The sequence below is a fragment of the Salmo trutta genome, chromosome 2, assembly GCF_901001165.1.
Source record: "Salmo trutta chromosome 2, fSalTru1.1, whole genome shotgun sequence".
Lineage (NCBI taxonomy): Eukaryota > Metazoa > Chordata > Actinopteri > Salmoniformes > Salmonidae > Salmo > Salmo trutta.
In genome coordinates, this window is record NC_042958.1 from 53,051,860 (window position 1) to 53,177,142 (window position 125,283).

At 41.8% G+C, this 125,283-nt stretch overlaps 5 protein-coding genes across 12 annotated transcripts; 3 read left to right on the forward strand and 2 right to left on the reverse strand.

Annotated features, from left to right (window-relative positions):
* Positions 1 to 3,297: 3,297 nt before the first annotated feature.
* LOC115157071 (phosphatidylcholine:ceramide cholinephosphotransferase 1) lies at positions 3,298 to 47,218 on the reverse strand. Of its 3 annotated transcripts, none has more exons than XM_029704985.1 (6): positions 47,087 to 47,218; positions 7,326 to 8,163; positions 7,048 to 7,165; positions 5,285 to 5,438; positions 4,932 to 5,098; positions 3,298 to 4,792 (listed from the first exon to the last, which is right to left on the reverse strand). In XM_029704985.1, the coding sequence occupies exons 2-6, from the start codon at positions 7,934 to 7,936 to the stop codon at positions 4,613 to 4,615; spliced, it is 1,230 nt and encodes a 409-aa protein (XP_029560845.1). In that variant the 5' UTR covers positions 7,937 to 8,163; positions 47,087 to 47,218; the 3' UTR covers positions 3,298 to 4,612. The 3 variants fall into 3 exon arrangements, with proteins under 3 accessions (XP_029560845.1, XP_029560852.1, XP_029560837.1); XM_029704992.1 differs by lacking the exon at positions 47,087 to 47,218 and adding an exon at positions 46,246 to 46,497; XM_029704977.1 differs by lacking the exon at positions 47,087 to 47,218 and adding an exon at positions 10,693 to 10,867.
* Positions 47,219 to 48,434: 1,216 nt separating this feature from the next.
* Positions 48,435 to 56,003, forward strand: LOC115157096 (multiple inositol polyphosphate phosphatase 1-like). The gene is made up of 5 exons (XM_029705027.1): positions 48,435 to 49,440; positions 49,624 to 49,818; positions 49,944 to 50,041; positions 50,153 to 50,283; positions 52,972 to 56,003. The coding sequence occupies exons 1-5, from the start codon at positions 48,849 to 48,851 to the stop codon at positions 53,339 to 53,341; spliced, it is 1,386 nt and encodes a 461-aa protein (XP_029560887.1). The 5' UTR covers positions 48,435 to 48,848; the 3' UTR covers positions 53,342 to 56,003.
* A 94-nt stretch (positions 56,004 to 56,097) lies between these two features.
* Positions 56,098 to 67,955, forward strand: papss2b (3'-phosphoadenosine 5'-phosphosulfate synthase 2b). Of its 2 annotated transcripts, none has more exons than XM_029705005.1 (12): positions 56,098 to 56,498; positions 57,510 to 58,303; positions 58,410 to 58,645; positions 58,901 to 59,039; positions 59,279 to 59,397; positions 59,545 to 59,658; positions 59,781 to 59,892; positions 60,135 to 60,340; positions 60,448 to 60,583; positions 62,162 to 62,430; positions 66,884 to 67,113; positions 67,299 to 67,955. In XM_029705005.1, the coding sequence occupies exons 2-12, from the start codon at positions 58,150 to 58,152 to the stop codon at positions 67,438 to 67,440; spliced, it is 1,857 nt and encodes a 618-aa protein (XP_029560865.1). In that variant the 5' UTR covers positions 56,098 to 56,498; positions 57,510 to 58,149; the 3' UTR covers positions 67,441 to 67,955. The 2 variants fall into 2 exon arrangements, with proteins under 2 accessions (XP_029560865.1, XP_029560875.1); XM_029705015.1 differs by having other exon boundaries at positions 58,189 to 58,303; positions 67,299 to 67,440.
* Positions 67,956 to 78,012, reverse strand: LOC115157116 (ATPase family AAA domain-containing protein 1-B). 2 transcript variants are annotated; one of them, XM_029705082.1, is made up of 10 exons: positions 77,922 to 78,012; positions 77,037 to 77,222; positions 76,802 to 76,900; positions 74,112 to 74,232; positions 73,773 to 73,973; positions 73,535 to 73,641; positions 73,210 to 73,299; positions 69,721 to 69,771; positions 69,505 to 69,641; positions 67,956 to 69,297 (listed from the first exon to the last, which is right to left on the reverse strand). In XM_029705082.1, exons 2-10 carry the CDS (start codon positions 77,208 to 77,210, stop codon positions 69,180 to 69,182), a joined length of 1,098 nt encoding a protein of 365 aa, XP_029560942.1. In that variant the 5' UTR covers positions 77,211 to 77,222; positions 77,922 to 78,012; the 3' UTR covers positions 67,956 to 69,179. The 2 variants fall into 2 exon arrangements, with proteins under 2 accessions (XP_029560942.1, XP_029560952.1); XM_029705092.1 differs by lacking the exon at positions 77,922 to 78,012 and adding an exon at positions 77,614 to 77,872.
* A 1,053-nt stretch (positions 78,013 to 79,065) lies between these two features.
* Positions 79,066 to 96,658, forward strand: ptenb (phosphatase and tensin homolog B). Of its 4 annotated transcripts, none has more exons than XM_029705040.1 (10): positions 79,069 to 79,954; positions 82,516 to 82,600; positions 83,970 to 84,014; positions 84,768 to 84,811; positions 84,939 to 85,177; positions 85,772 to 85,913; positions 91,020 to 91,088; positions 91,501 to 91,667; positions 91,899 to 92,159; positions 92,511 to 96,658. In XM_029705040.1, the coding sequence occupies exons 1-10, from the start codon at positions 79,876 to 79,878 to the stop codon at positions 92,694 to 92,696; spliced, it is 1,317 nt and encodes a 438-aa protein (XP_029560900.1). In that variant the 5' UTR covers positions 79,069 to 79,875; the 3' UTR covers positions 92,697 to 96,658. The 4 variants fall into 4 exon arrangements, with proteins under 4 accessions (XP_029560918.1, XP_029560900.1, XP_029560926.1 ...); XM_029705049.1 differs by having other exon boundaries at positions 79,129 to 79,954; positions 91,899 to 92,150; XM_029705058.1 differs by lacking the exon at positions 91,020 to 91,088 and having other exon boundaries at positions 79,066 to 79,954.
* Positions 96,659 to 125,283: the final 28,625 nt, after the last annotated feature.

A 125,283-nucleotide genomic window follows, 5' to 3' on the forward strand; every position in this document is an offset into this window, starting at 1 on the left:
TGACACGTGGTATATCAGACCATATACCACGGGTATGACAAAACATTTATTTGTACTGCTCTAATTACATTGGTAACCAGTTTATAATAGCAATAAGGCACGAGGGTTTGTGGTATATGACCAATATACCACGGCGTTACGTAGTGCATAAGAACAGCCCTTAGCCGTGGTATATTGGCCCTATACCCCCCCCCCCCGCCTTATTGCTTAAGTATGGTACAGAATGACATACAGTGCTTTCAGAAAGTATTCAAACTACTTAACGTATTCCACATATTGTTGTGTTACAGCCTGAATTCAAAAGGTATTTAATTTTAAAAAATCTCACCCATCTACACACAATACCCCATAATGACAGTGAAAACATGTTTAGACATTTTAGCAAATTTATTGCATATGAAATACAGAAATATCAAATTTACATAAGTATTTAAACATGTGTGTCAATACTTTGTAGAAGCACCTTTGGCGGTGATTACAGCTTTGAATTGTCTTGGGTATGTCTATCAGCATTGCACATCTGGATTTGGGATTTTCTCCCATTCAGATTTATTTTGTCAAAGCTATGTTAAGATATATGGTGAGCAGTGGTGAACAGCAAACTTCATGTCTTTCCACAGATTTTCAATGGGATTCAGGTCTGGGCTTTGGCTGGGCCACTCAAGGACTTTCACGTTCTTGTTCTGAAGCCATTCCAGTGTTGCTTTGGCTGTATACTTGGGGTCATTGTCCTGTTAGAACTGATATCTTCACCCCAGTCTAAGGTCGTTGGCACTCTGAAGCATGTTCTCATTAAGGATTTGCCTGTATTTGGCTCCATTCATTGTTTCCTCTATCCTTACCAGTCTCCCAGTCCATTCTGCTGAAAAGCATCCCCATAGCATGATGCTACCACTACCATGCTTCATGGTAGAGATGGTTAGACGGGTGATGAGCTGTGACTGGTTTTCTCCAGACATTGCGCTTTGCATTCAGGCCAAAGTTTCATTTTTGTCTCATCAGACCACGGAATATTTTGCCTTATGCTCTGAGTCTTTCACATGCCTTTTTGCAAACTCCAGGTGTGCTGTCATGTGCCTTTTTCTCAGGAGTGGCTTCCATCTGGCCATTCTCCCATAAAGCCCAGATTGGTGAAGTGCTTCAGAGACTGTTGTCCTTCAGGCAGTTTCTCCCATCTCAGCCAAGGAACTCTGTAGTTCTGTCAGAGTGGTCATTGGGTTCTTGGTCACCTCCCTGATCAAGGTCATTTTTGCCCGGGTTGCTCAGTTTGGTTGGATGGCCAGCTCTAGGCAGAGTCTGGGTAGTTCCATATTTTTTCATTTCCCAATGATGGAGACCACTAGGCTTTTGAAAACTTTCAACACTCAAGAAATTGTTTTATACTCTTTCCCAAATATATGCCTCATCACAATTATATCTCGTAGATCTACGGACAGTTCCTTGTACTTCATGATATAGTTTCTGCCCTGACATACAGTGTCAAATGTGGGACCTTATATAGGCAGGTGTGATTCTTTCTAAATCATGTCCAAACAATTGAATTGGCCACAGGTGGACACCAATCAAGTTTTATTGACATCAAGGATGTTCAAAGGAAATTGGATGCACCAAATCTCAATTTGGGGTGTGAATACTTACACTACCGGTCAAAAGTTTTAGAACACCTACTCATTCAAGGGTTTTTCTTTATTTTTTACTATTTTCTACATTGTAGAATATTAGTGAAGATGTCAAAACTACGAAATAACACACATGGAATTATGTAGTAACCAAAAAAGTGTTTAACAAATCATAATATATTATATTTAAGCATCTTCAAATAGCCACCCTTTGCCTTGATGACAGCTTTGCACACTCTTGGTATTCTCTCAACCAGCTTCACCTGGAATGCTTTTCCAACAGTCTTGAAGGAGTTCCCACATATGCTGAGCATTTGTTGGCTGCTTTTCCTTCACTCTGCAATCCGACTCATCCCAAACCATCTCAAATTGATTGAGGTCAGGGGATTGTGGAGGCCAGGTCATCTGATGCAGCACTCCATCAATCTCTTTCTTAGTCAAATAGCCCTTTACACAGCTTGGAAGTGTGTCGGTCATTGTCCTGTTGAAAAACAACTGATAGTGGGACCAAGTGCAACCCGATGGGATGGCGTAACGCTGCAGAATACTGTGGTAGCCATGCTGGTTAAGTGTGCCTTGAATTCTAAATAAATCACAGACTGTCACCAGCAAAGCACCCCCACACCATCACACCTCCTCCATGCTTCACGGTGGGAACCACACATGCAGAGATCCTTCGTTCACCTACTCTGCGTCTCACAAAGACACAGCGGTTGGAACCCCCAAAAAAATCTCAAATTTCGACTCATCAGATCAAAATGACAGATTTCCGTCGGTCTAATGTCCATTGCTCCTGTTTCTAGGCCCAAGCAAGTCTGTTCTTCTCATTGGTATCCTTTAGTAGTGGTTTCTTTGCAGCAATTCCACCATGAAGGCCTGATTCACACAGTCTCCTCTGAACAGTTGATGTTGAGATGTGTCTGTTACTTGAACTCTGAAGCATTTATTTGGGCAGCAATCTGAGGTGAAGTGAACTCTAGAGCTTACCCTCTGCAGCAGAGGTAACTCTGGGTCTTCTTTTCCTGTGGAGGTCCTCATGAGAGCCAGTTTATCATAGCGCTTGATGGATTTTGCAACTGCACTTTAAGAAACATAAGTTCTTGAAGTGTTCCGCATCGACTGACCTTCATGTCTTAAAATAATGGACTTTCGTTTCTCTTTGCTTATTTTAGCTTTTCTTGCCATAATATGAACTTAGCCCTATTTGGTAAAATACCATCTTCTGTATACCAACTCTACCTTGTCACAACACAACTGATTGTCTCAAATGCAATAAGGAAAGAAACTCCACAATTTAACAAGGCCCACCTGTTACTTGAAATGACTACCTCACGAAGCTGGTTGAGAGAATGAGAAGACTGCAAAGCTGTCAAGGCAAAGGGTAGCTACTTTGAAGAATCTCAAAAATCTCAATAAAAATAGATTTGATTAGTTTAACACTTTTTTGGTTACTACATGACTCCATGTGTTATTTCATAGTTTTGATGTCTTCACTATTATTCTACAATGTAGAAAATAGTAAAAATAAAGAAAAACCCTGGAATGAGTAGGTGTGTCCAAACTTTTGACTGGTACTGTATATGGTGGATTACAGAGTGAAATTATATTATACACATGACCAAATTGTGTACAGAAAGATCACTTCTCCAGTACATAAATAAAACAAAAGAATCACAGATTTATGTGTGCTAAATATTATTTATTTCCTTTTGGATTAATTTCTTCCATGGTTACACCATAATCAGCTCTTCTCATTGGGTGGTTAACGCGACACTTCTGAGGTATACATATAAGTTGAGGTGAGGGGCATTTGGGTCAGTCATCATCAGTAAGCTGAGAAATTGTCAGGACCACTCAATAAAACCTTGCTTTTAACCTCCCTCTCCATCACACTGACCTAACCTTTGGGTCAAAGGACAGCCCAAACAATGCAGCTATTTGGCATAATAGGCAAGAAATGACATGGGAATCCAATATCCCATGCAAAAACACAAGAAATTATCAATGTAATAAATAAATCAATGGAAAATAACAAATTATTCATGATTTTCTATTTTTTTAAGCAAACATGACTTCTCTTGGAAAGACACTGACATGATTAAAAGAATTACATGATTCTTTACATTCAGAAACAGGGAGAAAATGTCATGGAGTCATAATTGCTCAACTGTCTATGCTGTAATCGGTGATCAGCGTCAGGTTCATTTAAGCACCCTCCTATCTGTTCAAGTGGAAATACTGATGTAGCACTTTAAAAACGGTCATTCAAGTCAACATTAATGAGGACACTGATACACTTACTGTACAATCACAACAAGAAAGGCACTGAGGAATATTGTGACTAAGTTATCATCTCCTTTTCGCTCTAGTCTCCTAACTGTAAAAATCTAAAGCATTAATTTGAATAATAAACCTGTTATATGCTTAGAAAATAGTTTACACCTTGGCCAAGCTTATTTTAGACAGCTACAAAAATGTAAGTCACTACAAAAAACACCTCCTGCTTCACGACAGGTCAGTTCTCAAAGCTATTTTCAACCAAAACTTGGTAAAACATCTGAGCATGATAACACCAAACTTTTGGAACAGCCCAATCGCTGTGACAAACATGTTTATTTAATAACATTTCAGTAACTGGTTACAGAGGGAGATATTAGCCTTTAACTATAGATTTCCTGTTGCTAGCTGAAATAGATCTGGACCCATTTTTGAAATGCTTGCGATCCACCCACTGGAAACCATTACTTTGAGAGTAGCCTCGAGAGGATAGACTGATTGTTTTCCAATGTGAAATGTTTTGGCTGAAACGATGGTTGTCACAGTACTAGCCAGTTGGACTGGAGTGTATGTTACAGGAGAAAGTTCAAGGGAGATGGAACAGCATCAGAGTTTGATAGATAGGGCATCTTCTTGTGATTAGATGTGGCACTTTAAAGAGTGTTATTAAGAGACCCATCATGTCCTCCTGGGGGGGGGGAAATCACTTCCCGCTCTCACGGGCACTGTGTGTCAATCCGGCTGTACTTCACTTGACTCCATTGGGCCGGTGGCCATGACAGCGGCATCCGGTAGTTCCGAGGGACGATGCCTGTGACATTTTGTTCCAGGTACTGGAAAATTCGGTACCACCACACCCTTGAGAAAAGATTGCTCTGCGATGATTCCTTCAGCACCTGTGAAACAAATTAAATGTTCATGAACAACACTATGCCATAATTGTTGAGACACGTTGAACATGCAAGTAATACTAGTCTATTACAGGGTAATTACATTGGTTAATCCACTGGTAAGTGTGACCAAATATAGACTTACTTGCTGGTTGGCCATGGTGTGGTACCACCAGAATAGGCGTGTGGTGATAAAGTAAGCCACCACCACGTCTATGGAGTAGTGGTCATGAGCCAAGAGAATGCAGAAAAGGCCTACAGCACAGAGCAGCCAGCAGATCAAATGGTACCACCAGAACCGTTTTGGAGAGTCTGCAAAAAAACACAGAAAATACCTTTAAGTCAATGTGACCAATCAGATGCATGTTCTCTCAACAGGCATACATCAGCTCGTACAGTTTACCACTGAGTGTCTCCTCCACTCCAAAAATAAACATCACAGACTTCACAGGGTTTCACTAAGAGAGGCTACGCCGTAGTGTTGTGTAACCTACTTACATTCTTTAATGAAGAGATAGCTGAGTGTCAGCATGACTGTGTGGCCACTGTAAAGGTAGTCCCCACACATGTGGTGCGAGCCAGTGATGGTGAGGCCTCCTCCTGCAATCATCTTCATGACTCGCCGCATTTGGGACTCCCAGTCACCAAACAGCTACAACAGAATAAAAAATAAAACACCACAAAAGAATGTCAAGTTAGTGTGCTCCAGAAAGGCATAAAAACAGACTTATTCAACAATAATACAGTAACAACATTTGTGTCTGTGAAAGGGGATGTGTTAGCCTACTATTAGGAGCTTGAACAGTACTAACCCTGTTCGCCAGTTAGAAGCTGATCATACATGATCAGACTAACTTGGAACAAGGCCTCCAGTCAGAAACGCTGGCCCACAGCCAACTGCTTTCAACAATTGGAAAGCTATCACTAATTTGGTTAATTCAGTTAGATTAAATAGGAAATGTGGAATTGTCAGAAATAGGTGAGCTGGCAAATTTGGACTGATAACAAATGGTTTCCTCTAAGGGGATATCCTGGCCTGTGGTGTGCTGAGGGGATGCAGATCCTGGCCTTGTTCACTAGTTCCCTACTGTATGTCTCCCACTAACGTGAGGGGAGGAACACTCAAGAGGAACTGTAATGCTACACCACTGCTTCATGACTGAACAGACCTGCTAAAAGTAGGGAGCATCGAGGTAAGCGGTTCTCACAGTAGGTGAACAAAGTGGTCATACGCAGTCAAATAAATGTTCACAGCCATTGAGTCTTAAGACCATATAAAATGTTGGCTACAGATATATTCCTTCACATTAAGTTGAGGATTTATCAGCTTTTACTATAGCATGGCTGAGAAAATGGGTCTAAATCAAATTGACAAATGCCATCTACTATCCTTAAAAATATGACCAACATGCCACAAATAAAAAACCTTCAAAAGAGGCATAAATCGTCTGTTGTCGTTTAACGTGAGAACATCTCCAGTTCTTTTTTTTAACTGCCATTTAAAACCCTGCAATGGAAAATTGGGACCATAGGGGGTCAACAGCTGGGAAATAATGTTGCTTTTCTCATCATCCACATAAAAAAAGGCTATTCTCAGGGCCTTCTCACTCAGCACTTTCAACATTGACCTCTGAGGTTCACAGTCATGTTAAGACAAGCTACTAACTACACAGTCATTTCACTTAGTATGCTACAGGTAACTGCCAAAATAATGGAAACACTTGAGTAATTGAGGGCAGGTGCTTCCACACAAGTCTGGTTCCTGAGTTAATAAAGCAATTAACATCCCATCATGATTAGGGTCATGTATAAACATGCTTGGCAGGTCCTTCTTTTTGCTATTATTTTTGCTACCATAGCTATGCCCCCATCCACTGGGTATGAGTGATCACTGAATGGTTTGATGAGCATGAAAACGATGTAAACCATATGCCATGCCTGTAATCTCAACCCAATTGAACACTTATGGGAGATTCTGGAGAGGGGCCTGAGACAGCATTTTCCACCACCATCAACAACAAAAAAACTAATTATGTAATTTAGTGGACGAATGGTGTTGCATCCGTCCAATAGAGTTCCAGACACTAGCAGAATATATGCCAAGGCGCACTGAAGCTGTTCTGGCTCGTGGTGGCCCAACGCCCTATTAAGAAACTATGTTGGTATTTTCTTTATTTTGGCAGGTACCTGTATGTTTTTGCATAATTAAATAATGTAACAAAAAGGCTATATTTCTGAGCCCAGGGAGAAGTAGCAAGTACCTTAGGAGAGCACTTGAAATGCATTCCTGGCACAGGGAGTGTGGTTATGTACATGGTGATACACCTGTATAGGTACAGTGTGCCAACGATGAAGAAGAAACGTCGACCAACGATGGACCTGAGGACGAGAAAGTAGTACATACAGAATCAAGACTTGCTGGAGCGCTTAATCAGCACATGGCAAAACATACTTTAACATGGAGTGGATCCTTCAATACATTCCGGATGTTAGAATTCAAGTCGTTATCAAATTATTGTAACTTATCTTGTTCTTTTACCTATATTTTAACAGTGTCAACTGTAGAAGCCACAGGCCGACCAGTATCATGCCGTTGATTTCGCATATGGAAAAAGCCCAGTCTACTCGGTCAAAAAAGTCAAAGAACTTGTCTGGCAGGGGCGGAGTAGCCTCTTTGGGAGGCACGCGTTCATGGACCACGGAGATAATGATGGTGGTGCAGACGAAGCAGACCATGGCGTAGATGCAAGCCACGCCAGTCTTCCCCCACTCTTCAGGGAACGGAGAGCGGTTGATCTCAGGCATGGGGATCTGAACCCGTTCCCTGTGAAACCCATTGATCAGACCGTTACTTTTGGGCTTGTTCCCATTTACCTCATTGATGACGGTCAAGATGGAGTGTCCGTTGGTGTGCCCATTTTTATGTGCTTCAATGTGGTGCTCTATTCTGAGAGTCTCCATCTTGTCCAAAAGCTGTTTGCCTCTGTCCGAGGTGACAAGGACCAGAGGGGCCGTCTGGAAGTCCGCCTTGGAGAGCTGCAGGAGACCCTGGCCGTCCAGGTGGCGGAAGGCCTCAGAGTATTCCTGCATTCCCTCATTGGTCAGCCACTGGCGCACGTCCTCTGTTGACCACTGGGCCACTTTCTTCATGTCAGTACCCGTGCCGTACGAGTGGCAAACGGAGGGAAAAACTTGGGTGGAAGAGTCCAGAGGTGTTAGCGGTTCGGTCTAACAAATCCAGAGTCCTCCTCAGGTCACACTCATCACATAGAAAGGACATTGGGTGCTGCCGACACCTGGAGTGTCCAGTCAGGCAAATCTAGAGGTTAATCCATCCTACCAAGGTTTGGGATTGAACTTGCTGTGACAATTTTGTCCTAAAATGGGAGAGAAAAAAATTAAAACAATTCATAACACATTTACAAGCATTCACACATTACTTTGACAAACTTTGTGTGTTACAAAGCCTATTATATTATGTATGTAATCTAGTGTGATGACAAAGCAGATGTATTAATTGTAGAATTAAAAAAAACAATCTATTTATAATGGTAAAAGTAAAATATTCACAATGTAGAGTGCATTAAAATCACCCATTCAACAGATTCTCTCACACACACGTTCAAAAGTTTGAGGTCACTTAGAAATGTCCTTGTTTTTCAAAGAAAAGCACATTTTGTCCATTAAAATAACATCAAATTGATCAGAAATACAGTGCAGACATTGTTAATGTTGTAAATGACTATTCTAGCTGGAAACGGCAGATTTTTTTATGGAATATCTACACATGCGTACAGAGGTCCATTATCAGCAACCATCACTCCTGTGTTCCAATGGCATGCTGTGTTAACTAATCCAAGTTTATCATTTTAAAAGGCTAATTGATCATTAGAAAACCCTTTTGCAATTATGTTAGCACAGCTGAAAACTGTTCTGGTTAAACGTGAAATTGCCAAGAAACTGAAGATATCGTACAAAGCTCTGTACTCCCTTCACAGAACAGCGCAAACTGGATCTAACGAGAATAGAAAGAGTAGGAGGCCCCGGTGCACAACTGAGCAAGAGGACAAGTACATTAGAGTGTCTAGTTTGAGAAACAAACATCTCACAAGTCCTCAATTGGCAGCTTCATTAAATAGTACCCGCAAAACACCAGTCTTAACGTCAACAGTGAAGAGGTGACTCCGGGAAGCTGGCCTTCTAGGCAGAGTTGCAAAGAAAAAGACGTATCTCAGACTAGTCAATAAAAATAAAAAAGATTAAGATGGGCAAAAGAACAGACACTGGACAGAGGACAGAGGAGCATCCCGGAGTCGCCTCTGCACTGTTGACATAGGGACTACTGTTTTGCGGGTACTATTTAATGAAGCTGCCAGTTGAGGACTTGTGAGGCATCTGTTTCTCAAACTAGACACTAATGTACTTGTCCTCTTGCTCAGTTGTGCACCGGGACCTCCTACTCTTTCTATTCTCGTTAGATCCAGTTTGCGCTGTTCTGTGAAGGGAGTACAGAGCTTTGTATGAGATCTTCCATTTCATGGCAATTTCTCACATGGAATAGCCTTCATTTCTCAGAACAAGAATAGACTGACGAGTTTCAGAAGAAAGGTCTTTGTTTCTGGCCATTTTGAGCCTGTAACTGAACCCACAAATGCTGATTCTCCTAATACTCAACTAGTCTAAAGAAGGCCAGTTGTATTGCTTTTTTAAATCAGAACAACAGTTTTCTGCTAACATAATTGCAAAAGGGTTTTCCAATGATCAATTAGCCTTTTAAAATGATAAACTTGGATTAGCTAACATGCCATTGGAACACAGGAGTGATGGTTGCTGATAATGTACGCCAATGTTGATATTCCAAAATTAAATCAGCAACAATGTCTGCACTGTTTTTCTGATCAATTTGGTGTTATTTTAATGAACGAAAAAAATAGCTTTTCATTCAAAAACAAGGACATTTCTAAGTGACCCCAAACTTTTTAATGGTAGCATACACGCGCACACACGTAAAGTACTTAAGTAAAACTTCTTTAGAGTCCTACTTAAGTAGTTTTGGGGGGCATCTGTACTTTACTATTTATATTTTTGATAACCTTTACTACATTCCTAAAGAAAATGACGTACTTTTTACTCCATACATTATTCCTGACATCAAAAAGTACTCATTACATTTGGACTGCTTAGCAGGAGAGGAAAATGGTCCAATTCCTACACATCAAGGGAACATCCCAGATCATCCCCACTGCCTTTGATCTGGCACACACACTAAACACACGAGTCATTTGTAAATGATGTCTGAGTGTTGGTGCGTGCCCCTGGCTATCCGTAAATAAAAACTAAAACCGTTCCGTCTGGGTCGCTTAATATAAGGAATTTAAAACGTTTACTTTTGATACTTAAGTACACTTAAAACCAAATCATTTTGGACTTTTACTCAAGTAGTATTTTACTGGGTGACTCAATGGAACATGACTCAAGTAAAAGGTAGTTTCCTTATCCTCAAGTATGACAATAGGGTACCTTTTCCCCACCACTGTATAAACACACACGTAATATTGCGCACACACACACACAGGACCGCAGAATTTCGACACATGCAAGCGCTCTCTCGTTCAGGATACGAGACTGATAATTTTAGGAAACAAAGCCTCAACTATCCGTTCAAATACCAGCGAAAAGTGCTTTCAGGTGAGGAATTAGCCCACAGCTCAGTAAAACTGTAATTTCATAAAAACACACCGCGTCTACGACTTTGTAACCATTTCAAACATGTCTGATATTGTTATTGCCGTATCAATACAGTATAATGGAGAATGCTAATTCCGTGTTGAGAGTCGTATACGTAAAAAATGTGTAGGCTACATTATTGCACGCTCTGTGGAATAATTGACGACAAAACGTGTTACCTTGTTGCTGCTGTGTTGCGGAATGAACAAATCCGGTTTGACAATACGCTACTCCTCATAAGAAATGAACCAACAGGCAAGTTGAGACAACGTATTTGAAACGCGGGTATGGGGAAACATCGAACATTCCAACAGTTTGCTCACAGGGTGGGGCACTGTTTACAAATCGGTCTTTGATGGAGGGGGATGGTTGTTTATATTAGGAAAAGGCTTAAAAAGGCCATAATTTTGCCACTTCTCCAGAAAATTACATCAGAAAAGAAGCCTCACTTACTTTATGTGGATGGGATGACACCCATATCGTCCCACGTTATCTGTGATACACACAATAGCTCTGATAAAACTGAAAGTAACAGAAAGTGAGCGCTAATGTGTCGCCCATAATCAATTAACCCCATCGATCACAACGATTGACCAATTTGTGTTTTGAGCAAAATGTAACAGCATAATCTGGATATGTGTGGAACAAAAGTTCAACATTCACCTTCTGCTACCATTTCTGTCAAGCCGTGTACACAGTTTGACGCACACGTCTGATAAGTCCAACGTATGCACCACACAGAACTCAATGCTGCAAGTCAAACGCAGCGTTCCATTGTAAATTAATACACTTCTGGTGTTGCAAACTGCATAGACACTGTCGGTGTGATCGAGGCATAACGAGGGGCAATGCGTTCTATGGAAAATAGCGCGTCGTGGAACACACCTTCCACAGAGTTGCATTATTTTCGAGAGAACGCATAGAACCCAGAGTTCATTATGGCTATAATTTAACACATTTGCCCGAGATAAAAATGTGTTCATTTGCCGGTGTTGTGCCGAAAATCAAATCTCCCCCTGCCAGAATTCTCCCCCCGCGTTCTTCATTGCTGCGACTTGCTTGCTAGTTTACATTTCTGCTCCTCATGCCGTTGTCAGTTTAGCCTACATTTATTTCACTGGTCCCAGTAGCAGAAAGCATTTGTCTGCAATTTTCGGTTTGGCTATTTGTTTCAAGTGTATGTGGCGGTTCTACCTTGTATGGCGCCCTGGGCGAACCCCCCTTTAGCGCCCGCCCCCACCTATATCCACTACTGATCTGTATTAGTCTATAAATAAATATCTTTGCCAAAATTCGTCATCTCTTCCATGTCTTAATCGACTAGTACTTTTGAAAGTGTAAGGATAACAATTCAGCCATAGTTGTTCTGAAATGTTTATTGCTTGCCAACATTTTACTCCCGCCTCTGTTTAATATAAACACACATACATTCATTATTAATTTCGGTTGCCTATCCTGACATGAAGTTTGTTCTGTAGAAAGTTTTTGACTCTGTGTGCCACAGAAAGAATTTGACTCTAGCCACAAAATTAAGGAAATTAGAAGGGAGGGGGGCAGATTCTGTCAGGGGGGAGATTTTTCAGCACAACACTGGTAGAAAGGTGTTCAACATCCACTGAAGTAGCTAGAAAGTTTACTAGATAGCTACAGTAGTTGCCTTGGTAACAAACAAACAGACTAGCTAGCATTGAAATAATAATGATTATGAACTGAGTGGTTCGAGCCCTGAATGCTGATTGGCTGACAGCCGTGGTATATTTACGCAATAAGGCCAAGGGGGTGTGGTATATGGCCAATATACCAAGGCTAAAGGCTGTTCTTACGCACAACACATTATGGAGTGCCTGGATACAGCCATTAGCTGTATTTGTAACATTGCCATCGTCGACCGAAACAGTAAAATTGACTTTTTTGCCCCCCTCTTTGCTTGAATCAAAATCGGTAATAAGGTAAAGATATTTACTAGCTAGCTTGTTAATTAACATAGCTAGTTAGTAAGCATGACAACATTGTTACATCGATTGATAACATATTAGCTAGCCAGCTTATTAATAAATGTAACAAAAACTGGCGTCTAGCTAATGTTAGCTAAGTTATCGCTAATATAGCTAGCTAGCGTTAACTTAGCTAGCTGAGACGTAGCTTGGGTTAGGTTGTCACTTGGTTCTCTGTCTATGTGCACCTGTTTTGTGTACCTTATTAGAAATCATAATTATATATTTTTTTTTAAATCACAAAAAAGAAAAAAATTCAGGGTAAAAAAAGTCACATTAAACCAGCTGACTAGCTAGCCTGATTTGATATGGAGGACAGTGTTGAAGTAGGCTAATGTTATGTGGTGCAGTGAGTTTGTTCTTGGGAAAACTTTAGGGAAATGAATTACTCAGAGATAAGACATTAGCTCCTAGCTAACCTGTTGATAGGTACATTCTAATTAACAACAATCACAGGTAGATTATGTAACGTTATAGGCACCACAGATGTTTGCAAACTGAATAATACATAAAAGACACTAAATACAAATGAATTCATTATGGCCCGGGCGAGAAGGCTCCACAAGGAGCCAACTAGTGACTCGCTATTACTTCTATTTTTTGTATGTGTAGTGGGTAGCTATGGAGTGCTTACAGGGTATGGAGTTCCTGAGGGAGTTGATGGTGTAGGACTTGGAATATGGTCTTGCAAGTCAAGTATAGGGTCTTACAGGTCATGGATAGGGTCTTGCAAGTCATGTTCCAGGCTGCAAATGAGTGCCTCTGAACTCTTACTAGGACTCATTCTAGCATAGTCATGGTTCCCCTGTTTACAAAGCAACATGCAAAAAAAATTATAAAAACTACAGCCTGCAAACTGTGTTTGCATTATGACTGAATCCACAGTGATGTAGTAGATCTCTTGTACTGGATGTTTACACAGCAAACTCTTTGGGGTTAGGCTCGGAATTCCAGGATATAAAAACGGCACAAATAAATGAATCTGTTCAATTACATAGATATGCTGAGGATAACTCCTCAACAAGTCCTGTTGCTAAAACGCATAACCCCTTTGTAGTGAATCTGTTATTGTATGTAATGTGTAATTCCATACCTCAAATTCTGTAGGGAATGAGTCTTCCCTAAGTGTCACACATGTGAATGTCTGATTTTTTATTTTATTTTGAAATAAATAGTGACGCTGCCATTTCTCATTCCTGGGAATCTAAAACATACTTTTGGTCATGTAGTGTAAGTGGATACCTGCTCATAGAATATCTCATTCCAAAGTCATGGCCATTAATATGGAGTTGGTCCCCCCTTTGTTGCTATAACAGCATCCACCCTTTTGGGAAGGCTTTCCACTATGATTCCATTCAGCCACAAGAGCATTAGTGAGGTTGGGCATGGATGTTGGGCAATTAGGCCTGGCTCGCAATCTGCGTTCCAATTCAGCCCAAAGGTGTTCGATGGGTATGAGGACAGGGCACTGTGAATGCCAGTCAAGTTTTTCCACACTGATTGACAAACCATTTCTGTGCGGACCTCACTTTGTGCACAGGGACATGGTCATGCTGAAACAGGAAAGGGCCTGCCCCAAACTGTTGCCAAAAAGTTGGAAGCACAGAAATGTCTAGACTGTCATTATATGCTGTAGCGTTAAGATTCCCCGTCACCGGAACTAAGGGGCCTAGCCCGAACCATGAAAACCAGCCTCAGACCATTATTCCTCCTCCACCAAACTTTACAGTTGGCACTATGCAGTCGGGCAGGTATCGTTACCCTGGCATCCGCCAAACCCAGATTTGGCCGTCGGACTGCTAGATGGTGAAGCGTGATTCATCACTCCAGAGAGTGCGTTTCCACTGCTCCAGAGTCAAATGGCGCCGAGATTTACACCACTCCAGCAGAACGCTTGGCATTGCGCATGGTGATCTTAGGCTTGTGTGCAGCTGCTCGGCCATGGAAATCCATTTCATGAAGTTCCCGACGAACAGTTATTTTTTGTAAGTCGCTCTGGATAAGAGCGTCTGCTAAATTACTTAAATGTAAATTTTGCTGACGTTTCTACCAGAGGCTGTTTGAAACACAGTAGTGAGTGTTGCACCGAGGACAGACGATTTTCACACGCTACGCGCTTCAGCGGTCCCGTTCTGTGAGCTTGTGTGGCCTACCACTTCGCGGCTGAGCCGTTGTTGCTCCTAGACGTCTCAACTTCACAATAACAGCACTTACAGTTGACCGGGGCAGCTCTAGCAGGGCAGAAATTTGATGAACTGACTTGTTGGAAAGGTGGCATTCTATGACGGTGCCATATTGAAAGTCACTGAGCTCTTCAGTAAGGCCATTCTACTGTCAAAGTTTGTCTATGGAGATTGCATGGCTGTGCGCTCAATTTTAAACACCTGAAAAAGCCAAATCCTCTCATTTGAAGGGGTGTCCACATACTCTACATCACCAAATGTAGAGTATGTTTCATAATAAACATATTTAATTTAATTTTAATGTGCCTTCAGTTTTGATTAGGAATGTGTGTGTTACTCATGAATACAATCTCATTCTAGTTCTGTGATGTTACAACTAATGAACACTAATTCAAAGTTTTATACCTTTATTCTACTTTATCAACTCATTCAAACATTAGCGAGCCATTTCCAATTCATGCCGTCCAAGACTTAAGACGCCTGGAGGAAGCCAAAGCCTGGTAACCGTGGCAATCCTGCGTCACAATACCAGGTCTGCCATGAGAATACCAGTTAGACCGACAGGTTTAGAGGTTCCAAGCCCATTCTATTCATTCTTATTAGAGCCAGATATTTCACAGGATGTATAAATGTGAAGCATCCGGTTGGCGTTTCCACTCACTACCAAATATGGTGATGAGAGGAAGTCCAGTGGCCGGCAGTGGGAGAAGATGGAGCGAGATGGATTTTGGCTGACATTAAAAACACATTTTCTCATCAATTAAACATTCGTTGAATTAAACTATGACCTTTCCAAAACTAAAATATTTAACAGATTGGACTACGTTTTGTAGACTTTACCCATTGCCAAAGGTTCCAAAAATTGCATTGCTTAGGAGTGGAAGAGAAAATTTAGTTATTGCAGACGCGCACTTCAGAGTAGGCATTCCCTAATGGAAAATGCAAATAAATGCTAGAACGCGCCAATAGGATCTCACTAGCTCGTACTTGGCTCTGCCCACCTCCATGCTTGTTCTGCCCACTATGATTAATTTGCTCCCATTGGGAACGACGGGTTCAGGTCTATCTTGGCTTAGTTATAAAAAAAATCTTTGTTGCTAGTTTAGCTAACCAAACCAGCAGTCCTAGCTTGCAATTATGAAAATCGAATTCAACAATGCCAATAATGTTTTCAATTAGACTTGCTTTCAAAAGCAGCTCAAACATAGAACATGTAAGAATGAACTATAGCCATTTAATTCTACCGTGCTGATATACCATGCGTTAGTTAAGCAATAAGGCCCGGGTGGGTGTGGTATATGGGCCAATATACCACAGCTAAGGGCTGTTTTTATGCACGATGCAATGTTACCACCATAACAGGAAATCAATTGTTTTAAGTGTGAGTAACTCAGGGTAAAGCTTAGCCTAAATACACAGTGAGCTAGAGAGGCTGGTGTTTGCAAGACTAGTTAAAGCTTGCCAAGAGCATGAATCAACAACTGCTAGCTGTTGCTCTCAAAATGTGTTTTTTTTTTTTTACAAAATTTAGATCGTCATTAAAATGCAGAATATAAATTGTGGGCATATTGTCACCTTGACATGCGGCCTGTTAAATTGTACGTGCCACAAACGTGACGATTAAAGTGCCCTCAAATCAGTGTGAATAACAAGCCACAGAGAGGAGCCGTGGGAAAGAAACCTGAATGCCAAAAAAAGGGTCTGACTTGGCTGTGTCCACCACCATTGAGATCAGTAATAACATATAGGCCTACAGCAGGGAGAGTAGTTATCTTTCTAAACATAAGGGTTGGCCCAAATGTACTGATTTTAAGCCTTCAACTCTGTAGGCCTCATTGGTCCAGTGTACTGTCCTTACAACACAGGAGGATATAAAATAATGAAGTTATACCCCTTGCTGAATAGTTATGAGGCAAGATTGATTTAGGATATCTAAGATAATTCTAGCAACATTATCAGTCTGAGTTACTGTCCCTATTGAAAATCTAAAAGAGTTGACATGATCACGCAGTTTCACAACCTAATTCAGGATAAGTCAGAATCATCCCACTGGGCAAATCCATGTCATTTCAAACAAAAACATCAATGTGATGATGTTGAATCAACGTGAAAAACTGATTGGATTTGCAAAAAGTATTTTAACCCAAATCCAATGTCATGGTTACATTTTTTGTTGATTTCACGTTAGTTGACAACAACCAAATGTAACTCAAAACTAGACATTGAACTGACGTCAGCACCCAGTGAGATATTATGAGCACCGATTGCTTCATATGATGAATCAGTTGTTACTGAAAGCCAACACCTAAAAGTACAAACTAGCCTTAGTACAAAGTTGAAGTAGTAGCCTCTACAAACTTCAGTTTATTTCCTACTCAGGTCTCTTCAAACCATGGAAGGAAAATAAAACCACTGAACATGTACATTGCGCACACCAGAGGAGGCTGGTGGGAAGGACTATAGGAAGACGGGCTCATTGTTCCATTCTTTTCATTCCAGCCATTACAGAGTCAAACATGTGGGCTCCATATGTTTGTGTTTGATACCGTTCCATTCCAGCCATTACAATGATCCTTCCTCCTATAGCTCCTCCCACCAGCCTCCTCTGGCACACACAGTATTCCCAGTGACCTCACATACATGGAGAGACAACTAGTTGATGACAGAATCTCAGTTGGGAACCTATCCTTAGTAATAAAAACAGTGTGTGTGATACATAAAAAAAAATACAAATAACACACACAGCCTTGCAAAAGTATTCATCCCCCTTGGTGTTTTTCCTATTTTATTGCATTACAACCTGTAATTTGAATGGATTTTTATTTGGAATTCATGTAATGGACATACACAAAATAGTCCAAATTGGTGAAGTGAAAAAAATGACTTGTTTCAATAAATTCTAAAAATTAAAAAAAACAAAACAGGAAAGTGGTGCGGGCATATGTATTCACCCCCTTTGCTATGAAGCCCTTAAATAAGATCTGGTGCAACCAATTAGCTTCAGAAGTCACATAATTAGTTAAATAAAGCCCACCTGTGCAATCTAATATATATATATATATACTGAGATCATGTGAGACTTAGATATATATATATATATATACACACACACACACACACACACACACACACACACAGTTCTGAAAGGCCTCAGAGACTGCAACACTACTAAGCAAGGGGCACCACCAAGACCAAGGAGCTCTCCAAACAGGTCAGGGACAAAGTTGTGGAAAAGTACAGATCAGGGTTGGGTTATCAGAAACTTTGAACATCCCATGGAGCACCATTAATTCCATTATTAAAACATGTAAAGAATATGGCACCACAACAAACCTGCCAAGTGAGGGCTGCCCACCAAAACTCACGGACCAGGCAAGGAGGGCATTAATCAGAGAGCTAACAAAGAGACCAAAGATAACCCTGAAGGAGCTGCAAAGCTCCACAGCAGAGATTGGAGTATCTGTCCATAGGACCACTAAGCCGTACACAACACAGAGCTGGGCTTTACGGAAGAATGGCCAGAAAAAAGCAATTTCTTAAACAAAATAAGCAAACACGTTCGGTGTTTGCCAAAACGCATGTGGGAGACTCCCCAAACCTATGGAAGAAGGTACTCTGGTCAGATGAGACTAAAATTGAGCTTTTTGGCCATCAAGGAAATTGCTATGTGTGGCGCAAACCCAACACCTCTCATCACCCCGAGACAACATCCCCACAGTGAAGCATGGTGGTGGCAGCATCATGCTGTGGAGATGTTTTTCCCCATCGGCAGGGACTGGGAAACTGGTCAGAATTGAAGGAATGATGGATGGTGCTAAATACAGGGAAATTATTGTGGGAAACCTGTTTCAGTCTTCCAGAGATTTGAGACTGGGACGGAGGTTCACCTTCCAGCAGGACAATTTATTCAAAAACATTTTTTTCACCTTTATTTAACCAATGACCCTAAGCACACTGCTAAAGCAACACTCAAGTGGTTTAAGGGGAAACATTTAAAATGTCTTGGAATGGCCTAGTCAAAGCCCAGACCTCAATCCAATTGAGAATCTGTGGTATGATTTAAAGATTGCTGTACACCAGTGGAACCCATGCAACTTGAAGGAGCTGGAGCAGTTTTGTCTTGAAGAATGGACAAATCCCAGTGGCTAGATGTGCCAAGCTTATAAAGACATACCCCAAGAGACTTGCACCTGTAATTGCTGCAAAAGGTAGCTCTACAATGTATTGACTTTAGGGGGATGAATAGTTATACACGCTCAAGTTCAGTTTTTTTGTCTTATTTCTTGCTAGTTTCACAATAACAAATATTTTGCATCTTGAAAGTGGTAGGCATGTTGTGTAAATCAAATGATACAAACCCCTATAAAAAAAATGTAAAAAAAAAATTCAGGTTGGGCAACAAAATAGGAAAAATGCCAGGGGGGGTGAATACTTTTGCATGCCACTGTACCTGTGATATCTAGAGTTTGCACTGCCTGCCGTGGTCTTCCTTTTCCCACTCAGAGGCGCTACAATACAAAAAGAAAAAAAGCTCTGAGAAAAAACTATCCCAACCAGACAGAAAATGTTAATCACTCAACTCCTCAGAATTTCCCCCTGGCTGCGTTGGGCAGTGACACTAAGCTGAGAACTTCAGTGAGTCCCACCCATCCGTTGCTGAACAGTCATTCGGAAACGCTCAGTTGGTGTAAGCATCCCCGGCTGGCCAGCTCACAGCCCAGGCAGCATTTCTACTTTCATAAGAATCGGGAAGGCGTGTAGGGGAAGCTGTTAAGCTCTGTTAGCGAGTTGCCTGGTTACGCCTTGCATAATCAGTAACCACACAGAAAGGGATCTTTTAATATTAACTATGCCCCAAAGTCAGGATGTGCTTTCCCAGGGTTAAGTGTAGCGCAAATTCTGTTTGCTCTGCAGTAACTCTATACTGCTTTATTGAGCTCACTGTTTAATCCGGATGATAAACTCTGTTACCCAGAAGTAAAATTCTTGCGAAAGTGGTCACATCCCATTTAACATTTACATTTACGAGAGATTCTGGATGATAACACAGTGGATATTCCGTGACAATCGAGTGTGAATGAATCAATTAGGAATGAAGGCTGATATGGAATTCTAAAAGAATAGGGGACAGGCTGATTTAACCCATTGATACCCTGAACAAAGTCAAACATTTTCTCATGCCAAAATGAGTTAGTAGTGGTGGTACCTTCAGTTCAATTAGATAAAGGATCCCTACAGAAGTCAAAATGTATGCCTAGTCAAGTGCTTGGCCACAGGAAAGTCACACCCACTTTCAATTGGTCTTCAGATTTCCTATTTCCTGTGGAATTGTTTACAAAAGGGGTTCTCTGTTACAGAAATGAGATGAAGCTAACAAAAAGTATCTTGCATTGAGCATAAGTATACATACTACCCTCACCTGTATTGAATCTCACATGTCTACATACTCACCTATGCTTACAAAGCAGTTGCTTATTGCACATTGTAAGGATGAAATAGGCCTACAGTCAGACACCTACAATCAGAAGACCCAGAAACAAAGCAGCAATATGACACGTAGGCTTTAGTTGTTCAACCCTCCTCTCACGTTCAATGGAAATAGACCTAGCTTACCAGTATGTACATTGAAAGCATTCGCCTCCAGCTACCTAACAGGTGACATTTACTCACTTGGCCCAAATCAATTCAATAGGAAACAGACTGGAGTCCACAGAGAGAAACTAGTGAATAAGTCATTTTCTACTCAGACTGTGATGAGACGTTTTCACTGTGCTGTCCATTAGAGGAGCACATTCTATTTCAGGGCAGCTTCTGGTGACTCAATTCAATCTAATAGCCATTCAAAAAGATCACAGGTAGGAGCGTTAGACCATTTTACGCCTCTCACAATTCAATGGCAATTCAAAAACTCCTCTCAGCTTTTCAACAAGAAACTGCACATTTCCTTCCTTCTCCACTGGAGTGTCATGCAGACAGAAATTGTGTGTAAAATGAGACTTCCATGTTGATACTATTGATTGAGTTCTTTTAACAAACATGATAGCTAGGTAGGGTATATTCTGTGTCTCATCAATTAATGGTGAATTCACACTTTCAGCCATGATTTAGGGTAACCTCTGGTACTTGGACAACATTTTGTCTAGGCCTACATGGAAATATAGGCCTACTTTAAAACTTTTCTGAATTTAGGATCAACTACCCTCATACCAGAATGGTGACACCTTTTAGGCTACACCCGAGAGGTAGGCCAAAGGGTTGTGGACTGGTACAGGCCTTTCAGCAGTGGTCCCGGGCACCACAACACTAGCTTTAAAGAATTTGAATATAAGGAACATCCCTTTAAGTGTATGACACAGAAGTAGATGTTCTAAACCAATTAACACTTCAGGACAGATAGGCTAATACCTAGAAGAAAATTACTGACAATGTTCTTCTTAAAATAAGATATTGAAGAGGAAAAATTCAGCAGCCATAAAAATAATTTGGTCACTTCACGAGGTCTACAACGCTATCTGCGCCGTCTCGCTGATAAAAGTACAGTACTAACGTTGGGATTGGGAATGAAGTATGCTGAGAGATAAAAAGTGGGGAACTTTGCCAGCTTATTCGCCTATCTCTGCAGTGACCTTTCCAGTTGAACGCGGAGGACCATTGCATACTTTTCAGACAGTATGGATAACTGTCCATGCACTTCACACAGACATTTATGTGGGAGCGAGCAACTGAACGTCCACACTTGTCTCAGTTATGACCCCGGGGTTTCAGGCCATAAATGAGTCATGACATTACTGCAATCCAAATGGCTGAATGCAAACTTCTCTACATTCCTTCAACAAACCGTGGTGCTGAAGGCGCTACTGTGGCACAGACGGAAATTAAACAATGCCTCAACATCGCCAAGGTAAACTGATTTCCATCCACTTTACAAATACATGTGTTTTGCGGGCCAACAGGACAGCTCCTGGTAGTGCGATTCATAGGGTAAAATGCCAACAGACACAGGGTTTGTGTTTTAGGAATTTGCTCAGTCAATTCCCCCATACTATTTGAACTGACCAGTGCTTCTTTACCAACAAAAGCAGCTAGCCAAGATCAAAACTCAAAGATTGGAGACATTGTGAGAGCCTGAAAAGTGCAGTGCGTGACCTTTGATTATCTAAAACCGGCAAGCAAGTTTATCAGCGCTCATGTTGTCACAACAAACAATCTTGACACCACAGCAGTGTGTCCTTTGGCCTTTGACTGACCATGGAATGAAATTTGCTGAATGCATGAATCTCCATCTCAAACCACTTCCATCTGGTGGGTGGGAAAGTTTAAGTAAAAACATAAATCGAGCTTGTTTGGTTAAATTATACAGTACGCTAACAGGTGAAAAGATCAGGCCAGTTTCAGACAATGGAAGGAAGGAATTCAGATTTTGTTACTGATGCCATTGAAAGCCATACACAGCTACAATTGAATCAAAACCGCACCGTCTACAGCCTTACATTCAAAGCATAGTAGACTACCTACCAAACAAAAGGCATGGTCTTTAGCCAGTCTCCTAGTAGCGTAGGTATTATCCGATGAGAAAAACAAAATCACAGAACAGCCACAAGTAATGATAAACTCCTTGACCCATGAGTGTAGTTTACTCACCACAACACAGGGATCAATTACCATCATTCATTACCTTTGTCTCATTGGCACCGAGGTCTTCCTAACAAGGTCCGAGGACAGTGAATAATGCCGGAACACAATGGGAACTGACGCCAGAAACCGAGACACAGACACCACCTCTATTTACAGAGCATCTGTACCAAACCAGGGACATCAAGCTCAACCCTCACTGTCATGCAAGTCTTGTGTTTATCCATCTGTCAAGCCTAAAATAAAACCACCATTGGTTAAATGTTGGCACAGAAATACATTAGGCCTTAGTTCTACTCTAGTTTACAGACACAGTAAGTATAATTCACCCATTCAAAGTAGGACTAACCATCCCCAAAAAAAAGATAAATTATGGTTAGGCCTGAGCCTAACAAGCACAGGACAACAGCCTACCTGGCCTAATTCTGTTTCCATTTTAACAACCTCCAAGGAAAAACAATGGAGGTTACAGTGCTGGTAATATACCATGTTGCGAAGCATTTTTCTGTGAATAATCTGATCCATTGTAGCACAGCAAAGGTTAATTATTAATCCAAGAGATGGGTTCTATGACAATCTCTGGCATTTTAGTAATGCTGAGAAGTTCTCTCTCACCATAACCTTCTAGTGATTATCAACAGCAGACTTTGGTCAGGCAACAATTTGAGAATAATGATCCCTTCTCATTGATCTGGCTCCTAGACAATTTTAGTTTCCTGTTATAATGATTCTCTGGATCATTGTGAGAGTTTAGGGCTGACCCCAATCAGTCGACTGGTCGAATGTTTGGTTGTTAGGCTGTTGGTTGACCGAGATTGTGTTACTGCTCGACTAAAACACAACTCATCCCAAACCATCTCAATTGGGTTGAGGTCGGGTGATTGTGGAGGCCAGGTAATCTTATGCAGCACTCCATTGATCTCCTTCTTGGTAAAATAGCCCTTACACAGCATGGAAGTGTGTTGGGTCATTTTCCTGTTGAAAAACAAATGATAGTCCTACTAAGCCCAAACCAGATGGGATGGCGTATTGTTGCAGAATGCTGTGGTAAACATGCTGGTTAAGTGTGCCATGAATTCTAAATAAATCGTAGACAGTGTCACCATCAAAGCACCCCCACACCAACATCTCCTCCATGCTTCACGGGGTGAACCACACATGCAGAGATCTGTTCACCTACTCTGCGTCTCAAAGACAATGGTTGGAAACAAATATCTCAAATTTCAGACGAATATGACAGATTTCCACCAGTCAAATGTCCATTGCTCGTGTTTCTTGGCCCAAGCAAGTCTCTTCTTCTTATTGGTGTCCTTTAGTAGTGGTTTCTTTGCAGCAATTCGACCATGAAGGTCTGATTCACACAGTCTCCTCTAAACAGTTGATACCGAGATGTGTCTGTTACTAGTACTCTGAAGCATTTATTTGAGCTGCAATCAACTCTAATGAACTTATCCTGGGTCTTCCTTTCCTGTGGCGGTCCCCATGAGAGCCAGTTTCATCATAGCGCTTGGTTTTTGGGACTGCACTTGAAGAAACTTCTTGTTCTTGAAATGTTCCGTATTGACTGACCTTCATGTCTTAAAGTAATGGACTCATTTCTCTTTGCTTATTTGAACTGTTCTTGCCATAATATGTACTTGGTCTTTTACCAAACAGGGCTATCTTCTGTGTACCCACCCTACCTTGTCACAACACAACTGATTGGCTCAAATGCATCAAGGAAAGAAATTTCACAAATTAACTTTAAATAAGGCACACCTCTTAATTGAAATGCATTCCAGGTGACTACCTTATGAAGCTGGTTGAGAGAATACCAAGAGTGTGCAAAGCTGTCAAGGCAAAGGGTGGCTATTTGAAGAATCTCAAATATATTTGGATTTGTTTAACACTTTTTTGGTTACAACATTATTCCATGTGTTATTTCATAGTTTTGATGTCTTCACTATTATTCTACAATGTAGAAAATATATCAAAAATAAAGAAAAACCCTTGAAACTTTTAACTGGTACTGTATGTATGCGCGCGCACACACACACACACACACACACACACACACCCCCCTCAGTGAACTAGTCCATTGTGGAGGCCTAGAACTAAAAGCCAATTTATGCTTGATCTGAAAATTGAGCTCCATACCACATCGCCATGTGCCTCCCAAATTTTGTAACAATGCAGAGAGCTCTGTATAGGTCTGCATTGACATGATTGGAGGACGGTAGGTGGGAGCGGTATATCCTGTATAAACACAAACTCACTTCCTTGACAACAACTCTGCACTGCTCCACAAGAAGTATGAATACCCTGACTTCTGCTGAGACCATATCACCATAAAAGGCAGACTGACCATGCACAATGCACTTCTCTCTACAGAATGTGCTCTCTCCCACCAATGTGCACATTCATTGTTTCATAGCTTCATTGTGTGAGTTGTTTGCGTTTGATTGTTAGTGTATATCAATTCCCCATTACATACAGTGCCGTCGGAAAGTATTCAAACCCCTTGACTTTACACATTTTGTTACATTACAGCCTTATTCTAAAATGAATAAAATAAACAAAACCCCTCAATTTACACACAATACCCCATAATAACAGAGCGAAAACAGTTTAGAAATTGTTGCAAATTTATTACAAATAAAAACAGAAATACCTTATTTACTTAAGTATTCTGACACTTTGCTATGAGACTGGAAAGTGAGCTCGGGTGCATCCCGTTTCCATTGATCATCCTTGAGATGTTTCTACAACTTGATTAGAGTCCACCTGTGGTAAATGTAATTGATTGGACATGATTTGGAAAGGCACACACACACCGGTCTATATAATGGTCCCACAGTTGACAGGCCATGTCAGAGCAAAGACCAAGCCACAAGGTCGAAGGAATTGTCCGTAGAGCTTCGAGATAGGATTGTGTCGAGGCACAGATCTGGGGAAGGGTACCAAAAAAATGTCTGCAGCATTGAAAGTCCAACAACACATCGGGCTCTATCATTCTTAAAATGGAAGAAGAAGTTTGGAACCACCAACAATCTTCCTAGAGCTGGCTGCCCGACCAAAATGAACAATCGGGGGAGAAGGGCCTTGGTCAGGGAGGTGACCAAGAATCCGATGGTCACTGACAGAGCTCCTCTGTGGATATGGGAGAACCTTCCAGAAGGACAACCATCTCTGCAGTTTCCACCAATCAGGCCTTTATGGTAGAGTGACCAGACGAAAGCCACTCAGTAAAAGGCACGACAGCCCTCAGTAAAAGGCAAATGACAGAGCAAAGGCACCTAAAGACTCTCAAGACCATGAGAAACAAGATTCTCTGGTACAAGATTAAACTCTTTGGCCTGAATGCCAAGCGTCACGTCATGTCTGGAGGAAACCTGGCACCATCCCTACGGTGAAGCATGGTGGTGGCAGCATCATGCTGTGGGGATGTTTTTCAGCGGCAGGGACTGGGAGACTAGTCAGGATCGAGGCAAAGATGAACGGACCAAAGTAAAGGGCGCTCCCGAGTGGCGCAGCGGTCTAAGGCACTGCATCTCAGTGCTAGAGGTGTCACTACAGACCCTGGTTCGATCCTGGGCTGTATCACAACCAACATGATCGGGAGTCCCATAGGGTAGCGCACAACTGGCCCAGCGTCGTCTGGGTTAGGGGAGGGTTTGGCCGGGTTAGGCTGTCATTGTAAAATAAGAATTGGTTCTTAACCGACCTGACTAGTTAATAAAAATTAACAAAAATAAAGATCCTTGATGAAAACCTGCTCCAGAGTGCTCAGGACCTCAAACTGGGGCGAAGGTTCACCGTCCAACAGGACAACGACCCTAAGCACACAGCCTTCTGGACAAGTCTCTGAATGTCCTTGAGTGGCCCAGCCGAGCCCGGAATTGAACCCGATCAAACATCTCTGGAGAGAGTTAAAAGTAGCTGTGCAGCAATGCTCCCCATCCAACCTGACAGAGCTTGAGGATCTACAGAGAAGAATGGGAGAAACTCCCCAAATACAGGTGTGCCAAGCTTATAGCATCATACCCAAGAAGACTCGAGGCTGTAATCTCTGCCAAAAGGTGCTTCAACAAAGTACTGAGTAAATTTTTACTTATGTAAATGTGATATTTTTAGCAAACGTTTCAAAAAACCTATTTTTGCTTTGTCATTATGGGGTATTGTGTGTAGATTGAAGAGGGGGGAAAAAAACAATATACGTTTTAGAATAAGGCTAACCTAACAAAATATGGAAAAAGTCATCAAGGGGTCTGAATACTTTCCAAAGGCACAGTACAGTTGAAGTCAGAAGTTTAAATACACTTAGGTTGGAGTCATTAACTAATTTTTCAACCACTCCACACGTCTTGTTAACAAACTATAGCTTTGAAAAGTCGGTTAGGACATCTACTTTGTGCATGACAAGTATTTTTTCCAACAATTGTTTACAGACTTATAATTCACTGTATCACAATTCCAGTGGGTCAGAAGTTTACATACACTAAGGTGACTGTGCCTTTAAACAGCTTGGAAAATTCCGGAAAATGGTGTCATGCTTCAGAAGCTTCTGATAGGCTAATTGACATCATTTGAGTCAATTGGAGGTGTACCTGTGGATGTATTTCAAGGCCTACCTTCAAACTCAGTACCTTTTTGCTTGACATCATGGGAAAATCAAAAGAAATCAAATTGTAGACCTCCACAAGTCTGTTCCATCCTTGGGAGCAATTTCCAAACGCCTGACGGTACCACGTTCATCTGTACAAACAATAGTATGCAAGTATAAACACCATGGGACCACGCAGCCATCACACCGCTCAGGAAGGAGACGTGTTCGGTCTCCTAGAGATGAAAGTACTTTGGTGCGAAAAGTGCAAATCAATCCCAAAACAACAGCAAAGGACCTTGTGAAGATACTTGAGGAAACAGTTTCAAAATGATCTATATCCACAGTAAAACGAGTCCTATATCGACATAACCTGAAAGGCCGCTCAGCAAGGAAGAAGCACTGCTCCAAAACTGCCATAAAAAAGCCAGACTACGGTTTGCAACTGCACATGGGACAAAGATCGTACTTTTTGGAGAAACATCCTCTTGTCTGATGAAACAAAAATAGAACTGGTTGGCCATAATGACCATTGTTATGTTTGGAAGAAAAAGGGGGATGCTTGCAAGCTGAAGAACACCATCCCAACTGTCAAGCACGGGGGTGGCAGCATCATGTTTTGGGGGTGCTTTGCTGCAGGTCGGACTGGTGCACTTCACAAAATAGATGGCATCATGAGGCAGGAAAATTATGTGGATATATTGAAGCATCATCAAGACATTAGTCAGGAAGTTAAAGCTTGGTCGCAAATTGGTCTTCCAAATGGACAATGACCCCAAGCATACTTCCAAAGTTGTAGCAAAATGGCTTAAGGACAACAAAGTCAAGGTATTGGAGTGGCCATGACAAAGCCCTGACCTCAATCCTATAGAAATTTTGAGCGAAAACTGCAGGACGGGTATTAATTACCAAGCGTTTGCCAGTCAATTTTCAGTGTTTATACAAATGTTGAAATGTAGTTTTTTTTCTCCCCCCTATTTACTTAAATGTTTTTATTTACTTAAATGTTATATATATATATATATATATATAAAACATTTAAGTAAATAAATAAATAAAAACATTTAAGTAAACATTTAAGTAAATAGGGGGGAGAAAAAAAACATTTGTATAAACACTGAAAATTGACTGGCAAACGCTTGGTAATTAATACCCGTCCTGCAGTTTTCGCTCAGCTATACAACCTGCAAACCCGTGCTATCTGCCACCAAGCACCAGGGTGGCCCAACCAGTCAAAAAGTAAAGAATAATGCACATGGTCCTTTGGGAGTATAAACTTTAACATTCTCACATTATGTTAGTAGGGTATCCTATCAAGGCATGGAAAGAGCTCAGTGGCTAGCCTTAGGTAGCAACTACGCTAATTATTACCGTGCCACATAGCACCGTGGCTGTATATGTATGTATGTATGTATGTAATGTATGTATGTATGTATGTAATGTATGTATGTATGTAATGTATGTATGTATGTATGTATGTATGTATGTATGTATGTATGTATGTATGTATGTATGTATGTATGTATGTATGTATGTATGTATGTATGTATGTATGTATGTATGCATGTATGTATGCATAGTCATCCCAAGTGGATGAGGTTGGTCGGGGGGGAACATATACCTAAACCTCATATTGTTTTACTATCCTTCAAATATGCATATTGAATAAGATACCTTAGATAACTGAGGTGGTTCCCTCCAGGATCCCTTCCCTAGGTGTAAACTTGATTATGTTCGCCCTTGATAGAGCTCTACTGAGGTTCAGTTTAACATGGTAGTATTTTGCTCTAGTCTAGGAGAGGTAGATGCAGCCATCCAACCGGGGGAAGGCCAGCATAGTCCAAGGTTTTCTGGGTATTTTGTCGTTTTTTTTCTTTTCTTTATATTTTAATTACTCTGACCTTTCAGCACACTGGCTATGTGATCATACTAACATACATTTCTGATTACTATGACTATGCCTAATTCACATACTCTAGGCTCCACATGCTTTATCAAGGTTTTCTGGGTATTTTGTCGTTTTTTTTCTTTTCTTTATATTTTAATTACTCTGACCTTTCAGCACACTGGCTATGTGATCATACTAACATACATTTCTGATTACTATGACTATGCCTAATTCACATACTCTAGGCTCCACATGCTTTATCAGCTGGAACGTGAAGGGAATTAACCAGGTGGTCAAGCGTAGCCGAGTGTATGCTCATCTTAAGTCCGGACATTGTTTTTCTCCAAGAGACCCATCTCCGGTCCAGCGACCATGATAAACTTAACAGAGGATGGGTAGACCAACTATTTCACTCCAACTTTGGTGCTAAGGCCAGAGGAACAGCCATCCTTATCAGAAAAGGCACCCTGTTTGTCTCCTCCAAAGTAATTTCAGATACTAATGGAATTATATTAGTGATGGGGAAATTGTTTAGCAGACACTTCCTGACCTTAACTCTGATCATTTGATATTGGGCGGAGATTTCAATTGTGTATTGCATCCAAGTCTAGACAGATCCAGACCAAAGCCCAACAATGTAATTTCAAAATCAGGCGCAGTAATCAACTCATTTCTAGAATCCTATCATTTGTCTGATCCATGGAGGAGGAGCTATCCCAATGCTAAACAGTACTCCTTTTTTTCTCCAGTCCACCGCTCATACTCTAGGATTAACTTTTTCCTGCTGGACAATAGATTTCTTCCTTTTGTAACTAATAGCCAATATCACAACATTGTTATCTCAGACCATAGCCCTGTCCAGCTAGATATCCGCTTTCCGGACAGTACTGTGTCACAACGTGCGTGGCAACTTGACCCACTACTACTATCCTGTAGTGCCTTTAAAAAAAATACATAAAACTTCCATTGATGTCTTTTTACAGATCAACTGCACCACTGACGTGTCTCTACTGTGTGGGAGTCATTAAAAGCATTCTAAGGGGCCTAATTATTTCATACACAGCGTATGACAAACAGCGCACCAAACGCTTATCGGAGCCATCTCAACTCATTCTAGATGTGGACAACAGATATGCCTCTTCTCCGACTCCTGAACTCTTCAAAGAGGGACTGCTACACCAATCGGAATTTGACAATCTTTCCACCAAACAAATGGAGCAGCTTCTGTTTAAGTCGAGGCAAAAATTCTATGAACACGGAGAGAAAGCCGGCAAGTTCTCACCAGCTTCATCAATCCGCTGCTAGCAGCACCATACCAGAAGTCTGTGTTGCAGCTGATTTAACTTCTACCAATCTCAAAGAAAATCAATCAATTTAAGCAATCCTACTCTGCTATTTGCTCACCAGAGGCTCTTCCTGACACATCTCATACGCATGCATTTCTAGACAATCTGGACATCCCCTGTCTCAATTCAGATGAACAAAGCAACATGGATGCCTCTAAGTGACAACGAAGCTACTCTGGCAATTCAGTCCATGCAGAGCGGTAAAGCCCCTGGGCCTGATGGCTTCCCTATTTAATTTTTTTAAGCACTCTCCTCTAAATTATCCTCCATCCTCAGCTCAATGTACAATGAAATCCTTTCAAGTCAAACTGCCAGACACTTACCCAGGCGACTACTTCGGTTTTGCTTAAAAAAACAAAAATCAAGAATCCCCTAGACTGTGGCTCATACTGCCCTATAAGCCTATTTTGCTGCGATTTATAAAATTCTCACTAAGGTCCTCGTGCTGTTTAGAGACAGTGAAAGCTAATATAATTAACTCTGACCAAACTGGATTTATCTTTCTATAATATGTGCCAGCTATTTAATGTTCTTTATTCTGGCCACTCAACTCTACAGCCAGAGGTTGTCATCTCTCTTGATGCTGAAAAAGCTTTTCAACAGGTTGAGTGGGAATATCTATTTACAGTACTAGAGAGATATGGGTTTGGCCCGTCATTCCTTTCCTAGATTAAGAGTTTGTACTTGTCCCCAGTGGCTTCTGTTTGCACCAACAATGTTACCTCCAGCTACTTCCCTCTCCACAGGGGGGCCAGGCAGGGTTGCTCTGCATCCCCTTCCCTATTTTATATGGCTATTGAGCCTCTTGTTATCACCCTGTTGGCAGAGGAGAGGATTAAGGGAATATTAAGGGGCAACATAACTCACAAGATGTCCTTATATGCAGACAATCTTTTATACATCTCTAACCCTGTGGAGGCTATACGCCATCTCTTGGACATGCTACAAGGTTTTGGCACATTCTCTGGTTATAAGTTAAATCTAACAAAGTGTGCTCCTCCCCATTAATCACTTAGCAGAAGGAATTGGGTATGCCAATTTCCCATTTGAGGTGGGGCATCAGATCTTTACTTATTTGGGGATAAAGGTCACACTCATTTAAAGCTCTGTTTAAACATCAAAACACTCCTGGAGCGCACGAAGCAGGATTTCATAAGGTGGTCACCTCTTCCTATTTCATTAGCAGGTTGCATTAAGTCTGTTAAGATGACTATACTACTTAGGTTTTTGTACTTATACCAAATATTCCCATTTTTTGGCCAAAGTCAATGTTCAAACATCTGGACAGCTACATTTCCAACTTCATTTGGAATAAGTCAAATCCACGAATGAGAAAGGTATATCAAGAGAGACCTACGTCTGCAGGCTTAATATATCTAAATGTGTTTATTGGGTTTCTATATTTGAAAACAAGGATGGTCCAACTTGGGCCGTCACGGAGTTAGTCAAGCCTTCCAACTTCTCCGGTCTCGCTCCTGTGCTCCCCAATGCCCATGAACCTTGGAACCCATGTTTTGAGCCCCATTGTTAAGAACTCCCTATTCCGAAGTCACTTTAGCCTTAAACAAGCAAGCGGCTTTTCTCCATTAACATCTAATCATCTCTTCTCAGCGTCACAGATTGACATGGCATTCCAGTTCTGGCATAGGAACGGTCTGGTGTTTTTTTGTGACCTATTCGTTGATAACTCATTCGATACGGAGGGTTGAACATAATATTTCCAATACCCACTTTTTTTTCCAGATACCTGCAAACTCACGGCTTTGCCAAAAATTGTTTCCCTTCATTTCCACTCAAGCCTACTAAGTGTCCAGTAGAGAGGTGCATAGATCTTAACCCTTATCTGAAGGGCACAATCTCCAGATTATAGGACATAATACAGAATATTAATCCGCCTTCCTTTGCAAATACAAGCAAGACATAGGAGGAGAGATACCCGATGATATATGGCAAGAAAGTATTGAGCGTATCCACACATCATCCTTTTGCATAAGGCATGGGCTTATTCAGTTTAAGGTTTTGCACCGTCTCCATTACTCAAATGACAGATTGGCAAAAATATACCCAAATGTTGACCAAGTGTTTGAGATGCCATCATCTTTGAGAGTCCAGCGACTGTGGTACACATTTGGCCATGCCAATCGTTGAGTGGCCTCTGGGACCCCATTTTTGAGGCATTCTCAGATGTGTACTACAACTGTTAGCCCCAAGGTAAGGTACACTGTGCATGGGTACCGACAAAAGTTTGATTTAACCTGATCCCCATTAATACAATCCGTGGAGAGGTCGATCGATTATGATTTTAAACGCTGATACCGATTATTGAAGGACCAAAAAAAGTCAATACCGATTAATATATATATGTACAATAATGACATTTACAACAATACGGAATGAACACAACCAATATTCCCAGTTAATAAGTTTTAGGTTGTAGTTATAATTGAAATTTATAGGACTATTTCTCTCTATACCATTTGTATTTCATATACCTTTGACTATTGGATGTTCTAATAAGTACTTTAGTATTGCCAGTCTAATCTCGGGAGTTGATAGGCTCGAAGTCATAAACAAAGCTGTGCTTCAAGCATTGCGAGGAGCTGCTGGCAAACACAGGAATGTGCTGTTTTGAATGAATGCTTACGAGCCTGCTGCTGCCTACCACCGCTCCGTCAGACTGCGCTATCAAAATCATAGACTTAATTATAATAAAACACACAGAAATACGAGCATTAGGTCATTAATATGGTCAAATCTGGAAACTATCATTTCGAAAACCAAATGTTTATTCTTTCAGTGAAATAGGGAACCGTTCCGTATTTTAATCGAATGGGTGGCAACCCTAAGTCTAAATATTGCTGTTACATTGCACAACCTTCAATGTCATAATTATGTAAAATTCTGGCAAATGAATTACGGTCTTTGTTAGGGAGAAATTGTCTTCACAGTTCACAACGAGCCAGGTGGCCCAAACTGCTGCATATACCCTGACTCTGCTTACACTGAACGCAAGAGAAGTGACAATTTCCCTAGTTAATATTGCCTGCTAACATGAATTTCTTTTAACTAAATATGCAGGTTTAAAAATATATACTTGTGTATTTATTTTAAGAAAGGCATTGATGTTTTTGCTTAGGTACATTGGTGCTACGATTGTGCTTTTTTCACAAATGCACTTTTGTTAAATCATCACTCGTTTGGTGAAGTAGGCTGTGATTCGATGATAAATTAACAGGCACCGCATAGATTATATGCAACGCAGGACAAGCTAGTTAAACTAGTAATATCATCAACCATGTGTAGTTAACTAGTAATTATGCTAAGATTGATTGATTTTTATAAGATAAGTTTAATGCTAGCTAGCAACTTACCTTGGCTCCTTGCTGCACTCGCGTAACAGGTGATCAGCCTGCTACGCAGTCTCCTCGTGGATTGCAATGTAATCGGCCATAATCGGCATCCAAAAATGCAGATTACTGATTGTTCTGAAAACTTGAATCGGACCTAATTAATTGGACTTGAACCAGGATCTCTAGTGGCACAGCTAGCACTGCGCTGCAGTGCCTTAGACCACTGCGCCACTCGGGAGGCCCATCTGATGGTATTTCTGATTGGTTTAATGCATCATCACTAATGACCTGTAGAGCTTCTCAAAGTAATGTTTTCACTTCAAAAACAGCAAGCAAATGAAATCTAGTTTCACATCCTTACAATAGTTCCTCAATGTATTTGAGAAATTGTTCCAGCGCTCTCCCTTTCGATAAACACTTAGTGTGGAAGGGAAAAAATGTCATGCTCTGATCCAGAGGAAATGTCATAAAATAGGCCTACCTGATTACTCTTTATCAGTGCTTGACTTGAACTGAAATATGTTCCGGTCCTCATTTTGGGTGTTGGTACAGTTTATATTTACTTTTGAGCTAAGATTCTATAATATCTGATGGCGCCAGAGGGGAAGGCTGCCGTCTTATCGGCTCTTAACCAACCATTTTGTTTTTTTGCGTTGTTCGTAACTTGTTTTGAACATAATGTTGCAGCTACCATCTCTTATGACCGAAAAGAGCTTCTGGACATCAGAACTGCAATTTCTCACCTCAAACTGGACAAAGAGTTCTTCAATGAGTCGGACGGGAGGGATATAATACAGACACCCGACCAGGCCCTGATCCCCGTTATTCGCTGGAGAAGGAAACGTGATTTCGCGGAAAGAGATCAGAGTAGCTAATCTGCCCATGCCTTCCGTCCTGCTAGCTAACGTTCAATCAGTGGAAAATAAATGGGACTAACTGAAAGCACATTTATCCTACCAACGAGACATTAAAAACTGTACTGTTTCGCTGAGTCGTGGCTGAACGACAACATTAAGAACATACATCTGGCGGGTTATACACTGTATCGGCAGGATAGAACAGCAGCCTTAAGTAAGACACAGGGCGGGGGCCTATGCATTTATGTAAACAACAGCTGGTGCATGATATCTAGGGAAGTCTCGAGGTTTTGCTCACCTGAGGTAGAGTATCTCATGAGGTAGAGTTTATCTGTATTTTTCGTAGCCGTCTACATACCACCACAGACCGATGCTGGCACTAAAACCGCCCTCAATGAGCTGTATACCGCAATAAGCAAACAGGAAACCGCTCATCCAGAGCCGGCACTCCTAGTGGCCAGGGACTTTAATGCAGGGAAACTAAAATCAGTTTAACCAAATTTTTACCAGCATGTTAAATTCTTATTTTTTTTTATATAAAAAAATGTTTTAATTAAAAACTCTACCACCTTTACTCCACACACAGAGACACGTACAAAGCTCTCCATCGCCCTCCATTTGGCAAATCTGACCATAATGCTATCCTCCTGATTCCTGCTTACAAGCTCAAATTTAAGCAGGAAGCACCAGTGACTCAGTCAATAAAAAGAAAAGTGGTCAGATGAAGCAGATGTAGGACTGTTTTGCTAGCACAGACTGAAATAGGTTCCGGTATTCTTCCGATGGCATTGAGGAGTACACCACATCAGTCATTGGCTTCATCAATAAGTGCATCGGGGACGTTGTCCCCACAGTGACTGTACGTACATGCCCCAACTAGAAGTCATGGATTACAGGCAACATTCGCACTGAGCTAAAGGGTAGAGCTGCCGCTTTCAAGGAGCGGAACTCTAACCCGGAAGCTTATAAGAAATCCCGCTATGCCGTCTGACGAACCATCAAACAGGCAAAGCGTCAATACATTACTAAGATTGAATTACACTACACCGGCTCCGATGCTCGCCCGATGTGGCATGGCCTGCAAACTATTACAGACTACAAAAGGGAAGCACAGCCGAGCTGCCCAGGGACACGAGCCTACCAGACAAGCTAAATAACTTCTATGCTTGCTTCGAGGCAAGTAACACTGAAACATGCATGATAGCATCCGCTGTTTTGGACGACTGTGATCACGCTCTCCGCTGTTGATGTGAGTAAGACCTTTAAAACAGGTCAACATTCACAAGGCCGAGGGCCAGACGGATAACCAGGACGTGTCCTCTGAGCATGCACGGACCAACTGGCAAGTGTCTTCACTGACATTTTCAACCTCTTCCTGTCCGAGTCTAATACCAACATGTTTCAAGCAGTGTGCCCAAGAACACTAAGGTAACATGCCTAAATGAGTACCGACCCATAGCACTCATGTCTGTAGCCTTAAAATGCTTTGAAAGGCTGGTCATGGCGCACAACACCATTCTACCAGAAACCCTAGACCCACTCCAATTTGCATTACGCACCAACAGATGCCATCTCTATTGCACTCCACACTGCCCTCACACACCTGGACAAAAGGAACACCTATGTGAGAATACTGTTCATTGACTACAGCTCAGCGTTCAAGTGGCCTCAAAGCTCATCACTAAGCTAAGGACCCAGGGTCTAAACACCTCCCTCTGCAACTGGATCCGGGTCTTCCTGACGGGCCACCCCCAGGTGGTAAGGGTAGGTAACAACACATCCGCAATGCTGATCCTCAACACATGACCCCTCAAGGTTGCGTCCTCAGTCCCCTCCTGTACTCCCTGTTCACTCAACTGCACGGCCAGGCACAACGTCAACACAATCATTAAGTTTGCTGATGACAACAGTGGTAGGTCTGATCACCGACAACGATGAGACAGCCTATACGGAGGTCAGAGACCTGACCGTGTTTTGCAAGGACAACAACCTCTCCTTCAACGGGATCAAGATTTATTTTTAAATCAGGATATTTTATACCTGCAGGCTGCAATGTTTTTATTTAGAATATTTTTACATATAGTTGCCATTGGCAATAGAAGTTACAAACCTAAAGTATCATTTTCATTTAGATAGCATTTTAATTAACCAAATTAAATGAAACGGTTTCACGAAAATGTGCATATGAAAACCATAAGTGGCACACTGATCAGTAGAAATGGTAATATAAATTGGCATTCAACATGAGAAAGGCTGCCGACTCCTTCACTGGCAACTTCAGGAGAGTAATGGCAGAATCTGCAAAAGCCAGCAGGAGGAGAATAGTTGGGTCAGGTAAAGTTTTTTTATCTTCTGGTCATCTAGATCTCCGACGCCCTCGAGGCATTGGTCTTATTTCAACAAACCGTAAGGTCAAAGCATCATACAAGCTCAATGCTTATAGTTTAATTAAAACACACACACATCATTTACTATGTTACGTCTACCCCTGAATCTAGATGGCAGCATTTCATTGTGTTCTTAGGAAATAGTAATAAAATAGGCAAATTGTGGAAATTTCTATATATATATATATATATATATATAAATTTCCACAATTTGCCTATTTTATTACTATTTCCTAAGAACACAATGAAATGCTGCCATCTAGATTCAGGGGTAGACGTAACATAGTAAATGAAAATCTGGGACACTGAAATTAGTATGATGTGTTATGTATTAAATTTGTGGATGTCCATCATCCATTTCTTATGATAGGTTACAGATTACTATTTGCATGATATCGTACAAATTGCAATTCATACAATATGTTACAAATTTGCAATACATATAGGTTACAAATTCCAATTTGTTGTGGCTAACATTAGCTAGGTGGCTAACATTAGCTAGGCATTAGGATTAGGGGTTAATGTTAGGGTTAGCTAACATGCTAAGTAGTTACAAAGTACCTAAAAAGTAGTATCAGTTTCTAACTAGCCAAAATGCTAAAGTTGTCTGTAATGAGATTCAAACAAGCAACCTTTGGGTTGCTAGAAGTTCACGTTTTTGCCTTAATTAACCTTCTGTCTTATGTAAGCATACCAAATGTAACACATTCATTTGAGTGTCCCAGATTTTTCGTTTACTATGTTACGTCTAGTCCATGAGACCAGCCTGGAAATTGACACCAAATGACGTAATATATGGCATGGTATTATTCCATCCAGATGAAATACAAGAGCAGGCCAACAGCCCTATTGTCCAAAATAGCACCAGACCTTGTAGAATACATGTTCTCTGTTCTGCATGTTTATATGGTAATAGCTAATTAGACATCATTGTAGATCCAATCACAACCTTTCCCCTGCTTGATCCTTAAGTTAATTAAGAGGGTGCAGAAGCAGCAGCCCAAGACGACAGGCAGGAACTTCAGAAAGAGTCTGCTCAAGGCCAACAACATGAAGCCGAATGAACTGCTATACTAGTTAAGCCTATACTATTTCAAACTTTGAAGGTGCAAGTCAATCTGCATCCAATAGCCCAGGGGCACCGGGGCCAGTCCAAGTTTAATTAATCCTAACGGGAGAGAGAGAAAATAATCAGGGATGTGAAGACAAGACGGCAGGGCTGAATCTCTAATTTAATTAAAGCTTAAGAGGCAAGTTATTGTTGCAGCTTCTGTCCTGAGTGCTCATTCATATCCTCAGCAATCATGTCATGGTGGAGACTCATGCACGCTGGAAATCTAGGCCCAACTAGCTACATGATCAAAGTTTTGATTGAGAAGAAATTAAATGCTCACAGAATATAGGCTAATCATTATCTGTTTGGCAACAGTGGTCTTACTGGCAAAACCAACACCATCTGTCTTCATTGTTTTACCCAACATCCTTTTGAAATACAATGTTTACATTATCTAGATTCTATGCTATAGGCATACACTCACTGTTTACATTATCTTCAGTTAGAAGAAAACAAGTAGGCCTATATCCTGGGCATGCATAAACATTCCACCCCCTGAATGTCACCATGTGTTTTTACAAGATTCACATGACAGGATATGGAATTGATACATCATATACAGTAGCAAGAAAAAGTATGTGAACTCTTTGGAATTACCTGGATTTCTGCATAAAATCTTCATTCAAGTCACAACAATAGACAAACACAGTCTGCTTAAACTAATAACAAACAACTATACGTGTTCATGTCTTTATTGAACACACTGTGTAAACATTCACAGTGCAAAAAGTATGTGAACCCCTGGATTAAATTTTTTTATTTCACCTTTATTTAACCAGGAAGGCAAGTTGAGAACAAGTTCTCATTTACAACTGCGACCTGGCCAAGATAAAGCAAAGCAGTGACACATACACCAGAGTTACACATGGAGTAAAACAAACATACAGTCAATAATATAGTAGACAAATAAGTCTATATACAGAGTGAGCAAATGAGGTGAGATAAGGGAGGTAAAGACAAAAAAGGCCATGGTGGCGAAGTAAATACAATATAGCAAGTAAAACACTGGAATAGTAGATTTGCAGTGGAAGAAAGTGCAAAGTAGAAATAATGGGGTGCAAAGGAACAAAATAAATACAGTAGGGGAAGAGGTAGTTGTTTGGGCTGAATTATAAATGGGCTATGTACAGATGCAGTAATCTGTGAGCTGCTCTGACAGCTGGTGCTTAAAGCTGGTGAGGGAGATGTGTTTCCAGTTTCAGAGATTTTTGTAGCTCGTTCCAGTCATTGGCAGCAGAGAACTGGAAGGAGAGGCGGCCGAAGGAGGAATTGGCTTTGGGGGTGACCAGAGAGATATACCTGCTGGAGCACGTGCTACAGGTTGGTGCTGCTATGGTGACCAGCGAGCTGAGATAAGGGGGGACTTTACCTAACAGGGTCTTGTAGATGACCTGGAGCCAGTGGGTTTGGCGACGAGTATGAAGCGAGGGCCAGTCAACGAGAGTGTACAGGTCGCAGTGGTGGGTAGTATATGGGGCTTTGGTGACAAAACGGATGGCACTGTGACAGACTGCATCCAATTTATTGAGTAGGGTATTGGAGGCTATTTTGTAGATGACGTCGCCGAAGTCGAGGATCGGTAGGATGGTCAGTTTTACGAGGGTATGTTTGGCAGCATGAGTGAAAGATGCTTTGTTGCGAAATAGGAAGCCAATTCTAGATTTCATTTTGGATTGGAGATGTTTGATGTGAGTCTGGAAGAAGAGTTTACAGTCTAACCAGACACCTAGGTATTTGTAGTTGTCCACATATTCTAAGTCAGAACCGTCCAGAGTAGTGATGCTGGACGGGCGGGCAGGTGCAGGCAGCGATCGGTTGAAGAGCATGCATTTAGTTTTACTTGTATTTAAGAGCAGTTTGAGGCCACGGAAGGAGAGTTGTATGGCATTGAAGCTCGTCTGGAGGGTAGTTAACACAGTGTCCAAAGAAGGGCCAGAAGTATACAGAATGGTGTCGTCTGCGAAGAGGTGGATCAGAGACTCACCAGCAGCAAGAGCGACATCATTGATGTATACAGAGAAAAGAGTCAGCCCAAGAATTGAACCCTGTGGCACCCCCATGGAGACTGCCAGAGGCCCGGACAACAGGCCCTTCGATTTGACACACTGAACTCTATCAGAGAAGTAGTTGGTGAACCAGGAGAGGCAATCATTTGAGAAACCAAGGCTATTGAGTCTGCCGATGAGGACGCGGTGATTGACAGAGTTGAAAGCCTTGGCCAGGTCAATGAATACGGCTGCACGGTATTGTTTCTTATCGATGGCGGTTAAGACATCGTTTAGGACCTTGAGCGTGGCTGAGGTGCACCCATGACCAGCTCTGAAACCAGATTGCATAGCGGAGAAGGTGCGGTGGGATTCGAAATGGTCGGTAATCTGTTTGTTGACTTGGCTTTCGAAGACTTTAGAGAGGCAGGGTAGGATAGATATAGGTCTGTAGCAGTTTGGGTCAAGAGTGCCCCCCCCTTGAAGAGGGGGATGACCACAGCTTCTTTTTTTCTTTGGGAATCTCAGACAACACGAAAGAGAGGTTGAACAGGCTGGTAATAGGGGTTGCAACAATTTCGGCAGATAATTTTAGAAAGGAAGGGTCCAGATTGTCTAGCCCGGCTGATTTGTAGGGGTCCAGATTTTGCAGCTCTTTCAGAACATCAGCTGACTGGATTTGAGAGAAGGAGAAATGGGGAAGGCTTGGGCGAGTTGCTGTGGGGGGTGCAGTGCTGTTGACCGGGGTAGGGGTAGCCAGGTGGAAAGCATGGCCAGCCGTAGAATAATGCTTATTGAAATTCTCAATTATAGTGGATTTGTCAGTGGTGACAGAGTTCCCTATCCTCAGTGCAGTGGGCAGCTGGGAGGAAGTGCTCTTATTCTCCAAGGACTTTAGTGTCCCAGAATTTTTTGGAGTTTGTGTTGCAGGAAGTACATTTCTGCTTGAAAAAGCTAGCCTTGGCTTTTCTAACTGCCTGTGTATATTGGTTTCTAACTTCCCTGAAAAGTTGCATATCACGGGGGCTGTTCGATGCTAATGCAGAACGCCACAGGACGTTTTTGTGTTGGTTAAGGGCAGTCAGGTCTGGAGAGAACCAAGGGCTATATCTGTTCCTGGTTCTAATTTCTTGAATCGGGCATGCTTATTTAAGATGGCGAGGAAGGCATTTAAAAAAAAATAACCAGGCATCCTCTACTGAAGGGATGAGGTCAATATCCTTCCAGGATACCCGGCCCAGGTTGATTAGAAAGGCCTGCTCGCTGAAGTGTTTCAGGGAGCGTTTGACAGTGATGAGTAGAGGTCATTTGACCGCTGACCCATTACGGATTCAGGCAATGAGGCAGTGATCGCTGAGATCTTGGTTGAAAACAGCAGAGGTGTATTTAGAGGGCAAGTTGGTTAGGATGATATCTATGAGGGTGCCCGTGTTTACGGCTTTGGGGTGGTACCTGGTAGGTTCATTGATAATTTGTGTGAGATTGAGGGCATCAAGCTTAGATTGTAGGATGGCTGGGGTGTTAAGCATGTCCCAGTTTAGGTCACCTAGCAGCACAAGCTCTGAAGATAGATGGGGGGCAATCAGTTCACATATGGTGTCCAGAGCACAGCTGGGGGCAGAGGGTGGTCTATGGCAGGCGGCAACGGTGAGAGACTTGTTTTTAGGGAGGTGGATTTTTGAAAGTAGAAGTTCAAATTGTTTGGGTACAGACCTGGATAGTAGGACAGAACTCTGCAGGCTCTCTGCAGTAGATTGCAACACCGCCCCCTTTGGCCGTTCTATCTTGTCTGGAAATGTTGTAGTTAGGGGATGGAGATTTCAGAGTTTTTGGTGGTCTTCCTAAGCCAGGATTCAGACACGGCTAGGACATCCGGGTTGGCAGAGTGTGCTAAAGCAGTGAATAAAACAAACTTAGGGAGGAGGCTTCTGATGTTAATATGCATGAAACCAAGGCTATTATGGTTACAGAAGTCATCAAAAGAGAGCACCTGGGGAATAGGAGTGGAGCTAGGCACTGCAGGGCCTGGATTCAGCTCTACATCGCCAGAGGAGGACTAGGATAAGGGTACGGCTAAAAGCTATGAGAATTGGTCGTCTAGGACGTCCGGAACAGAGAGTAAAAGGAGCAGGTTTCTGAGGGCGATAAAATAGCATCAAGGTATAATGTACAGACAAGGGTATGGTAGGATGTGAATACAGTGGAGGTAAACCTAGGCATTGAGTGATGATGAGAGAGTCTCTAGAAACATCATTGAAACCAGGTGATGTCATCGCATGTGTGGGTGGTGGAACTGGGAGGTTGGATAAGGTATAATGAGCAGGGCTAGAGGCTCTACAGTGAAATAAGCCAATAAACACTAACCAGAACAGCACTGGACAAGGCATATTGACATTAAGGAGAGGCATGCTTAGCCAAGTGATCAAAAGGGTCCAGTGAGTAGTGAGGTCGGTTGCGGTCACGGCGATTGACAGCTAGCCGGGCCATGGGTAGCAAGTTGGCAGAAGATGGTTTGTTTTTAGCCACCTCGTGCGTTTCCGTTGGTAGATTAGTGGGGTTCCGTGTGGTAGAGGCGACCAATCCAATTGACAAAAAAATAAAAATGATAGTTATAGTGGCCCAAGAAAATTGGCCGGTAGACCTGTTCAGATAGCCGCCGATAAGACAGCTAATGATTAGCTGGCCGCAGATGGGCGTTCAGGTTACGTCGCGACAGAGGGGCCAGTTGGATAACTCCCTCGGGCAGATAACGTCGGTAGTCCAGTCATGAAGGCCCGATGGGGCTCCGCATCGGCAGTAAAACTGGTCCGGATAGGTGATTGTAGCCCAGGAGTGGCTGATGGAACTCTTCAGCTGGCTAGCTCCGGAATAATTGATGTTAGCTCCTGGACCGACATTAGCCAATAGTCACTCGGATAGCAGCTAGCTATCTGCAAGATCCAGGTGTAAATGTCCAGAGCTTGCGGTAGAAATCCGGGGATATGTAGAGAAAATAGGTCCGGTATGCTCTGGTCTGAGTCGCGTTGTACAAAACTGGCAATAGCTTTTTGAGCTAAGGGATAGCTGATGACCGCCAACTGTGGTTAGCTAAATTCTAACTTTAGCTAGTGAACTGGCTAACTTCTGGCTAGCTTCTGTTGTGGATTTCAGATGAGGAATATAATACCTTATTTTTTTTTAAATTGGTGAGGCAGGGTTGCAGGAGAGTGTTTTGAAGTTGAGTTTTTTTTTTTAAATATATAAAAAGATATGCAAAGTGTATATATATATATATATATGACGAGGACAAAAGACATCTGACTGCTATGCCATCTTGGATTACATACCATAATAACTAGTTGACCATCTTTTGGCAGCAATAACATTAACCAAACATTTTCTGTAGTTGGGGATCAGACCTGCTCAACAGTCAGGAGGAATTTTGGACCATTCCGCTTTACAAAACTGTTTCAATTCAGCAATATTCTTGCGATGTCTGGTGTGAACCACTCGAGGTCATGCCACAGCATCTCAAATCAGGTTGAGGTCAGGATTTCTTCTGATGAAGCCATTCTGTTGTTGATTTACTTCTGTGTTTTGGGTCGTTGTCCTGTTGCGTCACCCAACTTCTGTTAACCTTCAAATTCGTAGAGAGCCTTACATTCTCCTGCATAATGTCTTGATAAACTTCGTAATTCATTTTTCTGTCGATGATAGCAAGCTGTCCAGGCCCTAGGGCAGCCCCAAACCATGATGCTCCCGCCACCATACTTTACAGTTGGGATGAGGTTGATGTGCTGTGCCTTTTTTCCCCTCCACAGTGCTGCGTGTTCCTTCCAAACAACTCAACTTGAGATTAATCTGTCCACTGAATATATCCAGGTGCTCTTTTGCGAACTTCAGACATGCATCAACGGGGTTTTTTGGACAGCAGTGGCTTCTTCCATGGTGTTCTCCCATGAACACCATTCTTGTTTAGTGTTTTATGTATTGTAGACTCATCAACAGAGATGTTAGCATCTTCCAGAGATTTCTGTAAGTCTTTAGCTGACACTCTAGGATTCTTTTAACCTGATTGACCACTATGCGCTGTGCTCTTGCAGTCATCTTTGCAGGACGGCCACTGCTAGGGAGAGTAGCAACAGTGCTGAAACTTCTCCATTTATAAACAATTTGTCTTACCCTGGACTGACTTTTAGAGATATGTTTAACCCTTTCCAGCTTTATGCATGTCAACAATTCTTAATCTTAGGTCTTCTGAGATCTATTTTGTTCAAGGCATGGTTCACATCAGGCAATGCTTCTTGTGAATCGAAACTCAAATTTTGTGAGTGTTTTTTTTTAATAGGGCAAGGCAGTTCTAACTAACATCTATCTCATGTCACTGATTGGACTCCAGGTTAGCTGACTCCTGACGCCAATTAGCTTCTGGAGAAGTCATTAGCCTAGGGGTTTACATACTTTTTCCAACCTACACTGAATGTTTAAATGATGTATTCAATAGACAAAAAAGATACAATAATTTGTTATTAGTTTAAGCACACTGCGTTTGCCTATTGTTGTGACTTAGATGAAGATTAGATCAAATTTTATGACCAATTCATGCAGAAATCCAGGTAATTCCAAAAGGGTTCACATACTTTTCTTGCCACTGTAAGGTACGTGCTATATGGATCCCTGGGACGTCCCTACCCTGCTGAAATTTTTAAAAACTGTAAGGGTTAGGTAAGGGTTCTAATTAAAGTTAGTGTAGGGATGTCCCAAGGGTCCATCATATATGAAATGGTTTTCTGCTGATCTGTGATGGTATTGGAAGCTACCTTCATTTTGGATAGTAATTCAATGTTAGCCTTCTTCAAGAGGGTCATGATCATTTTAAACCTCATGCTTCCCGTGTATGTGCTCTGCAAGCAGGTAAGCAATGTGTAGAATCATTGAAAGCAGTGTTTCATGGCATTACTAATGTTCGGAGTGTTCAGTTGCTTGTCATGGGCGGCAGGTAGCTAAGTGGTTAAGAGCGTTGAGCCAGTAACCAAAAAGTAGCTGGTTAAAATCCCCAACCGACTAGGTGAAAAATCTGTCGATGTACCCTTGAGCAAGGTTCTTAACCCTAATTGCTCCTGTAAGTCTGCTGAATGACTAAATTGTAAATGCTTACCATGTGTAGACGAAACATGCTCTAAGTCACCTATCCTCTGTGCCCTGGTTGAGTTAAGGCACAGCTGCAGACACACACAAATCATACAATGGATCTATTCCTCCAAGGACAGTTTATTCCTCACAGGCCTTGAGTGTCTCACTTTTTCCACACACAAAAGCCAAAGCTCTCAATGACCATGTTTAAACAAACCGCAAGGAGACCACACAAGGGGCTATGGTATCTCATTCTGGATGGCTAAAGTAGGCAAAAGTTGCCTTGGAAATTAATACCTCCCCCTGTTTTAAAGCCCAAATACGCTGCTAAACATCCACTTAGGCTACAATTTGGAATAGTTGATTGCCTGCCTGAGGAACATTTCTGTGAACAAAACATTTTAAAAAGACAATACAAGTAATTTATATCTATACACCAGGGATCATCAACGGGACGACTTTTTCTTGAGTGGAATAACTTGTAGACTGCAAATTGACCACAAGAAGCCAAACGGATATAATATTGGACAAAAATATAATTTCAAGTCTTGCTTACATTTGTATACAATCACGTGTCTCTTATGCATGGGAATACTTGGGAACAGATTGCCTAAATTAAAATAACTTGGAGCTGACTTCCTGGTGTTTTTAGTCTTATGTCCAACAAAAATTCAAAACAAGTTTTTGGGTTGTTGTTGAAAACGTGGGGGCCAAATGAGACCACCCACCAGTTGGGGAACCGTTCTATACACCTTTATCATGTAAAGAAAATCTATATAATGTGATATGTTTATCATTGCAGGATTAATTCTTTTTTATTGTTTATAGAGGTGCAAGCTTCCTTCCATAATCCTATATTTCACTGCACTGGTGCCACTTCTCTCTGGAGATGGATCCAGCTGCACCCCATTCTGTTGCCTGGGAAACGAAGGTAAGGAGTGGTTGATGAAAGGTGTCCTCCACTAAAATACACCTTGGTGATTTCTAATGAGCCATGGATAGCCACAGACTCCTGGCATAATGCTAACGGAAAATGCCTCTCTTCGCTATCAGCCACTAGACCAAACAACTGTATTTACAGTCACGTTGATTACAATGACTGAATATTAATGTCATTGGCAGAATTAGCTATGTAGTTGGCAAAAAGATTGAGAAATCACTGCCACGGGCGCGCCGAGTGAAGATTGATTAATCGAGTCAAAACGCCTATCTTTATGCACGCGCAGCGCCTACTCTCGTTAAACTAGCGATCCAGCAAAAGTTTATGCATGAAAGCTGTTTGGCATCTTATTTCATCCTCACCTTGACCTGAAATGCATCAGGTGTGCAGTCAGAAGCTCCCCGAGACACGAAACCTGTCAAACAGACCCAGAAATAGATTGTGTGGCGTACGATAGAAGAGTCCTCGCCTCCGATAAATGGAGAAAATGTAAAGGCACCCTATATTCCTACAGCAGTTTCACTAATGCACAGCCCAGTTCTCGTTTTTACTGAGCTACTAATCACGAACAGCTACGTAGCTGTACAATTCTGGCAATGTGCAAATCTCGGGGCATGAGAGAAAATATGTGCCTCAGGCACATCAAAAGCTTTTCACAGTGCTCTTTTTATATTGTATGGCAGTCGCCCTCTGGTGGAGAGAAGCGGCATTCTCCTGATAGAAACCATATGGCAGGGAGCAAAACAATTATACAAATACATTTTAAATAATGTTCGTTGTTGGACATAAACGACTGTAAAAAAAATATTTAAAAAAAATCACCGGGTAATCAGTTCAAAGTGATATTAAGTTAGGAAATCTGTTCTCAAGTATTCCCACGCATAAAAAAAGAGGCATATGTGAGCGTATCCCATTGTAATCAAGGTTTGAATTTATTCTGTTTTTGCCAAACTATATCCGTTTGGTATTATTGCGGTCAATTTGCAGTGTACGAATGATGTATAACTATGTTCTGGACCCCGACCATTCACCCAAGGAAAAATCTGCCCACTGCTGAATTTAAATTGGGGGCCATAGCGGGTAATCTTGCCTGGGGACCAGATGGTGAATTTCTAAATACACCGTTTGGAACATGACAGCTTCTGATTCTGGAAATGGTCCTTTACAAGCCGGAATGTTGAATACAATTATATTTTAACTTACTCTGCCGATTGTCTGTAGTTTATGTCCTTCAGCTGGTCGAAAGTTGAGAGAAAATATCCACAGGAAAGTATTGTTTGACCTTTAAGAGCGCCAGTACTGAAGTTGAAATTTCTATCACCTGGCACATGCGCAAAATCATGTAAAAACCAGCAAGACATCGTATACTGTGAATGGCTCATGAGCAAAACACATATTGATTGCAACACACATAGGCTGTGTTTAGACAGGCTGCACAATTCTGATCTTTTTCCCACAAAGTGGTATTTTGACCAATAACATTATATATTTTTCTGGGGGCTGATCTGATTGGTCAAAAGGCCAATTAATTATATTTGGTTGTGTTTGCAAAATAACTATTGTGGATGCAGCGGTTGTTAGCTAGAATGCTAACGCTCGTTGATATAGGCCCCTTTCTGTGTTTACAAACTTTTCCACACCAGGGCGATGCGTGCAAGTTGGTGCCAGAACAAGTGGGAGTTCTTATAGAACGCCAGCAACAACAAAAAAAGCCTAGAATTACATGTTGTTTATGAGTGCATTTCACACTACTTTATAATTGTATTTTAATACTCGTATGAATGTCAGTCAATATAATGTTCGTCATCGCAAATCGACTGCATACTTCAACCAGTAAAATGGCTCTTTGGCTAGCTTTTGCTACAGCCTATATCAACGAGCGTTAGCATTCTAGCTAACAACCGCTGCATCCAAAATAATTATTTTGCAAACACAACCAAATATAATCTTAGCAACTGTTCAATAAAGAATCCAAACATAATTGTAAGTGTATGAGAACCACAAAAAAAGTGATTTTGTTTAGAAGTAATAAAAACAGACTCGATTTATGTTGAATGGACGCAGATGGTGATGGCTTACTTACTGCAGCCAAGAGTCGTGTGTATAACAGCAGTTTGTCATGTACTGGAAAAGGGTCTATATGGTTGAGTCCCCGTGGTGGCGACAATACAACATTAGTTGTCGTACGCCATAAACTCTTCAAGAATGAGGTTGAAACCACAGGGCTGTTTTTTGAATATTGTTTTGATTTCCTACATCCCTGAACAACTTTTGTTTAATAATCTTGATTTCAGTCCAATTTCTAAAAAGATTATAACTAAGGTCATTGATCCAGGGTTTTAGCAAATATTATTTTTATAACTAAACAGACCACCGCCTGTTGTTTCCAATGGGACAAAATGAATCATAGTGGGCAGAACAAGCAACGTGGTAGGCAGAGCCAAGCATGAGTTAGCGAGATCCTATTGGCGCGTTCTAGCATATATTTATGTTAGGCAACGCATACTCTGAAGTACGCCTGTGCAGTAACTCAATTCGCCCTTGCACTCCTAGACACTGCGATTTGTAGAAACTTGCCTACTATGTTCGTAACATATTCTAGTTTTTGAAAGAACTGTATTGACATTAAATGTTTCATAGATAACAATATTAACAGAATGCAGACAAGCTCCATCTTCTCCCAATGCCGGCCACTGGGCTTCCTCTCATCGCCATATTTGGTGGTGGGTGCAAACGCCAAGCGGATGCATCAGATGTATACATCTGGTTAAACATTGTGGTTTTAGCGTGGGCCTCGTCGCACTCGAAAACGCAGCGATATATTACGGTTGGCCGGCTGGTGGAGCGCCGTTTCTTTGTGTACAAAGTTCGCAGCGAAACAACAACAAAGCAGGAAACAATGCGATAGCTTAGCTTACTTAGTAGTTAAATAATCAATTGTTCCTACCTCATCTAATTTGACGAAATGACATCTGCGTTATCTAAACAAAGTTTGTTGTTCACGACATTTAGTCTTGCTTTGATCAGGTTTTCATACTGCTCAGTTGCAAATGCTAACGTCAATTCAAACATACCTGCGATTGCAAATCATTTTGGAACGAAAGGCAGATATGAGGAGGTTAACAGTTATCTCATTAATGACATTCTCTCGGTTAACAAATCCCTTTTAAAACCAGGATGTACCAATTGCACGGCTATTCATGTGGCCGCCATTATTCGGCATGGTACACGATATCCATCGACCAAAAATATAAAAATGATGCAACAGCTTTACGACCTTGTTCTAAACGAGGCAATGAATACTAATAAATGGCTGAAGGATATCAAAACCAAGTGGGAAATGTGGTACACTGACGACATGGATGGCAAGCTTGTGGAGAAGGGGCGAGATGACCATAGGCATCTGGCTGTCAGGTTGGCAACATTGTTTCCATCTCTGATATCCGAGGAAAACCTCAGAGCCCACCGTATCCGTTTCATCACTAGCTCTAAACACAGATGCGTGGACAGCATTGTAGCATTTCAAGAGGGCCTGCTCAACCTTTGGAAAGTGACAGGGGAGTTTGTTTGTACAGCAAAGCTAGCTTGCTTTATCGTTTTGCTATTCCTTCAATGATATGCCTGAACGATCACTCACTCACTCACACTGATTACTATTGTTACAGCTGAGAGGGATTTGTTGGGGGTGAGATTTGAGACAATGTTTGGACTTATTGTATTCTGTTTTTTTCTTGTTGCAGAAGTTGGACCCAGCCACAAAATCAATGATGAGTTAATGAGATTCTTTGACCAGTGTCAGAAATTTGTTGAGGACATAGAGAACAACCAAACTGCCCTGGAAGAGGTCCACCTCTTCAAGGCCTCAGCAGAAATGAAAAGAGTGCAGATGAAGATGGCTGACCAGCTGCAAGTTCCATACAATCGCATCACACCAGGTTGTTTGGTTCCAAATCTTTGCCACTTTGTGTAGTGGAGGGAGTTAATCATGTTACAGCTGAAACTTGCTATCCTATTGTGCCAGTTACATTTGTTCACTAATCCTCCCTTTTTTTGTCACCAGATCTGGTGGAGGCTGCATTCTTCCTGTGCTCATATGAGTTTGCCATCAAATCTTTGAACTCCGCCTGGTGCAACCTGTTTGATGAGACTGATGCCCAAGTATGTACACAACATCATGGGAGAGCTATTGCCTCTGCCACAAACAATGAAGAACCCAGTTCCGTCATAAAGATCAAATGTTAATTAATGCAATCACCTGTGCCTTTTCAGGTGCTGGAGTACAAAAATGACCTGAAACAGTACTGGAAGAGGGGCTATGGTCATGATATCAACCGCAAGTCCAGTTGCAATCTCTTTCATGACCTGTTCAATCGTCTTGATCAGGCTGCTCGTGAGATCAGGTGAGTTGGTTGTAAAGTTAAACCACAGTCCACATTAATTTTATTGTCCAACATAATCATATAACTTGGACACAAGTTCTTACAGTGCCTTCAGAAAGTATTGACACCCCTTGACTTTTTCCACACTTTGTAATTTATTTTTTTATTTTTTTAAATGATGTATATATCTATATCATGGCTACATAAGTATTCAACCCCCTGAGTCAATACATGTTAGAATCACCTTTGGCAGTGATTACAGCGGTGTGTATTTCTGGATAAGTCTAAGCGCTTTGCTCACCTGGATTGTACAAAATGTGCACATTATAACTTTAAAAAATTCTTCAAGCTCTCAAGTTGGTGGTTGATCATTGCTAGACAGTCTTGCCATAGATTTTTAAAGCCAATTTTAAGTCAAAATTAACTTGGCCACACATTCAATGTTGTCTTGGTAAGCAACTCCAGTGTACAGTCGTGGCCAAACGTTTTGAGAATGACACAAATATACATTTTAACAAAGTTTGCTGCTTCAGTGTCTTTAGATATTTTTGTCAGATGTTACTATGGAATACTGAAGTATAATTACAAGCATTTCATACGTGTCAAAGGATTTTATTGACAATTACCTGAAGTTGATGCAAAGAGTCAATATTTGCAGTGTTGACCCTTCTTTTTCAATACCTCTGCAATCCGCCCTGGCATGCTGTCAATTAACTTCTGGGCCACATCCTGACAGAAGGCAGCCCATTCTTGCATTATCAATGCTTGGATTTTGTCAGTATTTGTGGGTTTTTGTTTGTCTACCCGCCTCTTGAGGATTGACCACAAGTTCTCAATGGGATTAAAGTCTGGGGAGTTTCCTGGCCATGGACCCAAAATATTGATGTTTTGTTCCCCGAGCCACTTAGTTATCACTTTTGCCTTATGGCAAGGTGCTCCATCATGCTGGAAAAGGCATTGTTCGTCACCAAACTGTTCCTGGATGGTTGGGAGAAGTTGCTCTCGGAGGATGTGTTGGTACCATTCTTTATTCATGGCTGTCTTCTTAGGCAAAATTGTGAGTGAGCCCACTCCCTTGGCTGAGAAGCAACCCCACACACTTTTTTCTGGATGCCCCAAACAATCGGAAAGGGGATTCATCAGAGAAAATGACTTTACCCCAGTCCTCAGCAGTCCAATCCCTGTACCTTTTGCAGAATATCAGTCTGTCCCTGATGTTTTTCCTGGAGAGAAGTGGCTTCTTTGCTGCCCTTCTTGACACCAGGCCATCCTCCAAAAGTCTTCACCTCACTGTGCGTGCAGATGCACTCACACCTGTCTGCTGCCATTCCTGAGCAAGCTCTGTACTGGTGGTGCCCCGATCCCGCAGCTGAATCAACTTTAAGAGACGGTCCTGGCGCTTGCTGGACTTTCTTGGGGCCCTGAAGCCTTCTTCACAACAATTGAACTGCTCTCCTTGAAGTTCTTGATGATCCGATAAATGGTTGATTTAGGTGCAATCTTACTGGCAGCAATATCCTTGCCTGTGAAGCCCTTTGTGTGCAAAGCAATGATGACGGCACATGTTTCCTTGCAGGTAACCATGATTGACAGAGGAAGAACAATGATTCCAAGCACCACCCTCTTTTTGAAGCTTCCAGTCTGTTATTCGAACTCAATCACCATGACGGAGTGATCTCCAGCCTTGTCCTCGTCAACACTCACACCTGTGTTAATGAGAGAATCACTGACATGTCAGCTGGTCCTTTTGTGGCATGGCTGAAATGCAGTGGAAATGTTTTTCGGGGTTTCAGTTCATTTGCATGGCAAAGAGGGACTTTGCAATTAATTGCAATTCATCTGATCACTCTTCATAACATTCTGGAGTATATGCAAATTGCCATCATACAAACTGAGGCAGCAGACTTTTTGAAAATTAATATTTGTGTCATTCTCAACTTTTGGCCACGACTGTATATTTGGCCTTGTTTTAGGTTATTGTTCTGTTGAATTTGTTTCCCCGTTTCTGTTGGAAAGCAGACTGAACCAGGTTTTCCTCTAGGATTTTGCCTGTGCTTAGCTCTATTCCATTTCTTTGTTATCCCAAATAAACTCCTTAGTCCTTGCCAATGACAAGAATACCCATAACATGATGCGGCCACCACCATGCTTTCAAATATGAAGTGGTACTCCGTGACATTATTGTTTTAGTATTCCACTGTTACATTATGGGGTATTGTGTGTCGATCAGTGACACAATCTCAATTTAGTCCATTTTAAATTGTCTAACACAATGTGGAAAAACTAGAGGTGTGAATACTTTCTGAAGACAGTCCCCTTGCTTGTTATTGAAAAACTATTGGGACCCTGAGGGTATATACAACACTCCCTCTCCCATGGATTTTCAATGGGGAATGTCATTGAATAGATTGTTTCTCCGTCTGATGCATTTCACATCACTTCCTTTAGTAGTTTTTTTTATTTAACCTTTATTTAACTGGGCAAGTCAGTTAAGAACAAATTCTTATTTGCAATGACGGCCAAACCCGGACGACGCTTGGCCAATTGTGCGCCACCCTACAGGACTCCCAATCGAGGCCGGATGTGATTCAGCCTGGATTCGAACCAGGGACTGTAGTGTCACCTCTTGCACTGCGCTACTCGGGAACCCGTGTGGCTGGTTATTGTCATGATTTTTGAACTGTGGATTGTCCATTTTTTTTCGTTCAGGTTTGGGCATGTATCTGAGGCCGTGACCATCCAGGTGGGTCATGCCGAGACCCTCCTGCCCCTGTTGGCCCTCATGGGTTTCTTCAGAGACGAGACGGCCCTGACTGCTGACAACTTTGACGTGCAAAATGGCCGCACCTTCCGTACCAGCCGCATTGTGCCTTACGCAGCCAACCTGCTCTTTGTGCTGTATGACTGCAGCGAAGGACTCCGGCTACAGTTCCTCCTCAACGAGACACCTCAGAACTTCCCCGACATAATGCACCAGGCTCCACTCTACGATACGGTCAGAGAGACCTACAGAGAGCTGCTGCACGGCTGCAATTTTGAAAAAGAGTGCGAGCTGCCCAGACCCAACTCTGAGTTTTGAGCTTGGGGCATGTGAACTTAAAGGGCTCTCTTAGGAGTTGGAGGATTCAAATGTCTGTGTCATGTAAGAGAGGGGTTTTAACGGTTTTGGTCAAAGCAGTTCCTTTGTTAATGGTCTAGCTTTTTTGAAGTAATTCAAGTCAGAGGTTTCACAGATTGCATTTACAGGTACACCCTTTTTTAGGTGTCACTTTTTTCTTTACCTTTTATTTAACTGGGCAAGTCAGTTAAGAACAAATTCTTATTTTCAATGACGGCCTAGGGTTAACTGCCTTGGGTTAACTGTGTTGTTCAGGGGCAGAACGACAGATTTTTACCTTGTCAGCTCGGGGATTTGATCTGGCAACCTTTCAGTTACTAGTCCAACGCTTGCAACCTATCGGTTACTAGTCCAGCTCTCTAACCACTAGGTTACCTGACTTTAGCATAGGAGTTATGATTGCTTTCTTTTCCAGGGTCAGAATCCAGGGTCTTCATTGAGCACTCTTTTTAGAGGCGTGGGAGCTTTATATTTATGTAATTTCACGATTTTGTGTTGATTTAAATTAGAACATGTTTTTCAGGTGCCTCTTTGTGTTGGCATACAGTATGCATTTTCCAAAAGCAGAAAAACACCTTATAGAATTGAATGTCTGCCACTGGATACAGTGAGCTATTCAAGTATTAGGACGTTGACATTTTTGTTGTTTTTGGCTCTGTTCTCCAGCACTTTGGATTTTAACTCATACAATGATTGAGGTTAAAGTGCAGACTGTCGGCTTTAATTTGACGGTATTTTCATCCATATCAGTTGAAGTGTTTAGAAATTACAGCATATTTTTTATTTTGGGCTCTGTACACCATTTTGGATTTGAGGTGATTCAATGACAGGTTAGTGTGGACTGTCAGATTTTAATTAGGGTATTTTCATCCATATCAGGTGAACCATTTTAGAAATTGTTCATAGACACTTATACAAATGCTAACCTCCCCTGTTTATTATAATGGTGAGGTTAGCATGTCTTGGGTATGATATTTGTGCTTCTGTCTCATCATTTTTCAAGATTCATTCAGGACTATCCATTGTCATGGTAGCATCCACATTAATGTGGAAGTGTTTACAAACGTATTATATTCTTATTTACAATAAAAGTGTCTCCAAATGGACACAATACATAATTTACCATTCATTTCTATTGGGCACAAAATAATCTGAAACGCAACCAAACAGCAAATGCATTCAACAGGTTTGTGGAGTCACAAGCTTCATGTAATCATTGCACAAGCATTTTGCTACACTTGCAATAACATCTGCTAACCATGTGTGTGTGACCAATAAAATTTGATTTGATCATTGCATGCTTGGAATATGAGACCAAATACTAAACCTTTGACTACTTTAATATGCATAAGTGAATTTGTGCCAATACTTTTGGTCTCCTAAAATGGGGGGGGGGGGGCGCTAAGTAAAAAAATAAATAAATAAATGTAAAAGAGTGCTGTAATTTCTAAATGGCTCACCGATATGGATGAAAAAATACCCTGAAAATTAAAAATGACAGTCTTTACTTTAACCTCAGTCATTGTATCAAAACATGTCACTAACCAGGTTTCCATCCAAACTTTTTATGCAAGTAAAGTACATGTCGGATAAAACATGTAATGACAGGCCTAATGGAAGTTTTTAGGTAAACTTAACAAATGTCGACCAAACAAAATACCCTAGACAAGGTGGGATATTTTTGTGCCGGTAAAATTATTTATACGAGAAAAGTCGGTGGAAACGCTTTTATGCGCAAATATTGATACAATAATCATATCGAAGTTAATTTGGGAGTGACGAGACGACGTTGTGTGGTCCTCCCACTATGACTCTTCGGTAAAGCATGCAGTTTATTAGGCTACAGATGAATACATTATGGACTTCACGGGGTGATGAAAAGGCGATGAGCTTGATGCGCCTTTCCAATAAATATCGAGGGTCTTATTCTGGTGACATGATAATCTATGCTCTACTGTTGTTTTGACAAATAAAATATCTATTTTGTTAATAATAGTACTCTCAACATATATGCGATATTCTAGCCATCACCGTGCATCACGTGCCAATACTGGGTACACTCGCTAATAACGCATTGTTTTGGTAAGAACCACCAGTAGAGTTGAAAATGCGATGGAAACCCATTTAACGTATTTTTATTTATTTGGTACGTGGCAATTTAACCGCAACATGTATTTTATGTGCACTACGTCATCACGCACAGTCATTTATCTGCAACAAGTCAATTTGATGAAAACACATCTGGAGGGAAAAGGCACTTATTTGTTTTTATGTGGATTTTAGAATATTCTCATGAAAATCTGTTTCCAATTGGATGGAAACCTTGCTACTGTCCCAATACTGTTGAAGCTCACTGTATATGCATTGGGTTGGGTTTCCTTGCTGAAAAGGACCCTTTGCAATTTTTTTCTTGTTTTATTTCTTTGCTCTATAATATGAGTAATTTATGTGGGCTGATTTATATTTGTACTCATTTTTTGGTTTCAAAAATTCTTGGGACTGCTTTGCGAACAATACGTTTTTAAATTAGGGGTTACTTTACCTGAGTTACTTTATTTGATTATTTTCTACATTGTCATATGATTTGCGTTTGAAATATTTAAGATTAAAGTAAATTACGTGAGTTTTTCTTTTGTTTTCTTTTGACATTTTATTCTGTTTAAAATACAAATTTAGCAACCCATTTCAAAATCAGTAAATTGTCAAATATCGTTCAAATGTTCAATGACAGTGATTTATTTGTAAATTCAAATAATCATAAAAAAAAATCATATCTTCAAATGCCATAGAAAAATCATAAATCTTCAAATGCCATTAATGCGTTCTCCGATTTCATGGTTTTGCAGTTCTTTAGCTCAACCCAGTGTAATGTCGTGGCTCTGACGCTCTGTGAAATTGAGTAGGTACGAAAAAGGCAGGGCTATGAATATGCTACGTGTCGGATTAGAAATCTTCATTGGACGTCTCCCGTCAGATTTATTTCCGATAAATCACATAAACTACTTTTTTTTTTAGAAGGGAATATAGGTTCATCATTACCAACATATAAATTATTAGGTCACCAAACTAAAACGTTTCAGAAGAAGCGGCGATGTCTGGGATCAAAAAACAAAGAACGGTAGGCTATGTCATTATGTTTGACTTTTGGTATGTTACGTTACTTATTTCATTCGGATCTGTGGTCGTTGGGTGGGGGGCAGACAGTGTATCAAATTGGATAACTTTGTTTCTATCTAAACATGTAGGCTTCGTATGTTGAGCACCGAAAGAGAGACATTGGTGCAGAGTCGAAAGTTATTCTATAGCTAGCATTATTTCTAAACTGAAAGTTCTGTAGGAATGTTCTATGTTAACCCCAATTACCTTCCTTCCCCCTTTTCACCAGCTGTGTATAGAAAAATATAGCATAGAAGAATCATTCTTACCTGTTTTTCGGAGTTTTGTTAGTGGTCTACACAAGAAAGTGACCCAGTCAGTTTCAGCCACAAATCAGCGTTGGGGGGGATCAGTAGATCTGTGGATTGACTGACCGCTTCTCGGGAAATCACTGCAATGCAAAACTGATTCTTGAATAAATTCCTTTTCGAGTTATAACAATAGGTAGATTATATGGCCACGTTGAATATTATTCCACCGATGTTATATACAGTATTTGCATTTTATAGCCTACAGATATTGTATAATAACATGTCGTTTATTGTATAGAATGTATTCTAAGTCTTACTATATGATAGTGTATGATGTGCTTCACTATTTCAAATAGCTGAGATGTTAAGGCTTGTGACATATTTAGTGATGATATCTAGGCTATACATTTGGATCTGTCTTATGGCCTCTCTAAACAGTGAACCAAGTTGTTCCAGTTGGACTAGTTTTAATTAAGTTTATCCATGTCCCTAACAACAAGGGCTCATTGACGAGTTATGTCTGCTGGAGGGAGGCTACAGTAACAGTGAGCCACTATGAGAGTCACTAATGAATGAAGCTCAGATATCACGTGTCTGGGCAGGCCTGGGAGAGGCACAGCCTGGCCTTTGAGGGGTTCCAGCAGCGAGCATTGGGCCTGACTGCCACACTGCAGGACTGTATGAATGAATAGGCCTGTTTGTTTCCCCCTGTCCCTCTGCAGCCCCCACCAACCTGGTCCGCCAACACACCACACAGTATGGGAAGCCACAAAGATGCAATTAGGCAGGCTGGACAAGGACTTATTAGAAGAGGCTAGAGTGACATGAGTATACCTTGTTGTATCTAGATGATCTGTACAATTAAAGCTTCCCTGGGTTGGGGTTTATATTTTCTAATATCTGTATGTGCCTGATCAGTAGTCAAATCCCTTTTACACAGGGCTCTTCAATGTCAGTCCTGGAGGGCCAAAACACTTCTGGTTTTCATGCTCTCCTTCTAATCAGGGATTGATTCAGACCCGGGACACCAGGTGAGTGCAATTAACTACCAGGTAAAAACCAAAACCAGAAGTGTTTAGACTCTCCAGGAACGGAATTGAACAGCCCTGCGGTTTTACTTCTAACGATGACCCGATGAGCTGTAAACTGAGAGGAATGGCTTTTTCAGACAGATTGTTCTGCTTGGCATTCAAACAAATGGGAAAGTATACATGTCTTGCAGAGGACTTAAGTCACTCATTATCAAGCTATCACTACAAATTACAGCACAGTTCAGTTTTTGTCAGCTGACTAAAATACTGTGTTCAGTTGCAAACCCCTAAGGCAGCATTTCTTTGTCCTGTACTAATAGCTCAATTAGGAATGTGCAGATGTGCAATCGTGCAGTCTCTCTGGTTTCAGGACCTTCAGAGGGCCACTAATGTCGTGTACCAGGCTCACCATGTGAGCCGGTCCAAACGAGGCCAAGTGGTGGGCACCAGAGAGGGCTTCAGAGGTTGCACTGTCTGGCTCACTGGTAAGCAAAAGCCCTCTCTCTCTATCTCTCCAATACTAGACCACAGAGTTTCACAAAAGCCATGTTGGATAATGGATGTATTGTAAACTGTCACTGTGTACTGAAGGTTTGTCAGGTGCCGGAAAGACAACCGTGGGCTTTGCCCTGGAGGAGTACTTGGTGTCCCATGGTATTCCCTGCTACTCCCTGGATGGGGATAACATCAGACAGGGGCTGAACAGGAACCTTGGCTTCACCTCTGTGGACAGGGAGGAGAACATCAGGCGCATCGCTGAGGTGGCCAAGCTGTTTGCAGACGCAGGATTGGTCTGCATCACCAGCTTCATTTCTCCATTCACTAAGGTGAGTGAAAGTTAAACAGACACTGTTCAAATTCTACTTGATATGAAATAATCAATTGGAAAATTGTCAAAGGAGCAACTCTAAGTCATCCATTGTGATGGATCCGAGCTCTGGCCTGTATAGCTGCTATACTGTGTCTGATTGCATTCACTTCCGTTGGTATTTGTTTTTGAGAACCTCTTTTTGTTATGGAAGTAAAATCAAGATACCAAACATGTTGATTTTTGCTACCCAGTCTCTTTCTCCTGTGCATAGGACCGGCAAGAAGCCAAAAAGATCCATGTACAATCTGGGCTACCATTCTTCGAGGTGTTCATCGACGCTCCCCTGGAGGTGTGTGAGAGCAGGGATGTCAAAGGCCTCTACAAGAAGGCCCGTGCTGGAGAGATTAAAGGTACTGATCAGACTGACTCTGCCCTCCAGTGTTCCAGTTCTCTGTTACAGTACATTACACACAGCTACATTTACAAGTATAGATCACAAGGCTTCAAAGTCTACTACTTAACATGCTGTTAAACAAGCAAAAAGAGTGGGGTTATATAATGTACAGCCAAAGCACTATATTGACTCTGCACTAAAGTAGTGTAAATGATTGACAAGTCCTTAACAGGTATCCTGACCCCCTCCCCTTAGGCTTTACGGGCATTGATTCGCCTTTTGAGAAGCCTGAGTCACCTGATCTTGTGCTGAAGACTGGAGAGATCTCAGCGAATGAGTGCATCCAGCAGGTGGTCGAGCTGCTGAAGGAACAGGTGAGTCTATCTATGGTCCCTGAGACACCACTGGGCCTCGCCTGTCTGTGGTGTATTCCTCATTGTATCTCTACCGTGAGGAAAATGTCCTAGTCATTAGAAATGAACTTGTTAATGTACTATCACATTGATCCTTTTGTTTTGTAGAATATTGTGCCCACTGGTGTGACAGAGGAAGTGACTGAGCTCTTTGTGCCAGAGAACAAGCTGGACTTGGCACTGAGCGACGCCAAGACACTGCCTACCGTCAGCATCACCAAGGTAACAAATCCTTCTTCTATGCACATTTTGGGGTTTGACACACACAATCTGACCCTTCATGTTGAGTGGTAACACCTGATGGGATCACACCCTACTGACGTTTTGTTCTGTATTTCCTGTAGCTGGACCTCCAGTGGGTGCAGGTGCTGGCGGAGGGCTGGGCCAGCCCCCTCAAGGGCTTCATGAGGGAGAGGGAGTTCCTGCAGGTTCTGCACTTCGACACTCTTCTGGATGGTAATAATGGTATTTTATAACTTCATAGATGACACAGTTTAATGTAGCATATGCTCATATCAATTTAATGGATTGTTCTTGATAGGGCCCATGTTCGTCTGTAATATCATGTTCTATTGACATGTTATGCACATGTAACAACACCTACCTCTACCTCACAGAAAGTCAATAGAGCTCACAATGAGCCAACAGAGGTCTGTTGAATTTTCTGTCAGTGACATAGAATGACATGTGGTTGGCAGGTGGAAACATCAACCTCTCTGTGCCGATCGTCCTGCCCGTTTCCAAAGAGAGCAAAGAGAAGCTGGACGGCTGCGCAGCATTCGCACTTGAGTTTAAAGGTTGCAGAGTGGCAATTCTCCGCAACCCTGAGTTTTATGAACATCGGAAGGAAGAGCGCTGTGCCAGGCAGTGGGGAACCACATGTCCTCAGCATCCTTACATCAAGGTTAGGATTGCCTTTTAGAACTGTCCCTGTTAATATCATGAATTTGCTTGTCAACAGAACATACTTGAATGAAAAATCAGAAATATAAAAAAAAATATATCTCACAGATGGTTATGGAGGGTGGTGATTGGCTGGTTGGTGGAGATTTGGAGGTGCTAGAGCAAATCAAATGGAACGATGGTCTGGACCAATACCGCTTCACTCCAAGAGAACTGAAGCAAAAGTTCAAGGAAATGAAAGCAGGTGAATAGCTTATTATATTCTGTTTAACTCTCACTTCCTGTCTGCTGTCTCTCTTAGTGCTGCATTGTGTATGCTAATGTCTACTTAAGGCAAATGCTGAAAAAACACAGTGATGATGAAGAAGACTTAGCAGTCACTTAACTTCTATGGGCTAGGTGGGACCCGCGGCGCGAAATACAAAACAGCAAAAATCTCATAATTTCATTTTCTCAAACAATCAACTATTTTACACCATTTTAAAGATAAACTTCTCGTTAATCTAACCACATTGTCCAATTTCAAAAAGGCTTTATGGCGAAAGCATAAAATTAGATTATGTTAGGACATAAACTTCACAAGAAAAACCACACAGCCATTTTCCAAGCAAGGACATGCATCACAAAAACCAAAAATACAGCTAAAATATTCACTAACCTTTGATGATCTTCATCAGATGGCACTCATAGGACTTCATGTTACATAATACATGTATGTTTTGCTCGATAAAGTTCATATTTATATAAAAAAAAAACATTTTACATTGGCGTGTGATGTTCAGAAAATGTATTCCCACCAAAACCTCTGGTGAATGAGCACATCAATTTACAAAAATACTCATCATAAACGTTGATAAAATTTACAACAGTTATTGAAAGAATTATAAATATACTACTCCTTAATGCAACCGCTGTGTCAGATTTGAAAATAGCTTTACGGAGAAAGCACATTTTTCAATATTCTGAGTACATAGCTCAACCATCAAAGCAAGCTATACAGATACCCGCAGTTCTGGGGTCAACTAAACTCAGAATTAGTATTATAAATATTCTCTTACCTTTGCTGATCTTCGTCAGAATGCACTCCCAGAACTCCTGCTTCCACAAGAAATGTTCTTTTTGTTCGAAATACTCCATATTTATGTCCAAATACTTCCGTTCGTGCGTTCAGATCACTATCCAAAGGCATAACGCGCGAGTGTAAATCCAGACACGAAAAGTCAAATAGTTACATTACCGTTCGTAGAAACATGTCAAATGTTGTTTACAATCAATCCTTAGGGTCTTTTTAACATAAAACGACGATAATATTCCAACCGGACAATAGCGTATCCATTACAGAGGAAAAAGAAGGAGCGGCGCGCCAAATGTGCCTGCGCAGTAAACAACTCACTGGTCCCAGGCAGTCCACTCATTGACTGAGCTCCTATTTTCTGCCCAGTAACAGGAGAAGGATGAAACACGTTTCTAAAGGCTGTTGACAGCCAATGGAAGCCTTAGGAAGTGCAACGTGACCCCACAGACACTGTAGTTTTGATAGGGATTCAAAAGAACTACAATTCTCAGATTTTCCACTTCCTGGTTGGATTTTTCTCAGGTTTTTGCCTGCCATATGAGTTCTGTTATACTCACAGACATCATTCAAACCGTTTTAGAAACTTCAGTGTGTTTTCTATCCAAATCTACTAATAATATGAAAATATTTGACTCTGGGCCCAAGTATTAGGCAGTTTACTCTGGGCACGCTTTTCATCCGAAAATGAAAATACTTCCCCCTATACCTTAAAAAGTTAAGGAACCTCCTTTTTTTGCGTTCCCCCAGACGCCATCTTCGCCTTCCAGCTTCGCAACCCGGTCCACAACGGCCACGCCCTCCTGATGCAAGACACGAAGCGGCGGCTGCTGGAGCGAGGCTACAAGAACCCTGTCCTGCTGCTCCACCCGCTGGGAGGCTGGACCAAAGACGATGACGTGCCTCTGGACTGGCGCATAAAACAGCATGCTGCCGTACTGGAGGAGGGGGTACTGGACCCAGCCAGCACCATCGTGGCCATATTCCCCTCCCCCATGATGTATGCTGGACCCACTGAGGTAGGGCAATGGTTTCCCCTGGTCTACATCTTAGATAGTTCAAACAGTGTAAGTGAAATCTAACTGGATACAAGTGGCGGTTTTATGATGTGATCTTCTTTTTTTTACTCAACGTTGTGCTTTGCTCACTTGAACAGGAAGGTGGTGCGGCGGTCCTTCAAGTTTTGTCCTGGAACTTTGTCATCAATGTCTGGCATTCTCTAGGTTTATGGTGCTTTCAAGACAACTTGGAACTCAGAAAAAACAAGGTCGAATAATAACGTCAGTGATCTTCAAGTCATAGCTCTAGAAAAAGGCCTGAGTTCCCAACTTGGAATTCCGAGTTGGATGATCGTTCAAGACTTATTTTCCCAGTCAGAGCTAATTTTTTTCCCCTGAGTTCCCAGTTGTCTTGAACTCACTGAAGTCTGAGATTTCCCAGTTCCGAGTTTCCAGTTGTTTTGAACGTGGCAGAAGTCATGCTAGCTTGACAGCATGGCCAATGTATTCAAACTTTTCTGTTTATCCTTTAAAGCTTGGAAAATAGTCTCTTAAACCCAGACTTGGACCACACACCCTCTCCACCGAATAGCAGGCAGGGGAAGCAAAATAGTGATTGCATTGCAACGCTTGCAGTTAGCCACTGATTCCTTCCAAACCACTCATTGTGTAATGTTTATGTCCAATGAGCACCAATACATTTTATTTCTCTTCATATGACAAGGATTGAAAAGGATTTGTCAACGTGATTCATGATGATGATGACTTGTTGTCTAGTTTGCTAGCTAAGCTATGGTAGATGTCACGTGATTTGACGTAATTTTATCTGTGGCCAATGACCTTGAGCCTTCTTGGATGGGCACTTCTAATGTAAATCTATGGCAGCACCCAAGGGGGCTTGAACTTTCTATCTCTCCCCGTAGATTTTGCGACAACATAGTGTCCCAATGAATAACAGAACACTGAGCTAATCACTACGTAACTAGAGAAGATTACCAACCCCTGTGCTCTGCAAGGTCTCTGACTTCCTCCCTACAGGCTGTCTCATTGTTGTCGGTGATCAGGCTTACTACCTTTGTGTCGTTGGCAAACGTAATTATGGTGTTGGAGTCGTCCTTGACCAAGCAGTCATGGTCAACAATGAGTACAGGAGGGGACTAAGCACGCACTCCGGAGGGGCGCCGTGTTGAGGATCAGCATGGCAGATGGGTTGTTGCCTACCCTTACCACCTGGGGGCGGCCCATCAGGAAGTCCAGGATCCAGTTGCAGAGGGAGGTGTTTAGTCCCAGGGTCCTTAGCTTAGTGATGAGCTTTGAGGGCAATATGGTGTTGAAAACTGAGCTGTAGTCAATGAACAGCAGTCTGATGTAGGTGTTCCTTTTGTCCAGGTGGGAAAGGGAAGTGTGGAGTGCAGTAGAGATTGCGTCATCTGTGGATCCGTTGGGGCGGTATGCAAATTGGAGTGGGTCTAGGGATTCTGGGATTATAGTGTTGATGTGAGCTATGACCAGCCATTCAAAGCACTTCATGGCTACAGACCTGAGTGCTACGGGTCAGTAGTCATTTAGGTAGGTTACCTTGGTGTTCTTGGGCACAGGGACTATGGTGGTCTGCTTGAAACGTGTAGGTATTACAGACTCGGGCCAAGGTCAGGTTGAAAATGTCAGTGAAGACACTTGCCAGTTAGTCAGCACATTCTCGGAGTACACGTCCTGGTAATCTGTCTTGCCCGGCAGACTTGTGTATTTTGTCCTTTTTTAAAGGTCATACTCACATCGGCTACGTCGAGCATGATCACACAGTCGTCCGGAACAGCTGATGCTCTCATGCATGCTTCAGTGTTTATTGCCTCAAAAGGCACATAGAAGTGCGACTGGCTTCCCTTTGTAGTCCCTAATAGTTTGCAAGCCCCGCCACATCCGACGAGCGTCGGAGCTGGTGTAGTAGGATTCAATCTTAGTCCTGTATTGACACTTTGCCTGTTTGATGGTTTGTCGGAGGGCATAGCGGGATTTTTAAAAAATTATTTGTTTATTTTACCACCTTTTTCTCCCCAATTTCGTGATTACGATCTTGCCTCAACGCTGCATCCCACCAACGGGCTCGGGAGAGGCAAAGGTCGAGTCATACATCCTCCGAAACATGACACGCCAAGCTGTGCTTCTTTACGCCCGCTCAATTAACGCGGAAGCCAGCTGCACCAATGTGACAGAGGAAACACCATTCAACTGACAACCGAATTCAGCCTGCAGGCGCCCCGGCCCGCTAGAGCATGATGAGCCAAGTAACCCCCCCGATGTGGTATACTCCTTAATGCCATCGGATGAGTCCCGGAACATATTCCAGTCTGTGCTAGCAAAACAGTCCTGTAGTTTAGCCTCTGGTCATCTGACCACTTCCGTATTGAGCGAGTCACTGGTACTTCCTGCTTTAGTTTTTGCTTGTAAGCAGGAATCAGGAGGATAGAATTATGGTCAGATTTGCCAAATGGAGGGCGAGGGACAGCTTTGTACGCGTCTCTGTGTGTGGAGTAAAGGTGGTCTAGAGATTTTTTTCCTCTGGTTGCACATGTAAAATGCTGGTAGAAATGAGGTAAAACGGATTTAAGTTTCCCTGCATTAGTCTTCAGCTACTAGGAGCACCGCCTCTGGATGAGCATTTTCTTGTTTGCATTTAACGAGTTGTATAAGGCCACAAGCAATCTTAGTGCCAGCATCGGTTTGTGGTGGTAAATAGATGGCTATGAAAAATATAGATGAAAACTCTTGGTAAATAGTGTGGTCTACAGCTTATCACAAGATACTCTAACCCAGGCGAGCAAAACCTTGAGACTTCCTTAATATTAGATTTTGCACACCAGCTGTTGACGAATAGACACAGACCGCCACCCCTTGTCTTACCAGAGGCAGTTGTTCTGTCTTGCCGATGTACAGAAAACCCAGCCAACTGTATATTATCCATGTCATCGTTCAGCCACGACTCTGTTTGTATGCAGGTTTATAAACACAATCATATATTTTTTTTTACATTGTTTGCAAACTGATATGTGACACATATTAATTAATTATTTACAGTACCAGTCAAAAGTTTGGACACACCTACTCATTCAAAGGTTTTTCTTTATTTTTACTATTTTCTATATTGTAGAATAATAGTGAAGACATCAAAACTACGAAATAACACAAATGGAATCATGTAGTAACCAAAAGTGTTAAACAAATCTAAATATATTTTCGATTCTTCAAAGTAGCCACCATTTGCCTTTGACAGCTTTGCACACTCTTGGCATTCTCTCAACCAGCTTCACCTGGAATGCTTTTCCAACAGTCTTGAAAGATATGCTGAGCACTTTTCCTTCACTCTGCGGTCCAACTCATCCCAAACCATCTCAATTGGGTTGAGGTCAGGTGATTATGGAGACCAGGTCATCTTAAGCAACACTCTTCTTCTTGATCAAATAGCCCTTACACAGACTGGAGGTGTGTTGGGTCATTGTCCTGTTGAAAAACAAATGATAGTCCCACTAAGCGCAAACCAGATGGGATGGCGTATCACTGCAGAATGCTGTGGTAGCCATGCTGGTTAAGTGCTCCTTGAATTCTAAATAAATGTGTAAATGTTACTTGAACTCTGTGAAGCATTTATTTGGGCTGCAGTTTCTGAGGCTGGTAACTATAATGAGCTTATCTTCTGCAGCAGAGATAACTCTGGGTCTTCCTTTCCTGTGGCGGCCCTCATGAGAGCCAGTTTCATTATAGGGCATGATGGTTTTTGCGACTGTACTTGAAGAAACTTTCAATGTTTTTTACATTTTCCCCATTGACTGACCTTAATGTCTTAAAGTAATGATGGACTGTCGTTTCTCTTTGCTTATTTGAGCTGTTCTTGCCATAATATGGACTTGGTTTTTTACCAATCTTCTGTATACTACCCATACTTTGTCACAACACAACTGATTTGCGCAAACGCATTAATAAGGAAATAAATTCCACAAATTAACTTTTAACAAGGCACACCTGTTATTTGAAACGCATTCCGGGTGACTACCTCATGAAGCTGGTTGAGAGAATCCCAAGAGTGTGCAAAGCTGTCATCAAGACAAAGGGTGGCTACTTTGAAGAATCTCAAAGAGAAAATATATTTTGATTTGTTTAACACTTTTTTGGTTACTACATGATTCCATATGTGTTATTTTATAGTTTTGATGTCTTCGCTATTATTATACAATGTAGAAAATAGTAAAAATAAAGAACAACTCTTGAATGAGTAGGTGTGTCCAAACTTTTGACTGGTACTGTTTATTATTATTATTATTATTATTATATGTATATTTTTCCCCAACTGCTCTGAATGACTGGTTGCCACTGCTGGACACTAATCTCTGTAAAAATGTATTTCTAAGCTTTGTTTTATTTAGTAGAATCAGGTTATATCTGTAGTCACTAGACAAGTGTTTGTCTTTCCACCCGTTAGGTACAGTGGCACTGCCGGGCACGAATGATAGCTGGTGCCAACTTCTACATCGTTGGTCGAGACCCTGCGGGCATGCCTCACCCCGAGACCAAGCAGAGCCTGTATGAGCCCACCCACGGGGCCAAGGTCCTCACCATGGCCCCTGGTCTCCCCTCTGTAGAGATCATCCCCTTCAGAGTGGCTGCCTACAACAAGACTAAAAGATCTATGGACTTCTATGATAAGGAGAGGTAAATTGACAGCTAATATTTTGCCCCTTATGTTTTTCCAGACTATGTGGCCTGACCAGGAAAATCTCTGGGCTCTAGTTGTAAGCAATAACTAGCGCTCAGGAAAAACTTCCCTACAATGTCAAAAAGTAACTGAGAGATTGAGTCAAGCTGCTTCACTCGCTTTGTCTTACCTTCCTTTCCAGACACCAGGAATTTGAGTTCATATCTGGGACCAAGATGAGGAGGATGGCACGCAGCGGAGAGAACCCTCCGGATGGTTTCATGGCCAATAAGGCCTGGAAGGTCCTCACAGAGTACTACAGCTCCCTGCAGAAGGACGAATGAACACGCACACCTTGGTTCAAACAGACAGATCACTCTTAAGCTTCTCTATTTTATATTTTCATTTTAAATCAAGTACTGTAGACATCTAGGCTTTAATGAAACACATGCCAGAGTTTAAACTAAACTGAATATCATGTAAACTGGAAATTATCTAGTTTGATGTGTGGGTCAAAAAAAATCTGTAAGCAGTGTAGAAAAAAGTTGAAGTCAGAGTTGTGACGAAATCAATATGAATGTTTTAACAGATCACATTTGTTACCTATGCATCTGTACTTCCAAGCTAGTAACTTAAAATGTATGTTTTTGAAGCTGTGAGAAGACTAATTCCATAGTTGAATGACCAAGAGTGTGATGAGTGGAAAGGGTTTTAACTATCCCTGTGTAATGAATGAAACTATATTTATCAAGTGATGCCATATTACCTAATTTCTAAATGTTCTTATATTGCAGCTAGCCTTTTTATATCAGTACTTTTCAGGAAGTGTCAAGCAAATAAATGATTACATGACAATGAACAACATTGGTGTAATTTATTTTAGCAGACACCAGAATTCAGGGTAAAAAATAATTTGTCAATATAAAAAGCAAAGCAAGCATTTTTACCTAAACCAAAGTTCAATAATTTATAAAACCTACAATTTCCACCAATCCCAACCCCCAAAACAAAATGTCCATAGTCAACTATGAATTGGCAATCACACACATTCAATAGATTACAATGGCTGTTGCATGTGGAAGATACGGGGAGTTTGTCATGTAGAAATAATCAACCATTACGCATCCTGGTCATCACAAGGGATAAACAGAAACTATAAGACATGACAATCACAAGCAGTTATTAGGTTCTACTGTAAATTAACCCTGGGCTGAAGACAAGGACCTGAAAGCACGATGCATGTTTCCTGATATATTGAAGTTTTAACCGAAGTACACTTGAATAATACATACCTTAACATAAGCAGCTCATGATATTGAAGTAAATAAATCTACAGTAAGTTACTATGAGGTAATGGAAGGCCATGTCACTTTACTCAAACATCTATGCATCTGGTATCATGCTCTCTTCACAACATCCACAGCAATAATTCACTTTCAAATAGGAGTTGAATTGTTCTGATAAATATTTTATCATGCGTGATAAAACTTCTGATCCAATTCATAATTCTGAGAACCACTCAATGTCCAACTAGCTAATAGTTGAACGATGACAGTGTCAACTGTTAGTGGCAAATTTTATTACCGATGTTACACTAGTTCGATAAATGACTTTCCTGGGAACCCCAGCAGTAAACATACAGTACCAAAAGAAGCAAAATGTGATGTTCAGATAAAAGCCCAAGGCTAAGTCAATATTACTGTGTGTCATAAGTAATAGGGAGGCAATTATATACTATCAAACCTGAAAGGATCCATGGCTGTGCCCATATTTTGCAGTCTCAGAGCCAGTTTCAGTGAGACCTTGGTTGGCCAGATACATGATACTTATGTTGGCATTAGTGTTTTATGTAACGCCTAACTTCCACATAACAAATAGCATTTTGACAGAAATATTTCATGTGAATGCATTGAACTCAATGTTCTTAAAATAACAAATGAGCTAAGACGTTACAAAGTGATGTTATGATAGACATTACACTTATCTCTTTAAGTTCTCTCCACCAGTAAGTACTCTACATACATAGAAAATAATAAGGAAAGCATATCCAGGCGCTTAATAGTTCTCCTTTGCATGTTAAGACTCAATCCAGAGTAGAATGAATCAGAACCGTCTGTCCGTCTGCCGACTTCGACTTCCTCATCTTCTGCCTGGCAATCTGCATGTCGTCCTGATTGATGGACCGGATTTGATCCTGGATCCTGGAGACAAAGACAAGGTCAGTATCTTGCTGGTAACTACAGAAGGCACTCTAATAGTGTGAAAAATCACTAATCACTACTAATGCTCATATGAAAAGCAAATGTAAAGACATTGGTATTGGGAGAGCAAGTTAGGTCTCAAGAAGTATGTGTTTATACGGGCACAATTGGGCTGCCTGTGTAAACGCAGTCAGAGGGGTGTGGTACCTTTCATCGGCATGGGTGTTATGGACAAAATCCCGCACACATAACAGAGCAGCATCCCGACACATCTCTCGGAGATCACTTCCTGAGAATCCGTCAGTCTCCTTCGCCATGTCAACAAAGTCAACAGCGGGATCCACCTGGGAAATGCATGGGGAAGTTTAGTGGAAACACAGACAAATGTGTAATTGTGTAATTTAATTACCATGTAAAACTTACATTTTCATTTTTCAATATGAGTTTCAAGATTTCTTCCCTCTGCATGCGATTCTGCAAGACAATAATAGTTTTAGCAGGAATGTAATACATTTCTGGTAATCTCATATAGTACTGCATGAATAACCATTGTTAGGGCTGGCTCAATTACCATATAACCGTGTTACTGACGGTTATGGATGAAGACCGTCATGAAAAGTAAATAACCGTCATAATATCTATATCTATATTTATTTGGGGGGGACTGTGGTAAACTCACAGGTAGGGCTGTTGTGGTGACTGTATTACCACCACATATTATTTAGTATATGTAAAAACAAGATTAAATCAAGAATACTCTGATGGGTGACAATATTAGCCTATCACTTGTGAATTATATATTATCACGATTCCCAGCAATAGAAACAATGCCTTTTTTGCGACCATTTCAAATCATAGTGGCACACCTCATGTAGCCTAGCCCATAGGCCTATATGTTTTAACAGGTTCGTATCACAACTAAAGGAGCCAAATAACTTTTAAAATTAAGTACATTACTCTGCTTAACAAGGGGTGTAGAGCCTAACTGGCATACATCTTTGTAACACTGCAAAAATCTGAAATTGTTGTCCAAAAATTATGCAGAGAAACTAATCCATGCTTGTGTCACTACTGCAATGCTCTACTTTCCAGCTACCCGGATAAAGCACTAAATAAACTTCAGTTAGAGCTAAACACGGCTGCTAGAATCTTGACTAGAACCAAAAAATGTGATCATATTACTCCAGTGCTAGCCTCTAGCTTCCTGTTAAGGCTAGGGCTGATTTCAAGGTTTTACTCCTACCCATCTCTCCGATTTGGTCATGTCCCTAGAATTTCTAAGCAAACAGCTGGAGGCAGGGCTTTCTCCTATAGAGCTCCATTTTTATGGAATGGTTTGCCTATCCATGTGAGAGACGCAGACTCGGTCTCAACCTTTAAGTCTTTATTGAAGACTCATCTCTTCAGTAGGTTCTATGATTGAGTGTAGTCTGGACCAGGGGTGCGAATGTGAACGGCAAGGCACTGGAGTGACAAACCACCCTTGCTGTCTCTCCCTGGCCGGTTCCCTTCTCTCCACTGGGATTCTCTGCCTCTGACCCTATTACAGGGCCTGAGTCACTGTCTTACTGGCGCTCTTCCATGCCATCCCTAAGAGCGGTGCGTCACTTGAGTGGGTTGAGTCACTGACGTGATCTTCCTGTCCGGGTTGGCACCCCCATAGGTTCGTGCCGTGGGGGAGATCTGTGTGAGCTATACTTAGCCTTGTCTCAGGGTAGTAAGTTGGTGGTTTACAGATATCCCTCTAGTGGTGTGGGGGCTGTTTGCCCTGTATCGTCGGACGGGGCCACAGTGTCTTCCGACCCCTCGTCTCAGCCTCCAGTATCTATGCTGCAATAGTTTGTGTGTCGGAGGGACTAGGGTCAGTCTGTTAAATCTGGTGTAATTATCCTGTCTTATCCGGTATCCTGTGTGAATTTAAGTACGCTCCCTCTAATTCTCTCTCCTCCCGGAGGACCTGAGCCCATGCCTCAGGACTACCTGGCCTCCTTGCTGTCCCCAGTCCACCTGGTCGTGCTGCTGCTCCAGTTTCAACTATTCTGCCTGCGGCTATGGAATACTGACCTGTTCACCAGACGTAAAAATACCATTAAAAAAATAATTAAAAAAAGCACCTTTATTATAGAACCATTACATGCATAGTCGCATTTGCGGTCACTTTTGATAATGGTGTTTTCCACTAATGGAACATTCGCGCTTCTAGCCTACTGCAGTGTGCACATTGCTGCGCTTATGTGAAGAAATAGTTTATCAACATTAAGCTAAACGTTTTGATCTGTTGAATCAGCCACATTGCGTAATTATTTTTTTTTGTTTTATGCTAGTGGTTGTATTAATTTGGGATCTATTGCATCCCACAACTGTCCAAGACTATGTTTTGAATATTTATTTCTCGTACAGAATAGGTCGACTTCTGTACTATGGGGGATAGTAGATTGACATAGGCTAGTGCATTTGCTGTTTGTTAGGCCTACATCTTGTTGGCTGACGAAAAGTAAAATGTGGACAGTTCTTCCAATATCTTCAATATGCACCTCAGAATTGGATAAGGACGCATGCAGTTGCATCCCCGATGTGTCTGTCTTCACTTGTAGCCTGTGAGAAAGATCCAATCACGTGATGGAGCGCGCAGCACTCAGGGAGAAGGGCACAACGGCCACTGGCCGCAAAAGGCATGGATTTTTTTAGGGTGCATTACGGCCACACAAACGGGACGCCGCAGTGAAATTCTAGGCATTATCAAGTGCTTGTCAAACTGTGAATGAGTGACTGATGTAGTGTTCACAGCCTGCACAAAAAACAAAGCAGAGCTCATGCCTTTCAAGCAACTTTTTTCAAATCATTAGAGTCATTAGAGCCTTACAATGTATTAAAAATCAAAACATATTGCCCAACGTTTGTAGAGCAACTAAAGTTACATGACTAACTCTAAATTAAGCATATAGGAATACCCATTTCTTTGATAACTGCTCAACACAGAATAACCGCATGTGCGCACTCCCTCAAATCGTTTGGAGAAAATATCCTTAACATTTTATTTAGCTTGTTCAATTGTATTCTTCATACTATAAAATAATGCCACGGAATTCTAAGCAAATCTTGTCTGCTAAATGAACTAGTGTAGCCCAGAGGCAAATGGCATAGCCAGATCTGGACCTAACAAGACAACTCAGAGTATGCGATTTTGTTGTTCTGAAATAAACTACATTTTCTTCATATCATGCTTCTTTAGACTTGTCTAAAATAAATTATGGATTTATTTTGAAGGTGTAGGCTATATTACATGGATTTATTAAACTTTTTAAAAAGGGAATTGTTCCAAAAGGTCTGCATCAGTGGCTTGTAGGCTGTGTGTGGAAGCCAGGAGATGCTAAATGTGTTTGTTAATTAACAGTCAATCACCGTGAGACAGACAGTTATTTTCTTGACCATCGCCAACTGATGAAATTTCGTGACCACCACAGCCCTACTCATGGGTACACTCGCAATGGCTGCCTAGTATTGTGACGCAATAATTCCCATGGTAATATAGAATGTTCATTTCAATGATGTTAACTGATGTGGCTCATGCAATGTAATGCATTTTTTGTCATGCCAATTGAATTGAATCAACAAATCACAGCACATATTGATGGGTACACTTCCTGCTTTGCTCCTATGAGTACACTTGCAATGGCCGCCAGTCCACCTACTATGCCATTATTGACTTCAATGGCGACATCTGTTCTATTCATTCTATTTCTATGGTAGCACATGCAGCCAAAACCAGATTTTGCTATTTAACGGTTGTTACGGAAACAGTGGTTGTTTGTCTGGCCAATTACAATCATCCAAAATTCCAGGACCGTCACAGCCCTGTTCATAGTACTGTGTATATACTGATAAACGTGTACAGTTTGTGAATAGACTCACAGGCTGATTTATGTGAAATCTTGTGGGCATTCTCCTCAGAATGGCGGAGTCGAGATCCTGTGGACGGTTAGTGGCCCCCATAATGATGACCTACATGGGGAAAAGGTGAGAGGCAGTTGAGAGAGACTCAACTAGACAGGAGTCACATGATGATCAATGTATTTAATTACCAACACAAAGGCTGCAAAACCGAAACGTCTGTGTACGCTATCCCTGATGCCTTGAAAATAATAAAAACAAATACTAAATGAAGCAAGCTTTACGCGACATCCTTTGGAGTGCGGACCTGTCGCACCTTTTTGCTTATCCTTCATAATGGACCCACCTGGCAGTTGTAGTCCGTCTCAAGCCCATCCCACAAGCTCATGAACTGAGCCTTCATCATGGCTGTGGCCTCGTGGTCAGAGCTGGAACGGCTTCTCAGGAAAGAGTCTGGAACAGAACATTCCAGGATCGAGAGGAGCCGTGGATGATGACAACATAACTGGCTTAGCTGAAGTACCCAAACAAGATTTAAGTACTGTATAGCATCTGTTAAAGATAATGGTAAAATAAGCATTTACCAATCTCATCAATGAAGATGATTGAGGGCTGGAGCTTAATGGCTAGAGAGAAGACAGCAGAAGCCAGTTTCTGAGACTCTCCATACCACTTGTCTGTGAGGGTGGAAGGCTGCAGGTTGATGAAGCGGAAACCAGCATCTTTGGCAGTTGCTTTGGCGATCAGCGTCTTCCCACAGCCAGGTGGTCCGTACAGCAGCACACCTGTTATCATAATGAAAGGGGTAAGAGGAGTGGCTGAAGACTGAAGGAGGTCCAGTTGAACCTTTATATGCATTGTGTCTATCTAGGCTTGTGCACCGGTCTCAATAATCAAATCTTGTATGAAAACAAGAGACTCACCTTTTGGTGGCTGAAGCAGTCTGGATCCCTTGAACAGGTGTCTCTTCTGGATGGGAAGTATGACAGTGTCTTTCAGCTCAGTGATGACTTCATCTAGGCCAGCAATATCACTCCATGTGATCTGTAGAGAGAGCATCACATCAGTTAGTTATGGGGAACAGACATACAGGTGACTGCCAAAATAAAGGAAACACTTGAGTAAATGAGGGATGAAGTATATTGAAAGCAGGTGCTTCCACATACAGTGTATTTGGAAAGTATTCAGACCCTTTTACTTTTTCCACATTTTGTTATGTTACTGCCTTATTCTAAAATGAATTAAAAAAATAAAAAATAAATCAATCTACACACAATGAAAGCAAAAACAGGTTGACATTTTTGCAATTTATAAAAATTACATAAGTATTCAAATCCTTTGCTATTAGACTCGAAATTAAGCTCAGCTGCATCCTGTTTCCATTTATCAACCTTGATGTTTTTACAACTTGATTGGAGTCCATCTGTCATAAATTCAATTGACTGGACATGATTTGGAAAGGCACACACCGGTCTTTATCAGGTCCCACAGTTGACAGTGCAAAAACCAAGCCATGAGGTCGAAGGAATTGTCCGTAGAGCTCCGAGACAGGATTGCCTCGAGGCACAGATCTGGGGAAGGGTACCAAAACATTTCTGCGGCATTGAAGGTCCCCAAGAACACAGTGGATTCCATCATTCTTAAATGGAAGAAGTTTGGAACCACCAAGCCTCTTCCTAGAGCTGAACGCCCGGCCGAACTGAGCAATCGGGGAAGAAGGACCTTGGTCAGGGAAGTGACCAAGAACCCAATGGGCACTCTGACAGAGCTCCAGAGATTCTCTGTGGAGATGGTTGTCCTTCTGGAAGGTTCTCGCATCTGTGCAGCACTCCACCAATCAGGCCTTTATGGTAGAGTGGCCAGACGGAAGCCACTCCTCTGTAAAAGGCAAATGACAGCCCGCTTGGAGTTTGCCAAAAGGAACCTAAAGACTCAAGACCATGAGAAACAAGATTTTCTGGTCTGATGAAACCAAGATTAAACTCTTTGGCCTGAATGCCAAGCGTCACGTCTGGAGGAAACCTGGCACCATCCCCACAGTGGTGGCAGCATCATGCTGTGGGGATGTTTTTCCAGCATTAGGGACTGGGAGACTCGTCAGGATTGAGGGAAAGATGAGTGGAGCAAAGTACAGAGAGATCCTTGATGAAAACCTGCTCCAGAGCACTCAGGACCTCAGACTGGGGCAAAGGTTCACCTTCCAACAGGACAACAAACCTAAGCACACAGCCAAGACAATGCAGGAGTGGCTTCGGGACAAGTCTCAATGTCCTTGAGTGGCCCAACCAGAGCTCAGACTTGAACATCTCTGGAGATAGCTGAAAATAGCTGTGCAGCGACGTTCCCCATCCAACCTGGCAGAGCTTGAGAGCATCTGCAGAGAAGAATTGGAGAAACTCCCCAAATACAGGTGTGCCAAGCTTGTAGTGTCATACCCAAGAAGATTCGAGGATGTAATCGCTGCCAAAGGTGCTTCAATACATTTGCTGAAATTCTGGTTTTGCTTTGTTTGAGGGGGGAAAAATGTAATACATTTTTTAATAAGGCTGTAATATAACAATGTGGGAAAAGGGGTCTGAATACTTTCCAAATGCACTGTAGGTGTAGATCCTGAGTTAAAGGGTCATGTATAAAAATGCCCAGTTGCCCATTATTTTGGCTACCATGGCTAGAAGAGATCTCAGTGACTTTGAAAGAGGGGTCTCAAAGGAGCATAGTGGGGTTTAAAGGGTGTGTGTGCGTCAGTCACAGACCTCAAACCAATTAAATACTTAAGGGAGGTTCTGGAGCAACGCCTCAGACAGTGTTTTACACCACCATTAACAAAACACACACACACAAAAAAAAATAGGCATTTCTTGTGGAAGAATGGTGTCGTATCCCTCCAATAACATTCCAGACACTTGTAGAATCTATTCCAAGGCACATTGAAGCTGTTCTGAAGCTGTTCCAACACCCTTAAGACACTTTATGTAGTGTTTCCTTCATTTTGACAGTTACCTGTATATTTATTTCTGTTGGAATGTTGTTACCCAGCAAGACAACAAAAATTGTAACTCAAACAGAAGGGGAACTAACAAAGAGTTACTGACACCCAAAACGAAACAGGTGTGGTTCTAGGAGTGGTTCTGAAAGACACGTCATGTTGTTCACTGAAAGTTGACTAGCAACAACTGGGATCTAAAAGACACCCATGAGCTGCCACTAAATTTGCCCAAGAAGAGGCAAACAAAATGAAAACCCACCCCAAACTGATACAGGAAGCAAACAAAAAGGTGGAGCAAAACTAACAGGGAATAACAGACAAAGGATAGTTTCTTAGAAATCAAAGAGGGAGCGCCAACTAAAGGTGTTAACCCTCCACATCTCTCAAGGTAACTGGAGCACTGGGCCAGCCGCTCTGAAATATCCCCTGTACCAGCACAGATGAAACGCCTTCTGACTAACGAGATGACAAGCCAAGCCAGCACAGGTTCAACACATACTGACTAACGAGGTGACACCAAATCGGTGCACCCAATGTGCTAACATCCAACCTCAAAATATAAATGGAAAAACCAACACTTTGTAACAGTTGGGTTCAAGCAATGGTGTATTGAAGCAGCTCTCTTACCTGCATGGTCAACGGGTCCACCAGATGTGCTGCAATGCTCATCTCATACTCTGAGAGCTTGACATTCTGCACACCGATCTGCTTCATGAGTTTCTCTGCCTGAAAAAACCCCACCTGTCAATAGCCATCTACCTAGCTTTGTACATTCCAATACAGTCCCAACAAACATGATAGATAAACAGAAAACACTCAGAAGCACAGGTCAAACTTGGCTACTGTATAATGAAAACTTCACCTGTTTCTGTGCTTCCATTTTCTGCTTCCTTGTGGGATCAATGGCATCAACCATCCACTTTATGGTGAAGTAAGTGACTGCACCAAATATGGTCAGTCGGAAGAGTAAACCAAGGACTTCATTCCGGCCCAAGGGCTGGGCAATACTTTCAGTTGGAATCTCCTTCAACCCCATCTTCTTAGATGACTGGGGGATGGAAAACAAAATGACATTCTCCAAACTTGATCACAGTTGAAAGTGAACAACATAGCTTAGCTGCTATACAAGTGCTGTACTCTATCCAACAAGAACAATGTGTGAATTCCACTTAAATTCAGAAAATCCTAATTGAAAATAGGCTTAGACATTAGCTGAGAAATTAGTTCTTAAAAATGTACACTCAATCCTGTTTAGCTAGCTTAGATAACATGTTCATGTCCATTCTATAAATATTGTTAGCAGTTAGCTAACATGGTGACATACGGCTGTCACAACACTGGCAAGCTAACAATGCCGGCTAAAAATGTACTGTACTGTTGCGTCCTGCTTGACACGACAGCATTTGACAGTTGTTAGCAATATGATATGACCTACATACCTGATGATGGAATTGGTGTTATTTTAAGTCTATATCTAAAAAGTGTTTGACAATAATCGAAACTGTGAAAAGACTAGCTAGATAGTAGTTTCACTTTGCGTGTTACATAACTGAAACCTTGACTTAATTTTGATAGCTTTAGCCTCGTGCCTGAATTACAGTCGTTACTTTGTAGAAAAAAAATTCCCACTAGCAGAACACCGTGTGAAATGTGTTGTATTGATCCATGTATTTGTAATTAGAACTTTTAAATGATTTACAAAAACAAATTAACCATCACAGTTTGCTGGACTGGTCGTGACACTCACCTACAGCGTTTCCACTCTTCCTCTTGTCCCTTTCAGCGTGAAGCTCGGCGCAATTTGCTTGACAGATGCCCCCTACCGTTTTGGAATAGAAACAGTCAAATCATTTCCTCAATATTTCTGTGGCTTGGGACTGCGTTGAACGTAGATTCTTTAAGGTAAAGAACAACACATATAAAACTACGGATTTAATGATGTGGCTACAACCCATATGGTACAAAATAGGCTACTCCTCTATCATAAAAACGTAACTTTTTTTGTTACTCAATGTGTAGGTCAGGATTCTGTGCTTCGTGTTCCAAGCAAATCTGACAGGTGGAGCCCTAACACAACTAACGTTAGTCCAGTGACCACAACTACTGGCTCACAAGCTCCTGTCCGGGTAAAAAGTTAGGAAAAGTCAAGGTACCAAGACAGACACTGCATAATGTGCAACAACTGTGTATATTTTTGTTTCCTAGTCTATATGCATAGTGAAAAGACTGCAACACACTGCATAATGTGCAACAACTTTGAAGTTGTCAAGTATCGAAACATTGAAATGATGATAAGCGCAATGCTATAGTGACAGGTACTGTTTATTTATTTATCATTTTTGTTTTATAGTCTATACGCAAAGTGAAAAGGCACCAATGTATTGGTTCCTCCTCGGCAGGCCTAGTGGTTAGAGCGTTGGACTATTAACCGAAAGGTTGCAAGCTCAAATCCCCGAGCTGACAAGGTAAAATTCTGTTGTTCTGTTTCTGAACAAGGCAGTTAACCCACTGTTCCTAGGCCGTCATTGAAAATAATAATTTGTTCTTATTAAGTGACTTAAACAAAGGTAACATTTAAAAAAATACACCTGCAATTTGAGCATCTAGCTTATGCAATGCTATGAGACGATGGAAATGACTTGGTTAAATTGGATACATCAAATGCATCAGGCACACCGAGTGTATATACTTACACAACGCAAATTCTCTGATTTGATTATATACATGTCAATGTCATGAATCCTAAATTAAATATTGGAAACTTCCCTAATTATAGAAACACGTGACTATAATAGAGAAGCTAGTTCCCTGTTCAGTCCCCATGTCCTTCCGCCACCGACGAAAATATTTTCTTATAAATGCAATTATACGATGAAAGATACATATTTCATGATATAATGTATTCCTTTGTCAATTTATTCTGCACTATTTTACGTGTTGTCCTAATCGCGTTTCGCCGGATAGATGTCTTTGAAGAACTATTTGACATTGCGGCATAACATTATGTCCAATCGTAGCCTTTCTCAATTGGAACGGAAGCCATGATGGAAGTTTGCGAGAGCAGCGAGAGGAACGAGTCAGTAGGGAAAGGGACGTGTCAGGGAAGAAGTGCGGGCGAGTAATACAATTACACAGATTTGTTAGCTATGTTTAAGGTGGAGGCTGTCAATTTTCCTGTCATATTTAGTTCCGACGACGTGGATCGTTTTGTCGGATGAGTCCTTTTTTGTTGTTGAAGAATTGACATGCTAACTAGATACGCTAGCCATATCTAGCTACGTGTGTGCAGAGATCGAGTGTGTGTGTCACAGTCACTATTCTGGGCAAGGAACGTCGGGGAGATTTCTCTCCGCTTTTCTGGCATAATCACGGCGCCTTTGGCGAAATCAGATACTTGGTACGCTCTTAAAATACAACGGTTCGAGGGCTGGATAATTAATCACCTATTCATCTGGAGGATTTTGTGTCAAATTGTGGGATCTGGGAAGCCGGGCCTGTGGTGGAACGGAGAGAGGCCCTCCTTTATGACCCAGCAGCAGCAGCAGAAGCTATTCTAGCTAGCACGGCTAGCTTAGCTAACGTTAGCTGTCAACGTTTGACACCAACGGGATTGCGAGGGAGAAATATTGGCAGCATTTCATACAAAGGCAACAACAATACTTTCTATTAATATAAAAACGTTAAAGACTCCTGTGACAGATATGGCTGCAATCATAAAGGAAATTGTCAGCCGAAACAAAAGGAGATACCAGGAGGATGGGTTTGACTTGGACTTGACTTGTATCCTTTTTGTTGAATGGCCGTAATATTAGCTGGCTAGTTTTTATGTCTATGACTATGTTCATCTGTCTCTATTAACGTTACCTTGCTAACTAGCTATAATACCTAGATTGTTAACTTAACCTTAATACAAAAGATGATTATCTAGTTAACGTGAACTAATGTTAGTAAAGTTAGTCAGTCAGAAGTCAGTGAGCATTAATTCAAAAAAAATAAATAATAATAATAAAATAAAATAAAAATATATATATATATATATATGAGTTAGCAAGCAAGCTGTGAAAGCTAGCTAGGCAGCTAATGACAGAACGTCTGGTTGGTTGGCTCGCTCACTCGTCACTGGTTGGTCAACTAGCTGACTACCTAGCTAGGTCAATTAGCAACCAGGTTCTATGCTAACCTACTCTGTCAAATTGCTACAGTATTTGAAAACGGTGTGTGACCTGTGAAACTAAACGCAGTCTTGATAACTAGATAAATCTCATAGCTTGCATAACGTTAGCTTCGCTAGCTAGTAGTTTGCACGTCAATCATCATCATTTCATGATGACTGAACGAGAGATTCAACATCATGGATAACGTAGCTGGCTAATGTAGTGGCAGTTAACGTTATGTCTAGCAAATTGATCTTGATAAGTTGAGGTCTTCATTATTTGGTTGATGTCAACTGAAAATGTCACCGGTTAGTTGACTAATATATAGTTAGCTTCCCCTGGATGGGGAACAAAGAGATCAACCTTTTTGCGACGCATTATTAAGGTCCTCTGGCCTACATAATAATGTAACAAGCTATAATGGATTAGATTCACTTTATATTCTCAATCAGTCCTTCTCCTTCTAGCGAGACAAATACTTAAAAGCATTGAGTCATTATCAGAGTAAGAGGAAATGGTAGCTTAATACGATTTATAATAGCGCTATCTAGTTAGTGGAATGTGCCAATTTTCAATGTGCTTGAATGAACATAATCATTGGTTTGGTCGTCTTCAGATATTTTAACTTTTTTCGTCTAGCTTAATGAGCTCAGCATGTTTGTATTGATTTGAGCAATTGTTGGGGATAGTGTTTAGTGACAAATGACAGGAAAAGAGAATTATCAAAATTACTGTTCAGAAGTTAGCCATGTCTGAAATGCGTCACCTAACCCTGCAAGGTATGCAATCAAATGGTGAAAGTGTAGGTGCATGTAGAATGCAGAGATAAAAGCCAGTTAAAGGTTATGAGCATAATTGGAGGGAGGAAGTGTGGCTTAGTACTGTTGTACAATATTAGCATGTTTAGTTGTCATGTCTTGCACTTCAATTGGTAAACTTCTCTTTGCTGTGGCTATGACCCTTTGATGGAGGTTCAGTGATCTCAGGAAGCGCTGTGCATTTTATTTTATACAAATAAAAAACAGAACTGGGTTTGCCTAACGTAAGTATTTTGAGTTAGATAATGTATGAGCGAAACATGGGATTATAGCTAAATCACCTTGTTCCATCAAACATATTTAGATGTGAGAGAACTATTGTGCCAGTCATTGTGTCGGTCATTGTGGCAGTGTTCGGGAAGGCAGTGTAGCCATGGTTGTTCCTGTTATGTAATGATTCCTCTCCAGTTCTAGGGTTTGGCTTTAAAATAGTGATGAGATTTCACATCGGCAACAATGCCTCTCCACCAGATCTTAACTGTGCTATTACGAGTATGAAGATTATTCTCCTAAATGGTGTTGCTGGAAAATGGCAAGCTTATTTTATTTAACCTTTTTCTAGGTTAGTCTCATTGAGATAACATCTCATTTTCAAGAGAGACCTGGTCCAACCAAGAGAACTATGTTCTGTGAAAATTGAATTGATCCCATTCAGTCCATTGATTTATTTATTTGATAGGAACAGTTACATCGTGAGGCTCTGCTCATGCTGACCAGTGCATTTGTCATTGCAGTAGTCTCGGGTACTTTTGGAGCATGACGTCATTGTGATTTTATGCCAGTTCAAATGTAAAGTACACTATCAGGATACGTAAGTGTGTGACAAGACGGCCTGGGTTTCAGTAAATGAACAGTAAACATGGAAGAATAATTTAGAGATCATGTTTTGTATGCATTTCATATAGTAGTAGCCAATTCTGATGAATTATTTGACCAAATAGGGAGTCTTTGTATGCTTAAATACATTTTATTTTTGTGCATGGATATATTTCCCAAGTGAAAAGGCATGCTCAAATTAGAGCAACTTGAGCTTCGTTTATATCTGTATTGATGTTGTGAGTGATGTAATGCTTTTTCTGTCGAAGAGGTGATGATGATGGGTGAGGGGGGTCTGGTCTATATTACCCAGGTTCTGTCCTGTTGTCCATACTTCTCTGCCGTGATTGATCTGTCGTGATAAACAATGCATGTATGATGTAAGCTATGATATAAGCCATCTATGTTTGGGCATATCAAAGAGCTGTTTTTTTTTGTATTGTACACCAATTGTATGTGGGTTGTTGTATTGGCCTATGTGTGTGTAATTCCTTTCCTTAGTCTCTGACCTTTAAGCAGCCAACCTCCTGGTTTCCTTGACTCCTGCGCTCAGATATTTATCCGAACATAATTGCTATGGGCTTTCCTGCTGAAAGACTTGAGGGTGTCTACAGAAACAACATTGATGATGTAGTACGGTAAGTACTTCTCCTAAAATGTGCATGTCGACGTCCCTGTCAAAAATAAACAAGGGGTTTCTTAGAATGTAAAGGAATGGGGGGAAAAGGTGAACTATGAAAACAGCAGGTAGTTAACTTGTCCTAACTACCTTAACCAAACCCAATGGGAGCAGTTGGTGAGGCTGAACATTTTAGAGGGCCCCGTAGTGTAAGCCGATTTCCAACAAATCTCAGAATTTTCCAGGGAGCTGAGATATATTTTAGCATTTTAAAAGCTAATTTCCAGGGATTCTACATAGATTATTTTATTTAAAGTTATAGTTCAATTTATTTTTTCTACATACTTTATCTGGTTTAAGTTTACACTGAAAATATCCCCCCCCTCCCCCCCCAAAAAAATAAATAATGATAATCATTATTATTATAAATGTTTTACAGTTGGGAATTATTTTCCCAAAAACACACTTAGGCGGCCTGCCCAAGGGTTTGTATGGCAGAAAAATCCCTGATCCTTTCTCACTGTTTATCATTATATGGGCGACAGCGGTCGGACTGAGTATAATGGTTGAAATGCATGCTGTTGTGCCAGCTACAGAGGCTTGCCTGATGTGTCAACTGAAACCAAAGGAGTGACCTGCAAGCCAACTGTGAACTTAACCTGACCCTACTTATTTTATTGTGCATCAATTTCCTTCGATTTACGCAGGCCCTAAAAATTGTCAGACTCCAGCCACCCATGTCATAGACTGTTCTTTCAGCTACCATATCGCAAGAGGTACCGGAGCATTAAGTTTAGGTCTAAAAGGCTCCTTAACAGCTTCTTGCTATTTATTATCTATGCATTGTCACTTTACCCCTACCTACATGTATACATTTTACCTCCATTACCTCGGACTAACCTGTATCCCCGCACATTGACTCGGTATTGTAACTTTTTTTCACTTTTAGTTTATTTAGTAAATATCTTCTTTACTCTTATTTTTTTAACTGCATTGTTGGTTAAGGGCTTGTAAGTAAGATCTACACCTGTTGTATTTGCCGCATGTGACAAATAACAAATGAATTTGAGGATGTAGACTCATAGGTGTGGGCTTTTGGAAATGTTAACAGAAAAAAAAGCCTTTTTCATTTCCCAGAAGCTGTTGTTTTTAGATATGTGAGCCAACCTGAGCGACCAACACCCTACTGATAGTCAATGTTGTAGCACTATTATTTAGCTTGTCTGAGAGGCCGTCAGTCTTCCCTCTTGTCTGTGCCATTCTGTCATTATGCTCTAATTTTAAGATGGTGATTTAGAGGGCCGTTTAGTGTTGGAAGGTAAGTCGGATCAGAATTAGCTAAAAATGTGTTCTGGATGGAAAAGTAATTCTCCTCTTCTCTCTCTCAGGTTTCTGGACTCTAAGCACAAAAATCATTACAAGATCTATAATCTGTGAGTACCCTGGTATCTGTCTATTTTGCTTGTGCATATGCAGTATGGTCAGCAGCGGTTGCTGTGCTGCAAAGTTGTCTGATGTAATGCAGAAAATGTCTGTGGAATATAGCCCTGGAGGAGGAAAAGCCCTTCTGTTTTAGAATGTAAACCACAGTAGCACTTATTTGCCTTAAGTCATCAGGGCCCAGTTGTCTATCTGGATTTCGCCTATCGTATAGGATTAAATGCATAGAAATTGAGTGAATAGAATGGGAGTCCCCATTCAAGCAAGGATTTGTCTATTCTATTTCTATGCGTCAAATCCTATCGGATAGGCGAAATCCAGATATTTTTTTTAATACAGGGCCCAGTGGTTCTTGGTGGATAGGCCCAAGCATTGTGATGACGTTTCAGAACAATCATATGGTAACCATTTGGTATAGTTTTACCCTGGAAAAGGAATTTACAACCATGTTTTCCTCACTCAGTATGAAGTCGTTACCTAGTTGACTGACTGACTGACTGCGAACTACAAAGATACTAAGGACCACAGGTTTCTCATTGATAACAATCATCTTAACTATTGAGAGAAGTAGAAAGCTCAGTAAACACAATGGATATATTATTCAACAGTTGGCTGAATCTGTGTGGAATTCATGAGGTTGCAGTTGTTGAAATAATCTGTATGCTGACAGATCGATTGTACAAATGAAAGAATGCTCCCGTTTGTAGTCCACTGCTACAGCAACGTTTTTGTTTGTCCCTTTATAGGTGCGCTGAGCGACATTATGACACAGCCAAATTCAATTGCAGAGGTGAGACATTACATTGCAGTGAAAACATCACTTTCATTCAGGCTGTCATTGAATGAATCAATCTTTCACTAAAAACCCACGTGTGACATTATCTAACTGAGCTCAGTCTCTCTCCGTCTCTCTCCAGTTGCACAATATCCATTTGAGGATCACAATCCGCCCCAGCTGGAGCTGATTAAACCGTTCTGCGAAGATCTTGACCAGTGGTTAAGTGAGGATGACAATCACGTGGCGGCGATTCACTGTAAAGCTGGAAAGGGACGTACGGGTGTCATGATCTGTGCATACCTGTTACACCGGGGAAAGTTCCTCAAAGCACAAGAAGCTCTGGACTTCTATGGAGAAGTCAGGACCAGAGATAAGAAGGTACATTTTATTGTTCCAGTCTGGCCCTCTAAGGCTGCGTTTACACAGGCAGCCCAATTATGATATTTGTTCTCTAAATGGTCTTTTGACCAATCAGACCAGCTCTGAAAAAGATCTGATGTGAAAAGATCTGACATGATTGGTCAACAGACCAATTATTCAGTGGGAAAAATATCAGAATTGGGCTGCATGTGTAAACGCAGCCATACTGTCTTGGAAGCGGATCATCCCCATTTTCCAGTTGGATCATTCAACCCTCTAACTCCTCCCCAGGCCTTTTTCAACGTACCTCGCTGGTAACAAAAGGGTTAAATGGATGATGATGATGATGATGATGATTATGATGATAGTCGTCAACTCCACAACATAGGCCTGGTCGTTGTGGTTGATCCTAGTATATCTCTAATCATTGTCTTAATTGAAGGATACATTATGAATAGTTGCTTGAGTTAAGGCTTATCTTCCTAACTTGAACATTTTTGAGACTCCTATAAAGGCTTGTCACCATTTGATATTTCAAATTGTAAAAATCCTTTTTACAGACGAAGGAAAAAAAACTTGAGTTTCTCTAAGTGTTTCTCTCTTCCCATTCAGGGAGTGACAATCCCCAGCCAGAGGCGCTATGTCTATTACTATAGCCACCTTCTGAAGAACCAGCTGGATTACAAACCAGTGGCTCTGCTCTTCCACAAGATGGTGTTCGAGACAGTGCCCATGTTCAGTGGCGGAACGTGTCGTAAGTGATTTCCTTGTCATTGGTCTCAATCCTGTTTCTTTCCTGTATTCTCCTGACCTTGGGCTTGTGTGCTACTGGCTTTCACACGTTCACAATGTGAGCTTCAGTTCATTGTCCTGCCTCTGTCCTCTGCTTTGCTCTGCACAGCTTTGCTTCTTGATGTTGCATGTTCTTTTGCCTTTTTCTCCATGCAAAGCTGACATTAACCACAGTGGACCGTACCGTTTTGTAATGATGGTTATGCTCGTCAAAATGATGTGGTTTCCCTGCTATTATTTTGCTTGGCTCACTGGTCATTTGACTTGGCTGTATAATCAGAGAATAAGGGGTTTATTCGTGCGTTCAAGACAGCTGGGAACGTGGGGGGGCGGACAAGGTCAAATCATGACGTCCGTGATCTTCAGGTCAGAAAGTCGGAGCTCTAGAAAGTTTCCGAAGACTGCTCAAAAAGATTTTTCCCAGTCTGAGCTCTTTTTTTTTTTTTCTTTTTTTTTTTTTTCTTCACCCGAGTTCCCAGTTGTCATGAACACACGGAGATTTCAGAGTTCCCAGTTGTTTGAAGGCAGCATATACAGTTGAAGTCGGAAGTTTACATACACTTAGATTGGAGTAATTAAAACTCGCTTTTCAACCACTCCACAAATTTCTTGTTAACAAATTGTAGTTTTGGCAAGTCGGTTAGGACATCTACTTTGTGCATGACACAAGTCATTTTTCCAACAATTGTTTACAGACAGATTATTTCACTTATAATGCACTGTATCACAATTCCTGTGGGTCAGAAGTTTACATACACTAAATTGACTGTGCCTTTAAACAGCTTGGAAAATTCCAGCAAATGATGTCATGGCTTTATAAGCTTCTGATAGGCTAATTGACATCATTTGAGTCAATTGGAGGTGTCCCTGTGGATGTATTTCAAGGCCTACCTTCAAACTCAGTGCCTCTTTGATTGACATCATGGGAAAATCAAAAGAAATCAGCCAAGACCTCAGAATATTTTGTAGACCTCCACAAGTCTGGTTCATCCTTGGGAGCAATTTCCAAATGCCTGAAGGTACCACATTCATCTGTACAAACAATAGCATGCAAGTATAAACACCATGGGACCACGCAGCCGTCATACCGCTCAAGAAGGAGACGCGTTCTGTCTCCTAGAGATGAACGTACTTTGGTGCGAAAAGTGCAAATCAATCCCAGAACAACAGCAAAGGACCTTGTGAAGATGCTGGAGGAAACGGGCACAAGGCCGCTCAGCAAGGAAGAAGCCACTGCTCCAAAACCGCCATAAAAAAAGCCAGACTACGGTTTGCAACTGCACATGGGGACAAAGATTGTACTTTTTGGAGAAATTTCCTCTGGTCTGATGAAACAAAAATAGAACTGTTTGGCCATAATGACCATTGTTATGTTTGGAGGAAAAAGGGGGAGGCTTGCAAGCCGAAGAACACCATCCCAACTGTGAAGCACGGGGGTGGCAGAATCATGTTGTGGGGGTGCTTTGCTGCAGGAGGGACTGGTGCACTTCACAAAATAAATGGCATCATGAGGCAGGAAAATGATGTGGATATATTGAAGCAACATCTCAAGACATCAGTCAGGAAGTTAAAGCTTGGTTGCAAATTGGTCTTCCAAATGGACAATCACCCCAAGCATACTTCCAAAGTTGTGGCAAAATGGCTTAAGGACAACAAAGTCAAGGTATTGGAGTGGCCATCACAAAGCCCTGACCTCAATCCTATAGAAAATTTGTGGGCAGAACTGAAAAAGTGTGTGTGAGCAAGGATGCCTACAAACCTGACTCAGTTACACCAGCTCTGTAAGGAGGAATGGGCCAAAATTCACCCAACTTATTGTGGGAAGCTTGTTGAAGGCTACCCAAAACATTTGGCCCAAGTTAAAGAATTTAAAGGCAATGCTACCAAATACTAATTGAGTGTATGTAGACGTCTGATCCACTGGGAATGTGATAAAATAAATTAATGCTGAATTAATCATTCTCTCTATTATTCTGACATTTCACATTCTTAAAATAAAGTGGTGATCCTAACTGACCTAAGACAGGGAATTTTTACTAGGATTAAATGTCAGAATTTGTTAAACTGAGTTTAAATGTATTTGGTTAAGGTGTAGATGCACTATTGTAAAGTGGTTGTTCCACTGGATATCATAAGGTGAATGCACCAATTTGTAAGTCGCTCTGGATAAGAGCGTCTGCTAAATGACTTAAATGTAAATGTATGTAAACTTCCGACTTTAACTGTACCTCGCTGGCTTGCCAGAAGACTTATATGGACCTATCAAATAGTGATGAGGGTAAAAAACAATACATATCACAAAATTATTTCGTAATTATACTCAACAAAAATATAAATCCAACATGTAAAGTGCTGGTCCCATGTTTTCATGGGATCATAAAAAATCCCAGAAATGTTCGATACACACAAAAAGCTTATTTCTCTCAAATGCTGTGCACAAATTAGTTTACATTCCTGTTAGTGAGCATTTTACCTTTGCCAAGATAATCCATCCACCTGACAGGTGTGGCATATCAAGAAGCTGATTAAACAGCATGATCATTACACAGGTGCACCTTGTGCTGTGGACAATAAGGCCACTCTAAAATGTGCAGTTTTGTTTCACAACACAATGCTGCAGATGTCTCAGGTGTTGAGGGAACGTGCAATTGGCATGCTTACTGCAGGAATGTCCACCACAGCTGTTGCCAGATAATTGAATGTTAATTTCTCTACCATAAGCCAACATCGTTTTAGAGAATTTGGCAGTACGTCCAACCGGCCTCACAATCGCAAACCACGTGTAACCACACCAGCCCAGGACCTCCACATCCGACTTATTCACCTGCGGGATAGAATGAGACCAGCCACTGGGACAGCTGATGAAACTGAGGTGTATTTCTGTCTGTAATAAAACCCTTTTGTGGGTGCAAACTCATTATCATTGGCTTGGCCTGGCTCCTTTGTGGGTGGGTCTTCCAGGCCCACCCATGGCTGAGCCCCTGCCCAGTCATGTTAAATCCGTAGATTAGGAGCTAATTCATTTATTTCAATTGACTGGTTTCCTCATATGAACTCTAACTCAGTAAAATCGTTTTATTTTTGTTCATTGTATATTATATTGATACTTTGACCCCAATAATTATACCTTTTTTGTTAGCTATCGCTAGTTGGCTGTACCTGCGGCAACAAGTGTTTCCCATAGAATTGCTTCCAGCAGCGGTGGCAAAGTTAGCGTGGGGGGGTGGTAGTTGGCATGGCCAATGGCGCGGTCTCCGACCCAACATTTTAGAGGCCCTCCACTTGGCCACAGATTCTACACATTTTGCCATGTTATGCTAACTGAGTGAGTCGTGTGTGTATATATATATATATATATATATATTAAAATCAATGGGGGCCCCACGCCATGACATTTTCAGAATTTGAGATTTTCCCTAACTGTATATTTTTATTTTGGTGGTTCTTAAAGATTATCTGATTTTAAAATATATAGCTACATTATCTTTTCCAGGTACTTTATATCTGGCTTTTAGTCGTCTAAGTTTATATTGAACGTTTTACCATATTTTTTTGGAGTGAAGGCAACGATTTAGCATCAGCGGCCCTCCGCTGCTAAATAAATACAGGGCAAACACTGGCCAAAAGTCAGGTTTTTTTTTTTATCCTATGGCTTGTTCTCCATCTTCTTTTTAAATAGTGAGCCAACATGTTTTCAGCACTTTTATTACCACTTATCAAAACACATTTTCTCATGGTCTCATCACTCTGCAGCAGAGATATAGTGAGCAATATGTTTGGAACATCAAATCGCAGTATCGAGTCCCAATACATATAGAACCGTGACAATCGCAATACAACTCGTGTCAGCACCTAAGAGTCGTGATATTATCGTATTGCGAGGTCCCTGGCAGTTTCAAGCCCTGCTGTGCTATAACCCCCGACTCTGATTGTCATCAGTGGCTGCTCTTTTGTATTTTTATTTATTATGGATCTCCATTAGCTGCTGCCAAGGCAGACGCTACTTTTCCTGGGGTCCAGCAACATAAGACCATTACATACAGTTTAAAATAATGCATTGCATTTCATAACACCTTACCAAACACGTTCAGTGTGTTCCCCGCAGGCCACCACTCCACCACCACCAGATTTACAATACAACAGCCATGTGCACGTGGGTGTCTTGTCAGCTGTGTCTGAAATTTAACCTCTTCACTTCATTAATCCATATTTCTGTCGGTTGACCTATTGCCTGGGGCAAGTGAACTGAGCAGCGTTCTGAGGTTGGCCTATTGGGCAGGTGATTTAAAAAAAACAAGTGAAAACATCCAACCTGCAAAGAATACCAGTAGCTTAAAGCTCATCTTTCTGTTTCCGTCCCATTGTTTAAGTGAAAGATGGACAATTTATGGCAGTCTGGGAAGTAGAGCCTGCGCTGAGATTTAAAAAAAAAAAAACTGATAATAAGCAAAATACAAAAAATCCAGTACTGGTCTTTCCTGATTCCTCTCTTATGTGTAGGTGCTAGGAAGGAAATATATGGTACTTCTGCTTGTAAATGGATAATTTACATTTTCGGGCAACCAAAAAATACTCCTGACTTGCCGATTTGGCAAGTGCCTTTCAGGCTTTAATGTCAATCCCTGTTATTTTACCCTATGTGGTGTGTTCCCATTGCACAACACACAAAGTATTGAAGTGGTTTTAATTTCAACGCCAAATCCCCTGCCCCTCATAAAATGATTATTAGTAGATGACAAAAATTGTTTTCTGTCGGTTTTCTTTTTTTTTTAAGGAAAATGTTAGTTGATGCTTATTAAGGCCTGTATGTTAGGAAATGCATTACTATAAATATTATGATTGCATAAAGGGCCGTTCCTTAATTGTTATACTGGTTAAGGTCCTAATAACTTGACAACGGGAAGTTGCTGTCCGCATGTTGAAATGGTAAGTTAGAATCTGTTTATGAATGGTTGTAAACATGTATATGCTACAGTGTGTTTGCACATAGCCTTGATAACCCAGCTCTACCCAAGCCCAGGCAGGGCTGCTGCAGGACTCTGTGTTAATCTCCTTTTCTCTTTCTAAGGGGACACTTCCGTTAAAAACAAGAGCGAGCAGATTCCACATGGTTTCAGGAAAGGGAATTGGCACTGGGGTAATAATAATGATCAGCTTTTCATCCAATGTTTACCTGTTGACTAGGAGGTTGTTGTAGATGAAGGTGGTGTTGAACTAGGTTGTAGATTATGTTGGTGTTAAACTTCCTAAGGTAACTATCAATTCTCCCCTTCCATCTCAGTGGACTGATCCTAGACCAGAAGTACTCCCTCAAATGAGCTTGGTTTTGGTCAACTCTTCTCTTCTTAGGGCCCTTTTATAGCATGATACTGTAACCGTCTTTTCTATAATTAATATTCCTGGCAGTGGTCCTATGTAATTCTGTCCCTTTTCTTTTCTGTCCTCCATTCCTAATTTACCGAGATGTAAATAATATGTACTTGGTTGTTGTCACTGTGTCTCTCCACCCATCAGGAGAGTGACTGGTGTTAACTTGTGCTCACCCACAGATCCTCAGTTTGTGGTGTACCAGCTCAAGGTAAAGATCCACACGTCCAACCCGGTGAACACGCGGAAGGAGGAGAAGTACGTGTTCTTCGAGTTCCCCCAGCCGCTGCCCGTGTGCGGAGACATCAAGGTGGAGTTCTTCCACAAACAGAATAAAATGATGAAGAAGGTAAGGGGCCTTGTGGTTCTTGATTTTTATATGCACGTTAAATAAGGTTTTGTAGACTATTCTGATTCACTATGAGGGAGGGCGAGATTTAACTTAAAAACACACAAGTTCTGATTGGAGTATAGCCTACATTTTGTGTCGAGGTTGAGATGTAACTGCTTTTGTAACTGAGTTCTTAAGTTAGCCTTTTATTCACCCCCCCCCCCCCCCCCCCATGTATTTTTCCATCAGGACAAGATGTTTCACTTTTGGGTGAATACCTTCTTCGTCCCTGGACCAGAGGAGAACTTTGAGAAGGTTGAGAACGGGACGTTACCAACAGAGACGTTACCAACGGCGACGTTACCAAAGGAGCAGGCAGGAATCCAAACAGGAGGAACGGGGGACATCGACAAGGATTACCTGATCCTCTCACTGACGAAGAACGACCTGGACAAGGCCAACAAGGATAAAGCAAACCGATACTTCTCCCCCAACTTCAAGGTCAGTCAGGTGAATGAGACTTTCTTTGATTGGGGGGTTGGGGAAAAATACCTTCTATGAATGTTTGGGGAAATATTTGACTGTTTTGTGCCAAGATGAATGCGCGGTATCACTTTATTTGAATAGTCCATCTATAGTCTAGAGCATCTATCTACTAACCCTAACCTTTATTCTAAACCTAACTGTAATATCAACAAGCAGGTGCTTATCAACAGATGGTCATACTATCTGTAGAGCATCTACAGATGGATTATCCGAATGCTCTCACCGCTTCGCTCAGATGAAATGTACTTTCCCCTTTGTATAGTTCCATTGCCGTGTTTCAGTATGTGGATAATAACGTTTTCTCTGGAACTCCAGGTGAAGCTGTACTTTACCAAGACCGTGGAGGACATCTTCAACTCTGAGGCCAGCACTTCCACCTCGCTAACGCCAGACGTTAGTGACAACGAGGCGGACCATTACCGATACTCTGACACCACAGACTCTGACCCGGAGAACGAACCGTTTGACGAAGATCAACACACGCAAATAACGAAAGTGTGAGATTTTTATGGGAAGTAAAAAAAATAAAATAAAAATACCTTTTCAGAGGGGAAAAAAGGAACTTGAATATAAACTGAAAAGCAAGTACCTTTTTCCCCACCAACCTACAGCAGCAGGACATTTGCGTCATGGAATATGCCACCAATTTTAGGAACAATCCTGACCAAGTTTTCTTTGTTCTTTTGAAATGTTTAGCCCCTCCCCCGCTCGTTCATCCGGAAAGTATTGACACCGTTGTTGAGTGGGAAAAGGTTCAGTAGCTGTAGTGTTATACCTTTTTGTGTCAAAGACTATAGAAGAAGATTTCCTATGTCAGGAGATGTGAGATCCGGTATTGGAAAGGCTTATTGGAAATCATAAATTTCACTGCTCCATCTCCTGTGGAAACCAAGGCCAGTGCTTCTGTCACTTTCTCCCACTTCATTCATTGCCCTCCACCATGCCCCTACCACCCCACATACCACCCCTTCCATCCTGTCTACTGTGAATGCTTCTTGTGCTTTTTGCAGGTGGTCTCACATGAGTTTGTGCAGTGTAAACTGCATGTTAGAATTTCTCCCGTCGACTTATGATTATTATTGTGATTATTATTATAATTATTAAGCTACATGACATCTAACCAATGTCCATGCCTTCTATCATGTCTGTTCAAGGTATGCAGAAACCCAGTGTCCCATGTATTGTTGATGTTTTTATGTTAAGGTAAATAGAACACAAAACGGCAGGGAAGCCAGTGTTGCAATAACGTGAACACTATAGTTAAACGACAAACGGTGTGCATGTTATTGGAATCGTTGTTTAATAAATTGTATACCATGTTTTTCAACAACAAAAAAATAGATTTCTAAAGCTGATTTTATTTAGCCAGGAGGTCTAAAATGGCATCCTTTATTTTCATGGTATCTGCAGGTATAACTTCAGTCTTTTGGCAAGCCATTTAGAATGGCCTTGTGTTTTATGATACAGTACATGGCGTCCCCCCCCCCCCCCCCCCCCCCCCCCACCCCCCTTTTAACAGTAACCGGATACAGTTTTGGCGATCATCACAGAGGACAATGGTATCATGTTTTGAATTCATTTTCGGTGTGTAATGTGCTTATAGAGGGGTAATCTGTTCCAAATGTGTACCTTATGACATGCCGTACTACAGCATGTATCCAAACCTGCATTAGTGCGTCTGGGTCGGTGTCCCCTCAGTCTCTAGAAAGTTTTTTGACAAACTGCACTTTTTGTCATCTTAGTATGTGCATGGACGCACCAGAAGTGGTGACGCTGACCTAGTCTTGACACGTTCAGTAAGGCCAATAGAGGTGACGCTTGGTAAGAGACCGAGGCGACAGAGTGGGATTGAATGTAAAGCTTTGTCTGTGAACCGATCCAGGGGCGTTTAATGCAGGTTTTGATCAACCCAGGAGTGGATAATATGTGAACTTAGGTGCTTTTTAGGTAGTTTTTTTTCCCTCTTGAGACATCAGATCTTTTACTCCTTGAATGACTTGTTTTGCAGCCTTATCGTATTTGGTCCAATGAGATCCGGATCACTTGTACATCCCAACAAAAGGTGCTTAAACTGCCAAGCTGCATGCTTACGATTCAACAACAACGGATCCAAGAATCTGTACCTATCCTATGGTGCAAGTAGCTTCAGTGGCGTACACTACTTCTGTGTGAGAACTTTTTAATGTGCACAACCACGTGCATTTTTCTGCAGTTGCTGTCCCTAACTGGTTGGGGTTATTTCCCTTTTCGTTGCGTTTTTCCGTTCTTCTCCTTTTCAAAAACAGGTTTCATTCCATTGGGGAATGAAATTAGCGCAGCTACAGATTTTACAAAGTCTTGTGCTTGCTTATGAAATATAAAGAGCCCTATATATGCGAATATTTAAATATGTATCATTTATTTTCAGCATGCCAAATTTTTTGTAACACCTGGCCTGTGGCATGCCACGGGCCAGACCCAGGAATCTGCACTGAGGGTAGTGATGTAAGCTGCCTTTTCCTGTACTCTTGACATTAAGGCTTCCCTCTTTTCAACAATCCATCGCACATGCCGTTTCATCTCGCCTTGTTTTTAGACTACTTTCCCTAGATGTCTGTTTCTTTTGTCTGTTTTTCTTCATCGTAAAGTGTACCCTAGTCAACCCAGGAACACTTCATCTAGAATTCTCTTTTTTTTGTTTACATTTTATGACATCACTGAAAACCTGCCAAAAGTAAGCTTGATAATTATTTCTTTTTGTTTGTTTTTTTTTCTTTGTTCTTTAAGGTGGGGCCTATGGGAGATATTCTTTGCCTTACTTGAAGTTGACAAAGCTTACTCTGCTATTGCTTTGAAATCTACCATTCTGCCCAAGCACTGACTTGATAGTTTAAAGTACTTATTTTAAGCTACTATTAATAGAGCAATAGACTTTTGCACTGTTACAGGGTTTTGCAGGGTCTCAGTCAGTGATTCACAGTCCCCCCCCCCTACGGTTGCTCCCCTTTAGTAATCAAAAGCCTTGTGATCAGTGAAGGACGGTGGAATAAAATGGCTAGGTGTACCTTAATCTTGTATTCATGCATCCCCCATAGAAACAACAATTTGTTACTTTGACTGAAAATGTCCTGACCCTTTTTTTATTATTTTTTTAAAGAAAATAAATAAAAATTTGGAGAAAAAAAATTGAATTAACTATTTGACGGTATTCGTGTTTTCTGGTAAAGACTCTCTGCAGGTAAACTATCGGGCAAAAAAATATTTACTATCTGGATCCATTTGCTTACTATTCTGGATGTTCAGCAGCTTAAACGTATGAATCTATTCAATGGCCTCACTATTAAGGAGCTTATGTTTAAGAGACATTTCTCAATGTTTCAGCTTCATATTCATCTCCAGCACCACCCCAACATCAACACATGTGAATCGCTTCTATGTTTAGTAGTAAAAAAATTAAAAGACGCCGATTAAGTGTTTTTCTAATGACAACATCGGTGTGCATCGTGTGATTATTTTTTTTTAACCAATTATGAGTAGGCTTTGTCTACTAATTGGTTGTCATTGGAAAGCTTAGAGGAAGATGAGTGTTTCCAATGACATCAACTAATTAGTAGGCAATGCCTACTCATAATTGGTTAGTCACACGATGCACACTGATGTCATTGGAAACACTTATCGTCCTCTTTTTTAGCTGCAAAACATAGAAACATGCAATTTTCACATGTTGATTTTGGGTTGGTGCTGGATTTAAGGCCACAGGCCATCCCATCCCCTAGACATCTGTGGCCCTGATTCTCAAAACATGTTACCACAGTACCTTAAAGTACAAATTCCTAGGGAAACATACAGGAACCTTTTGGCATGGGCTAAAACTTGTGGAGTTCACAGGCAGCATACACAAGGTTCAGCTTAAAAACAAAGTAAAATAATTTTAAAGGTGCCAGTGTGTAGGTTAAGTTTCATGTCACTAGTTTTTAGCTGATTTGTGCAATATGTTATAATGATGCCTGTGGTTGCCACACATTGCCTCTCATTTACAGTTGAGGGAAGAAAAAAAAAAAGAAATCTTATTAAATACTGTTCTAGAACATGCCATGCATGCAGATGGAAGGAGTGCAATAAATCAAGAGGTGTTACCTGCAGAAGTGGGCGGGGCTACCTCCCTCCCGCCACTCCATTGTTTTGTTTGGGTTTTTTCTCCCTGGGATTATTTTTGTGCAGAGGTATGTTGGCTATAACTCATTCTATTTTCAATCTTAAAAAAAAAACAACAGCCTTATTCCATTTCAGCCTGTTCGGATACTATTGTGCTGTGCAACAGTTGCTCTGTGTGTAATGCTATGCACTGAGAATACACAACCCACGATGTAAAATAGAAAGACTTGTACAGGTTATAATTATGCTCATACAAATTAGATGTCTGTTTGTTATTGTATGTGTAAACTGCCCTTTATCTTAGTGTTATAAACTTCACATAAATCCAATCAAGTCTCATTCTTGTCTCTCTGTGAGATACCTGATTTGTGATCGACCTTCATATTTTACGATGAAGATGACGCTGACCAGTAGAACGAGAATTCTTCATGTAATATATTTGATGTATAGTAAATGCTTTCTGATTTCAAGTTAAACTAGATCATGAACAGTGCTAGCTATGGAAAAGAGGGTTGAATCGGGATGACCCTGTGAGTGTGAGCTGGTGTGCAAAGCCTCTAGGTCATTATGGTTTTCTCCACGCGGGAAATGTTTCTGCTGTGTGTAAATAGCTTGCTTTTAAGATGCCAGAAGTTTGAGAAAATCATTTCAACGGTCTCGCTTAGGCGACCTATGAGTGGGATAATGAAGTGGTTGTATACACTGACTACAAGCCCTGTACATTTGACTGACCTCTGTTTTGGAAACATTAAGCCGTGTTATCCGAAAATAATGGTGCCATTGCCGTTCAGTGTGACTATGATCAGATGACAAGATGATACTTTCAAGGGCAGTGCTGTGCTATTGAGCGTATTCATTACTTAGGGATCTGTGCATCAAATGTCCTTCACTGATTCTTTTATTAACACAGGAAACTAAGGTGTTCTCTTCATTGTCTGCTAATACTATCCAGTGTTCCTATTGCCAGTGTGAAGGGATCACCATTTTCTATCTCTACTGCCTTCGTTGTTCTAGGATGTGGCAGGCAACAATTGGAATGTGTTTTGCCCACAATAAAACAGCAATTCACGTGGCCTGGCCTTTTGAAATGATAGGAAAGACATATTTAATGGAATTGTTCTTTGTGACATTTCCATAGAAACAGGAATTGTCAATACTAAGTATGTGAAGAAGTGTGTGCTGCCTGCTATCGTGTACATAAACCCCCCAATGATGTTAAAATGACATTGATACAGAGGACAGTTAGTCCTAGATGAACGTTCCCTATCCCCTCCCGTATAACCGACTGCTCTACGTTGTTTGTCGTTACAAAACACCACCAGAGCCCCGGCGGAAGCTGATATTTTCAGCGGATGAAAAAGGAGAAGCGAGAATTGAACATTGAGGCATGCCTCTCAGTCTCGTGCTCATTAATATCTCTCTAGCCTGTTGATAATCAAATTCCCTATGCGGCGCCCCTCAATTCAACTGCACCATTTCAGCTTGTTGGTTCCCGTTTCCTTGTTGCCTTCTCCCCAAAGCGTTTTAGAAATGGTTTCAAGGGTGGTAGCAACCAATGATTGATATCCGTGTGAGTTATGGGTTTTTGCTTCTGTGGTTATATTCAAAGCGACTCTTCTGTGATTTGACAACTGCTATCATCAGATATGTCTTTACAATCCATATGGACAGAATGTAAATGAAGTATTGGCAGTAGATTGTGTATTAATGTCTGTTGGTTTGAGTATACACAGGACCTGATAATAGGTCTGGTGAGCTCAACATGTCTTACATGGATGACCTGAGACTGAAAATTGGGTCCCTCACTATCTCTGTGACAAACGGTCAAACATCCTTCAGTCAGTCCTTTCTTACAGGTTTAGACTGAGAAAGAATAACGAGACAAAAGGACCTCCTCAACTTGAATTGATTCCAGTGAATGGTGCGTACAACCACAATATATGACTGGAGCTCGTAAAAAGGATCCAGGCCTGACGTTTTGTCCCCACAACGCTTCTAAAGTCACAGCAGTAGTCACAGACAGTGTCTGTCTGTCTTGTCTGGGTTTCAGGCGACTGCCCGAGACACCCTCCGTCACCCTCATGTTGCCCTTTGATAACCATCATTTGTCTGAGGAGGATCAAAGGATCCTCATTGGCTGAGGGAAAGACAAATGGAAGCCACTAGTACCACAGGAGGTTGGTGGACCCTTAATTAGGGAGGACGGGTTCGTGGTATTGGCTGGAGTGGAATGGTATCAAACACATCAACACATGGTTTCCATGTGTTTGATGCCATTCCATTTACTCCGTTCTAGCCATTATTATGAGCCAGCCTCCACTGACTGGTACACAGGGACAACCGCACGTCTACTGCAGCACACACGTCCCCATGTCACGGCACATTAGCTTTCAATTAACCTAACCCTCCATGGAATCTGGCTGGTAATGTTGTCTCCCCTGTCTATGGTCTCCTCCAAAGTTCAAACAGAGAAGGGTGTCTATATGGGTTTTGTGGGGGGTTGGTTTTTCTGCTCTGCAGCCTCAGTCAGATACATCTGATGAATAAAGAGTGGCCTGCTTGCTTACCGGTTCAGTCAGGCATGTTTGTTTTGTGAGGCTGTGACTGACTGAGGCTGAGTCACCCAACTAAGCACAGCAGCAGCAGCACCACTTGGGAAACACCCTGAGAGGCCTGTGACATAACTGACATTTATTGTCATGAATCTTGTCCTGGAGGCAGAAGTGAGTGATTTCGTCTATATGAGCCAGCTGCAAAGTCAAAATTGTCTATATCGTAAAATGTATGAAAATATACATTCGCTTTTTGGTTGTATTTTAAGCCCAGCTAACACATTTGGTTCCTTGGAAGTTGTGGGAACATGTGTTTTTGGTTTCAATTTGTGGGAACAAAGCCATATGTTTCCTGACTTCTGAGAACAGAAGAAACATTTAGTCTGTTTGGTGAACGTTTATTTGTAGGTTGCAGGGGGGTTCTAAGAACGTTTTATTCTGGTTCCTTTAGTTGTCCTGGGAGAAATTATAGGTTACTTTGAGGTTTTTTAATAACTTCCTTAAAATGTCAACTGAATGTTTCAATAAGACTTGAAAACACTGCAAGCTTATTTTGGGTAAACTTTCTTGAACTCAAAGCACAGATAGGACACATGGAATTTCATTTCCTTAAACATTAATCATGCAAACACAGTTCTTTTTTATTGAGACACAGTATCAGTGAGGTTTGAACCTATGATCTTCTGTTCTTTATTCATAGAATTAGTCCACTGCGCCATCAGGATGGAGTTACCATGCCATGTATTTTTTACTCATACAAAGCTGTTCATTTTAGTCTATTCAAACAGACTCCATTTCAAAGGAAACAATCACTCATTAAGATCACGTGTGGCCAATTAGTGGGCATTGCCAACACACTCCACAAGAGAGGATAGAGGGAGTTTTGTTGACGCTGAGAACGGAATGTATATGTTTTTAAATAACATTACTGGAATGTTCTCTGAACGTTACTAAAGTTCTGTTTTTTTATGGAAAGTTTTACAATTTTCTGAACAATAAGAACATCAATTTAAATAGAATCATGAGGAAACCTGTAGGAAACGTTATGCTGAAGTACTCAAATTCGCACAGAAGAATGTTGTTTCTTAATGGTCTCTGAACTTTGAGAATGTTCCCATGTCAAAATCAAATCAAATTTTATTTATCACATACACATGGTTAGCAGATGTAAATGCGAGTGTAGCGAAATGCTTGTGCTTCTAGTTCCGACCATGCAGTAATATCTAACAAGTAATCTAACAATTTCACAACAACTACCTTATACACACAAGTGTAAAGGAATGAATAAGAATATGTACATAAAAATATATGGATGAGCGATGGCCGAACGGCATAGGCAAGATGCAATAGATGGTATAGAGTACAGTATATACATATGAGATGAGTAATGTAGGGTATGTAAACATTATATAAAGTGACATTGTTTAAAGTGGCTAGTGATACATTTATTACATCCAATTTTTTATTATTAAAGTAGCTAGAGATTTGAGTCAGTATGTTGGCAGCAGCCACTCAATGTTAGTGATGGCTGTTTAACAGTCTGATGGCCTTGAGATAGAAGCTGTTTTTCAGTCTCTCAGGCCCAGCTTTGATGCACCTGTACTGACCTCGCCTTCTGGATGATAGCGGGGTGAACAGGCAGTGGCTCGGGTGGTTGTTGTCCTTGATGATCTTTTTGGCCTTCCTGTGACATCGGGTGGTGTAGGTGTCCTGGAGGGCAGGTAGTTTGCCCCGGTGATGCGTTGTGCAGACCTCACTACCCTCTGGAGAGCCTTACAGTTGTGGGCGGAGCAGTTGCCGTACCAGGCAGTGATACAGCCCGACAGGATGCTCTCGATTGTGCATCTGTATAAGTTTGTGAGTGTTGGTAATCAAGCCTACCACTGTAGTGTCGTCTGCAAACTTGATGATTGAGTTGGAGGCGTGCATGGCCACGCAGTCATGGGTGACCAGGGAGTACAGGAGAGGGCTGAGAATGCACCCTTGTGGGGCCCCAGTGTTGAGGATCAGCGTGGTGGAGATGTTGTTTCCTACCCTCGCCACCTGGGGGCAGCCCGTCAGGAAGTCCAGGACCCAGTTGCACAGGGCGGGGTCGAGACCCAGGGTCTCGAGCTTAATGACGAGTTTGGAGGGTACTATGGTGTTAAATGCTGAGCTGTAGTTGATGTACAGCATTCTTACATAGGTATCCCTCTTGTCCAGATGGGTTAGGGAGGTGTGCAGTGTGATTGCGATTGCGTCGTCAAACCAGATGGAGAACGTTCCTAGAACATTACCAAAATGTAAATTAAATGTAACTATGTTTGAACTTTTAGGAAATGTTCTGTCAAAGTAATGAAATGCCAAGAAAAAATATTTAGTCAACTTCCTTAAAAGCACTGAGAATTTTCCAAAGCCAAGCAACTATCCTGCAACATTCACAGAAAGTTGTGGAAAGGTTGTACGCAAAATAACCATAGGAAAATCACGCACTCACCTAGCGCTAAAAAACATATGTTTCTCAGAACGTTATGTGCTAACTGGCAGGTTAGGGTTAGCAGTGTGGTCAATGTTATGTTTAATATCTGATTTGATGACTTTGGTGCTGTTGCAAGCTAGTGACCACTCTGCAGAGCTGCCTCCAGTGCATGATTCATCCCAATAAATGCCAACCTGCTGCCGGTGCAGTCAGGCATGTTTGTTTTGTGAGGCTGTGACTGAGTGAGGCTCGGCTGAGTTACCTAACCAAACACAGCAGCGGCAGCACCACCACTAGGGAAACTCCCTGAGAGGCCTGTGACATAACTCACTCCCACACGCCTAGCTCGATCCAGCATCCAGCCTTCCCCTCCACAGGCTTAGAGAGAGAGCGGGAGAGATACAGCAAGATATATACAGTGCATTCAGGAAAGTATTCAGACCGCTTGACTTTTTCCACATTTTATTACGTTACAGCCTTATTCTAAAATGGACTTAATAGTTTTTTCCCCCCTCATCTACATACAATACCCTATAATGACAAAGCAAAAAGTATTTTTTGACATTTTTGCAAATTCATAAAAAATAAACTGAAATATCACATTTACATAAATATTCAGACCCTTTACTCAGTACTTTGTTGAAGCACCTTTGGCAGCGCTTACAGCCTTGAGTCTTCTTGGGTATGATGCTACAAACTTGGCACAGCTGTATTTGGGGAGTTTCTCCCATTCTTCTCTGCAGATCATCTCAAGCTCTGTCAGGTTGGATGGGGAGTGTCGCTACACAGCTATTTTCAGGTCTCCAGAGATGTTTGATTGGGTTCAAGTCCTGGCTCTGGCTGGGCCACTCAAGGACATTGAGACTTGTCCCGAAGCCACTCCTGCATTGTCTTGGCTGTGTGCTTAGGTTTGTTGTCCTGTTGGAAGGTGAACCTTCACCCCAGTCTGAGGTCCTGAGTGCTCTGGGGCAGGTTTTCATCAAGGATCTCTCTGTACTTTGCTCCGTTCATCTTTCCCTCGATCCTGACTAGTCTCTCAGTCCCTGCCGATGAAAAATATCCCCACAACATGATGCTGCCACCACAATGCTTCACCGTAGGGAGGGTGCCAGGTATCCTCCAGACGTGACACGTGGCGTTCAGGCCAAAGAGTTTAATCTTTGTTTCATCAGACCAGAGAATCTTGTTTCTCATGGTCTGAGAGTCTTTAGGTGCCTTTTGGCAAACTTCAAGCAGCCTGTCATGTGCCTTTTACTGAGGAGTGGCTTCCATCTGGGCACTCTACCATAAAGGCCTGATTGGTGGAGTGCTGCAGAGATGTTTGTCCTTCTAGAAGGTTCTCCCATCTCCACAGAGGAACTCTGGAGTTCTGTCAGAGTGACCATTGGGTTCTTGGTCACCTCTCTGACCAAGGCCCTTCTCCCCGATTGCTCAGTTTGGCCAGGCGGCCAGCTCTAGGAAGAGTCTTGGTGGTTCCAAACTTCTTCCATTTAAGAATGATGGAGGACCTTCAATGCTGCAGAAGTGTTTTGGTAACCTCCCCCAGATCTGTGCCTCGACACAATCTGTGTCGGAGCTCTATGGACAATTCCTTCAACCTCATGGCTTGGTTTTCTGACATGCACTGTCAACTGTGGGACCTTATATAGACAGGTGTGTGCCTTTCCAAATAATGTCCAATCAATTGAATTTACCACAGATGGACTCCAATAAATGAACTCCAATTGTGTGTAGATTGATGAGGAAAAAAAATATTTTTGAATAATGCTGTAACGTAGCAAAATGTGGAGAAAGGGAAGGGGTCTGAATACTTTCCGAATGCACTGTATACAGAGAGAAAAAGGGGATAGTTAAATGTGAGAATAGAGGGGGGAGAGAGGGAGAACATGTAGAAGCCTAGATCCTGAAAGCCTGCTAAAGCAATCTGCTGCGTGTGGACCTGACTCTCCCAGAATTTGCTGACATCCATTGTAGCAACTGTCAATGAAACGTGTAGCCTACAGTACAGTATGTACGGAATGGGCTCCATTTGAGAATGAAGATTCATTTATGGGCAGGGTTGTCCTTCTTCTTCTTATTGAGTTTGATGCTCCTCCCATGTTATTAGGAGGATATATAGGATACTAATGAAGAGGCAAACAAATGCAGGGATTTTGACTGGGGAAAAAATTGGATTAAACCTCTTTGTGTGTGCGTGCACGACTGCACATCTCTGACTGTGTGTGTGTGTGTGTGTGTTTGCACACGTCTGTGACTGGGAGTGTTTTTTAATCTCTCACCCATGTATTTACAGTAAACCATTTTACCTGCACCTTGGTATTATTGTCAACACTCCTGCATCCCCTAGCCTGGCTGGCCAGGTTTAGTGTGTTATGGATGAACCTGGCAGAGGGGCGGGTCAGGTGCCCGCCCGGCCACACACAGGTAGGTCACTGTTCCCCTATCCTGCTGTCGGAGGAACATTGCCGAGTCAGCGTGCCCGGCTGCCAGCATGGCGGAAGTCTGGGAGGGAGCCCGGCGTCTGTGCCGCTCTATACACACTGCTAACTGCTTGCAGGGGCCTTGGCAACACACACATAGAAACAGACACAGAGAAACAGGCACACACACACACACACACACACACACACACACACACACACACACACACACACACACACACAGTTGTTCTACACACAACTCTTTCAGGGGCTCTGGTACTACACTTAAGAGACTGTCTCCTGTCTCATTATCAGTGGAGGCTAGTGAGGGGAGGATGGCTCAAAGTAATGGCTGGAACAGAGCGAATGGAATGGATGATTTGATACATTCTATCAATTCCGCTCCGGCCATTACCACGAGCCCGTCCTCCCCAATTAAGGTGCCACCAACCTCCTGTGGTCTTTATGTACTGGCTCTCGTATGTTTTCTTAAGTCATCTCACTCTGTAGTATTTACAAAACAACATTTCTATACAGAGTTGAAAGGCTTTAGATGAACTGTATATGCTGAGGCTGACTGGAGAGAGTTTACATTTCAGCTTAAAGGTTCAACGCAGCTGTTTCTGTCTCAATATCAAATCCTTTCCGGGTAGCAATTATTTACCTTACTGTGAGTGTTTTCCATTAAAATGGTCAAAAAGAAACAAAAATAGCTTTTTAGCAAAGAACAATTTCTCAAGAAAGAATTTTTCTAGGACTGACTGGGAGGGGTCTGAGTGGGAAGGGGAAGACTGAAAACTGCTGTTATTGGCAGAGATGTTCAGAACTCTTTTTCTTATTGGTCTATAAACTAATGTTTGGTTGGACTGTCTCCAACCAAACAGGAACATCTTGCTAATATTGAGTTGCCCCCCGCCCCCCCCCCCCCCCCCCCCCCCCAACACACACACAGGGATGTGTGGCCCGTGTTGACTTAAATGCTTCCCACTGCTGTGTCAAGTTGGCTGGATATCCTTTGGGTGGTGGACCACTCTTGATACACACAGGAAACTGTTGAGCGTGAAATTCCCAGCAGTGTTGCATTTCTTCACACAAACCGGTGTGCCTGGCACCTACTACCATACCCCAATGGCATTTACCCCACTTTGGGAATACCTGATCTAAACTGATTGAAGTGGATTTAACAAGTGACATTAATAAGGGATCATAGCTTTCAACTGGATTTACCTAGTCAGTCTACGTCATGGAAAGAGCATGTGTTCTTAATGTTTTGTCTACTCAGTGTATATAATGACAGGCAAATCTCATTTTTTACTGCACTGGGCCTTTAAGATCCCTTAATACGCCACATACAGATCCTAGTGAGATCAATTCTGTCTGGCAGCTTTGTTGAGGAGAAGCCTGCCATGATCGGGTATGGACCGTGGGAGGCGTGTGCCCCTGGGCGCTATTGACTGTCCTGACTGGCTCAATCGTTGCGCCTCATGAGCAGAGGGGAGCTCGATGCACTAAATTGACAGACGAGGAACGTCAAAGTCAATTGCTGATCATGACTCTGCCTCAATGAATTTAATTTACTTCACAATAAGAGCGCAGACAGGCAAGCACCGATGTGACTCACTGCTGAAGTTCATCATGTCTGTTTATCCACAATTCTTCATCAGGCACAATGGCCGTTTGATTATTGCACATTGATTGTTACATTCTATTGCTCTCCTGATCGGCTTTCCACGGGGGATTGTACAGTCAGATTTTATAAATATACATAAAGGAATCCGTTAGCTAGTTTTAATGTTCTTTCTGTTCTCCACGTCTCCTTTAGACTCCCTGTTAGATGGTCATATGGTCACAGGATTTAACATACAAGACGTGTTCTATGCATTCTCGTGTTCTATGCAAGACGTGTTCTATGCGTTCTATGCATTCTCCCAACAAGCGGCTAAAGTCATATGGTTGCTTTCCACTCTCTTTTTCTGGCTGTAGTTGATCATCCTCTAAGCCAGTGGTTCCCAAACTTTTCATAGTCCCGTACCTCTTCAAACATTCAACCTCCAGCTGCGTACCCCCTCTAGCACCAGGGTCAGCGCACTCTCAAATGTTGTTTTTGGCCATCTTTGTAAGCCTGCCACACACACACTATATGATACATTTATCAAACATAAGAATGAGTGTGAGTTTTTGTCACAACCCGGCTCGTGGGAAGTAACAAAGAGATCTTATAGGACCAGGGCACAAATAATAATATAATAATAATAATCAATCATTTTGCTCTTTACTTAGCCATCTTACCCATAAAACCTTATTTGTTCATCAAAAATTGTGAATAACTCACCACAGGTTAATGAGAAGGGTGTGCTTGAAAGGATGCACATAACTCTGCAACGTTGGGTTGTATTGGAGAGAGTCTCAGTCTTAAATCATAAAAAATATATAACTCTGGGGGCCAAATAAAATGACCAGCAGACCAAATTGGGGAATTTGGGGAATCCGGTTGGAGAATCCTGTTGGGGAATCCTGTTAGGGAATCCTGCTCTAGGCTCCCAGTAAAGCTACTTGGCAAATCCTTGTAACTGACCATGAGGACCATACAGACTTGCTTGCCTCTAGTGGCCCAGGAGCTGTGAAGCTGTGAGCTCAGGAGTCCCCATCCAGAACATGAACATCTGCTGTAGGCCAGGCCATGGCCCTGTAGGTTGGATTTCTCTGTAGACCATCTATCAGTGTGATGGGACCCGAGGTCCGGGGAGGAGCCTGAGAGATAGATATCCTGTCTGGCCAAAGCTCCACCAGGCCCCAGTCTTAGCAGCCCGAGTAACCAGCCCTTGAACCCCCTGACCTCACCCAGGGAAGAACCTGAGGTGAGGAGTGGGTCTGCCACCAGCCGGCCCCCTTGGCTGCAGCCAATGGAGGGAAGGAGGATCCCTCTAGGGAGTCCTACAGCAGTCCTTTTAACTTCTCGGCAAGAGACAATTTCTCTTGGATTTTTTTCTGTAAAGGCGTGCTATGAATAGAAAACATGAATAGGGAAAAGGGGGGAAATTGTGAGGCAGTGTTTTTTTGATTTTCCACTACTCTTTATCGTTATTTGTTGTTGTACATGTGTATGGCCTTGTTAGCGCAGTGGATCAAAAGCTCTGTGAGAGACGGAACAGAGAGCAACAGACAGGGGGCTTGTATTTCAAGTATAAATGTGTTTGTCACTTCACTTTTTTAAGGAGTCAATTGTTCTCTGTGCCTTTAAGACATGATCACATTTCAGAACGTTATTTTCTGTGTGTCCCTGGTCATATATTTTCCCTCCACTGGTTTCTGTGGAATTGGCTGCGAGAACATTGATGTTAGCAAGGAAACATTCACAGCACGGAGAATGTTTTTTTAAATTATTCCCAACAAATTGGATTGGTTCGTTTCAAGATCATCTAGCCACTGAATTAAACATTTGTTTCAGAATATAGTTAAGTCTATGTGAAATGAGACAGATGATAACCCCTAAAATATAAATACTGTATTGCTTTTAGATCACAAAATGATTTCACATCAGTGCCCCCTAAATATTTAAGACCCCTGTAGCCTAGACTGTCCTCAGAGTCCATTGAATCAGCCTTGTAGGCCATTCAGTCAGCCTACATTTGGTGAGTGAGCAGTACAAAACCCTTAGGCCCTTAGCTCTAACCTGGTGAGTGTTTGCGGCACGGCCTGTATCAATAGCCTGCTGTGCACGATTCTCTACCACTGGTACTGTGAGTGCTGCTCCTCTCACTACGACTCCCTGGCTGGTTCCCACAATCTGTTAAAGCAGTTGAAACGTGCTTCTCGGCCCAGCGTCCCCCATGACGGCCTGCCTCCGCCCTCCTCTTCCTACCCCTCCCCGCCCCCTGCCGACTCAATGCACAGCTGTCTTGCATTTGGATTAAGACAAGAACAAAGCAGGAAGTGGAAATTAAACAAGGGTCTGAAAAAACCTGGTCCTGTAAGTTATCAAAGGTGTAGGAACCTGTCTTCTGACAGCTCGCGGAAAAGTCTATTTCCACGGGGCCAAAACACCGAGCATTTTTTTTTTAAATACAGAGAAGAGAGAGAGGTGCAATCAAGCAGTCCTACCGTGGCCTCAGCCGCGGTACATTCATTTCCATTATTTATTTATCTGGGGGAGTGTTCCAGGATGATTGTCTAGCCTGGAAAAGCAGCCCTGTCATTTGTTTAAAGCCCGGAGAGAGCTATACATCATAAACCGGCAGATTAAAGAACAATTACAGGTTTGCAGCAGCTGTCAGATATTACTGGCCCCTGTTGCTCTAGGCATTACCTTCATCTCAGCACTCTGAAAATGCATCAACAGCATAGGTCTTTGGGCCAAGTCCGGCTCATTGTTCAACCCTGGGTCACAGGTTGACACAAAATGGACACATGTCCCGTTTTGTATCTCATCAATCCGCACTGCTGAAAGACGGTTTTGTTTTATCACTGGCACACTGGAAACTGACTAGGCATTTGCCCCAAAATGGCTGCCCCTCTACTGGAGCTCCTGATCCAAACCAGAGGGATCGTGAGAAAGATGAGAGGAGGGGGGTTGTACTATATGTATCCCACAGCCAAATACAACGACACATGTATTGACACTGTGTTACTACACCCTCTCCAAATGTGCACATTACGGCACCCTGTATGACGTTAAATGTTAATAGCCCTTAAGCTACTTCCCACTCCTGCGTTTTCCTGCATTGTGTCCTGCTTATGTAGTTACTACACTACATGGTTAAGCACTTTGACATTAATCCCATAGGGCCAGAGGAAGATTGAAATGATGTCGAACTGCCAAATGAGTTATTTGGGATTAGAGGCCAGCACTCTGTGCCTCTGACATATGTGGGAGTGGGGAGGACATGATGATCCAATGGAAGATGTGATGGCAGCCATACAACAGACTTTAACTCCCAATATCTCATTGGACATAATGTGCCTTTTATCAGTACAAGCTCGACGTGGGGATTACACCCCTAAGAGCCAATGTGTTGTCATCGTTACTGTAAAAAAACAGTGATAACTCTCTCCTCACAAGAGAAATATCTAACATTTGACGTAAAAAGTGAATCTTTCCTAACATTAAATTACGCCAGTGAGTATTATGAGACAAATGACTGTGATTTCTGCTGTATAGCCTTCATTGTAGGCGGCAGGTAGCCTGGCGGTTAAGAGCGTTGGGCCAGTAACCGAAAGGTCACTGGTTTCGAATTCCCCAAGCCAACTAGGTGAACAATCTGTCGATGTGCCCTTGAGCAAGGCACTTAACCCTAATTGCTCTGGATAAGAGCATCTGCTAAAATGTAATTGTAGACATGTCTGCTGGCCTCTTTTCTGGCTTCCTCTGCCCTCTCATACAGAGCTCTGTGTGGTCTATTGTTCTGATCCTATTCAGAGTATCAGTTAGAGTTGAAAGGAATTGCTCCCTGTTCGTTTCCTTATAGCTGTAAGACAAGCAAATATATTCTTCTGTCAGGCAGGTCGGTTGTGGGTCAGCAACATTGCTCGGCTTGTTCTTTGTGTATGACTGTGTTACTCAGGCTTCAGAGGAGACAGACACATGGAGGCCATTTGGCAACGACTGACCCTCTTCACGGGGGACGATGCAAGTACAACTGTGGACAGGAAGGGTGCATGTGTGTTGCTGTGTTTTGAAAGTGGCGGCTAATCGAAAGCATGCAGTTTTAATAGCATGTGGACCAGTGGAGGCTGGTGGGAGGAGCTATAGGAGGTGGGCTCATAATAATGGCTGGAATGGAATAAATGGAACCGAGTTTCCATATGTTTGATGTGTTTGATACCGTTCCATTAATTCCATTCCAGACACAAGAGACCCTGCATAGTTGTTCCCGGTTCTTCAGACAGGGGCTGAGATCACTCAAGAATCATGGGAGTTTTACTCTTCTTCACCAAGATCATGTCAGTCCAGGCCACAAAGACGCCCATCTGGGCATTTTAGACTCAGACTATCCGTCTCATAGCAGGTAATATATCTTGTATTTACTGAAATACTACCTGTGACATTTGAGCTTTGTGGGTCAACATTGGTGTTAGGGTGTGTAAGGCATTGTGTCATTTAGAGAGACATTGATAAAGCATAACCCTCGGGCTGGGTGTCTTTGGCCAGCTGACCTCACTAACACAAGATGCCCTCTCGGCCATGGCTGAACTGAGTGAACTCCAAACCCAGTGAACTTCCAACCCAGCACTCCTCAGGGAATACCGCCCATCTCCCGCCTCCACAGTTTAGAAAAAGTGTGTGTGTGTGTGTGTTGCAATTCTGTGGATAAGTGTGCAACAGAGACCATTCACCAACAAGATTCCTACAGAAACCTCATTGAGGTTTTCTTACGACAACCTCATTGTCTTTCCAAACACGAAGACATTAAAAAACATCCCTCTGAAGATCTAAGATCTGTAGCTGTCCATATTTCATCTTCTTTAGACATTTATGAGTAAACCACCCTAAATTATGAAGTTAAAAACGACCATCGCATCAAGGGCAAGACTGTCAAGAGGTCATGCAGTTTACATATCTCCCTATTAAAGTGATGCTCCAGAGCTTTTGTATAATTTCAGCCAGTGGTTTTGAAAGTAGTGCTCTCGAGTCAAAACGGGTCAACGAAAATTGTGCACAATTGTGTACTATGTCATCCAATTCGTATTATATGTTGCGAATTCCAATCGTACAATATGTTAGGAATTTGTAAGTGCTTGAAATCCCAGACTGCAACTTTAATAGTTCAAGTTCTAAGAATGTCAAGGACTCAAGTTTCACTGGAAGTTTACTGAACTATTCTACTCAAATAGGAGTACTGTTACTTTAATTACATTTTACTCAAGAAGTACTGTTACTTTAATTACATTTTACTCAAGTAGAAGTACTGTTACTTTAATTACATTTTACTCAATAAGAAGTCAAATTACTGGTGTGAAAAAAAAATAAAGTAAAAAAGTAGTTCATTTTAAAAAGTACTCAGAGTAAAAGCATCCAGCCCTTATGGGAAAAATCCACTCAACCTATCTTTTGGTATTTTTTTCCAGTAGTCCACTGTTGATACAGATTCAAAATGTCTTGCATGTCAGTACTCAAGTTTTCAAGATATTGGACTTCCAAGAAGCAAAGTGTCACTTGCCACATCATCATAAAAAATATACCACAAAATAGTTTTTGGGTGGATAATTCCTTTACATCACATTAGAAAGTCTGGATGGTAAATGAGAGAGCTGGTCGGGCCACAGTGAGAACAAAAAGAGTTAAAAGGCTTTCATCAGACAAGCCAAACCCGGCTTAACTGCCTTTAGTACAATAAACCGGATTGACATCAGATAACCCACATTAACAGCGGTGGAGATAGAGAGTTTTAGTCCAACAACAGAGTAATAAGTATCTTTACAACCAGCCTATTATTAAATGCCATCTGGTCTTCCTGCGTGAGTTGACCACGGTCGCCTGCCCTGGCTGAAGGGACCATGTCGTTTCAGACTGGCCTGTTTTTCCTATGTGTTCCAGTTCCACACTGGTAAGCTGTTACATAAAACAACGACACACAGCGCTCTGGGCATGTGTTCAGAGGATATGTTAAAGTATACCACTGATAATGGAGTCACTGGGGGAAAAGGATGTCTTTATATGGTCACAAAGAGGAGTCCCAGTCACTAGTCCATTACTACAGGTCTGAGAACAGACGGCTCTCTCAGGCCAGGGACGAGAGGGGAACAATGTATGCATTTATCCCTCTGCCCCCTCATGTGTCCTCTCTCTCCTCTCTGCTGTTGAGTGGATAGAGGATGCTACCCACTGCTTTTAGTACCAGTGATGTTGTGGGGACAACACAGACACTAACCCTCCCTCTACAGGATAAAGGGTAAGGGAAGGAGGGAGCATGGGGGCTGGGGGTGCGTGGAGTCATGTGACCTGTGCTCCCAATCCAGGAGTCCTGAGGGAAGGACTCCTCCCTACTGTTCAGGGACAGAGAGAGTCTTAAAAAAGAGTCACAATCGCCTCTTTCCACTGTCATCTCGTACAAACACCAAGTAAGTGGAGCTGATTATTATGTTTTAAATCATTGTAATTGTCTAAATGACAACAAAAAAATCACTGTACAAGGGTTTCAGAGTAAGCAAAGAAATGTTGGTGTGTGTGTGTCCCTGCGTGGCATGCACATGTGTGTACGTGTGTGTGTATCTGTGTGTATGCGCGCCCATGTGTGTGTGTGTGTGTACTTATGCGTAGGGGGATGGCGTCTCCTCGTGCTGCCTGGCTGGCTGCAGCTGGGGGTTAACCCACTTTTCCAGGCACCCCATGGCTACCTCTTCACTCGCTACACCCCCCCCTTCCCCCATCACACTCCACCCCCCGCCCTGGCAGTATAGCATCCCTAATCCATGTCTGCATCACTCCTACTGCAGCCACCGACCCCCTCCTCCACCAGTCCCCAAAGAAACAACTCTCGCCTTCAGGTAACTCTCACTCCTCCATCAGGCATTGTGGATATCGGAGAGGAAACTTGGACGAACTGCTGGGGGTGGAGGGGAGGGATAGCATTTGGTTGCAGTGAGGATGAAGATCTGTGGAACATCTGTGGAACAGCTAAAGGAGATGCTTTGCTCGTTTTCTCATGAGCCCTGGGCAGAACAAGGACAAGCACAGTTCATCTCCCCATTTCAGCTCTCTCTCCTCAATGGCTGGTGTTTGTCTAAATCCTTAAGGGTCTTCGGACCAGCCCACACCAGCCCTGACACACAGTACAAGAGCAGGAAGTCAGCCCGGAGGTTTCATCTGTGATCAAAGCTAGCCCTGATAAGCCTCATATTTGTACCAAACCCCAGCTATTTTCAAATGGCTTTCATTCCAGCTAGGTAAATAATCTCTCAGTGTTCCCGCCAGTACTTCCAACCCCTCCATCCCCCCTCACACTTTACCCTATTACATCGATAGAGGGAAAGGGAAAGTTGAGAATCTAGATTTCTCCACAGAATAATTAATTTGCTGGGCATTAATGCTGATTTCAAAGGAGTGTGTGTTATAATATTAATGCTCTCAGGGGGCCTTACATCAAAACCTCAAATACTTCATTCATGATGACAAGAAAGTCAGCCACATGGAGGGAGTGAGGGAGCTTCGCGCTTTGATTCTCCCTCTTTCCATGTTACAGTCCAGTAACAACATTGTTATTCTGGACTTGTCTCATTGTAAATGAGATTTCCAGTCTACTAAAAGCCATGTTCTTCTTGTCATGTCTTATGAAACCTAACACCTTTTCCCTTTTCAATAAGAAGGCTGTGAGATCAAGTGGCCAAGAGTCCCTCTTTATCCCGAGTGGCGCAGCAGTCTAAGGCACTGCATCTCAGTGCAAGAGGCGTCACTACAGTCCCTGGTTCGAATCCAGGCTGTATCACATCCGGCCGTGATTGAGAGTCCCATAGGGCGTCGCACAATTGGCCCAGCGTTGCCGGGGTAGGCCGTCATTGTAAATAAACATTTGTTCTTAACTGACTTGCCTAGTTAAATACAGGTTAAATAAAAAAAATGTAATCCCATTATTACGACATGCCCACACTATGAGAGGGAAACCATACAGGCTTTTCTCATATAAAATATGCTGAACAAAAAATAAGCACAAAATGTGAAGTGTTGATCCCATGTTTCATGAGCTGAAATAAAAGATACCAGAAATGTTCCATACACACAAAAAGCTTATTTCTGTCAAATATTGTGCACAAATGTGTTTACATCCCTGTTAGTGAGCATTTCTCTTTTGCTAAGATGATCCATCCACCTGACAGGTGTGGCATATCAAGAAGCTGATTAAACAGCATGACCATTGCACAGGTGTGCCACTCTAAAATGTACAGTTTTGTCACACAACACAATGCCACAGATGTCTCAAATTTTGAGGGAGCGTGCAGATGGCATGCTGACTGCAGGAATGTTCACCAGAGCTGTTACCAGATAATTTTATGTTAATTTGTCTGCCATTAGCCGCATCCAAAGTCGTTTTAGAGAATTTAGCAGTAAATCCAACCGGCCTCACAACTGCAGACCACGTGTAACCATGCCAGTCCAGGACCTCGAGATCCAGCTATCCACCTGCAGGATTGTCTGAAACCAGCCACCTGGAATGCTGATGAAACTGAGGAGTATTTCTGTCTGTAATAAAGCCCTTTTGTGGGGGCAGACTTATTCTGATTGGCTGGGCCTGGCTCCCCAGTGGGTGGGCCTGGCTGCCGAGTCGGTGGGCCTATTCCCAGGCCCACCTATGTCTGCACCCCTGCCCAGTCATGTGAAATCCATAGATTAGGACCTAATGACTTTATTTAAAATGACTGATTTCCTTCTATGAGCTGTAATTCAGTAAAATCATTGCAATTGTTGTATGTTGCATTGATATTTTTGTTCAGTATATACACTACCGTTCAAAAGTTTTAGAACACCTACTCATTCAAGGGTTTTTCTTTATTTTTACTATTTTCTACATTGTAAAATAATAGTGAAGACATCAAAACTATGAAATAGCACATATGGAATCATGTAGTAACAAATCAAAATATATGTTTTTTTTGAGATTCTTCAAATAGCCACCCTTTGCGTTGATGACAGCTTTGCACATTTTTAGAATTCTCTCAACCAGCTTCATGAGGTAGTCACCTGAAATGCATTTCAATTAACAGGTGTGCCTTGTTAAAAGTTCATTTGTGGAATTACTTATTTTCTTAATGCATTTGAGCCAATAAGTTGTGTTGTGACAAGGTGGGGGGGTGGGAGGGGGGGGAGGGGGGGTATACAGAAGATAGCCCTATTTGGTAAAAGACCAAGTCCATATTACGGCACGAACAGCTCAAATAAGCAAAGAGAAACGACAGTCCATCATTACTTTAAGACATGTATGTCAGCCAATATGGAAAATTTCAAGAACTTTGAAAGTTTCTTCAAGTGCAGTCGCATAAACCATCAAGTGCTATGATGAAACTGGCTCTCATGAGGACCGCCACAGGAATGGAAGACCCAGAATTACGTCTACTGCAGAGGATAAGTTCATTAGAGTTAACTGCACCTCAGATTGCAGCCCAAATAAATGCTTCACAGAGTTCAAGTAACAGACAAATCTCAACATCGACTGTTCAGAGGAGATTGTGTGAATCAGGCCTTCATGGTCGAATTGCTGCAAAGAAAACATTACTAAAGGACACCAAAAATAAGAAGAGACTTGCTTTCGCCAAAAAACATGAGCAATGGACATTAGACTGGTGGAAATTTGTCCTTTGGTCTGGAGTCCAAATTTGAGACACGATATTGGTGAACGGATGATCTCCGCATGTGTATTTCCCAATGTGAAGCATGGAGGAGGTGTTATGGAGTGGGGGTGCTTTGCTGGTAACACTGTCTGTGATTTATTTAGAATTCAAGGCACACTTAACCAGCATGGCTACCACAGCATTCTGCAGGGATATGCCAACCGATCAGGTTTGGGCTTAGTGGGACATTTGTTTTTTAACAGGACAATGACCCAACACACCTCCAGGCTGTGTAAGGGCTATTTTACCAAGAAGGAGCGTGATAGCACAGATTGGAATATGTTCCGGGATTCATTCAATGGCATTGAGGAATACACCACCTCAGTCATCGGCTTCATAAATAAGTGCATCGATGATGTCATCCCCACAGTGACTGTATGTACATATCCCAACCAGAAGCCACAGATTACAGACAACATCCGCATCGAGCTAAAGGCTAGAGCTGCCGCTTTCAAAGAGTGGGAGACTAATCCGGACACTTATAAGACATCCTGCGATGTGGCAGGGCTTGAAAACTATTACGGACTGCCCAGTGACGTGAGCCTACCAGATGAGCTAAATGCCTTTTATGCTCTCTTTGAGGCAAGCAACACTGAAGCATGTACGAGAGCACCATCTGTTCTGGATGACTGTGTGATAACGCTCTCGGTAGCCGATGTGAACAAAACCTTTAAACAGGTCAACATTCACAAAGCCGCTGGGCCAGACGGATTACCAGGACGTGTACTGAAAGCATGCGCGGACCAACTGTCAAGTGTCTTCACTGACATTTTCAACCTCTCCCTGACCGAGTCTGTAATACCTACATGTTTCAAGCAGACCACCATAGTCCCTGTGCCCAAGGAAGCGAAGGTAACCTGCCTAAATGATTACCGCCCCATGTCCCTCATGTAGGTAGCCATGGTGTGCTTTGAAAGGCTGATTATGGCTCACATCAACAGCATCCTCCCGGACACCCTAGACCCACTCCAATTCGCATACATTTCAAGACATCAGTCAGGAAGTTAAAGCTTGGTCGCAAATGGGTCTTCCAAATGGACATTGACCCCAGCGTACTTCCAAAGTTGTGGCAAAATGGCTTAAGGACAATAAAGTCAAGGTATGAGTGGAGTGGAGTGGCCATCACAAAGCCCTGACCTCAATCCCATAGAACATTTGTGGGCAGAACTGAAAAAGTGTGTGTGAGCAATGAGGCCTACAAACCTGACTCAGTTACACCAGCTTTGACAGGAGGAATGGGCCAAAATTCACCCAATTTATTGTGGGAAGCTTGTGGAAGTCTACCCGAAATGTTTGACCCAAGTTAACAATTTAAAGGCAATGCTACCAAATACTAATTGAGTGTATGTAAACTTTTGACACACTGGGAATATGATGAAAGAAATAAAAGCTGAAATAAATCATTCTCTCTACTATTATTCTAACATTTCACATTCTTAAAATAAAGTGGTGATCCTAACTGACCTATGACAGGGAATTTTTACTAGGATTAAATGTCAGGAATTGTGAAAAACTGAGTTTAAGTGTATTTGGCTAAGCTGTAAGTAAACTTCCGACTTCAACTGTAAGTCTACATACAGCCAGATCTCCTCCAGTTCTGACAGAGATGTTTGGGAGATAAGAATGGAGATTGCATATTCTCCCCGGACCGCCGAGGAGCCACACAGTGGGAGGACGATAACAGTAAACAAGGCGAGGCTGAAAAAATAATATGCTGAAATCTGTTAGAGAAAAACTGGTCGGTCTGACGAAATTCGGTGACCTCTGTGCCTTTCCCACAGCCGTAAAACCCCCAGAGTCTAAAGGCCGGAGAAGGCCACTGTGGTGGGCAGACAGAATGCTCTCGCTCTCTCTCCATCACTAGCTTATACTTTCACTCTCTGTCTCTGTTTATATCTTTGTCTCTCTCGCTCGCTCCCTCTCTATCTCTGTGTCACTTCCTCAATTTCTTTCCCTCTGTATCTCTGTCTTGCTCTCTCTCCATCAATTGATTGTTCTGTTTTGTTCTCTCTTTCTCCTTCTATCACTCTTTCTTCCTTTAGCTAGTTCCACAACTGCAAAACCAAAACCGACACTTCACGGCAAGGAATATGACCCAACAAACCCTGAAGCATAACTGATGCCTTACGCATGGTGACCAATCAGTCTCATTCAGGCTTCGATGGTAATGTACCAAAGTGCCTGATTGGTATAGCGAGTAATAATTATTAATAATAATAATAATGCATTCCATTTGTAAAGCATTTTTCATTATACAGAATAATCTCAAAGTGCATAAAATAAAAAACAAGGGACAAGGACACCAAGAATCCCAGCTAACAGAAAGTCTTCCTAAAGAGAAAGGTCTTTAGGCCTATTTTAAAAGAGCCCAGAGTCTGTGGTGCCTTCAGAGGGTCCGGGAGGGTTTTCTAGAGGCTGTTGGCGGTCGAGCTGAATGCTCAATCCCCCAAGGAACGTAGCTTAGTCCTGGGTGCGTAGAGGAGCAGGCTATCGCTTGACTTGAGGGTGCGGGTGGGTGAGTGGCGAGATGAGATGTGTCTCTCACCAGGTGCTGGGAGCACCAGGGGGGGTAATTCATATAGTTTGCATGCTAGACTGAGCGTTTCAGATGGTTTCAGACATCATATCGAGCTAGACCAGCCCATGCTGTACTGCAGCTTACCACAAAACACTTGTGATCAGCAAGAGATAGGCCTACTACAGAGCGCAAAAAGAGAAGCTCTTGTTCTGACGTTTGTATCGAAGAGAAATGGAAAGAAACAGACGAGAGGCAGAAGGGAGGCAAGAACTAAGGGAGAGAATAAGAGAGAGAATAAGAGAGAGAGAGTTTATTGTATCAACAGCACTGTATCAAACTGGTTGCATTAGCAAAGCTCTTGAAATGTTATTTTCCGTTTGTGACTTGCTAGCTTGTCTACGCAAACATTCTACCTTTAAAGTAGTTTTACACTCTAAGTGCATGTATACTTTATGTCCCAGATATGGACCAAAAATATAGCAATTAAGAAGGCTTTTGCAAGGTCATGAAATGTGTATATATGTAACAGTTCAGCTTCTGTCCCTCTCCTCGCCCCTACCTGGGCTCGAACCAGGGACCCTCTGCACACATCAACAACTGACACCCACGAAGCATCATTACCCATCACGCCACAAAAGCCACGGCCCTTGCAGAGCAAGGGGAACAACTACTTCAGGTCTCATAGCGAGTGACGTCACCCGATTGAAACGCTATTAGCGCGCACCACCGCTAACTAACTAGCCATTTCACATCGGTTACATATATATAGATATATAGATATATATGTATTTTGATAGATGAGAATTCTTCAGTGATCTTTACTATATCCCAAGCTGTTTCACATGCTTCCTTTAAGGGTTAACCTCGTCACAGGTTTGACCTTTCACCTTCTCACCTCAGAACAGAGATTGTGGCCGAACAAGAACACATGCCAGATGAAAGAGTTTCCTGTCTTTGTGGGAAGATGACAAGTGAGTGTGTGTGTATGTGCATGTGTGCATGCACGTCTTAATGTGGGTGTGTGCAAGAGAAAAGGAGAGGAGAAAACTGTGAAGTCAGTGGACTAAATCATTCTTCATAGCTGTGAAACATGCTTATTCTCATGGACTCACAAACATGCTTGATAGAGTTGCTGTAAAACCAGTTTGAAACAGTCTGGCACTCAAGCCACATTTGAACGATCACATACCCCAATTTTTCATTGGAGTCACAAACCATGTGATAAAATTGAAGGTTGAGAATTTCCTGTCAGCTTTATAGGAAGTATAGCTTGCATTGTCTGTGTTGAGATGAACTAGTGAACAAAATGTTCCCGTACACATTCAGTTTGTGTATCAACAACTCTAATTATTTGCAAAGATTAGATTCAGAGTCCTTGACCCATCGTTGTCACTTTTCCACCACAAAGGCCAGATTGTAAATTGACGTGCTGATGCCAACTCGAGCAACCAGAGCTGCCAAAAGTGCATAATAACAAACTCAAGACAAGAAGCTGAATTTACAAGTCTGTAAACTTCCACTGATGGTGTTCTTCTCAATAGAATAGTAGCAAAGTATCTACAGTTGAAGTCGGAAGTTTACATACACTTAGGTTGGAGTCAATAAAACTAGTTTTTCAACCACTCGACAAATTTCTTGTTAAGAAACTATAGTTTTGGCAAGTCGGTTAGGACATCTACTTTGTGCATGACACAAGTAATTTTTCCAACAATTGTTTACAGACAGATTATTTCACTTATAATTCACTGGATCACAATTCCAGTGGGTCAGAAGTTTACATACACTAACTTGACTGTGCCTTTAAACAGCTTGGAAAATTCCAGAAAATGATGTCATGGCTTTATAAGCTTCTGATAGGCTAATTGACATCATTTGAGTCAATTGGAGGTGTACCTGTGGATGTATTTCAAGGCCTACCTTCAAACTCGGTGCCTCTTTGCTTGACATCATGGGAAAATCAAAAGAAATCAGCCAAGACCTCAGAAAAATAATTGTAGACCTCCACAAGTCTGGTTCATCCTTGGGAGTAATTTCTAAATGCCTGAAGGTACCACGTTCATCTGTACAAACAATAGCACGCAAGTATAAACACTATGGGACCACGCAGCCGTCATACCGCTCAGGAAGGAGATGCGTTCTGTCTCCTAGAGATGAACGTACTTTGGTGCGAAAAAGTGAAAATCAATCCCAAAACAACAGCAAAGGACCTTGTGAAGATGCTGGAGGAAACAGGTACAAAAGTATCTATATCCACAGTCAAACGAGTCCTATATCGACATAACCTGAAAGGCCGCTCAGCAAGGAAGAACCCACTGCTCCAAAACCGCCATAAAAAAGCCAGACTATGGTTTGCAACTGCACATGGGGACAAAGATTGTACTTTTTGGAGAAATGTCCTCTGGTCTGATGAAACAAAAATATAACTGTTTGGCCATAATGACCATCGTTATGTTTGGAGGAAAAAGGGGGAGGCTTGCAAGCCGAAGAACACCATCCCAACCATGAAGCACTGGGGTGGTAGCATCATGTTGTGGGGATCTTACTGGTACGCCCAACATATGGAGTCTTAATGAGTTGAGATTAGATGAAACAGGGATAAATTATTAAGGTATTAAATATATTATTAATGAAGTAGGAATATTAATGCTGCAATTAAAAAAGTCCCAATAATTCCAAAAAGTGTCCCAGTCAAAAGTAATGAGTGACTAGACTGGACTGAGTAGCTAGCAGCTCTATACACTCTCCCCTCCCCCACTCCTCTCTAATCAAATATCAATGCAGGGCAGTTTTCACAGATTTTGTCCTCTTTCTCCCAAAGTCTAAAGTTCAAAGCTGTTACAGATGCATAACCGGGGAAGGCTGTTGTGGGTGTAGTATTCTCCGTGCAAGTTTAATCTGTGCTGAAAGGCTTAGCATCATAACAGACTACCCTGGCCTGCGAGCCCTGTCAGCGGCTGGGCCAGACCAGTGTGTGTGTGTATGTCTGTGTGTGTGTGTGTGTGTGTGTGTGTATAGGGAGCTGTCAGGTCAGAGGCCGCTTTTATCTAGCCCCCTGATTAATTATCTGACCCACTCTATTGGCACAGCTGAGGGAGATCCAATAACAATGTAGGGCTAAGAGCATTTCATCCACAAGCAGCTAGAATGAGAGGGAATACTGATACAGTGCACTTTAATACAACACTATACTATTATACTACAGTACACTATAATACTAGAATGCACTATACTACCAGAGTACACTAAACTACTATTCAACAGTACACTGTAATACTATTCTACAGTTCATTATAATCCTACAGCACACTATAATACTAGAGTACACTATACTATTATACTACAGTACACTATAATAAAACAGTACACTATACTACTAGAATGCACTATACTAGTACACTAAAATACTATTTTACAGTACACTGTAATACCATTCTACAGTTCACTATAATACTACAGTACACTATTATACTACAGTACACTATGCTAGTATACCATGGTACACTATAATACTAGAGTACACTATACTACCAAAGTACACTATAATACTATACCACAGTATACTATAATACTACAGTACACTGCAATACTACAGACACTTTAATACTTCAGTACACAAGTAATACTATACTACAGTGCACTGTAATACTAGAGTACTCTATAATACTGCAGTACATTATAATACTAGAGTACACTACTACTACAGTACACTATAATACTATACTACAGTACACTATAATACTATAGTACACTATAATGCTAGAGTACACTGTACTACTAGAGTACATTTACATTTACGTCATTTAGCAGACGCTCTTATCCAGAGCGACTTACAAATTGGTGCATTCACCTTATGAGTACACTTGAATTCTACAGCACACTAAATAATATACTACAGTACACTAATATTACAGTACACTATAATACTACAGTACACTATACTACTATAGTACACTATACTGCTAGAGTACACTATAAAACTACAGTACACTATGCTACAGTACACTATAATACTACGCTACACTGTACTACGATAATACAGCACACTATAATACAATATTACAGTACACTACAATACTACAGTACACTATAATAGCACAGTATACTATAATACTACAGTACACTTTAAAACTACAGCCCATTATAATACTACAGTCCACTATAATACCAGCGTATTCTATACTACTACAGTACACTATAATACTAGAGTATACTATAATACTACATTACACTATAATACCACAGTCCAATATACTACTACAGTGTACTGTAATACTACAGTATACAATACTACTACAGTCCACTGTAGTACTACTTTACACTATAATACTACTGTGCACTATAATACTGCGGTCCACTATAATACTACTGTATACTACAATATTGCAGTTCACTACAATAGTACAGTATACTACAGCATACTATAATACTACAGTACACTATAATAGCACAGTATACTATACTACTACAGTACACTTTAAAACTATAGTCCATTATAATACTGCAGTCCACTATAATAATACAGTATTCTATAATACTACAGTTCACTATAATACCACAGTATATTATTGTCAAAGATGTCGTAAGAATTGGACCAAGGTGCAGCCGGAACGTGAATGCACATCTTCTTTATTATATAAAAAGAAGGAAAAAACAAACAAAACACGTATACAAACGCAACGGACGACAATAACAGACCTGTCAGGCGAACTTACACTAAACAGGCGACAACTACCCACAAATCCCAATACAAAAACACCCCTATACATAGGACCTTCAACCAGAGGCAACGAGGAACAGCTGCCTCCAATTGAAGGTCCATCAAAACCCTAAACATAGAACTAAAAAGACTAGAACATAGAAATAATTAACATAGAACATAAACCAACAAACCCCGGAACACATAAACCAAACACCCCTCTACCTAAATACATAGCCCGAACCACATAAAACAAACACCCCCTGCCACGTCCTGACCAAACTACAATAACAAATAACCCCTTTACTGGTCAGGACGTGACAATTATAATACTACAGTACGCTATAATACTAAAGTATACTATGTGTATCTGAGACTGGGCAAAAAGAAAACCGGCAGTCACAGAGATATGCCACAAAAAGACTTGAATGACAAAATTATATAAAAGAGTGAAATGCATCAGCCTAGACTATATAACTAATACAGTATAACTTTGTAATATCAAATCAAATCAAACTTTATTTGTCACATGCGCCAAATATAACAAGTGTAGACCTTACCATGAAATGCTTACTTACAAGCCCTTAACCAACAGTGCAGTTCAAGATGAGTTAAGAAAATAAACTAAAGTAAACAATAATACAATAAAATAACATTAATGAGGCTATATCCAGGGGGTACCGGTACAGAGTCAGTGTGTGGGGGTACAGGTTAGTTGAGGTAATTTGTACATGTAGGTAGGGGTGAAGTGACTATGCATAGATAATAAACAGCGAGTAGCAGCAGTGTACAAAACAAATGGGGGGGGGGGGGGGTCAATGTAATAGTCCGGTGGCCATTTGATTAATTGTTCAGCAGTCTTATGGCTTGGAGGTAGAAGCTGTTAAGGAGCCTTTTGGTCCTAGACTTGGCGCTCTGGTACTGCTTGTGTGCGGTAGCCATACCTGGTGGTGATGCAACTGGTCAGGATGCTCTCGAAGGTGCAGCTGTAGAACTTTTTGAGGATCTGGGGACCCATTCCAAATCTTTTCAGTCTCCTGAGGGGGAAAAGGTGTTGTCATGCTGTCTTCACGACTGTCTTGGTGTGTTTGGACCATGATAGTTTGTTGGTGATGTGGACACCAAAGAACTTGAAACTCTTGACCCGCTCCACTACAGCCCCGTCGATGTTAATGGGGGCCTGTTCGGACCAACTTTTCCTGTAGTCCACAATCAGCTCCTTTGTCTTGCTCACATTGACGGAGAGATTGTTGTCCTGGCACCACACTGCCAGTTCTCTGACCTCCTCCCTATAGGCGGTCTCATTGTTGTCGGTGATCAGGCCTACCACTGTTGTGTCGTCAGCAATTTAATGATGGTGTTGGAGTCGTGTTTGGCCACACGGTCGTGGGTGAACAGGAAGTACAGGAGGGGACTAGTACACACCCCTGAGGGGCCCCAGTGTTGAGGATCAGCGTGGCAGACTTGTCGTTGCCTACCCTTACCACCTGGGGGTGGCCTGTCAGGAAGAGGGAGGTGTTTAGTCCCAGGGACCTAAGCTTAGTTAGGGAGTATTAAATATCCTCTTCATAAAATCCCATTCTTTCAGGTTGGATTTCTTTAACCGTCATGTCTTTGGCATCTCTACTAAACCAATCAGTCTGCCCCTCCCTCCCTCCCCTTGTCCTGGCACCGGATTTAATCTCCCACTGTCCTGGCCCCGGAATTAACAGCAATGATTGTAGGAGGCCCCTCCACTCCTCTCCTCTTGTCTGAAGCTGAACCACTCTCTTATCAGTTCCTGAGGGCCCCGGGGCCTCTAATCACAATCCTCACATCACTGATCACTTGCACACAGCTCAATGACAACCCTTCTCCCCCCCTCACATTGCAGCAGAGTTTGGGTGTCTACACACACATAACCAATTCAACTGAATGATGAGAACTGATCTACGATGTTGCAATCAAAAGCTGCATGTTATGCAAAAAAAAACACATTCTTCAGTATTATTCATGTGCAGCACCACACGTTTTTGGAGGATTGTTGTCTTTCGGCCAATTGGGGGAGAGAGAGAGAGCAGTAAGAAGACAGGAAGTGTTGTCTGACTCAGTGTCGGGCCTGACAGGAAGCAGTGTGTAGTTTGTGGCGTGGCGTCAGTTCACCCTTCCCGCTGCGGATGGCATGGCCCAGAGCCTGCTAACGTCACACGGCAGGAGACAGACAGGGCTGTCATTCACTCTCTGTAATGACAGTAATGACAGCCAGCAGTAGCTCTACAATCACTGGAACTGGCTGAGGAATCGACACACCATTAGGCACATGTCATTTTCTTGCTGCTGTAGACAGCACACCACCTCCTGGGCTTTAACTTAGTGTTAATACCTCTGGGCTTTACTGTAGTGTTAATACCTCTGGGCTTTACTGTAGTGTTAATACCTCTGGGCTTTACTGTAGTGTTATTACCTCTGGGCTTTACTGTAGTGTTAATACCTCTGGGCTTTACTGTAGTGTTAATACCTCTGGGCTTTACTGTAGTGTTAATACCTCTGGGCTTTAGTGTTAATACCTCTGGGCTTTACTGTAGTGTTAATACCTCTGGGCTTTACTGTAGTGTTAATACCTCTGGGCTTTAGTGTTAATACCTCTGGGCTTTACTGTAGTGTTAATACCTCTGGGCTTTACTGTAGTGTTAATACCTCTGGGCTTTACTGTAGTGTTATTACCTCTTGGATTTAGTGTTATTACCTCTGGGCTTTAGTGTTAATACCTCTGGGCTTTACCTTAGTGTTAATACCTCTGGGCTTTACTGTAGTGTTAATACCTCTGGGCTTTACTGTAGTGTTAATACCTCTGGGCTTTACTGTAGTGTTAATACCTCTGGGCTTTACTGTAGTGTTATTACCTCTGGGCTTTACTGTAGTGTTAATACCTCTGGGCTTTACTGTAGTGTTAATACCTCTGGGCTTTACTGTAGTGTTATTACCTCTTGGATTTAGTGTTATTACCTCTGG

Excerpts from the sequence above, each read along its gene's own strand:
- LOC115157116 (XM_029705082.1), bottom strand. The coding sequence starts at position 77,210 with ATGGGGTTGAAGGAGATTCCAACTGAAAGTATTGCCCAGCCCTTGGGC. Across the intron at positions 76,901-77,036 it reads AAATGGAAGCACAGAAACAG|GCAGAGAAACTCATGAAGCA; the intron begins GTGAAGTTTTCA and ends GGGTTTTTTCAG. Across the intron at positions 69,772-73,209 it reads GATTTCACATAAATCAGCCT|AATCGCATGCAGAGGGAAGA; the intron begins GTGAGTCTATTC and ends ATTGTCTTGCAG.
- LOC115157071 (XM_029704985.1), bottom strand. The coding sequence starts at position 7,936 with ATGAAGAAAGTGGCCCAGTGGTCAACAGAGGACGTGCGCCAGTGGCTG. Across the intron at positions 7,166-7,325 it reads TTGACACTGTTAAAATATAG|GTCCATCGTTGGTCGACGTT; the intron begins GTAAAAGAACAA and ends TCTCGTCCTCAG. Across the intron at positions 5,099-5,284 it reads CTATCTCTTCATTAAAGAAT|ACTCTCCAAAACGGTTCTGG; the intron begins GTAAGTAGGTTA and ends GTTTTTTTGCAG.
- LOC115157096 (XM_029705027.1), top strand. The coding sequence starts at position 48,849 with ATGACATCTGCGTTATCTAAACAAAGTTTGTTGTTCACGACATTTAGT. Across the intron at positions 49,819-49,943 it reads ATACAATCGCATCACACCAG|ATCTGGTGGAGGCTGCATTC; the intron begins GTTGTTTGGTTC and ends TTTTGTCACCAG. Across the intron at positions 50,284-52,971 it reads CAGGCTGCTCGTGAGATCAG|GTTTGGGCATGTATCTGAGG; the intron begins GTGAGTTGGTTG and ends TTTTTCGTTCAG.
- ptenb (XM_029705040.1), top strand. The coding sequence starts at position 79,876 with ATGGCTGCAATCATAAAGGAAATTGTCAGCCGAAACAAAAGGAGATAC. Across the intron at positions 82,601-83,969 it reads AACATTGATGATGTAGTACG|GTTTCTGGACTCTAAGCACA; the intron begins GTAAGTACTTCT and ends TCTCTCTCTCAG. Across the intron at positions 91,089-91,500 it reads GAAAGGGAATTGGCACTGGG|ATCCTCAGTTTGTGGTGTAC; the intron begins GTAATAATAATG and ends GCTCACCCACAG.
- papss2b (XM_029705005.1), top strand. The coding sequence starts at position 58,150 with ATGTGCAGATGTGCAATCGTGCAGTCTCTCTGGTTTCAGGACCTTCAG. Across the intron at positions 59,398-59,544 it reads TCGAGCTGCTGAAGGAACAG|AATATTGTGCCCACTGGTGT; the intron begins GTGAGTCTATCT and ends TTTGTTTTGTAG. Across the intron at positions 59,893-60,134 it reads CTTCGACACTCTTCTGGATG|GTGGAAACATCAACCTCTCT; the intron begins GTAATAATGGTA and ends TGTGGTTGGCAG.